This window comes from Gopherus evgoodei, chromosome 3, assembly GCF_007399415.2.
Source record: "Gopherus evgoodei ecotype Sinaloan lineage chromosome 3, rGopEvg1_v1.p, whole genome shotgun sequence".
NCBI classification, from domain to species: domain Eukaryota; kingdom Metazoa; phylum Chordata; order Testudines; family Testudinidae; genus Gopherus; species Gopherus evgoodei.
Window position 1 is genome coordinate 24553709 of NC_044324.1, and position 144179 is coordinate 24697887.

Consider the following 144179-nt stretch of genomic DNA (forward strand, 5'->3'; position numbering starts at 1 on the left):
TTGTGTAGCATGAGGCAGGCACTGAACGCATTCCCTCAAGCACAGGTGCTGACTTTCTCATTTCCCCAAGGCTGCTTGACCCACTTCACCCTAGCCCCTGCCCCGACTCTGCCTCTTCCCGCCCTGTTCTGCCCCCTCCCCCAAGCACGTCCCGCCCTCACTCTGCCCCTTCCCCCCAGCACCTCCTGCATGCTGCTAAACAGTTGATCCGTTGCGGGGGTGGGACTTGCTGGGGAGGAGGGGCAGGAGCTGATCCGTGGGACTACTGGTGGATGATGAGCATCCCCTATTTTTTTTCCATGAGTGCTCTGGGGCCCTCAAGAAATGCCTAAGCCCCATGGAGTCAGGCAGCAGGTGCCTGTTCATGGGTTGCTATTCGTTAAGCAGAGCTAGGTGCCTATCTCAGAGAGGGCCGGGGTTAAAACACACTCCTCTCATTGACCTCTTCCAGTGGCTAGCTTAATAGGTTCCCTTTTGCGATCTGATTCGAAGGCGCCTACCTCTCCTTGTGCATTGTCTAGGGAACCTACACACCTAAATGGGCTTTATGGATTGCAGCGTTGTGCCTGTGATTTTCTAGGTATCTGACCATTGCTATGCCTTAGTCCCGTTGTGGATCCCACACTTAAAGCTTCCAGGGGACTCAGCAGCATCATGTATGCAGCCATAATTTTCCTTAGTAGCACATCTTTTCACTTGCTTAAAGAGAGCAAAATTGAATAATTAGCAGACTCATAATGGCATTCAAGGCTAAAAACAATCTAACGACCAGGCTATAAAATCAGTCAGGCTCGTTTTCTCCCTCTCCCCTGTTGGAGCTGTTCCACTTGGCATAAATAATTAAACAGTCACTGGTGTACAGCGAGAATCCGCAGAGCAGGGACTCGAACCTGGGGGTCTGTCTGTACTGTAAGTGAGAGGTGGGACTGAAGCTCATGTAGACCTACCCAAAATGGAGCAGCAGGTGCTTCAGGGTGGGCTGCACAATCCCACCTGGATCACGGGGTAATTACTCAAGGGGGTAGCCTATGCTGAAGCATGTGCTGCTGCACTTCACCTACTCCTCTATCTGAATTAAAGCTAGCTCTGGTATAACCACTCAAATTGCCCTCACACTCGATGAATGACTGCAGATACCCCACCTCTCTGAAATCTTACATGACTTCCCTAACCACTGGGCTATTGATTGTTCTAAGGCTGGTCTCTTTCTCGCACATATATATATATAAAAAAAAATCTCCTGGAGCTGAAAAAGCATTTTGATGATTCATGGATAAATTCACAACCAGCTCAAGTCTGCGTCACAAAGCCTGGGAAGACCGGCTTAGGGCAAGTCAAGGATTATGCAAGACACCCTCAGATGGGCATAATGGAAGCTTGTGGTTCAGGAGCGAAGACCATCAGCAGATCTGTGACAGGAAGTTGCATCTGCTAATGAAATTAGTGCCTCAGGAGCAGTGAATTCACCCGACATTGCAAAGGATATAAACTTGACAAGTGAAATTGCAAGGAACCACAGAGACGGGGAAAGGACAGTCACTGGCTAACTAATGAGCCTGATCCCCTTATTCCTTAACATAATTTCATAATTTGACATTGTCCACCATGACTGTAAAATCAGCCCAGCGTGGGCCAACCCACCTGGGACCTTCAATACTAAAGGAGTAAGGCCTAGACTCTCAAAGATATTTAGATGCTTTAGACCCCAACCTCTTGTGTGGATCAGCCACTAGAACGGGACAAAGGCCTGCATTGTCCTAGTGTAGGTGGCAATGATACGTGATTTTCCTACATCATTCACTCCGACATTTCAGCAGCGCTAAGGACAGCATAAGAAGAAGCCCGTACTGTCTAACATTTGCTCCACTTTCTCCTGAGAAATACTTCTCTGGCCAATTCCCAGACCCTTCCTCCACTACTGGAGTGATCATCCCTAGCGGGAGTGGGTCACTCAGGGCATGTCTACACTGCAGCTGGAAGGTGTGATTCCCAGTGGGGATAGACAGCCTCGTGAGCATGCTAAACATAGCAGGGTGGTTGTCTTGGCACAAGAAGTGGCTCTGTTGAAACCAATCTAGAGGAACGTTCCCATACCCACATCTGTCATCAGGGTTTCTTGTTAGCCCCTTAAAAAAACCAAACAACTAGGATGTGTGGGTGTTAATAACCAAGGTATTTATTAAACCATTGACAGTTCTAAACAAGGTAAACCAGAGGTAAAGCAAGTGAATAAGAACACAGGTAAGGCAAGGACCCCCACAACAGGTGATATAAGGTAAGCAGAGGACCGGCAGTATACTGACTGTGACTGAGGGTGAGTTCCCTCCCCTAGGATGGGACCCAGGTAAGAGGATTGAGGATCAATGGACCACTACAATGTCTTGCAGTTCTGGGGATACTCAAGATGACAGGACAGCTCCAGACTCTGTCCAGGAGGAGGAACCAGCAGGTAAGGAATGGATCTGAGGATGAGGTGATGACAGCTCTACCCCAGCGATGACTCGGCTTGTACTCCCCCTGCGAGTCATGGGTGTGTTTGTCCTCAGTGGAAGAGTGGCAGCTGGTGACACACTCTCTGCATGCAAGTGAGAATCACCTTTCCACAACCAGATGAAAGAACGCATGCTCAGCGTACTCCTCTGAGGCAATCTAGAGAGCTGAGGTGTCTGCTCTGCTGTCCAACAGTTGCAGCAGCAGCACCTCCAGACTCTGCCACTCAGAAGGGCAGCCCTTACCCTCTGCTGTGCAGGCCCTTATATGCCCTACTGTTACTGGGCAGATCATAGGTCACATGGCTTGCTTGGTTTCCCACCTTTCGGTAGAAAGGGCAGGAAACTACACCTGGGGAGGGGGAAGATGGGCCACCAAGATGGATTCCCAGTTGTTGTTTGGGCATTTCAAGATGGTGCACCTAAGATGTTAACACCAAAGTCTTTCCCCTACAGGTCAGGCTACACTTGGAGATGTGCAGCGCTGGGAGTTACAGCTGTGTAGGGCCAGCGCCGCAGTGTGGCCACACTGACAGCTACCAGCGCTGCAGTGTGGCCACATTTGCAGCACTTGCAGCGCTGTTGGGAGTGGTGCATTGTGGGCAGCTATCCCAGCGTTCAAGTGGCTGCAATGTGCTTTTCAAAAGAGGGGGGTGGGGTGGAGTGTGACAGGGAGCGTGGGGGAGCCAGAGAGAGTGGATTTTTGGAGCTGACACTGTTCTCAGCTCCCTGCCTTGCAAGTTCTAAGGACTGGAAGATACACAGTGGCTACCTTCAATCGTTTTAAAAGTTTTGACCTTTCCCCCACCTGTCTCTTATTCACTAAATGCAAATTATGCACTCCTAAATAGTCTTTAGACCATATAAGTAGCTGCTCAACACTACCCCTCCCCTCTCTCCTCAAGCAAACAGCTGTGAACATTCCAAAGCAATTCCCCTGCCTCCGCTCGCTCGCTCGCTGGAGCAAAGAGCAGCTGTGTTTGTTTTTTAGCTAAGTAGCTAGGAGGAGATCGGAGTTCAGCCATTCCGGTTTGTTGTGGACAGGAATTCTGGGATACCTCCTAATACTCTGGAGGCCAATAACAGCGCTGTTGGCGGCTACACTTGATGACCAGCGCTGCATCAGCAGCTCTGGAATCGCTGCACCCCAAGCAAATCAGGTGTACAGCCAGTGCTGCAACCAGGGAGTTGCGGCGCTGGCCGTGCTTTGCAAGTGTGGACACAGAGTGAGTTGCAGCGCTGTAACCCCCTCACCAGCGCTGCAACTCTCCAGTGTAGCCATGCCCTGAGTCCACGTCTGCCTGACTCCCCAGGTCCTAGCACAGGCAGTTAGCCTGACCTGCTGCCCACGCTGCAATGCCCACACTGTTTTTCATGCCCTCGCTCCTGCTGAGCTAGCACAAGTCTGTCTGCCTGTACAGAGACCAGCACCTCCAGATGCAGGGTAGAGGACACATACCCTAGATCTTGTAAATTACTGACAAATACCAGCCTGGATGAAAACCAGTTTACATGCTTAGGGTTCAGTCCTGCAAGGTGCTAAGCATCCTGCATTCCACACACATCAATGTCACTAAAGCAAGGAAGGCCAAGGAGGACAGAATAAGAGACATGAAGATAACATAAACTGGGGACACTCAGGCCCAGATCCTCTAAGCTAGTTGGTGCCTAAATCTGATTGATTTCAATGGGAGTGGGGACCCAGATCCTTAAAGGTATTTAAGCTTCTACCTTCCATTGAAGTCCATGGGAGTAAGACACCTAAATAGCTTTGTGAATACCACCCTAGGTGCTAAACGATCTGGGTGGGCTTAAGTACCTTGTAAAATTAAGCCCTTGTGTGGAATGGTTACATAATTGAAAGTCATTAGTACCTACCCAATAATGGCAATTGAAACTAATGACTATTATTTGCATTACAGTAGCACGTAGCTACCCCAGTGGAGATCAGGACCCTAAAGTGCAGTGCATTGTACAAACACAGTAAGAGAGACCCTGCCCTGAAGAGTTTACAATATAAACATACAAGGAGCAGAAGAAAGGAAGTATAATTATCCCCATTTTACAGATAGGCAAAGGAGGCAGAAAGAAATCAAATGATTTTCCCAATTTCCCACAGGTGGGTTGTGGCAGACTAGGGAATTGAACACTGATCTACCGACTCCCAGTCCAATGCCTTAAATGTAAGACCATCTTCCTATGAACTACCTTGGATTTTTAATACTCGTTATTAGCTACAGGGCCTTGATAAAATTAACATCAAGTCAATGGCTCTCCAAATGTCCACAAGTATCCTGTTGAGAAGCTATTGTTTCTCTCTTCTTTTCGCTTAACTGATAATGCCTTGTATGGAAACAAGTGCCCTTGTTAAGAATTCATCACCTCACCACTGTTTCCCCGCTCAAAATCACAATCCTGTTTGTAACAACACAGTTAGTTGCTGTGGAGATTATGACAATGTCATAGAGATCTATGACTTTGGGTGGGGAATAAGCAACATATTTTCTCACCCCTCGCCCACCCCCCACCCAACATCCTCTTCTTTATGCAAGTCTCCTGATTAATGAAGAATGAGGAAGGCCCCTAGGGACAATATAAGAAGCAGTGGGGGTAGGTTTTTAAAACCACAGTTTCCCATGGAACGTCAGCAGCTGTTTTGCTGATTGCGAAACTAACAGGGTTTTACATTGGCCTCTGGGTTCATAGGACACTAGTGAACATTAGACAACTCCAAAAAGCTACAGAACATGAGCTTGTCCAATAAAAGGTGTGTTCTCAGCTCTTTTATGCCTGCACATATGTAAGGAACTTGGAGAGGGAGCTTTAATACAGGAACTATATTAGGACAGCGAATGATCTGTACATCATTACAGAAGAAGTAAGCACACACTATTCACCACAACCATCTTGAAATCAGAGACTGGGCCCCAAGCCCCAAATCAGCAATCACTGTGCTGTAGTGCCACTCAGACCCAGACTGGAGCTTGTTTCTCTGTTCCATGTCTAATTGGAGATTTTTAATTGGAACAAGGTTATCACGGGGCAGGTGCCACTTAATTCAAGAGCATTCAGAGTCCTGGGGAATGATGAGAAGGCAGCAGAGATGTTACGGTTTCAAGGAGAAAGTGGAAGAGTTCGCTGTTCAGCAGGGATGCTACTTGTTTCCCAAGACAGTCTGTGCTTTCAACTCTCTATGACCGACCCTCAGGCAGTTATACCAGGCCAGAACTCTCACATGTTGCCACATTCCTTCCAGTCACGTTCACTCTATTCTTTCTACCAGGCCACGGATTTCATTATCCCTGTTAAACCCATTTGCCGTATCTCCAGTGGCGGCACAAAAGAGGTCTGTTTTCAATCATTTATGCTCTTTGTTATGTAAGGCAAACACAAAAGAGAAGGAAAAAGAAGTGACTTTACAAATTGGAACCAAAAGTAACTCTCTCTGTTAGAGCTTGCTTAGGAGGTACAATTGACCCTGCCTACTGGCAGTGCATCCTAGTGGGTAGAGCACTGGACTGTGAGTTAGGAAATCTGGATTCTGTTCTGTTCTATTCCCAGCTCAGTCACTGAGCTGCTGGGTGACTTCGAGCAACTCACTTGACCTCTCTGTGCCTCTGTTCCCCTTCCCTTGTGTGTGTCTGTCTTATTTCGGGAGTGACGTCTTCAGGGTAAAGTGTGCCTCTCAATGTGTTTTTATACAGCTCCTGGCACAGAACTCTGAAGGCATGCTATTAAAGTACACTTGTCTCCATATGAGTTCAGTTATTCCTAGTGATGTGTCTCCAAGTCCATATACGCAGATTTAGGTTCAGACAGCTTGACCATATTCTTCATGTGCACAGAAAGTGTTTCCTTTACCTCTTGTCAAAAAAGACAGTTACCCTTTTCCATAACTGGTGTTCGAGATGTGTTGCTAATGTCTATTCCACAATAGATGTGCGTGCCCACCATGTGCACCGGTACCGGAAGTTTTTCCCCTAGCAGTACTCGTAGGTGAGTGCCCCAGCGACCCCTGGAGTGTCACCGCTACGATACGATATAAGGGGTGCTGCGCACTCCCCTCACCCTCAGTTTCTTCTTGCCAGATAACTCCGACAGAGGGGAAGTGGAGCGGGATGTGGAATAGACATGAGCTACACATCTCTGAGAACACCAGTTACGGAAAAGGTAAGTGTTTTTTCTTCTTCAAGTGATTGCTCATGTGTATTCAACACTAGGTGATTCCAAGCTATATCTTTGGAGGCAGGGCCGGCTTTAGGCCAATTCAACCAATTCCCCTGAATCAGGCTCTGTGCCCAAGCCCCAGTACTGCGTACCGGCAAGAGCTGGTGGGCTCTACCGGGGTGGCCCAGCTTCCCCAGGGGGCAATTTAAAGGGCCTGGGGCTCCCAGCAGGGGGTGGAGCCCCAGGCCCTTTAAATTGCCACCAGAGCTCGACTGCTGGAGCCCTGGGATAGGGCTGTGGGGCTCTGGGAGCTACGTAAAAAGTCCAAGACTCCCATTGCTTCTACTGCCCCAGCCCTTTAAATAGCCACTGGAGCCCCACTGCTTCCCCAAGGCTCCTGCGGCTATTTAAAGGGCCAGGGTGGTAGAAGCAGGGGAGTTCCAGGCCCTTTAAATAGCCCACAAGCCCCAGGCTGCTGCTGCTACCTTGGTGGGGGACGGAGGAGGAGGGGACACTGACCATACAGGGTGGGCTGTACCCTCTGTACCTGCACCCCTGCCCACACCAGCCCCGCACCCCCTGTCCTGCCTGCACCATCTCCTGTCTGCAGTCAGCCCTGCACCCCCTGCCCACAGCCAGCCCATCTCCAGCCAGCCCCACACTTCCTGCCCTGCCTGCAGCTAGCCCCACACCCTCTGCCATGCCCGCAGCCAACCCCTGCCTCCAGCCAGCCCCACACCCCCTGCCCTGCTTCCAGCCCCGCACCCCCTTACTTGCCCACAGCAGCCCATCTCCAGCCAACCCTGCACCCCGTCTGCAACCAACCCATCTCCAGCCCCTGCCGCACCCCCTACCCTATCTCCAGTCAACCCCTGCTGCATCCCCTTGCCTGAAGCCAGCCAGTCCCGCACTCCTCTGTCTCCAGCCCTGCCAAACCATGCCGCACCCCCCTGTTTCCCTGCCTGAAGCCAGACAGCCCACCCCTCACCCCCCTGTCTCCAGCCAACCCTGCACTCCTTGCCCTGCCTGCAGCCAGACCCTACCTCCAGTCAGCCCCTGCCCTGCTTCCAGCCAGCCCCATGTCCACTGGTGCCCTGCAGTTCCCAGGGCAGTAACCCTGCACACCTGCTTCAATGAGGGGGCAGGGAGCAGCTGGGACCCACACATGTGCACACCCTAAGGTGACCAGACAGCAAGTATGAAAAATCTGGACAGAGAGTGGGGGGGTAATAGGATCCTATATAAGAAAAGACCCCAAAATCGGGACATCCCTATAAAGTCGGGACATCTGGTCACCCTAGCACACACCCAGGGAGTGGCGGGGACCCACACATGAAGCAGAGCTCATTTCTAGTTCAGGTCCATCTTTTTAAAAAAGAACTTTAGGTAGGGTTAACATACATCCGTATTTTCCTGGACATGTTAGGCTTTTTGGTTCTTAAATCACCATCGGGGAGGAAAATACAGACATATGGTAAGTCTATTGGTACAAAAAATACATACTGTGGTACATCCCTTAAATCAGAACTTTTTATAGGGAACCAGTTGCTAAGAAATGAAAGGCTTTTTTTTACATTTTTTTTTTTTAGTCATCCCTGCCAGGGCCCCGCCGAAAATGTTTGAATTGGGCCCCGCATTTGCTAAAGCCAGCCCTGTTTGGAGGTGGGTAGGAGTTCACAAATTCTTGGGACAGAGCACAGCCCTGCCGAACCCGGCGTCTTCTCTGGTCTGGGAGACGATCACATAATGCGAAGCAAACATGTGAACCAAAGACCACGTGGCAGCCCTATGAACGTCCTGAATGGGAACAAGGGCTAAAAAGGCAGCCGACAAGTCTTGCGCTCTAGTTGAGTGTACCCTCACAATTGACGGCAGAGGGAATCCCGCTAGGTCGTAACAGGTACGGATGCACGAGGTGATCCAGTTGGAGAGCCAGTGAGTGCAGATCGGCCGATCCCTCATGCATTTGGCCGAGGCGATGAACAGCTGCGAAGACTTCCTGAAAGGTTTAATCTGCTCCAGGTAAAAGGCCAGAGCCCATCTCACATCCAGAGTGTGGAGGTGGCGCTCCTCACTGGACGCAGGAGTCTTGGGGCAGAGGACTGGCAGGAAAATGTCCTGACTCATGTGGCAGGTGAAGACCACCTTCGGGAGGAATGAAAGGTGTGGGCAGAGCTGGATCTTATCCTTAAGGCACACTGTGTATGGGGGCTCGGAGGTCAGGGCCCTGAGTTCTGAGACCTGTCTAGCTGACATGATCGTCACCAGGAGGGCTACCTTCTACGAGACCGGGAGCATGTAGCTAGCAGCTCAAAGGGGGAAGCCAGCAACCAGGCCAGCACCAAGTTCAGCTCCCACTGCAGGACTGGAGGCCTAATGTACAGGAAGAGATGATCTAGTCTCTTAAGGAATAGGCCAGTCATGGCTTGGGAGAATACCGTGTGCCTCAGCGCCAGCGGGTGAAAGGCTGATATGGCTGCCAAGTGCACCTTGACGGACAAGGGCATCAGGCCTTGGGCTCTAAGGTGAAGGAGGTAGTCTAAAATGAGCTGGATCAGGGCAGCCACGGGGGAAATGCCCCGCTCAGCCACCCACCAGGAAAACCGAGACCACTTTGCCACATAGGCTCAACATGTGGAGGATTGCCTGTTTTCCAAGAGGATGTGCTGAACCGCTTCCGAGCACGTCCTTTCCTCCCAGCCTAACCACTGAGCAACTACGCCATGAGGTGGAGTGCTGCTAGGTTGGGATGGAGGAGGTGGCCCTGGTCCTGGGAGAGCAGGTCAGGGCAGGATGGTAATGGCCACGGCAGGGCGACTGCCATGCTCACGAGGGTCCCATACCAATGTTGCCTGGGCCACGCTGGGGCAATCAGGAGGATCTGACCCTGTCTGTCTTTATCTTTTCCAGGACCTTGCCGATTGGTGGGATTGGGGGGAAGGCATAGAGAAGCTCGCCCAACCAGGACAGGAGGAAGGCATCGGAGATAGCGCCCACTCCCAGCCGCCCCCCCCAATAGCAGAACTGGGGAAACCGCCAGTTCTGCTGAGTTGAGAACAAGTCCACCTGGGGAATTCCCCACATTTGGAGAAGTCTGTGCACCACCTCTGGGTGTAGAGACCACTCGTGCTGAGAGAAGTCCCAGCTCAGGCAATCCATCCATGAGTTCCGGGTGCCCGGTAGGTGGTAGGCCTGTAGGCAAATGTTGTGGGCTATACAGAAGTCCCACAGTCTGAGGGCTTCCTGGCAGAGGGCAAGGAGTGGGCCCCACATTACCTATTGATGTAAAAGGTTGAGGTTATGTTGTCTGTGAGAACCCTGATGACTCTGCCCTCCAGGTGCAAGTAGAAGGCCATGCACACCAGCCGGACCGTCCTGAGTTCCTTGACGTTTATATATAGGGTAAGGTCCTGCGCAGACCACAGACCTTGGGTCTGAACGTCCCCCACATGCGCTCCCCAGCCCAGGTTAGATGCTTCGGACACCAGCTCCACTGATGGGGGCCTGTCCTGAACAGGACCCCACGGAGCATATTCCCCAGGAGGACCACCATTGTGGGGAGGCGATCACCGTCTTGGTCACAGTGAGGACTTTGTCCACCCTGTCTCTGGCCTGGGAAAACACCAAGGCCAACTAGAGCTGCAGGGGCCTCATCCTGAGTCCGGTGTGGCAAACCATGTATGTGCACGCCAACATGTGACCCAGGAGCTGGAGATACACTCTGGCTGTGGTCACGGGAAACCTTATGACTGTGTCGATGAGCCCTTTCAGGGTCTCAAATCTGTCCGGTGGGAGGGAGGCCCTGGCCAATGTCACATCCAGGACTGCAAAACATTAAAGAAGAACTGCAAAGCATTAAACTCTATGTGCTGTACTGGGACTTGGTGTCGTTCACCAACAGGCCCAGAGTGGTGCACGTGGACAGGAGGAGCGCCATGTGATCCCACACCTGCGACTGGGAGCTGCCCTTGACCAGCCAGTCATCCAGATAGGGCAAGATCTGGACCTCACGACATCTGAGGTAGGCCGCCACCACAGACATGCACTTTGGAGCCGTGGACCGGCCAAATGGGAGGACCGTAAATTGGTGGTGCTCCTGCCCAACTGTGAAACGGAGGAAGCACCTGTGCCCCTCGAATATATGAATGTGGAAATACACATCCTCTAGATCAAGGGCAGCGTACCAGTCCCCGGGATCCAGGAAGGGGTTCAGACTAGATGATCATAATGGTCCCTTAAAGTCTATGAGTCTTACAATCTATGATGGAGGCCAGAAAAACCATGCAAAACTTGAGCTTTACCATGTACTGGTTCAGGCCTCGCAGGTCCAGGATGGGCCTGAGCCTCCCTTTGGCCTTTGGGATAAGGAAATAGCAGGACTCCACTGGCACCACTTCTACTGCTCCTAAGACAAGGAGCCACCCACCTCCTGCTTGAGCAGGACCTTGTGAGAGGGGTCCCCCAGCAGGGGCAGAGGCGGAGGGTAGTTGGGCAGGGTAGAGGTAAACTGAAAGGGATAGCCCCAGAAGACGGTGTTGAGGACCCAACAGTCTGAAGTAAGCCGCAATGATGCCAGGAATAAAGCACACAACCAGTTGGAGAAGGGAAGCTTTATTGAGGGTGGATCCCTGGTATGAACTGATAGGTCGCCCCCAGACATCTCCTCAAAACTGACGTTTACCCTTGGAGGACCCAGGCTGGGGAGCAGACTGGGACTGCCTCTGTGGGTGTTTCTTATAGTCCTGTGACTTTTTATAAGAGGTCTCATATTTAGAGTGGGTGGCCTGGGTGGAAGCCTGCTGAGGTTTAAATTTGGTCCTGGCTGGAGCTGGGACGTAGAGGCCAAGTGTCTTAAGTGCAGTACGGGAATCTTTCAGGCTATGCAATTTCACATCTATGCCATCGAATGGGAGGTCCTGCAATGAGTTCTACACTTCACTGCACAGCCCTGAAAGCAGGAGCCGTGGATCCTCATGGATACTGCAGAGACCATAGACCATGCAGTTGTATCTGCAGCATCTGACACTGCCTGCAGGGTTGCCCTGGTAGCTGCTGTACCCTCCTCCACCAGAGCTTTGAAATCCTTCTTGTCATGCTCCTGGAGGGAGTCCTCAAATTTGGGTAGAGAGCCCCACAAACTGAACTCGTACTGACCCAGGAGAGCCTGATAGTTCGCCACCCTTAACTGGAAACTCAAGGACGAATAAACCTCTCTCTCAAATAGACTCAAGGAGGCTGGCCTCTCTCTGTGGTTCACTGACTCAACCACCAGGGAGCTGGGGGCAGGGTGGGTGTAAAGGTATTCATGCCCCTGGTGGGCACAAAGTACTTCTATTCTGCCCTCTTAGAGATGGGGTGGCAAGGAAGCCAGGGTTTGCCACAAGGTGTTTGAAATTTTTACCACCCCTTGGTACTTGGTACTTTTTATCACCCTGCTTGGTACTGAGGCTGATAGGACGTAGAAGGAGTCCAAGGGTTCCTCCACCTCCTTGGCCTGAAGGTTGAGGCTTGAAGCCATGCTTTTCAATAGTTCCTGGAGTCCTCCTGCGGGACAGAGGGAGGAGGGCCTATAATCGCCTCATCAGGGGAGGATGAGGAAGTGGGTGCGGTACTCTGCGTACGCACTGGAACCGGAGGTCCCCCACTTGGTCACCCTCCAGACACAGAACCGAAGAGCTGTGGCTCACCGACTCCTTTCTGGGAGGCTGAGAAAGGGAGGTCGACAGTGCCTGGAACCCCTGTCAGTTGGAACCCATCCAGACAACCTGGTGGGGGTCGACGGTGACCAGCGTGGACTACACACGGAACAGTTGCTGAGCAACGAATGGTGTCAGGAACATTCCCTTGACTGTGAATGGTACCAACCAGGAGGCAACTGTGGAGATCCAAGCAGTGGCTTGCCTCTGGACCGGGGAGCCAACAGTGGCAGTGCCCCTGGCACCCGCAGAGACAATGTCCCAGGCTGCTTGCAGGGCCTCCAGTGTGGCACCCGGACATTTGGGGAAGCCTGCAGCAAATGTGCCGGGCTACTCTGCTCAACCTGAGTTGGAGGCCTGGAGGCCTTCAGGGACTGAGAACTGCCCAACGTGGGTTTAGTCTCTCCCCCAGTCTTACTCCAGTGCCTCAGCGGAGAAGACTTCTTTTTAGCCTTCTTAGTGTGCCCCGCGGAGGGGAGCAGTGCCGACTGGTGGAAGGCACCAAAGGGTCACCACGCACTGACACTGCAGTACCCGGTGCTGACTCGGAGCGGTGCACCGGAGTCAGGGTCAACACCAACTCCATCAGAATGACTCAGAGCCAAATGTCCCTTCCTTTCTTGGTCTGATGCCTGAAAGATCTATAAATCTTGCAGCGATCGCTGAGATGTGTTTCCCCCAGACAGCGTAAACAGTCCGTGTGCGGATCATTCACAGGCATTGGCCACCTGCAAGTGTCACACGACAAAGCCTGGGGCATGGGGCATGCCCCGACCTGGGCGCACTAAACTAAACTAATACTAATCTAAACTACTTCAAATACAGGTACTACTAACCATGAACGAAAAAGAGTTCAAGAGGAAAGCTGCAGACAAGTTGGAGCAGAGCAATTCCGATGCACCTTCATTGGGGGTGAGAAGGAACTGAGGTTGGGGGGAGTGCGCAGTGCCCCTTATACCACACCATGGAGCTGTCACTCTAAGGGTCGCTAGGGGCACTCCCATATGGGTACTGCTAGGGGAAAATCTTCCGGCACTGGTGCACGTGGCAAGCATGCACACCTGTTGTGGAATACACATGAGCAGTAACTAGAAGAAGAATGACTACTTGATTTGTCTCTTCCTGCTCAGCCTTCCTGATTCAGAACCATGCTTCCTCTTTCCTGCTTAATTAGCACATCCACAGTCTCTCTCTTACCAGTCTGATCTGCTCCTGTCAAGTTGAGTTTCATTTCCCTTGTAAAACCCTTGACAATTAGGCCTGGTCTATACTGAAAGGGAGGGGGAGGAGGAATCAATATAAGATATGCAACTTCAGCTACAAGAATAGCTTAGCTAAAGTCGATGTATCTTAGATTGACTTACTTCACATCCTCCGTTCCCCTGTCAACTCCGCTTCCGCCTCTCACCGTGGTGGAGCTCTGGAGTTAATGGGGAGCGTGTTCAGGGATCGATGTATCGCGTCTAGATGAGACGCGATACATCGATCCCCAGTAGATCAATCACTAACCGCTGATCCGGCAGGTAGAGTAGACATACCCTTAGTCAAGCAAGGACTTGATAGAATGCTTCCAATTTTGCCACCACGGAGGGCAAGGATGGGGCACCAAAACCCCTTGACTATGACAGAAGAGATTTTAGAAACCCAGGGCCTGATTTTCTGAGGTGCTGAGCACCCACAATGACAAGTGAAGCCAGATGGAGCTACAAGGGCTCAGCCATTCTGGACATCAGGCCCCAGGTATTAAGAATGCTCCATTTTAAAGAAGAACTGCAAAGCAAGCATGAGTTAAATCCAGGTTTTTCCACTATCAGCTGAAAGACCCATTTATCAGAGGGCATTCAACAGGAAAATAAGTTCTAACTACCCTTTTTTAAAATCCACTCAGAATTGCTGTTGGTATGGCCAAGTTCACTGTAACATTACAAGTAGCATGGGGTTCAGTGGGAGAGTACGCATTTGGATGTCACACAAAGTGCCAAGTTCACAAAGGGTTAAGCTTTCATTTTTGTAAATGATTTATTTCTGTGTTGAATAGCCCCAACCGCTTGGCCGGTGAGAACACGGAGTACAGAAAGCTGAGCTCCACCTTTGCTGTGCACCTTGCCTTTAAGACATCGAAACATTAATCTGTTGGCTGAACACTGGCTTATAGCCCATGTCTGAATGAAAGGGCAGCAATCAAGGCCCTAGGGAGCTGTTGATTATTATGAAACCAAATCGGTTACAAAGAACTCTAACGCTATTAAAAGCACACAAATCACCACACTTCTCAGGCTAAACTGCTCCAATCCAAACTTGGATCAATGAGGCCCATGGTTCTAAACTCTCAGACGCATTTCAAATGTTATTTACCTTAAGATAGTGACTGGGTTGAAGGTTGTTTTATTATATTATGCAGCCTAACCCCTTGGATCAGGTCTACCTCCTGCACCTTATGTACCAGCTCTAAGGCCTGGTCTACAGTGTGTGTGTGTGCGTGTGCGTGAGAGAGAGATTGATCTAAGATATGCAACTTCAGCTATGTGAATAGCGTAGCTGAAGAAGTTGATGTATCTTAGATCGACTTAGAATTACTTACTTCGCATCCTCACAACGCGGGATCGACGGTCGCGGCTCCCCCGTCGACTTTGCTTCCGGAGTTCAGCAGTCGAGGGGAGAGCGATCACAGATCGATTTATCTCGGTACACTTCACATAATAAAATTGAACCCTGATAGATTGATCGCTACCCGCCAATCCAGCTGGTAGTGTTGACGTACCCTAAGACTATGTCTACACCAGCGAACTTACAGCAGTACAGCTGTACCAATGCAGCTATGCTGCTCTAAGATCGCTCGCGTAGCCACTCCATGCTGACCTGAGAGAGCTCTCCTGTTGACACAGTAAACGAGCATTGGTAGCTATGTCAGCAGTAGAAGCTCACACCGACATAGCACTGTGCACAGGAGTGCCTATGCTGGTAAAACTTTTGTTGATCAGGGATGTAGCTTTTTTTACCCCCTTGAGCTAGATAAGTTTTGCCGACGTAAGTGGCAATGTAGAAATGGCCTTCCACTCTTCCCCTGAGCCATGCTCCCCAGGCACTTTTTTGAACATCTGAGGCTTGGTCTACCCTGGGGGAGGGATCGATCTAAGTTACTTAATTTCAGCTACATGAATAACATAGCTGAAGTCGACATACTTAGATCTACTCACTGCGGTGTTTTCACTGTGGTGAGTCAACTGCTGCCACTCCTGTCGACTGTCTGCAGCTCTCATGGTGGCGGAGTACAGGAGTCAACGGGAGAGTGTTTGGAGGTTGATTTATTGCGTCTAGACTAGATGCGATAAATCGAGCCCCACTAGATTGATCGCTGCCTGCCACTCTGGCAGGTAGTATAGACATATCCTCAGTGATGCCTTATCAGTCACTCAGGTGTGGCCAGAGAGCAGTGAAAAGGTGTTAGGGGGCTTATTCACCCTTTCACTTCCTTGGTTCTTCTCGCATGAACAGAGAGCAACAATACCCAAAGTCCAAAGGCGCAAACAATTCAATGTTTACTATGGTGAACTTCCAGCAAGCATGATTCCAGTTCCCTTCCTTAGTGTTCCCCTTCCCAGCTCTGATACCACAGAGCCTTGTCTGTATCCCTGTTTCTGTTCCCATTTCCCCCTTTAGCAAAACATGATTCCAATTCTCCACCCCCACACTTCCTGATTGACTGCAGACTATATAGTAAAATCTGAGTTTTGCTTAGCTATACCTTAACCAATCATTTTACTGAAATTTAATTAACCAATCCTAACATACTGTAACATGGTTATTTAACCAATTATATCCCACCACCTTCATTGGTTTACACCCATCAAAATTAATTATACAGCAGACAGAAACAATTATAGAACCAGACAGAAATCATGCAAATAAACATACAAAACAATACAGAAGTGAGGATTTTACAACTACATCTATACAAACATAAGGGTTTTCCAGCTGTGTCTATTGATAAAGTGAGTTCTTGCCAGACAGGATGCTATCAGACTGTTTCCTTTTAGATCTTCTAGGCTCTTCCCTTTCTCTGGAGGTGATAGGAATACAATCCTGTCCTGATATTCCTAACACCCCAATAGCACCTTATTTCAATGCGACTAGTCTGGAATGTGAGGATGTGACCATACACTTCCCAGTTTATGGCTGCCTTTGCTGCTTAGCCGAAGAACCAAGCCTCATACTGTCAGTTTGATTCTCTCTTTTATACCTCTGTGACTAGCTAAGTGATAAGAATACACCTAAATTCTTAAAGTATAGGCCTTTGCAGACAGGCCTGAATATCTATATCCTAACAGAAGGCAACAGAGCTGGGTGAATGATTGTTTTTCCATTTTGCTTCCCGCTCTAGGGGAAAAAAACCAAACACAAACAAATGTGGTTCCGGTTGAACTGAATCCCAAACATCGAACAAAGTTTTGGCAATTGAAATAAAAAATCTGTTCCATTTGACTGGAAATGGATCTCTTCCCCCCCCCATCATTTTTAAACGGTTGAATTCATAAATGACAACAGCAGCAGCAGGCTCCACTCACCTTGTGACTTTCAGCCCAGGGGTTAGGGCACTCACCTGAGATGTGGGAGATCCAAGGACTTATTTATAAGAAGCGGAACAGCTCCAAGAGGAGAGTGAGAATGGGAAGTAGGCATCTAAATAACTTTGAAGATCTGGGCCCTACTGGGATTTTCAGATGTGCCTGGACACTTAACTCCCATTGCATCATTTACCTGCATCTTTAGGCACCTAGATATCTTTAAAAATCTGGCAGCTAAATCACTTATGTTTTTGAAGCTTTTACTCAATGATTATTAAGGCCTGGAGTGACTAAGGGCAAGTCTACACTAAAAAATAAAGTCCATTTAAGTTACGTTGACACAGCCACTGCAGTAAAATACAATTGATTTTTCATGGCCGCACTAGGCTCCTTCCGTCGGCAGTGCACATTCTCTCCAGGGGCGCTTCCACCACTTAGAACAGACAGCGTGGGGCATTGTTCACTGACAGCCTGGAGCTGCTGACAACTCCCAGCTGTCAGCCCCACTGGCATGGCTCTGGGTTGTCAGCCCCGGGACAGCCAGAACAGTCAATGCAGTGTCTACACTGACAGAGTGTGCCACCCTAAATACATCGACCTAAGCGCTATGCCTCTTGCAGGGGGGGAGTTATTAGGTCAGCGTAGTGGGCAACTTACAGCGGCAGGCACAACATTGTAGGATAGACGCTCACAGAGTTGGGTTGATGTAAGCTGCCTTACGTCACCCTAACTCTGTAGCGTAGACCTGGCCTAAAGCAGGGAAGAAAATACAAGGGCAATAGTCAGACAAATTGTAAACAGATTTCATACGTGTGTGTGTGCAAATTCCCTCTTAAGAAGGTGAATGGAAAGCCTGGTACTCCAGCCTGGTTCTGTAACTATAAAGAGAGGCTGTCACCACTAACCAGCTCTTACATCACTAAGTTGTTAGACTTCTGTTGTTTGTGTTTCACCTTCCCGTTTGGTAGCAGTAACCCCGGAAACTCCCTCATTATGCCATCAACAGTAGCAATGATCAACAAGCAAGTGGACAACCTGAGCAGAGCACCAACTCAATGGGATTGATTTAAACAGTCCTAATAATTCGCCCAGAATGAGTTCCCCTCATTGCTGGTCAGCCTCACAGTAATTCAAGCCTTCCCTACTCCAACTTGCCATGGCCCTTCCACACCCTGGCAGCAGAATTTGTCTTTTAAAACCTTGCAGATGATACCCCAATTCTGCTTCAGTTTCCCCAGGGTTTCTCATACAAAGCCAGGGGAGCTAGAAAGAAACAGAACAGAAAATGGCACATGATCAAGAAGCTAAGACTGGCCTTGAAAGAGTCATAAATGATGCACTTATCACAGTGGCTAAAATTGGCACATCCTGTATGTACCCCAGCTGTGAGCAGTGTCTGATACTAGTCCAATGGCATCTATTGCACTGCACAGAAGATTAATCTGAACCACAACCGAATGTAACTAGATCCAATACTCATCTGATGTGGCCTGTTGGCCTGTATTAGGATGGTATCTGGGGTACCCTATTGTTCTATATGAGCTCATGGTTCAGAGACTCTTCTGGTGCCGCTTGACGAGAGATGGTCTTGTGACATCAGAGGCTCATCTCCAAGTGGATTATTCACACAAATACTGTCCATATATAGTTCTCCCTACACTCTGCACTGTATCCCAAGACTGTGGCATAGCTAATTCACAATCAGATGATGCAAAACTATCTGGAGAGTAAAGTTTTCAAAAGCACCTAAGTGATTTTCAATGAGACTTGTGCTCTTCAGTCATTTTAAAAATCCAGCTCGGGCTTTGAAGTCACTTAGGCATTGTTAAAAATTTTACTGGAGATCAAATCCCAGCAAAACCAACACCTCATTGATTGGCTGAGGCAGATGCGCTAAGACTGACAGTACACAAGGCACCGCCATCTTCAGTGGGACTGTTGCAAAAGACTAGTGTGGTACAAAAGGCCACTTGTCAATGTCCTTATCTAAGGCTTGAAACTAGGAGAGCAGTTTTCACTAACAAACAGTGAGGTTATCACCAGTTTGGAATATCTTTCGACTGCAGCCTCCTAACCTGTTGAGCTGCCAACTCTGCTTGGTGTGATGCAATAACCCAGCCACAATGTCACACAAGTATATAGCGTGGGCTGGCAAGAAGGCTGCTACAGACTGCAAAACCTTATCATGGGAGGTGAGCAGAGGATGATCCTGCTCACAGGCTGCTTGCTCTCTTGCCTAGTGCAACCAGCTCAGATTTTTTTTTTTTTTTTTTTTTTTTTAAAACACTCAGTTGTAATTCTTGGTGTCTTGTTTACTGGACTAAGTGGAAAAGCAAAAATACTTAAGAGACCTTCTGATGGAAGGCTCTATACAGAAGCAAAGAGTTTCCCATAAATGCTTCTGGCAGCCCAAGTAAATACAAACAACTCCAACAGAGCTTGAGCTAGTGAGAAAGTGAAGGCATAGATCAGGGGTAGGCAACCTATGGCATACGTGCTGAAGGCAGCACGCAAGCTGATTTTCAGTGGCACTCACACTGCCTGGGGTCCTTGCCACTGGTCGGGGGGGCTCTGCATTAAATTTTAAGTGAAGCTTCCTAAACATTTTAAAAAATTTACTTTATATACAACAATAGTTTGGTTATATATTATAGACTTGTAGAAAGATCTTCTAAAAGCATTAAAATGTATTACTAGCACACGAAACCTTAAAGTAGAGTGAATAAATGAAGACTCGGCACAGCACTTCTGAAAGGTTGCCGACCCGATATAGATCATACCCATCACCTAAACTGTGGAGTCAGTCATCTAGGGAAAGGGCCTAAGGAACTTGGAAAAACTAATGGAACTTGATGGGAGGAAGGCAACAGGATAACTAACTTGAAAGCAAAGCTGTTGTAGGAGCTGCCTGAAACCTAAAGGCTGGATTTATTAGGAGGGTGATTTCCTACCCAAGGCAAGTGGTTCAAACATTTCAAATTAGATGTCTCAGATGAGGCTTTAGGCCCACTCCACCAATTCCCCTGAATCAGGCCCCATGCTTAAGAGGGCCTCGCGCCCAGTGAGAATCCCCTCCCTGCCTAGGGGCACCTTTTTAATTTTTACTCACCTGGCGGCGCTTCAGGTCTTCAGCGGCAGGTCCTTCGCTCGCTCTGGGTCTTCGGCGGTGGGTCCTTCAGTGCTGTCAAAGACCTGGAGTAAGTGAAGGACCCGCTGCCAAAGTGCCGCCAAAGACTCGGAACACTGCCCGGTGAGTACAAGCCCCATGTGTTTTTTTTTTATTTTAAAAAAGTCATCCCTGCTGGGGCCTCATCGAAACTGTTCGAATTGGGCACTGTACTTCCTAAAGCTGGCCCTGTTGGCCTGATTGACTCATTAAGTCTCAGTCTGTACACAACCCTTCACAAAATACCACCACCACTGGCAGAGCAGTGTAGGGAGGTTTGCACTCATTGCATGCCTTGGACCTGGTCTGTGGCTAGACAGAGGGCTTCAGCCTCCAAGACTACCAATCCAGCACTAGAATGCACCTTATTCCCCCTCTCCTGCCCCCATAAGATCCCCTAAAAGATTCTTCATCAAGCTGGTAGCCATGGCTACAGAATTACATCACTTAGATTGCAAACAGGGCATTCTCCCAACTGGTTTGTTAGCTTCTCTGAGGCAGTGTCCCCTATCTCTGCTGGGGGTGGTGTTCAGTACCGGATCAGGTGTATCAATTACAAATTACACACCTATCAAGAGTACATGCATGACTGACAAGCTGTCGCCTGGATTGTTACTTTAAATAGGAAAAATAGTGGCAAAATGTGTAGGCACAACAGGAATAACTACACTGTACAGGCCTGGTGCTATCTCAAATGCAACAGAGACTGGGCAACTAAGGTAACGCAATTCAAGATTGAAGGGTGAAAGGGAAGGAACACAATTTGAAATGCACACCTCTGTTCTGGCAAAAACCACCCTGTTCAATTTGTACAGATGCAGATCAACGGGGAGGGGTAAGCCACAAAGCTCTCCTTGTCAGCAGCAGCAGCAGTTTTCTGACAGCTGTTTTGCTATTTCAGTTTTGTCTAAGCTTCACTGGTTTAACCACAGCTTTGACCATACAGGGTAGTGAAATTTCTAAGTGAAACAGTGAGCAGATTTCTTTCCCATCTCCTTTGATGTCCAAATATCTGTACTTGACTTACAGGCCCCAGAATCAGCTGTACCCCATAAAATGACAGTTCCAGCCAGGCAGTGTCGTTTATATGGATTTTGGGGTCTGTGTGACTCCAGGTTATGAACGAATCAGTTCTACCCAATTGCTTGAGACTGTCTCTACAAAGTTGGGGATGTTTTAGTCTGAAGCTCCCACATGCACTGAACACTAAATTGAACACTGACCACCACAAGTCTACGCTGGCCACTGACCCATCTCCCCACAACTTAACATTCCAAGTCTTCGATCAGCTCTAAGCTACTTTTAAAAGGCGGCCTAAAAAGGGTTTCCTCTTTGTTCCATTTCCCCAGAGATCCTATACTGGTCGAGCTGGGAAATAACCAGTTCTGTACTTCGGACAGGCCTATGGCTCGTCAGGTTAGAAAAATAGGGAGGTTTATACCACTGGAAAGGAAAGATGCCCAGTTTTCCAGCATTCATCTTACTGTGGGAAAGTCCTCAGATAGTCTGCTTTCAAAGTACTCCATGTATATACCGAGCACCTAATTTAGGTGATAAAGTAAAATGGTGCTATAATTAAGATCTACTAAGTGTGTCTCCAACTGAACCCTGGGTTCTCCTAATACACCCCTACCTACCAGGGGGTCCATATACTAGAGTTCCTTAACATGGCTTGATTCGGCCTTTGAAAAATGTAGCCACCTACTAGCCAGAAGCCAACATGAAAAATAAACAGATGCCTCCCACAATTGAGGGGTAACACAATGAGAAGTCTCCTGCAAATGTGCTGGGAACAAAGAGGATGCTACATTTTTCCAAGGTCAGATGTGTTCACCTCTGCCTTTGTCGTTTACTACGTGTGCTGCACCAGACTCAGCCTTCTAGTGGTGGCAAGTTACGTTCAGTCTCAGGTAAACAGAGGTGCAGCAACATAATGTGGCGGCCTAGATCATCTTGGCTAGGTTCTTGCTCAAGAGGAAAGTGCGATTTTCTGGCACAAGGCACCATGCCTCACATTTGTGGCAGTCTGCATATCCAAAACCATCAACACAAATGAAGAGAAAGTGTGAGCATTCTTGGGTATGAATTTAATGCAACAGTTTCACTTAAGACAATCACCCATTATGCCTAGACCACGTATGCAGAACTTCAAACCAGGCTACATTCTTAGAACTAGTTCAAACGCCCCAGATCAAAACTAGGGCTTACTGAAACATAGTCCAATCATCTTATTTATAGCAGTGATTAGGAGACATCCAACCCACACAGTGAAGCATCACAGAAGTTAACACAGAAGCACATCAAGTAACAAACATCTAGTATTTATTAATAAATTAGTACACTGGAAGGCAATTTTTCCATGTCAGAACCTCCCCTCCCCTCAACTTCACCCCATCCCAAGGTAGCAAATGCCATCCTCATATTATAGTTCTTCAAACTGAGCATATTACAGACTGTTCATTATGGGAGCATAACACTTGCAAATATAAATCAGACCATTCTTACAATACAGCCTTTCTAGTTTTTGCTTTTTTGTTTTTGCTTTTTTTTTTTTTTAAATAAAAAGTGAAGTGTGATTTAAGAGACTGCTAAGACCAGGCAAGGTCTCTGGCACCTTACTTATTAGCCAACATCTGTATAAAAAAAACCCCAAACAAACAAGAGACAACAGTAAAAGCATAGCTCTGGAAGTCTTATAATCACAAGGAGAGTGTCACCGCCAGGGCTCTCCCTCACCTTCCACAGTTCAGCACCAGTGTTGACTGAGATGATCTATATGGGGCCTGCTTATCTCCTAAGTTTCAAGGCAAAATACTCGTTGTGTGTGGTACATTCAGCTGCAGGCCAAGTGACTTTGTTATAGTCTTGAAGGCTGGAGGAATTAAGCCATTTATTTTCTTTACAACATTTCCGCTTTAGCTTAAAGGGGCACAAGTAATCAAGCATTTTATGCATTGTCCAGGTGAAAACCATACAATAAATAACTGTGCTAGTAAAATCTCAGCAAGGAATATGAACTATACAATAGTACATTTTTTTAAAAAAGTCAGCTCAAGAAAAAAATAAAAGCTAGTTGCATTAGAGAGTAACAGACAAAACTCAATTCTCATGTTTTCCCACTTACAACCAAGGAGAAGAGGGGACAAGGGGAAAGAAAGGTTTATGAAGAGGAAAGCTACTTTGGAAGAAGACAGATATGACAAAAACTAAAATGAGTTAAGAACTATTCCAGATTCAATGTGTAAGTTACACCAGATTCATGGTCTTTCGTTAATGAACTTTGTTTTAAAGTGCATAAAATGATTGACTGGAATGAAAACAGAAAAAATAATTCAGAAGGGGACATAGGGAACAAAGATTTTAATTCTGCAAGAAAGTTAAGCATGAAAGGGGCAATGTCTGCAAACCGCTCCTTCCAGAAATGAGAGAGAGACCTTGAAGAAAATACTGGCCATGTATTCTACAAAAAACCAGCCTGCATATTGTCACTTGTCTTTAATGAGTGCCAAGCTCGTACTAGCAAGATTCAGAGCGTGCGGTGGCCAATGTCTACAATAGATCGGGAAGGTGACTATAGACAGAGTCCAGCAGTATTTGGCTGGCTTCCTGGCTCTTGACTCCAGCAATTTCAAATAGCCTGTCCAGCTTATCCTCTGCCTGTGGAATCTCTTCAATCACATGGAGCTCCTCAGGAGTTAGGATGTGAAGCATGTCGTCAAAGATGGGCTGCAGGTCACAAGGGTCCAACCGCACCTGACGCAACACTGTGTCTTTCTTTTCTGTGAAGGGAAGGAGGGATTGATGGTTAAGGCATCATTTGTGGAGAAGCATTCTCCCAGAGAGGAGACAACTAAAAATAAATTCACACCTTGGAGACCTCCCCCTCCCCGTTCCCTGCCTCTAGGGAGCAGGTCACAACTTGTGAAGAACATGAAAAACATGGGTGGGTGTTAGTCATAGAAACTAGAGACGGAGAAAGCCTATTGAGTCACCCAATCTAAACCTCTGCCACAGCAGCATTGTTCCCTACAGCATATTTGCTAGGGCTGCATTACAAATATTGAAAATCACCGGGAAAGAAGAGAGGACAAAAGCCAGAGAGTGTTGCATTCTGTTGGTTGCATTCATTTTAATAGGTCAGATTACTTTGTGTACTCAACTGTAGATGACTTTGGTTAGGTTCCAATGAGTCATGCATCAAATTACAAGTGACCTTAAAGGATTTTTTTTTCCCCCCATAGAAAAAGAGGAGGGGAAAAAAAAGGAAAAATTACGACCTGGAATTCATGCAACCAGGAAGAGGCTCAAGCAAGAAAGTCTCCCTTCCTTGGGGTCTTTCAGATATCAGATCTCCCAATACTGACTAGGAAAGAGGCAAATGCCGTGGGAATAAAAGTCCAAGGGAAATCACTGTGTTGAAACCTAGTCTGTTTTGAAGACAGCAAATTTAAAATAAATTCAGGCACAATCCTGGCAATTCTTGTGGTTTTATAGCCATGTTTTCCTCATTTAAAAATCTCTCTCCCCCATGTGTGAAAAACCTTTACAAAGGGAAGGAAATTCATTGACTGAATATCCAGGGAATACAGTCAAATCAACTCTAATGCTGGACCCAATGCAACATCAAATAGCATCAGAGGGAATTTATCCATTTCCTTTAATGAGAATATGATCAGGAGCCATGAAGACACTAAAAAGCAATCTCCAATCAGAGATCTTAGATGTTTGTATAGAAATCTTAGACAAAATTTAACAGAAGAGTGATTTTTAGGTTGAGTGTCCCTTTAAAGCAGGGGTTCTCAAACTGGGGGTCGGGACCCCTCAGGAGGTTGCATGGTTATTACATGGGGGTTGCGAGCTGTTAGCCTCCACTCCAAACCCTGATTTGCCTCCAGCATTTATAATTGTGTTAAATATATATTAAAAGAAGTGTTTTTAATGTATGGGGGGGGGGGAAATCGCACTCAGACTTGCTGTGTGAAAAGGGTCACTAGTACAAAAAAGTTGGAGAAACCCTGCTTTAAAGCACTTTGTCCTTCTACTCAGGTCTTTATACCAAATCTACAACAAAGGTATCTGGTACTTGAATGCTCATATCAAGTGCCTATACTGTCAACTCATAATAGTCTCTCCAATTGATATTCAAATTGTGTTTATTCTAGTGACAATGTATTCCCAATAACTCACTAATTTCTTCTCTACATATCCTGGCTACCTAGTTTTATTGGATGCAGCAGAGAAGCAGTCTCCCCTCCTACGGTCAGACGTTAGCACTTTCCGCCTTTGTCATAAACAGATAAGTAAGAGTTAATAGAACAGAAGTACTTCATCTCTCTTTTGCCTGTAAAGGGTTAACAAGTCCAGTGAGCCTGGCTGTCACCTGACCAGAGGACCAATCAGGGGACAGGATACTTTCAAATCTTGAGGGAGGGAAGTTTGTGTGTGTGCTGTTAGATTTTGGTGGCTGTTCACTCTGGGGGCTCAGAGGGACCGGACGTGCAACCAGGTTTCTCTCCAATACAGGCTCTTATATGTCCAGAATAGTGAGTACTAGGTAGATAAAGTGAGTTAGGCTTATGGTTGTTTTCTTTATTTGCAAATGTGTATTTGGCTGGGAGGAGTTCAAGTGTGTATTTTGCTGAAAGGATTTTAATTTGTACTTGTATACTTAGGCTGGGAGGGTATTCCCAGTGTCCATAGCTGAAAGACCCTGTAACATATTCCATCTTAAATTTACAAAGATAATTTTTACTGTTTTTTCTCTTCTTTAATTAAAAGCTTTTCTTGTTTAAGAACCTGATTGTTTGTTTTTTTATTCTGGTGAGACCCCAGGGGACGGGGTCTGGATTCACCAGGGAATTGGTGGGGAGAAAGAAGGGAAGGGGGAGAGAAAGGTTAATTTCTTTGTGTTAGGATTACTGTCTCTCTAGGGGAGAATCTGGGAGGGAGATAGAGAAGGAGGGTGGGGACGGTGCATATTCCTCTCTGTTTAAGATTCAAGGAGTTTGAATCACAGTGATCTTCCAGGGTAACCGAGGGAGGGGAAGTCTGGGAGAGGCAATGGTGAGGGAAAGGGTTTATTTTCCTTGTGGTAAGATCCAGAGGGGTCTGGGTCTTGGGGGTCCCCGGGCAAGGTCTTGGGGGGACCAGAGTGTACCAGGCACTGGAATTCCTGGTTGGTGGCAGCGCTACAGGTTCTAAGCTGGTAGTTAAGCTTAGAGGAATTCATGCTGGTACCCCATCTTTTGGACGCTAAGGTTCAGAGTGGGCAATTATACCATGACAGCCTTTTATATTGTTCTGAAAACACATTTAAACTTGCGGACTAGTGTGCTGACTTGGCTACCTTTGGTAATAAAAGAGCCTGTTCGGCTTAGTGGAGAGGAGCCACTGGAAGCAGAATCACAGCGCAGAAGAGGTTCCGATTCGTCGACGAAGAAGCCTTTGTTTTTCTCGCAAGGAGATGGTTCCACAGAGAGGATGGTGGCATCAGGTGGTTTTGGATTCAGATTGGCAATAGGACTGAGCGGGCTGGGACTCACAGGAAGGGCCAGTTTGTCAGGTTCTATCTGTGAGGACAAAAGTTGATTATGATTTGTTACGCAAAACCTAAAGCAAAGTAATCCACATCTCAACTTAACAAACAGGGACAGCGGCCAGCACATTAATATTGCAACTTTAGGTAGACTGTAGCCCCTTTCTCAGTGAAATTAAGAGTAAATACTTAATAGTGCCACCTTTTAACAGAGTTCACAATATTCTGATCAACTTCTCCCCAAGGAAAACTGAAAGTGCTTAATGTCAATGTCCTGTTCTCAAAGAAATTTCTCTCCCTACAAACCTGCTGTCCCAACAAACAGAGTGGAGAGCTTGAAATGATGGGGTCTAAATTAGCTGTTATCACTCAAGATAGATCTTGGAAGTCATTGTGGATAGTTCTCTGAAAACATCCACTCAATATGCAGCAGTAGTCAAAAAAGCTAACAATGTTAGGAACCATTAGGAAAGGGATAGATAAGACAGATAATATCTTACTACTACCACTACATAAACCCCTGGTGTGCCCAGACCTTAAATACTACATCCAGTTCTGGTCACCCCATCTTCAAAAATATATATTAGAATTGGAAAAGGTACAGAGAAGGACAACAAAAATGATTAGGGATATGGAACAGCGTCCGTATGAGGAGAGATTAAAAAAAAAGTGAGATTTTTCAGCTTTGAAAAGAGACAACTAATGGGGTACTTGACAGAAGTCTATAAAATGATGGTGTGGAAAAAGCAAGTAAGGAAGTGTTATTTACCCCTTTACATAACACAAGAACGAGGGGTCACCCAATTAAATTAATAAACAGCAGGTTTAAAACAAACAAAAGGAACTACTTCTTCACAAAATGCAGTTAACATGGAACTCGTTGCCAGGGGAAGTTGTGAAGCTCAAAACTATGAGGTAAAAAAGAAAAAACAAATAAAAAACACACAATGACGCAAGTTCATGGAGGATAGGTCCATTAATGGCGATCAGCCAAGAGGGTCAGAGATGCCATCCCATGTCCTAGGTGTCCCTTGCCTCTGTTTGCCAGAAGCTGGGAATGGGTGACAGGATGGATGATGTGATGATGGCCTGTTCTGTTCATTCCCTCTGAAGCACCTGAAGTTAGCCACTGTCGGAAGACAGGATACAAGATTAGATGGATCACCGGTCTATCTCGGTGTGGCAGTTCTTATGTGGTGAAAAATGTTACCAGGATTTGGTGTACCTACGTGTGTATCCAAGAGAGATCCGTACTTGTGTTAAAAGAAATTACAAATATACTGGCCATTTAGTAACCCATATACATATTCAAAGGTGAGTCACTACAGATTATCTTCATGTTCTTTTCATTCCTTTGTGAGATCTTAAAGCCAGAAAGAACCATTAAATTATCTATAGTCTGAAGTCATCTAGAGCACAGACCATTAAAATTCCACCCAGTTCTCTCTTACTGAGCACAATAACTTGTATTTGGATAAGGCGTATCTTCCAGAAAGACACCCAGTCTTGGTCCGAAGACATCAGCCTATGGAGAAGCCACCACTTCCCTGCACAGGTCATTCCAATGCTTAATCAGCCTAACTGTGCTTATTTCTAATTTGAATGTCTGCTTCCAGCCATCAGTTCTTGTTATGCCATTCTCTGCCAGATTAAAGAGGCCTTGAGTAACCAGTATTTTCTCCCTGTAAAGATACTTAATACTAATCAAATCACCTCTCAATCTTTTTCATAAGCTAAATATAGTGAGCTCCTTACATCGCACCGTAAAGCATTTTATGGAGTCCTCAAAATCATTTTTGTAGCTTTTGTACACTCTCCAGTTTATCAACATTTTCCTTTATCTCATTTTCTTTTATCTTAAGCTATAGGTATTGAGAGAGCGATTTAGGCAACAGCACTATTGAGAATATTCTAGGACTGTTAACATTCAGTTCTGTCTGTCTCAAATCCCATATCCTTACTCATTTCACTTGGTAGCAGAAAGACCAATTTCCAGATGAAGCCAGTTTTATTTAACTTGTGTGCACTGATAGAGAATAGGGAGCATAATACCGCATGCAAGGCAATTTACATTCCATGGACTAGCTAGATACACAAGCAATGAAGTCCGTTTAACTATTCCACTAGAATAATAAAGGCTCAAAATATAGATTTAGACGCCTATTAAGGTAACTTCTTAGCATTGCTAGCCCAATAGCATTTCATAGACATACCGGAACCCTACTCTCTAGTATACTAAGTAAGTACGTAACAATTTTTGCATGATGTGAGCTCATGCAGATTGTTTAATGCAGCCTAGTTCTGCTAGGCCTTTTAGGTGTTGTATTAAATAAGAAGTTTGCTCCAGTCAGCCCTCTGCATATGCTGGAAGTGGTAAAATGATGTTTCTGGTATTAGCTCTGCAGCCTGACCCCCTAAGACACATGACACCTGCAGTCACTCCCTCACATTCATACAAATGTCTTAGCACCTAACGGACAAAGAGGTATTTGTGTACACAGTGTGGTTCTCAGGAATTTTGCACTGATCCTTCATACTGTGAATCACATTAATGTAATTCTACATTCTGCATGTGCAAAGAATGTACCGCCTACAAATGTCCACTGGCCGCCCACCTCACTTCCATCAATTCAGGAAATTAACTTGTAATCCTGTAATAAAAGGACGTCTTTCAGCAGGAAACAGAGGATTGTTCTACTTCAACATGTTTTATAATATATTTACAGTGGTGGTTGGTTTTGTTTTTTTAAAAGACGACTTTTATAATTGCCATTAAAATGCCCTGCATGATTCTGCACTATTTGTTCACAAGAGTTAGATTATTGTTCTTAACTGAGAAAAGACCACCAGTGAGAATCAGTGTAGTAAACCTGAATGCTTCCAACACAGCATCCTACAGGATATTTTACCTTTAAAAATAATTTGACACCGGAGCTAACTTCTAAAACGGTACACGTTCGATTTACCTGATCAACACTCAGGTGCAAGCCTATTTTTACCCACAAGAGATGTCTGAAGAACAAGGGATAAGAACAGGGCCAGTGCAACCATTTAGGCAACCTAGGCGGTAGCCTAGGGCCCTGGCATTTGGGGGGCGCAGTTTTCTTCAGCAGCAACTGCGGCGGCCAGATCTTCAGCTGCCCTGGTCGCTGCCAGCATGTAGGCAGAGGGAACTGGGGCAGGGGAGTGTGGGGAGGACCGCCTGCAGCAAGTAAGGTGGGAGGGGCGGCACGCAAGGGAACTCCCTGCCCCAGCTCACCCCTGCCCCACCTCCTCCCCGAGCACGCCGTGGCCTCTTCAATTCTCCTGCCTCCCAGGCTTGCAGTACCTAAGCTGATTGGCACCGCAAGCCTGGGAGGCGGGAGAAGTGAAGCAGCGATGGCATGCTCGGGGTGCTCATGCATGGAGCGGGGGCGAGCTGGGGAGAGGGGGTGCCTCAGAGAGGAGGGTGGGGAGCTGCCTCAGGGCAGAAGCGGGGAGCTGTTGCAGGGGGTGCCTCAGGGCAGGGACGTGGGGGGGGGGGGGAGGGCGGGGGCGCAAGGTGGAAGTTTTGCCTAGGGTGCGAAACATCCTTGCACCGGCCCTGGGCACAAAGAGACAAGACCAGACCAGACCAGACCAGACCGAAAGGATCAGAGATGTTGAATAGTTACAGTAGTGTTAGGAGGCATTAAGTAAATACCAAATAAATCATAACCAGTTGCTAAAGCATTCCAAAAAGGGTGTTTTTCTATAAGGTAAAAATCCTGAGAGCCTGGCCTGTTCTGAACACACTGTTAGCTTATTAGGCAAAGTAAACAGGTTTCTGGAACATGTGTTAATGTTTAAACGATGAGGGAAAGAAAGCAGAGTGAAGTGACAGTGTTTAGAAGGAGAATAAAACACTGCATTGGAAAACTTAATAGACTGACTAACTGATGAACCTGCTTGCAAGTCTTATTTTTAAAGCACTAGTCTAGAAAGGTGCTGTCCACTTCCTGACCTAAGCTGGGGTCATAGCATTGTACCCAGCAGAGTACTGCCCCACGAGTAGCTATGTTTCAGAAGCTGGAAAAAAATTCCCGTACTCAGTTTATCCAGTACCATGCGTTCCTTGGAGACTGAAGACTCTACTAGAATCTGTGTCCAGCTGATCATAACTAATCTTCTGGGTAAGACACTGGTCTGGAATTCTGGAGATCTAGATTCTATTCCCAGCACTGCCCAGGCTTCCTGCGCAACCCTGGCCAAGACAGTTTCTATGTCTGGGCTACCCCATTTGTGGAAAGAAAGGGGGACAATGCGCAACCCTGGCCAAGACAGTTTCTATGTCTGGGCTACCCCATTTGTGGAAAGAAAGGGGGACAATACAACCTACTCCCCTTACAATCAGTTAGAGTTTATGGATGCTTAGACAGAAGGCACTGTGGAAGTCCTTGGTATTTTCATTTCCTTTTACCATTCTACAGGGGAGCCTTACATTACTCATTGCAGTAACATGAGAGAAGCAAATATTGTCTGTAAAGTGCAGAAGAGGCAAACAAGAGCAATCTCCCTGCATTGGGTATCACCATGTCTAACAACAAGCAACAAAGAGTCCTGTGGCAACTTATAGACTAACAGACGTATTGGAGCATGAGCTTTCGTGGGTGAATACCCACGTTATGCATCTGAGGAAGTGGGTATTCACCCATGAAAGCTCATGCTCCAATACGTCTGTTAGTCTGTAAGTTGCCACAGGACTCTTTGTCGCTTTTTACAGATCCAGACTAACACGGCTACCCCTTTGATACATGTCTAATAAGAGAGGCATTCACTATCCCTGACGTGCACAGTTACATCACCAAGCAGTTACACATTTGTTTTTCCATACTGAAACCAATTAACTGCCTTGACGAATCAGTAACCCTCTGCAACGAAACATGATTAAATTGCACCATGTTTTCCTCAGTTACTGCAGCTAGAAATTTGTATTGCACAAAACTCTCACTTTTCTGCTATTTCAGGCTCTCTAACTTCCAAGCTCAGGACTTCAGTGACTGCACCACCCACTATGTCTGTTCAGTCCCTAAACGTAACGTGGCAATGAGAACTGGCACCAAGGCAAAACAGACAACTTCAAACTCGCTGTCCTAGACATGATGGGATCAGTTCCTATCTGGGAACAGAGGCAACAATTTTTTAAAATGCCCTAGAAGGCACTTAAAATGGCCTGTTGAAATATACAGGACTTGTTGCCTAAAGGCAGCGGTGAGAGCCTTCTTAAATGACCTTCAGCCAATGACTATCTGCTGACAGCATCCCTACAGCCTATATTTTTACAGCTGGTTCTTTATTTTGGCTGAAAATGTTTGCACTTGCTTTATTACACTGCAGTATTGGATAGTCTTCACAATAACTTATCAGCCAGCCTAACTGATCTTTATGTATTAACATCTGTGAACAATATGAATGTACTTACGCTCATCCATTTATAGCCCCTTCTAGAGCACTCATCATGGTACCTGAGCGATTCAGCCAGCAGCATCTGAAGTTCAGTGACCATAAATACAGATGGAAGAAAGACCTATGTCTGAAACACCTCTAAACTGAACTGTAAAACCAGAGGAGGAACAGAGGCCTGTACTTGAATATCCCTGCCCCACCCCTCCCATCTACCTGTACCATTATGCAAGTTGTGAGCAAAATCCAGATGAAATTGTCAATTCTTTCCCATTCATGATGGCTGCCAGATCCTGTTGGTTTATTAACAATATCCCAGAATTTATCATATTGGCACATCACCAGCATCTCCAGAGTTACAGAAGACTTAGATTTGCTAGGCAAGGAATTTAGCCAACGGTGCTGGACTTCTACTCATTTTAGCTTTACATCGCCCCTTTGGATTATTCCTTAAAATTTAGCAGTAGCTTTTAGAAGCACATGGTGGGACAGAAATTCACCTGACGAGTGTAAGAAAAGCAACTACTTCAGGGCTCTTAACTCTAGCTGAAAAGATTATCAGGTCCGCCTCATGCAATGAGCCTTTCAGTTTTCTGCCAGCCAACTGCCACGGTCTCTTACATCAATGGTTATTCTATTACAGCCAGGGCCATATGACTCATTGAATACCTTACTTCATAAAAATGGAGGGCTCTGAAAGTTAAGCAAAACACTGTGCTCGGCTAAATTCAATTCACACTTGTACAAAGCTGCAATTCATACTGGGATGTCTGAGGACTCAAGTGAACTCCAATGTGCATTTGCAGCCCCCTCATGGAAGGGAACAGGCAAGGAACATGTTTTGACACAACAGCTGTTTGGATTTTTTCCTGTAAAAAAGACACGTGTGGCACTCTCTGCATTCCCTCGGTGTGAGTCTAGGTGTGGGTGCTTCAAGGAACGCATCAAGACTCTCTGCTATCTCTTCACCTTACAGAGACCTTCAGACAGCATAATGTGTTTAAAATTTATATGCAGCTCATGAACAAGCACTAACAGACGAATCTGTCTCACTGGAACCAGAACAGCACTTGCATTGTTTTTGTTATTAAACTATGATGAGAGAACGTAAGTGTTTGGACCTGAAGATTCAAAAGAAGCCTGATGGTAACTTTTAATTAAATAGTGCATTATACTGGCTAATTGCCTAATGCCAACAGAGCAGCAGCTACCTGTATTTTGGTTAAGCGGCAGTTTTCTTGCCTAACACACACAACTAACGGAACTGCTATTTTTCTGGCCAATTTAGCAGCTGGCTGTAGTCAACGGAGAAAATCTTAGAGACTGAGACTTTATGGTCATTGGGTCAAGTGACAGCCCAGATTTCACTGCATAAGAGATGAAGGATTTACATTTAGGATGGGGTTGCTGATTTCCTACTTCCTTGCATTAAAGATTTCACAGCTACGGAGGAGATGACCTGAATGAAACTGACGAGAGCCCAGTCAGTTCCAAGCTGAGAGGGAGGACATACTCTGCACAAACAGTACAGCAGACTAGACATGCTTCAGCAGGCGCTCATTGCAAGCAGGCATGATCTTACCGGAAGGAACAGCAGGCATAGCAGGTGGGAGGAACATGACACTGCGCACTGCCGGCGAGACTGCAATGAATAATCTCTCAAAGCACTTAACTCTCATTAAAGCTAATAAGCCCTCCATGCACACACGAGGAAGATGCACCCCAATAAATTGTGAGCATATTCAACTGGCACCAGATTGGCTGTTTTACAATCAGCCCTCTAAATTAAAGTTTCCAGATTATCTGCACCGGTGGAGGAAGTTAGGTGGGGTCACTTAATGTCCACAGCTTGGCAGTTTTGATCACTGTTTGGGGTGTAGGGGGTGGGAGTATACACCAGATTAAGTTCCTGTACAGAATTTCAAAGGAGGAAGACATTTAAATTGTGATTCTCTTCCCAACCCTCTTCAGCACTCCAAGCTCATTTTTATCAATAGGGGAATTTCACATCACCCCTCCAAGATAGTTTTATATATGCACGTTCATTAAGGGAAGATATTTTATTTCTGAAAGGTCTTTTTAATTTAAAGTCAGTTAACTGCTACCATTAACTGGTCAGCCAGCTGAAAGAGAGAGAGAGAGAGAGTTCTGCTGTGTCTACTGAAAGACAGACAATTAGCTTCTCACTCTTAATACACTTCCATAAGTTTTCTGGCTCGAAGTTAAGAGACTGGCCATTTTGAAAGAAATTACAAGCACCAGGAAGACTCCTACAAAATCTTCACATCTCTCCTGCACATAAAGAGTCTGAAAGATGACAGAAATTGTGTGCGCAATGCCAAACACCCTCGCTTTTAGTTCTCCAGCTCAACACCCCCTTCCCTCAAAAAAAAGCCACTTAAAAAAATCCATATTTTCCCCACCTCTGATTTCTGAGTGCATTCAGTCTGGGTGGCTACTGTTGAAAGGTTAAGCTCTTTGGGGCCAGGGTTGTATTTGTGCCCTGCAGAATGCCAAGAACATTGTTAACATCAATAATGATGTTTATTGGGAGATGTCTTCCTGAAGTGTGCATGCAGGACTCAGTTTTAATGGTATTAAGTTTAACGGAGCGCCAGCCATGATTAAGAGTGTTTGTTCCGATACTTTGTCGCTAGTGTAGACTAGACACACCATGGTTCTATTACCAGATTAGGGTTTGTCATAGTACAGGTCAAAATCTTGGGGTTTGTCTACATTACAAACAGAATCAAATCAGAGCAGCTGGTACAATACTGGTTGTATCCTAATAGCCTTGAACTTGCCAAAGATTTTGTAAAAGAAAACTACACGGGCACTACAGGCATCAACCGCACTAACCAGTGTAGATCCAGAGGAGGATTAGTTCGAAATCTAGGCTCTAACTACATTTCCCTAACAAGTTTAGAGAACAGCACTGTCACACCCACAGTGCATGTTCTCCCTCAGTTCATACTAAGTCCTTCAAGGTCTTGAACTCCCACCCCTAATAATTCACTAGAAGGTATACCCGTGTTCAGACAGATCACCAACAGACTCCCCAAACCCCAACTGATAGTCAGCCATAACCACACACACCCATATCTCATCTAGTTTGATGCAAGTTTCCCCTAAAGAGCCGCCTTAATCTAAATTTAGGTCTCTTTACACTCCACTTGGGTACAATGGATGGTCAAAAACTGCATTCCTGAAATTCAGGGAAAAATATGTTTTCATGTACCCTTCTTATTTAATTGGCTGCCTTTGCAATTCAGATACTCAACTCACTACACCTGGGGCCCTAAAACTTGTTTAACCGGTGACCCCTTTCACATTGCAAACCTCTGTGTACGACCCGCCTTATAAATTAAAAACACTTTTTTATATATTTAACATCATTATAAATGCTAGAGGCAAAGCGGGGTTTGGGGTGGAGGCTGACAGCTCGTGATCTCCCATGTAATAACCTCGCAATCCCCTGAGGGGTCCCGACCTCCAGTTTGAGAACCCCCGCACTACACAGACTGACATCTGTGTACTGTTTAATTCCTTCCCATCTCGAAGGGGGGTTGCAAGTGAGGAATTTAGCTGTAAACTCCCTTACAGAAGTTCCCAGTTCTGTTTTGCTAAAAAGGGAAATTAAGTAAATCATTCATGAACCAGGAGTCTGAAACAGCAAAAGATTTAGGCTACGTTTGAAAAGAGCTGCTGAAAAGATTCAGACCAAAGGGTTTTGAGCTCTGACAACAGGAAGTAACAGAACTGAATCTCGGAACAGCTATAGGCTATTTGCAATACTGTTTCATATGGAACTTTCACATCCTCTTTTCCTTCACCATCCCCCAGGTGGGGAAAGCTGCAGAAAAACTGAATGTCACATAGCATGTCAAGTGCCGAGTCAGCAACAGAATCTAGAGCCCTAATACTGGGAAGATTCAGGAATACCTTTAGATTGATACACTGAATTCCCCTGCACTAGCCACCCCTTTAAAACAACTGCACCTAGGATAACAAGTAGCATGGGCCTCAGCTGACATGAGTAGCAAAATTTGCAGATGATACAAAATTACTACAGATAGTTAAGACCCAGGCAGATTGGGAAGAGCTACAAAAGGATCCCTCAAAACTCGTGACTGTGCAACAAAATGGCAAATAATTTAATGTTGATAAATGCAAAGTAATGCACAATCCTAACTATAGATATAAAATGATGGGGTCTAAATTAGCTGTTACCACTCAAGAAAGATTTTGGAGTCATTGAGGATAGTTCTCTGAAAACATCCACTCAATGTGCAGCGGCAGTCAAAAAAGCAAACACAAGGCTGGGAATAATTAAGAAAGGGATAGAAAATAGGACAGAAAATATCATGTTGCCTCTATATAAATCCATGGTACGCCCACATCTTGAATAGTGTGTGCAGATGTTGTTGCCCAACCTCAAAAGAGAGATATTGGAATTGGAAAAGGTTCAGAAAAGGGCAAACAAACATTTTTAGGGGTATGGAATGGCTTCCGTGTGAGGGGAGATTAATAAGACTGGGACTTTTCAGCTTGGAAAAGAGACGGCTAAGGGGAGATATGATTGAGGTCTATAAAATCATGACTGGTGTGAAGAAAGTAAACAAGGAAATGTAATTTACTACTTCTCATAACAAAAGAACTAGGGGTCACCCAATAAAATTAATGGGCAGCAGGTTTAAAACAAATAAAAGGAAGTATTTCTTCAAACAACGCACAGTCAACCTGTGGAACCTCTTGCTAGAGGATGTTGTGAAGTCCAAGACTATAACAGGGTTCAAAAAAGAACTACATAAGTTCATGGAGGATAGGTCCATTAATGGCTATTAGCCAGGATGGGCATGGATTGTGTCCCTAGCCTCTGTTTGCCAGAAGCGGGGAATGGGTGACGGGGGATGGATCACTTGATAACCTGTTCTGTTCATTCCCTTTGGGGCACCTTACATTGGCCACTGTTGAAAGACAGCATACTGGGCTAGATGGACCGTTGGTCTTACCCAGTATGGCCGTTCTTATGTCTAAAAGCCTAAAACTTATTAGGGTGCAGTCTTTGTTCAAGAAAGTTTCTTTCATCTAGTCTCCTTTTCAGCCTCCTACCAGTCAGGATGCATCAAAGAGATTAAATAGACTGTTTTCTTTGTCTCCTAAAGTAAAGGATAAAGATGGAGTTTCTCTGTTTCTTAAATACCCCAAACGGATTTCTGTGTCTTACATGTCAGGAAGGCTTCCTGGGGACTCAGTCTCCTGTCTCTCTTTGGGGTGCAGGAGCCTTGTTAATTTTCTGTCTCTTGAATTCAGGAACATACCACCACCCACTGGTTTAGCTCGATGGCTTTGTATACTGCTAGTGTGTAAACTGAGGCAAACCCACATTCCTTTGTCTAGGGGAGACCTGTTTATCACCTCTACCTAGGCCAAGCTGTCTTAAACATGTTTTAGTAACATCATACAGAGATTAAGAACTTCATATATAAGGCTAACACAAGCACTTTACATTATTCTAATGTTATAGGCTCTCTTATGACACCTCACGAGGCATATTTTGTGCAAAATATCATTGCAGTAGTATGTAGCCTGTGAATACAAGGGTGCCTAGAGTCACAATAGGGGGCTGTTGGAAGAAGCTGATTAGCAATCTGTTTAAGATAAACTGAAATAAAAAAAGTGTCCACAGAGGCAGCTGCACCAGCCGAATTGTTTTTTAAATGAACCATTAGAGCAGCGCTGACTGAACTCCTGTAGGCAAGCCTCATGCAGCTTGCTGAAGAGATTAGTGACCTAATTTCACTACTTTCCAGGAAAGCAAACCAATGCCACTGCTAGAAAGTGATCGTTAGAGGCTTGAGGGTAGATTGCCAGCCTCCAGATGCCATATGATGTTTGGAGAAACAGAACACAGCACTTTTTAAAAAGGAATATCTTTCAGAGCTGTTGCTTGGAGATTTTAGCTTGAATACTGTTTTGATATATGACAAGCTTGTTAAGTATATTCCTTGGGATTTTCACAGTATTCTGTTCCCTGTTAAACTCCTTTCTAGCCCCTATGCCATTTCCATTCTTTCCGAGGTACAATAGCTATGCGAAGAAACAGTGCTGTCAGCCCTGCTATCTTCCACCAACAGGCTGACTGGAGGCATTTCCACAGTCCTTATCAAGCTGCATTGTTTCCCAGGCAACAAGCAGGCTAGTTTCTGGAATACATCCTTTCCCTACCACAAAGAGGCATATGCAGATGACTAGGCAGGGAAGCAAGGCTTTGCTATCCACTTTTTAAGATGAAATGCATGCAAAGAAGTGTATGTCTTTCTATTACCAAATCCACTTAGCTTTAGGCCAAGTCCCACTCACTGGGCATGTGTAATCCTATTGAGGTTACATGTGGGAGTGATAGGCTCCAACTCCATGGGTGCTTAAGGGCTAGAGCACTCACTGGAAAAAATGGTGGGTGCTGAGAACCCACTGGCACCCTTCCCCTCCCCATTCCCAGTACCTTCCACCATCAGCTGTTCTGCAGCATGTGGGAGGTGCTGGAAAGAGTGAGGGTGGGTGTGATCGGGGGGAGGAATGGGGCGGGCCCTGGGGCAGAGCCAGGAGTCAAGCACTCCCCAGCACAGTAGAAAGTTGGTACCTCTGATGGGAGCAGAACAAGCAGGATCCCACCTATGACATCCTGTAAAGGCAAAGTGTGGTCTAGTCAGTTTGCACGTTACTGAAGGCAGGGGCTATGTCTTCCTGCGTGTTTGTGCAGCGCGTAGAACAACAGAGCTCTGAGCCCATCTGGCACATTTGGATGCCTCCAAAATAGAAATAATAATGGCCAGAATGTTAAGGCCTGGAGCTTAGATTTTTGAAGCCACGTGTGAGAATCAGATGCCCAATTCCCATTTACAAGAAGTGGGCACCCAAATCTCTTGGACAGCTGTGGATGTCTCAGCCTGGATCCTTTAAGTTATCAGGTGATTTTAGATTTGGAAACTGAAGTACAAACAGCTTGATTTTTAAAGGTGCTTAGCAGCTACAATTTCTCCAGATTGGGAGCTGAAGGGAGCTCAGCACTGTAAACACTCCTGTCTCAAGTGTCCAAAATTAGCAGACAATGGAAACTAAGGCTTTTAAAGCCTCACCATCTGTAAAAAGGTGAGGATTCTTGTTTACTTTCAAACACTTGTTCTGGAAGATTAAGCACACAGTATTATGCGTGAAATTGCATGATATGCCACATCTACTGTTAATTAAAAACGTGTTTAATCCACCACATGGTCATCTGCCCTCACATTGCTCTCTGTGGAGAAGTTTACCAGATGAGGGATTTATGGTAGAGCAGTGGTTCTCAACCTTTCCAGACTGCTGTACCCCTTTCAGGAATCTGATTTGTGGTGTGTACCCCAAGTTTCACCTCCTCACTTTAGAACGACTTGCTTACAACATCAGACATAAAAATGCAAAAGTGTTAGACAAACAATTACTGAAAAATCGCTGAGTTTCTCATTGTTACCATATAATTATAAATTGATTGGAATATAAATTCTACTTACATTTCAGTGTATAGCATATAGAGCATAAACAAGTTATTGTATTTTAGTTTGTACTGACTTAGCTTGTGCTTTTTATATAGCCTGTAGTAAAACTAGTAACTGCTGGAAGACCCCTGTGTACCCACAGGGATACATGTACCCCTGGTTGAGAACCACTGGTTTAAAAGGCCCTTTTATCTAGCCTGCCCCACTCCCTATTTATATGCCTCCTGTGTGCTCCACTGAACAGCATTCTATTCACACAATCTCTTTTAAAAGGTAGAAAATGTTCCTAGCTTTTAAGTAAAACCAGATTCCATCTCACAGTTAACATCCCTGGGTGTTTCTGCTTCCGTGTTCTCCATGAGCTCTGCATTCTCAGAAACACTAAACAATTTATTTAGCAGGTATGTGACAACGGCTATGTCCTAACAAGTACAACAGACAGGATTTTTGTGCCCTTTCAAATAGTGTATCTATTTACATATGGCAGCCAGTGGTAAAATTGGCAAACATCTAGATGAGCTGATGTATCCTGGGAAGACCTCTGTACCCCCCAGAGGTACTCATGCGAGAACCACTGGGGCAGAGGACTTGTGGTGAGAGTTTCATGGTCCGCAGAGAAAATGACAAATAATTATCTTGTCTCAGACCCCACTCAAAGTCAACCTGGATTTGATTTACCGTAAAGGCAATGGAGCCTTTTGAATCGGTTTCGTACTGGATATGGAATTTGTTCTGCAGACAGGCCACTATATGAATGTGGGCAGCCACAAACCATGACACATACTGTTGAGAGCTCAGATAACAAAATGACAACTTCCTGGAGGTCTTCACACCTTGAACATCATTGATAAGAATGCGGAGGCTTGGCCTGACTGGTCTGCATATGCTAAATAAAGTCAGTGTGATTCCAAACACTGAATAGGGATGAGAGAAAGATCAAGGCAAATATCGTGAGCAACTCTTGGGGTGCCAAATTACCCTAGTCTGGAGGTTACCAGTGAGAGTTGTGCTTGGAGGCCTCCACTCCACCCATCACTACATCCACATTACCCTGACATCCATGCTTCTAAAATTCAGATCACAAATCCCACCAGTTCCTATTTCCTACCAGTGAATAATTATTGCCTAGGATTCTGCAAGATTTATTCCTGCACTATTTTTAGTAAATCTCTAAATTCTAAAGAGCCCAGCCACCTGCCCAAAATGAGTCAGAAAAAAAAAAAAAAGTTTCTACATTATCCAATTGGATACCATCCCACTATACAAAAGCCCTGAGTAAGACACTGAACTAGCACCACACTCCAGAGATGAACACAATCTGGTTATAAACAGCTCAGGAGCAGCAATTCTCACTTGTGTTCAAATAGTGCCCATTCCCCATAACGTCAGTTTCTGAGAACAAGCTCTCAGTCTGTCATGTTCTTACAGTAAAGAGGTCACTTTGGCAGTGCTTTCTGAAAGACGGTATTATGGCCTAGTCTACACTAGGAGAGTTTGCTATACCAGGAAAAGCATATTTCTGTTGGCATAACTGGGTCTATGCTAGGGCTTTTACCAGTATACAAATATCAGAAGAGTCATATCCTTAACCAATATTACTGTACCAGCAAATGTTTCAAGTATAGACCTGGCCTAAGGCTACTGAAGAGTTCCCAATGATACAGACCTTCTAAGTTTCCTTCGCTGAGATGCTCATGAATTAGTTTTTAAAAGAAGAATTGCAATGTTTAAAATTGCATTTGTACTCCATTGCTTTTTTACTTTTAGGAGATATATACAGGTGAGTTAGTGTTGTTCTGTGTGTGTGTGGTCTTAAGAATTCTCTTTTAAATCTTTGAAATACAAGGAACGTCCAGTCTAGTCTTGCTGGAGGTCTCAGATAACAAATATTGTGAGCTTTCATGTTTTAAAAGGGAAAGAGCCCATTTGGACCACTTAACAGAAGCCATCCTCTCCATTATGGGCATTAGCAGGCACTAGAGTTCACCAAGGGTCCATCTAAAGCTGTTTTTTTGCTATCTACAAATTTCTGCCCCTTAATCGCTTGGCGCTCAGTGTTGTCTCTTGTGATGTTCTAGTTTTCTGACAGATTCCAGACACCTTTAAATCCTAGTTGAGACAAAACTTTTAGGCGACTTTTTAAAATATTCCTCCCATGAAAGATTTTGCAGTGCTCCTAAGCAACAAGTGTCTCTATTTCTCGACCTCAAAGTGAGACAGCCCTATACAGTGCAAGCATGTGCTCTCTGCATTGGAATGGGTTTTGCAGAAATCCATTTCCTCACCAAGGTCCAGTTTTTGGAATTCAGCACATGTGCGTTGCTGAACTGGGGCCACTGTTGCTCATTAAACCCAACAGAGAGGAGGGTCTGACACAGAAAAACCTTACACACATGGTTGTAACTGTAGGCAGTGGAGATTACAACTGAACCAAGCCTGTAGTGTACTAATGTATCTATTCCCTGCTTGCTTTTACAAGTCCTCTTACAGGAAATGTGATGATCAAACCTGATATGGACGTATCTTTGATGCAAGCAAGCATCAAGTAGTTATTCAGGATATTTACCTCTCAATGTATTGTCTTGCCAGGCTATAAAAACCTAGTCCCTGAGAATTATTTCATAACAGTGAAGATAAGAATTTAGGACAGGAGAAAAAATGATGTACAGTACCCAGTGGTTTTAATTAAATTACTGACTGTGATGCCTCAACAAGTCCTCCAACACTGACTCTCTGTTCTTGGGCAATCTTAATTTTTCTAATTGGATACTGATGACAAATCCAAACCAAAATGTCATTTTATCTGATCTCCTAATTCAGGATTTATCATAGATATTCAATGTCAAAATGTAATCAGACAAAAAACAGTTTACTACATACTCAAGGAGACATGGAAAGTCAGTTTGATATGCTACAAATGCAACAGAAATTTCATGCATGCATACCACAGAGAAAAAATATATACATTTAAAGTATGTCAGGACTTGATTTCACATTTAATTATGTCTTATGTTTGCATTTAGGGTTTTAAAGCTTGGATGCAATAATTCTTGGAGAACAGCATGAAGACCAGACAGGCAGTTCTATACTTGGGCTATTTAGATTATATTAGAATAGAAGCTGTTGCACTGAACACTGCAAGACGAAGCTATTCATTATTTAAACATGGAACAAGAAGCTGTGTTCCATGCACAAATGACTCTGGTAGGGTTACAACTAGGAAGCTCTATACACCCAAGTATCTCTCTTGAAAATTAACTTAAAGCCTAAGCACAAAGTCATTACTACGAAGTGTGAAAGACCCAGTAACACAATACATGGTTGCAAGATCAAGCACTCAAACATCAGGGAGCACCCAATTTTGAGGCTGCTCCAGCAAGGGTAGCTCTTAATACATACCATAAAGGTATGCATACTGTTTGCAGTTTACCTTTAATGTGAGGGCTGGCACCTCCACATGCAAAATCCTGAAATAGTTTTAAGAGCTATTTAACCATGAGGCAATCTGAATGACATACAAAACAGTAATAGCAGGCAGCACCACAGGAAAGAGAAATGCTGACAGTGAAAGTCTAAGGAGATCTTCCCCTCACCCCCAAGCACCGCCCTAGCAAGGGTTCAGGTATGAGTTCATAAAGACAAGTACCGCTCCTCATGAGAAAAGCTGCACGAGAACTCTGCTCCAGCAAAGCTCAACCGTGCCGGGCTGGAGCCTGAACATAAGCCCCTTTGCAGTTTAGGGCCCCCACAGAAAGGCTGTACTACTGGAAGCTGCCCTAGCGGATATTAACCTTCAGTTAACCTGGAACCTAAACAAATTCACACGGAAGTAATTGGCAAGATGTCCATGGCAGCGGACCAGAACCCTGGGATTCCGCTGTATACCAGTTCTAGAGCTCACAAGATGCTTTGAAATAAAGAAATGAATGATACCAAGCCTGCAGGTTGAGACTTGTTTTCATGTACAGTGCTATAGTGAAGACGCTACTTCGCTGATGAGAGCACTTCTCCCATTGGTGCAGTTAACCCACCTCCCTGAGAAGCAGTAGCTATGTTGGCAGGAGAAGCCCTCCAGTCTACACAGGGGGTTAGGTCAGTATAACTGCATTGCACAGAGGTGTGTATTTTTCACATCCCTGAGCGATGTACTTACACCGACATAGGTCTGTCGTGTAGACCTGGCCTTGGAAGGATAGACTAATGCATATTTCTGTGACGAAGACTGTAATGAAAAAAATAAAACAAGCTGCCTCTGCAATCAACACACACTTTACCTGGGCTGTGTCTTCCATCAGGCCTCTGATCTTCTCCACGACATCATTACGTCTGTGTTGCCGCAGCGCGCTGATGAGCTGAGCGAGACTGGCTTCAGGGCCTCGGATGGTCCAGTGCTGTAAGGCGGCATAGGCCCTTTCATGGTCTGCCGTGTACCCACTGGAGAAAGCCGCCATCTCATGGTCACTTGCATTGCTCAGAAATTGGTAGATATCTTTCCACTGGCTTCCAACCTGGGCTGCTACTAGCTTCAGAATGTCAATGCCTGTCAGACAGAAGAGGTGGAGATTAAACACAGCAGTTTCCAGCCTTTTATCAGTTAAATATCAAACTACTTATGTTTTGTACTAGCAGAAGGGTGGGTCTCTTCCAGCTAAGAGTTACATATAACACCTTTTTAGATCTTGCATTAGCAATAAAGGATGTTTATAATACTGGGTGGCCTGCTACTTCCCAGTGTTTTGCTTGAATAACTCACCTTTGACACTTCTTGTTATGTAAGTAAAGGGTGTAAAATACTCTCTGATGCAGAGACATCTTTTAAAATTAGCTACTGTGTTTGAGCAGTGGCTAACATTTAAAAGCTTCCTCATTGGTGGTTGCATTACATTATGATACCTGGCCACTAGCCCTTCACTTGCTGGTTTGATTTGGGGCAGGGGATGTTTACACATTTCAGAGTGGATTCTGGTGAGAGGGGCACTAGTTATCCGGCCCTCTACACTGCAATCTTATCTAGTTCATCCAGTAGTGATGAAATCCAGTTATGCATTGCATCAGCAGTGCTACTCGACTGAAACTGTCTATGGGTTGCTCTGGTGTAGAGATCCCTAGTAAAGAAGAGTGATTAAAGTTTTCTACAGCCCTGCACAAAAGCACTGAAGCTGTGACCCAACTACTGACTTGGGTGTGTTAGGGAAAAAGATGTGTCACCTGAACTTTTCTTCAGAAGTAACAGCTGCTTTCCCAAATATTAAAGCCCCATAACAGTGAGACTCTGCTAGCTACAACCATGTGTAAACTTCTGCTACACTGTGGAGACACTTGAAAGACTTGAGGTTTAGGAGGCAAAAAGCACAACTCTGTTGTTACATGAAATACTTTACACAAAGAGATCCAAGTTTTCTGTTAAAAAGTCTCTCTCCCCCCTCCCACCTTCCACTCACCATATCTCTCAAACCACTAAACTACCAACACAATATCCTCCCACTGTGAAACTTCAGAAGGGATATAATTAAAAGCCAAGTTCATCCATGTGGGGAGAAGGACTCAGCAAGTACAAACCTTCAGAAACAAGTTACAAGACAAGACATTGTTTTGAAGCAAGAAAGATTTTTGCTGAGCTTACTTGCCTAAAAAACAAAACAAAACCTACCTTAAGCAGCCACACAAAGGATGCACACAACTGGTTTTCATACAAGCAGTTCTCAAGTTTTCACAGGGTGGGCCACATCTTGGGTTTCCTCATGAGCGGCTTCCCTTCATTTCCTGATCACACAGACCACTTCCCCACCCATTTGCAGTCACATAACATCTTTGTGGCAACTAAAGCAATAGCTTACAGAGAAATACTGAGAAGATCTGGGACCTTTCCCAGTGGGATCAGATTTAACAATCTTGGTAACAATTTTTAGACTAAGCAAAAACCCTAGCATGGTGTCAAGTATTAGAGGGGTAACCGTGTTAGTCCGGATCTGTAAAAGCAGCAAAGAATCCTGTGGCACCTTATAGACCAACAGACGTTTTGGAGCATGAGCTTTCATGGGTGAATACCCACTTCGTCAGATATATTCACCCACGAAAGCTCATGCTCCAAAACGTCTGTTGGTCTATAAGGTGCCACAGGATTCTTTGCTGCAAAAACCCTAGTTACTGCATTTCTGCACTTAGCACTGAAGATTCAAGCCACAAATTATGTAGTCAAATTATGTTAGCAACACAAACCCATACATTTCTTAACCAATATAAAAGTGAAATGGGCTTAAGAGGCCATTCTACATAAACTGGTGAAAATTCACATTTAAATTATACCCTAGCCTAACACAGTTTTCAATATTCCAAGAAACAGGCACCATGTGTATTAAGCCAGTCTAAACTGGCATGTGACCCACTTTCCATTAATCACGGATAGTGCCAACTCACATTTTAAATACAAAACACATTCATATTCTCTCCCATCATAGTCAACTAAGGGAAAGATCCAGTATTATAATTTATGGGTGCCAAATTTAGTTTACTATAAATTGGATTAAGATCTGGAGGTTGTCCCCCAATACTGGACTTAGAATTCTCTTTGACAAGTCTACTACATAACGTTTATGTGCAATTTAGAAATAGGCCCCTCCCTGGAAGGGTCACTATTTTAGTGGTAAAATCCTGGTGCCGCAATCCCTCCCTCACACCAACACACTCAGATGCTGAAGAGACACTGCGAGCACCTGTTCAGTGGTGAAAGATTTGCACAAGTCTTTACACCATCTTTGCCAGCCCGACATTAACAAAACCCACGTGGACATGACCCATCGTAGCTGCAGGCAACCCCTGCATACATACATACAGACGCTGCCATGTTCCTGATGAAACATTAGCGACGCTGGCATGATTTTCATAAACCAGTACCAGGGCAGGGTAGATCAGCTGTGCTTGCAGGATCTACAGAAACCCACGCTGGCTAGAAGCAGCCACCTTTGCAACAGCAGTGTTTAAACAAGGCCATTTAAGTAAGTGCAAGCAGTCACCAACTATTTAAGACTGACAATATATAGAGGCACAAAGGAAAAGTTAAAGGTATAGTAGCTGAGTTTCTAATCTGCCGGGGCGTGCTCCGCCCAGACTCTACCCCCAGCTCCACCCTTTTCTCCAAGACTCCACCCCCACCCTGCTTCGCATCCTCACCCCTTCCTCATCAAGTTCCACCCCCTCCTCTGAGCACACTGCACCCTCACTCCTTCCCAGTCCCCCCCCCCCAGTGCCTCCTGACACCATGAAACAGCTGATCAACGACAGGCACTCAAAAGGAGGCGGAGGTGCTGATGGGGGGGCTGCTGGCAGGCAGGAGGCACTAGGGGGGAGGCTCTCATGGGGGGCTGCCAGTGGGTACTTCAACCCCAGAGCACTCACGGAGTCGGCACCATATTTAGAAGTATGAAGTGTTGTAGCCGTGTTGGTCCAAGGATATTAGAGAGACAAGATGGGTGAGGTATTTTTTTATAGGCTCAACTTCTATTGGTGAGAAACAAAAGCTTTCCAACTTGCATAGATCTGAACAAGTTTGTGTAAGCTTGAAATCTTGTCTCTCTCACCAACAGAAGTCGGGCCTATAAAAGATAATACCTCACCCACCCCTCTCTCTCTAATATTTAGAATGTGTCACAGCACCACGTTTTAAAAGCTATGCGCCAGTGAGCTGCTTCTTAAGCTTAGGGCTGTCAAATGATTAAATAGATAATTGTAATTAACCGTAAGATTTTAAAAAAATAGCCATGATTAATCACAGTTTTAATCACACTATTAAATAGAATATTAGTTTAAGTTTATTATGGATGTTTTCTACATTTTCCAATATATTGGTTTCAGTTACAACAGAATACAAAGTATACAGTGCTCACTTTGTATTATTTTTTATTACAAATATATGCACTGTAAAAAGATAAAGAAATAGCATTTTTCAATTCACCTCACACAAGTACTGTAGTGCGATCTCCATCGTGAAAGTGCAACTTACAAATGTAGAACTATCATCTTTTACATCACTGCACTCAAAAAAAACCAAAACAATGTAAAACTTTAGAGCTTACAAGTCAAAGCACAAAGGGACATACGAAAGTTTAGCATACCTGGCAACGCCAGCTACAACAGTGCCATGCGAATGCCTGTTCTCACTTTCAGGTGAGATAAGTAAGAAGTGGACAGCATTATCTCCCATAAATGTAAACAAAGTTGTTTGTCTTAGCGATTGGCTGAACGAGAAGTAGGACGGAGTGGACTTGTATGAGGCGAATTGAAAAATAATGTGCTTTGCATCAATCACATGCATTAACTGTAACTAATTGTCAGCCCTATTTATTATAAGACCAACGATCAGCAAGACAGAAGGACTATTTCCAGTTCTCTTGCCTCTACATAAGTGATGCTAGGAGTATTAGCTTTACCAGCACCTTGGAGAAAGTTGCACAGTTTGTTGCTCAAAATAACCCAGAGACATGAAGTCTCATGTTCGCAATCACCAGAGAAGAGTTCTGACAAACATTGTTGTACTTTAGAACTGTGTCCCATTACACAAGTCACTATTTGTTTTTTTTAAATGGTGGGTGCTATGCAATTTCAGTTGCCAGACCGTACGTGGCACTTACGGGAATTGAGAAGCCAGAACAATCAAGTTAACAACTCCAAAATAACTAACTTTTCCAGTTAAGTGGAAGATCCAGTACCTCCTAATTTGAGATTAATAAATACACAATCACTACCATATTTACAACATGAGAACAAAACCTTTAATCACTAGTTGGCTTTATCTTTCCCATCCTGCCCAGGTAACACATCCTCATGGAATAATCTTACACACAACAAACTCCAGGGGCATCCAGCCCATCCATAGCTGGAGATAAGTTTCCTTAATACATTTGGTTAAAAACAAAAACAAACAAACCAGCGAGATATCAGGTTCAGAGGGAAAAGAGTCTGTTTTAGAGATTTAAGCAGAGGAAAGGCTCTTAGAGATCACTGAAAGCAACAATCAGTGCCAAGTATTGTGAATTCTTGTACTTTAGCCATGCCGCTCAAGATTGCAAAGCTCCAGGATATGGCTAAAGTCACTCAGACATGTTTTAATCCTATTTTAATCTACTGTTCTCATAAATAGGGCTAAGATTTTGACACGGTTATTTTTAGTAAAAGGCAGGGACTGGTCACAGGCAACAAACAAAATTCACAGAAGCTGTGACTGGTCTGTGACCTTTGCTGCTGCAGCTCCATGGTTTCCCCTGCCACCGTGGTGGCTAGGAGCTCTGGGGTTCCTCCTCTGCCTACGGCGGCTGGGAGCTGCAGGGTGACCATATTTCCTGAAGAGAAAATAGGACACCCCAAGCCACTTGCCCAAGGTAACCTCACGTAGGTGGAGGGGGACATCACCTGTCACTGGAACCTTGAGGGGGAGACCCCTCAGGTGTCTCTCTCCTATCCTGGAATCCTGAAGAGGGACCCTGTCACTGGAGTTGCCTGTCGCTGGAACCCTGCCAGGGCCCCACTGGCTGCCAGCTCAAGGGTCCTGCAACCCTTGGGACTGAAGCAGAGAATGTCACAGAGGTCTCTGAAAGTCATGGATTCCGTGACTTCCATGATCACCGTGACATAAAATGCAGCCATAGTCATAAATAAATGAAAAGCTCACACATTAGGATAAAATCTTTTCAAAACTTCTAGGGCACAAAGTTTTCAACCCTGCTAAAAACAAATGTAAGAGCCATTGTTATAAAATGACACCATTAGCCTCAGAGGTGTTCCACCGCTACAGACCAGAAAGGATCAGCTAGTCGTTGTGGCACTAACCTAGAACCCAGCTCTCCTGAGTCCAAGTTCCCGCTCTGATAAGGACTTCCTGGATAACCCTGGACAAGTCACTTGGGAACTGGGCCTCAGTTCCCATCTGCAAAATGGAGATAATAGCATTTCCCTAAGCCACACGAGATGATGAGAGAGGAAACTAACTAGAAGATAAGGTGCTCAGATACTATGGTAATGAGGACCATGTAAGAATTTAAGATGAGTGCAGACTGTTCTAGCTGTACCAGCTGTAAACAAGTACTCCGAGTTCCACAGAATGAGGAATAAGTGCCCCAACTGCAACCAATATTAAACTTGGTAGAAGCTTTGCTAACAGCCTGTTGCTGTAAAAGGGAATCATCCACACAAGTAATGAAACATAATTGACATTTTATTGTCCTGGAGTATTAGCTCTAGGGGTTCACATGTTAAAGCAGTACTCTGTTCTGAGCTACTTGTGCCTATCCAGGCATATTAACTTCAAACCTCATTTTCTCACACGATGAGGTGTGGGGCAGATCTCAGCTGGTGCCAGTTTACACAAAGCTATGCTATTTAGCTATTGTGTTGAACAAGACTTTGCTACATAGAACATTTTGTACATTCATACTGATGTTCACAAGGTTAGTAAGCTTAATCACACAGTTTGCTAGTGCTATATTAGTAGTTCTATAAGCTATGCATGCTTATATCCTCTGGAGATGTCATTAACCTCTCAGATTAGACTACAGCACCCTGTGCAGGGTTTAAATGGTGTATAAAGCCTTTAGGAACAATTGTTCCACTGAAGAGTGAGTTGTGAAATTCAGCCTTATGCGATACCCAAAGGCTTAGACATTGTGATTAAAAGCAAATTTCGAAATCTTAGATCGCCTACACGCACTATATTGTGTGAACAAACAAGGAAAAGACAGACGAAGTACTAATTTGGCTTCAGTCAGCTAGAAGACCATTATGCCCACTGTTCTGAAAAAATAAGATTAAAACTATTACATAACAAGTTACTGGTGCACGCTGCCAAGTTGAGATAAATATTATTTGAGCCATTTAGTGCAACTTAATTCACTTGTTATTTAAAAAAAAAGTTGTTAATGCTCATAAGCCCAATCATACCATCTTCATATGTCCAGAAAATGTACAAAATTAGCACTAAGCATAGAGGGTTATAGCTTCCTGTTTTAATAAGAACATGCAGTAAATAGTGATATTATTAGAACTGCTCATTCAAATGTTCACTCAGGTTTTGGATAGTAAAGAGTTTCATACAGTGGTTACATACTAAAGACATAATTGAAAGTAGAATTTAGTGTCTAACCTTGCATGCACCTTTTTCTAAAGAATTAGTTGCTACACTACCATGTCCGTCTAGGTATGACCATCAGGAACAACATTCATCAGGTCCTTTTGCTACCTTACAATCACTGACTCAGTTTTCAAACTGGGATGACATTAGATTTAGTACTCTACATGGATGGCAGGCACCTGCAGCACCCACTGAATGCAATAGGATGGAGGGTGCTAAGCACTTTCAAGGTCTGCAATAAGAACTTTGACGCACACTATTTAGCACTGACGCAATTAGGCTGGCCACAGGTTTTAACTCTTACCTAAGGCTAAACTAGCTATGTGTTTGCTAATAATTTATTTAGGATTTCATCACTTCCCTCCCACTCCTCCCAAGCCAGGCACAATCATAGAATATCAGGGTTGGAAGAGAACTCAGGAGGTCATCTAGTCCAACCCCCTGCTCAGAGCAGAATCAATTACCAGATTTTTGCCCCAGATGGCTCCCTCAAGGATTGAACTCTCAATCCAGGGTTTAGCAGCCCAATGCTTGGACCACTGAGCTATCCCTCCCCACAATGCCTCTGCCTTTCCCCCTTGCTGCTATCTTCTTCACAATGAGGTGAGGCAACAGAGTATGGGATCTTTATTCTGTGGCAAATACCAGAGCATGTCACCCCAATCAATTCACCTTTTAGTTTAGTTTCACTCTCATAGGAAGAGATTGGAACTAGAGCTGCATGGCCCTTATCGTGAAATCCAAGGTCATGCAAAATACCCCACTAGTCTTGGGTTCAGACCTGGAAACTAAGCTTGAAGTGTTATCTCTAAACATCTTCAGATCCACGATCTTTTGCATCCTCTGGAGTAGCGGACAGGTTATTTGTCTAAGGAGTCAAAGGGATTTAGAAATGGATCTTCCACTAAAAATTGAGTGGAGTTTTGCAATGAAAAATGCCAAATAATTGCAAGATATTTCAGAGTTGGGAGGTCCCAAGCCCTACAAAATGGGGCTTTTCAAGCAAAGCAGTTAAATTAGTATTTCATTGTTGTGACTGAATAGGAGCTGATCCAAGAAAAGTTTACCTCACTCACAAAAACAGGAGGACTTGTGGCACCTTAGAGACTAACAAATTTATCTGAGCATAAGCTTTTGTGGGTTACGGCCCACTTCATCAGATGCATAGAATGGAACATATAGTAAGAAGATATATATATACATACAGAGAACATGAAAGAGTGGAAGTAGCCATGCCAACTGTAAAAGGCTAATTAATTAAGATGGGCTGTTAGCAGGAGAAAAAAAACTTTTGTAGTGATAATTCCATGGCTGGGTCATTATACATATTGAATCTATTTCCCCCATGTTAAGTATCCTCAGATCTTCTTGTCAACTGTCTATAATGGGCCATCTTGATTATCACTACAAAAGTTTTTTCCTCCAATTAAGTATGTTTCAGCAATGGAATCAGTAACTGCTGCATTGAAACAAAATACAAGTTTAATTTAAGGAGAATGCTGAGCACTCCAGAGTAAGGTAAGACTTGCAAAGATGTCTGGAGCAGCTGGAAAAACTTCCAGTCCACTATTCAAAGGTAAACAAACAAAGGAAAGACAGGTCAACCCCATGAGACAGTGCTTACAGGAAAGCTACATGAAGGGGAGTGCTGCTTTAGACAGAACATAGAATCACCAAAACCAGGCACTGGATGGCTGGAGAATAACTTGAAGTTGTGTCAGAATCTCTTTTCATTGTGCATCATTCTATAGTGTCTTTTAATTAAATATGTTTGCAATGTTATTGTTGCTGTGTTGGTCTCAGGATATAAGAGAGAGAAGGTGGATGAGGTATCAGAGTAGCAGCTGTGTTAGTCTGTATCCGCAAAAAACAGGAGTAGTTGTGGCACCTTAGAGACTAACATTTATTTGAGCATAAGCTTTTGTGGGCTACAGCCCAATTCATCAGATGCATAGAATGGAACATATAGTAAGGAGATATATATGCAGAATGCCTTTGTGTTTTAATGACTCTCTTGATCTATTCTTAGACAAATCTTATCTGTCTCCCATAAGTCTGTTTTTTCAGGTTGGAAGTCAACAGCGCCCTTTGTTGATTGTTCATGCTCATGGCCAGCTGTACCACTGCAGCGTTTAATGTAGACCAGTGGTTCTCTACCTATTTATCATTGTGGGCCGCATATGTGGTCCATAATGTGTTACCCTAGATTGCAGTTTGAGAACCACAGCGCCCTCCCCCAAGACCTCTATGCCCAGAGACCACTTCACAGAATGGGGGCAGGGAGCGGAGCCCTGGGCGCAGGGCTCAACAGCCCCAATCCAGGACCCCGCCAGGCTGCCAGGCAGCCCGAAATCTGGACCCCAGGCAGTATAACTACGTAGCTCAGGGGTGTGGAATATCCACACCTCTGAGTGACACAGGCTATGTCTACACCGCGCTTCCCAAGCAGCTACAGCTGTGCAGCTAAAAGATGCGCAGTGTAGCCATTCTTTGCCGGCAGGAGAGAGCGCTCTCACTGATCAAATAAATCTAGCTCCAAAGAGACGGAAGCTTTGTCGGCAGGAAAGCATTTCTCACCAACAAAGTGCTGTCCACGCTAGCGCTTTTCGTTGGTAAAACTTGGTCACTCAGGGGTGCGTTTTTTCACACCTGAAAGACAAAAGTGTTACCAACGAAAGTGCAGTGCAGACAAAGCTATGCATCTGAGGAAGTGGGTATTCACCCACGAAAGCTCATGCTCGAAAACGTCTGTTAGTCTATAAGGTGCCACAGGATTCTTTGCTGCTTTTACAGATCCAGACTAACACGGCTACCCCTCTGATATTTGACAAAGCTAGAGTTATACAGACATAAGTCCGTAGTGTAGACCAGGGCTCAGGCACTTTCATTTTGGAAAGACCTGCAGTAATACGAGATCATGTGTCTATTGTCTTTACAAACATGCACCCATTCACCTCCACTGTAGGAAGTACAAAATGTTTCCTTCTACATCGCTAAGTATTGTGCTCAGTATTATAAGAACGCCTTACAAGAGTCAGCAGGCAATCTACGCACAGCAGAGCTTTGCTCTTCCATTCCTGTAGAGACATGATTTTGGTGGTTTTAATGTTCTTTTCACACTGTTCAGGGCTGAGCTGTTCCTGTGACCTCGGTCTCGCCACAGGCACTTTTCAACAAACAGGCCTATGCCTGCCCTTCCCTCAGAATAAAATCCATTTTTCAGCCCACTTTTGACTGGACTGCCAGGTTACCGCACCTGGTTTTCCCCAATAGGCACTCTAGTCCTTCACCTAGACCTTTCCTCCCCACCACCCCCAAATATCCCATGGAACACAGTTGCAAGCCTGAGCACTTATTTAAAAACACAGTGTTTAACTCTGACAGCACATCGAAAATTTACATTCATACCAAGCCATAATGTGTCAAATCCAAGCCACTTCCCAGGGCATCACAGACAGCATGTGTGTTTTAACAGGAGAACTGAAAATCCCAAACATTTTCACACTCCAAGAACAAAAAACCAAACAAAACTGTTGAGGTGGAATTTTTCACATTTGAACTAGTTTGGCTTTTGAGCTCAGGTGTCTCCCCTCCACTCGCCGCACCCCAAAGAAGTTTCAGTTCTCAAGGGACAAACGGGGGGGGGGGGGGGGAGGAGTTAAGGTGAACAAAATCCTGAGTCGAAACACTGGGCTGGGCTGAAAGGATTTTGAGCCAGACAGTGCAGATGGCTGTTTGCCAACAGAAGATTTTACTTTGGAAAGAAGTTTTGCTATTAAACCCTCATAGCTTCATGATGTGCTGCCTGAGAGCAATATTAATTCACTAAGCCACTGAAGGAATTTCTCTTCTCAACCAAAAAAGCCTTGCAGGATGGGAAAGAGACTCATTTAAGATGCACATGGAATTGTTCAGTAAGATGGGAAGAAGTAACTCCCATTATGACCAGTCAAGGAAAGTGTACAGTCAATCATTGTGTGGTTAGCATTCATTGTACCCCAGGACACATAAGAGTGCAAGAATCAGTGGGGCTGTAACTGCATTTCAGCCACTTTTCACCATCCCTGACCCCTCCACACCACATTATCCACCATAGTCAGAGAATACTTAAGAATTATGCTTCCTCTATACTTTTCTCTGAAAAAACCCTGTGTAGTCCACATCAGTTAGTGTATAGGACTGACTTATCTAGTCATCCAGCTGGTTTTCATTGGTGCAGAAGAAAGTGCATATCCACCCAGACAATACAAGCACCTTATGGAATTTTTACAGCTTCCACAGAACTAATCTTCACTGTAATTCTGGGCTATGGACTGGTAACTCAGAAGCACAAACATGCCAACAGCAAATGCAGTATGAACCTACACACAGAACACAAAGGGACACTGCCAGGCCTGGGCTTTAAACTCCCCCATCACACCAACAAGTTGCCCCAAGACCACCACTCTGGATGAAGGGAAAAAAGCTTGGGGGAAATTTTGGGCTAACTCAGCAGTGGTGATCAAATGGACAATGCCACCTCTACAAGAGAAATTAAACTCCTCTCTCCATTTGCCTATCAGCTCCTGCCCTGTTTCAATTTGTGTGGGAGGTAAGATTCCTCTCAGATCTACCAGACTCCAGGTATAACATCTCCCTCTCTAGCCCACAGCTATTATCTTACCATGATGGGGCAAATCAAAGTAAAGCACATCCTCTCTCAAGGAGCTAGCTGAGTGCTTGCTATTAGCTGGCGTGGTTAACACCTTAGAGAGGATGCCTCCAACGGGTGGAGCTGAGCTTTTTTTTAAATAAAGAAATGAGCTCACACTAAGCATACAATACATGGATGCTGACCATGTTAAGTCACCCCACTGTCAGCCAAAACTTGGGGCTGTTTCTTCTGAAGTCTTCCTTCTGAAACCAGATTATTAGAAGAATCTGCCAGTGCTGAGTGGCAAGGGATCTGCACATATTGCAGTACAAACAGATGTGTTGCACAGCAGGACCTGCTGAGTAACTAAGAACCAGTCTTGAGACATGCCAATATAACTGTGCTTGAGAACAAGGATTCCATGACATGGAATCAACCCCATTCCTTCCTGATTATGTTTAATCTTACTCCAAAGAAAACTGCCAACTTTCTTCTGTTTGCACTTTCCAAGTCTGAACAACCCCAAAGGAAAACTAAGAGAAGCAACTCCTGTATGTTTCCTTCAGCATTTAGAGGCTATGCAGTTCAGGTAATGAATGTGGCAAAGGAAAGCATAAGTGTATGGATGTGGTATTCAGTACATTTACATTTAAGAAAAGACCCTCCCCACCTTTAAATACAGCCCATCCACATCCAATTTAACTAGATACAGTGCTCCTGAATTCAGGATTGCCCTAAAGGACACATAAACCACATCATTAAGGAACCAGTCTGGAAAGAGGTTACATATCCAATTATTTCATCCCCTAAGGAAGGGAAGAAAACTGCCATTTTGTAAACTACAGCTATTCTTTCAAAGGGCAACTCCATCTATGGTTATAATATTATTCAGTTATTCACATAAAGGTGGATTTAGTGTAGTTTGTATGGAAAGTTAGCAAATAATACAAAAACACATGCCCTAATGCAATGGAGACAACAGAAGTGTTTTAAGGTCAAGAACATGACAGCGCAGCTGCATTGATACTATTTGGATGCATGAAACACATGCTTGTTTCTGTGTTTGCAAGTTCCCTATCACTATTCCTCCTCCAGTAAGCTAGCAGGCTGCTAGAAACCTTCATGTAACTTGGGCCACAAGGTAGATGATGAAAGGCTTTTGGGGAAAGAGGACCCTTTGCTTTCCTTGTTTCAACATTAAATGTAGTCCACTTTTTCAAACTAACCTTTTCAAAGTCAACCCTGTTGCTGTAGGTTTACTGGTAAAATGCCTACAAGAGTATTCCCACAAAACCACACACTCCTACGGCACTGACCTGACTTCGTCCCTGCCTGGAAGAGATTGCAATTTTAACAGTCTTGGGGAGGAAAATGTAATAAAAGCAGAGCGATTGACCACTGGATCTGGCACACATCTGGTAAGATCCAAGGGCTCTGTGTTTAGACTATAGTGTAAGGTTAATTAAGGAAATGAGGCCAGGCAACACAGTAAGGGATAACTGCTAGCAAGTGGTGTAAGGTTACCCAGGAGACAAGAGGCTGTACTGCTTGCCATATAAAACTGCTGAGAAGCCAGACACGTACGGTATGTCTACCCTGCTGATGGGAGCATGCCCAACAGCCCAGGTAGACACCTGCCTAAACTACCATGCTAAAAATAGCAGTGTGGATGTTACGGTATAGGTTAGCCAGCCAAGTATGGATGCGAGGGAGACGGGAGGGGTTTGGCAGACTTGTACTTGGGCAGCTAGCCTGTGCAACGACACACACACCGCTATCTTTAGCATGCTAGCTCACACAAAGCTAGCGTGCCTGTTGACCAGCCTGGTCGCGGGAGACGTTCCCAATGGCAGTAAGGTCACACCACTAGTGTCAGCTGAAGACTGAGGGATGTTCTCTTGATGCATGGCATTTACAGTTGAAGAGGCAGAGTCAAGTTTCTTAAAATGGAACCAAGAGTACGATTCCTGCATGGTTAGTGCAAGGTTGAGGTACTTTCAATGACCACAAGCGAGGCAATACTATCCAAGCAGGAAATACAAAATTTTACAGCACAACTTCAGGTAAAGCAAACTGGGTGTCGGGACCCTTCAGGGGTTCACGAGCTGTCAACCTCCACCTCAAACCCTGCTTGCCTCCAGCATTTATAATAGTGTTAAATATATTAAAAAGTGTGTTTAATTTATGGGGGCGGTTGCACGCAGAGGCTTGTGACGTGAAAGGGGTCGCCATTAAAAAAGGCTGAGACCCACTGAGCTAAAGCACAAGGAGAACCAGAATGTAGAGAACCCGGGATTTCACAGAGCTATGATTTCATTACTCAGCTAGTTTAAAGAAAGACAGCCAAAGCTCTGCAGACCAGAGAGACATCTGCAAATCATTAAGTTGCAGTTGCCAGAGTAGCAACTGTTTTCAAAGCAGCTCTCCGTTTCTCTCGTCTATTTTGGCAGGTAGACAGACATTAATCCCTGTTCTCAGATACTGCCTGCCAGAGACATATTGAGATTTACATGTATCCACAAAGGGATGTTCCTTCAGACATAACTTCAAGTGCTATATTTTGCCATGTGTGTCTATGCCCTTTAGTGAGGTGCTCCAGACTGTCTGTCAACAGGTCTCTGAAGAGTATAACCTTGCTCCTGTACACGAGACCATTGGGTCACTCAAAAAAAATCCAGATACCTCCCAGTTTGTGATTCATTATGTCCCTTTAATACCCTACCGACAAAATGCATGGTAACTGCAAGAAAAGATTCCGGCTTTACGTATGTGCACTGGCACTTGTTCAGTGGCCAAATCCCACTTACTCACATGAGTAGCCACAGAAGTCAATGTGACTGAGTCAACAGCCAAAATTAAGCCTTGTAATTTTATTAATTCAGATGACCAACCTGTTGGGTTAGCTCAGTGACAAGTGTTGCACTAGTGTGGCTTGAAACCAAAGCATCCGTATGACTGACTAATGTTTACAGCTAAGATGCTAACTATTCATAGTAGCGTTTCCAATAGCAACCTAATTAGTCCTCTTAATATACTGTTACCTGAATTTTACATTTGTATCTGGACTAAGCTCCTCCAGGCAGGGCCTGTACCTTTGTAAGGTACCACATAAACCACTGGGGATGTATACAGCAAAATCAATCCAGCAATAGAGTTTTTGCACTTGCTGCCTCTCTGTTAAGTCCGGGCCCAAGTCTAAGGGATGGGAATGATTTCCCCCTTCACAGAATACTTTTAGACCCAGGAAGAGAAGTGTATTTTGAAGAGACAGTAAAATCAATTTTACTTTGATGGCAAAAAAAAAAAAAAAAAAGGCATAATATGCCCTGATTTTACTTAGTTCAGAATATTTTATTTTTAAAAGACAATGACAAATCTATAATGGTATAAGAATCCCCGTGCAAAGCGCACTTTTAATTAGGCACGTTGACTTGCACTGACAATAGCAGTTATATTTGTATCAGTCTTCAAAATGTTGACAAGAAAGAAAAATTTAAAGTACAGGTGTGATCTGATTATGCAACTATGGAGAAATGGCACTTACTCAGATCTGATCCCTTTCCAGCCTGCTTACATAGGGAACAGATTTTACACCAAAGCACTGTCAAGCCAGCACAGCAATGAACAAGCAAGCAGGACGCTATTCTGGCTCACTATATCAAAGGAAACTATCCAAGTCTGAACTACAGAAACGTTATTCCTGGTTTGTGCTACACCAGGAAGAACCCAGCTTGACTTTCAGATCCCAGCTTGAGTTTGCAGGGCTGGCAATTAAGAAAACATTTATACTTGATAGTGGTTCACGAGATAATTAAAAATATGGAATACCAATATACCAGATCACACTGTTACAACTGTGGGGCAGCTGGGCCAAATCTGAGTGGCACTGCAACCTTGTGTGGCTGGCCACAATCCCCACAGTGGAGAGCACAGGCCCAGCCCTCTGGGACAGGCGCTACTGCTGTGGGGTGGGCTAACTTTCCAATCCCCTCCCTCCAAGGGCTTCCCCTCTGTTTCAGGCCAGGATTAGAGTTGCAATGCCGGGGTGGACGGAGCATACATATAATTGTGGATTGCAAAAAACAAAATGCGGTTGGAGCATCACCTTAGTAGAAAGTTTGGGAAACACCGATCTAATGGTCTGAGCACAGAACCAGGAGCCAGGAATAGCAGAGTTCTTTCTTGGCCTTGTTCTGATACTAACCAGCTGCCAGGCATTGGGAAAACAAAACCATCTGCCTGTCTCCTTGTATCTGTTCCCTAAAATGGAGAGTACTTAACTCTGAAGGGACTTGTAAGGATAAAGACTTTAAAGAACATTTCATTGTCTAAGTGCTGGAAAAAGCACCCTGCAGTAATTGGATTAAAGGATTTTTAGAAAGACAGCTGCTAACAACTCCTTTCTTACCACTTTAATGAAGCCCGAGTTGGAGTGTTGCAAATCTAATTTATCCTTATTTATAGAACCTACTATGGCAGTTTCTCCATAGCATCGAAGTCTCAATACTCCTGTGAGGTGGGCAAGCGCTCTAGTTAAAGAAACTGAGGCATGATTAAGCAGTTGGCCCAAGATCAGACAGGAAACAGAACCCTGGGCTCCTAGGTCTGTTTTGTTTCATAATTAGAAGGCAATCTTTCTTCCCTTGCGCAGAGAATTGGATTTAACTTTGTATAATTGGTTTTAAGATCTGCAGCTAAAGATTGTATATACAGTATCTAGACTCTCTTGGTGCAGTCTAGATATTGATCTATTTTGATTTTTTCCCCACAATATTCCTTTAATCTTTGCAAGTACATCAATCCCCATCATCCACCACTCCAAAAACAGCACAGTGTGCAAAACCCTCGACAAAAATAGAGAAGTGACGCATCTCTCATGTAGTCCAGATCTTGCAAATGTCAAGTTCTGCACTGAATTTTAGAAAGCAAAATTATAGCTTTGTATAACACACAACATAGCTACACAAGACTTAGATCACCACAATGCTCATCACAATTCAGACTATTAAAACAATCTTATTGTCTGGGACAACCTGGCTTTATAAACTAGTGAAAAGCAATTGTTAGCCAGACAGACTTGAACCCTAGCTAACCTTGAGGTGCAGTGACCTACTGTCACACCCATCTTGAGGCTGAAAATGAGAACAAAAGCTCTCTGCCTCACTCTTCTGCCACTCAGTGCTGTTTACAAGAAATGGAAGACCCATACCTCTGGCTAGTTACTTTGAGGTGCCCGTGAAGGCATTTATCCTTGTCACTTGGGCCTCAAATTCATGCACTCCTCCTAAAATGCTGTCTATGCTTCCCTACAACATGCAGCATGGGATGCATCTGCGGTTACTCTTGAAATACCAAATACAATAAGGAGAGATAGGAGGCTACTTTTCAGCCTCTGGTGTTTTAATGGCAGATCAGCAGCTGACCATTGAGGGACAGAATCACGGGTTAGTTTCAGAAAAACCCTATACTGGATCCAAAAAAAATCTGGCCAGACACCCAAATCTGATGTGTGGAAAGGACTGGTTATGTGAACTTGGAAAAATTATTTTTCAGTCCTGGTCCAGCTGACACTGGACAATTTATAAAATTTCATCATTAACTTTCTCTTTTACGAGGCCTTTAGTGGAATAACTGATACTACTTCTCAGGCACAGCAGAAGATCAAAAGTGATGGGGCATTTAACACTGGCAAAATTTATGAATAGAGTGATGGTGCTACAAATAAAGAATATATCTGCTTCTTTCCCCTCTATCAGCCATTTAGCTGTCTGATTTCAAACAACATGGGGGTGGCTGTATTTAGTGGGGCCTGAAGGGGACAGGGGCTTATTGAGCTGGAGTCCCCCTCTTCCCTCCCAGCATGCTCAGCCCATTCCCGGCTCTTTCCACCACGTTTCTGTGATGCCTGTTATATCAATATCTTCATTTAATACCAGGCACTCAAATTCACTCATCTTGTATTCAAATGCTAGAAGTTTAAATACCAAGCATATGAGCGGAGTCATGCAAATCCACAGATCAGATGCAGATACAAATTTTGAATCTGTGCAGGGCTCTAAATATAGGATCTCAAAGGCAGGAAAGTTGCTGTCTGCATCTCATAGCCTATGAGGCTGCTTCCCTGCCTTTGAGATCCTATATTCCTTCTCCGCTCCAATACAAAGGGAGGAAAGGTGATAGATCAAGACAGCCAGCAAAATCCCTCATGCTTCTATCACTGCAGTTTAGGCAGCCAAGCAATTTAGGAAACCTCTCCTGACTTCAATGTCGTACTAGGTGAGTTGGAGAAGGAGGCAGTTGCTTCTGAAAGTCAGTCAGGAAGCCATACTCAGAAGGGGTCAAAGGATGGGTGACACAGAAGACGTTTCCTCTCCCTCCATTTCTGGAGAAACAGAAGAGCGAGTGGAGAAAATGGAAGGAAAGCAGCCAACAGAGGGGGAAGAAGCTGAAGGGAAATGTGTAACCAAAGGAGGAATATTTAGTGAGGATCAGGAATGTGGAGTGAAGATTTGGCTTGCTTTTGATGGACACAGTAGAGTAGAACTTATGACACTCTCTAAACATGATGGTTGCAGATCAATGGCATCTGCAACCAAAATTTTTAATATGGAAGAGGCCTTGAGGAGTTCTGCAGGTAATTAATGGAGAAAGCAAGGGACACTATTCCCTGTATAACTGCTGCATTCCACCTGCAGTTAATTCCTCGGTTGCTATTACTCACCATGCCCATTGCAGTAGTAGATCCACTTCTCTCTGTTCTGGGTTGGAGTAACAGATTTTTTCAGAGCAGCCTTTTCCACAATGGCACTGGGATCTTGCCGAGGACCCTTCTTCAGAGTCCGTGAGCTTTTCCGAATGCTGCACACAACTATAACCACGAGAACTAGCAGCAGAAACAGGACGATCATCCACGGTAAGTGTTCATTGATATCAAAATGCTTGTGGGCATTCTGGCGTGGCGGTCCTCTCTTGGGGGGCACATAGGAGATGCTTGACTTTTCACCGCTTGTCATCTCCAATGCTGGCTGCAGTTTCAGAACTGACTGGCTGTGTTTGCGGTAATAATTTTGCTGGTGATTGGTAGCCCTGGAGTTTGAGATGGTCACGTTGATGCCATCTGTCTCATTATCTGAGGTTTCATTGTAAATGTCTGTTGGGTCGATCATGCCGTTGTACATACTTGGTCTATGAGAGGCAGCAAAGCTGGAAACTGAAGTGTTGACACCTGTGAACAGCAGAGAAATTGAGGACCATTTGTGGGGGGTGGGATGGGGCGGGGAAGAGAGGCTGTTTCTTTTCTTAAATCTTAAGCCACACAAAGACCCCACAATTGGAATAGTCATAGCATGCTTCCTTTCAAAGTGCAAAAACACAGACTTTGAGGGGCTTCTACTTGTCTAGGACATTGAGATTCAGTTTTAACCACATAAGAAATAAGACCACCACAAAGTTTGTGTCTTACACACCAATCCACTCACCATCTCTCTAACTACTTTGGCTTACTTTGTTAGACATTGGATCTGTGGCAACTCCTCATTAAAGACTGCTGGGTGATTAGAGGGATGATGTCAATTTATATTCAACCCAAGTTTTAGACTTTTTTAGAAACGAAACCATGCAGCTTTTACAGAGTTTAAGAGAAACAGGAAAGCTTCTAAACCACTAATGTGCTCCCCCATAACGTTTGTAGCCCAAATATTGCAGTCGTTAAAATTAAACTGAAACTGACTTGACTGATTTTGGTAAGAGAAATGCAGAAAGTTAAACATAAGTAGCTGCAGGAAAATTATCCATTTCAGGAGCCTAGTTGTTCTTATAAGAGGCTTGAGGTTCCTTGTCCACAAAGTATTACTTACATTGAGTATGTTCCTTTTAGGTGTATTTTCCTTACCCATCTCAGTTATTTTTATATCATGAATAGATTTATGCATTAGTGGTAGCCCTCAAGTTTTAGTCAATTTTATGAATTAAAAGCCTTGTAAAAGAGCAAAGACCGGCATAGCAGGGACGGTAGATTACTCATAAGGCTAGTATTCCTGAGATTTTCTATTCCCACTCCTGCCAGTGACTGGCTGTAACTTTTTGTAGTCATTCAAACTCTGCCTCAGTTTATCTGCAAACTGGATATGAATCTTGTCCACTTTTGAGAGCTATAAATTGAATGCTAAGTAATTACTAAGCATTCAACCAGAGAGAAAAATGTAAACATAATGGATGAGGTTTGAGTGTGACAAGAAATTTGGAGTGCCTCAATATGAGAATGCCCAATTTCAGACCTGTTAACAAGTCCTAATTGTCAGGCAGCACTGAGCACCCACCCTCTAAATATTGGGTCCCTTTAAGACATCTCAAATTGAGCACCCCAACCACTGACACCCCAAAAATAATCGCTTCTGAAAAAAGTGTTGGGTAAACGCATTTCAAGTTTAGTTTTTTTTTGTATACTGCTCAGCTTTATTCTGCTAAGTCACGGAGGAATTCTTTTGTATGTAGTCAAATGAGAACTATTTGATAGAGATAGGAAGCATTTTCTATTTTTGATCATGTTAAAGCAAGTAGAGTTGATATAAATTGTACATTTTCCCCACCAGCAATGGCTTGTAGAAACCTTAACTATAAAAAGTAAGATTTAATAAGGATGTTTCACTCCAGACACTTCACAGAAATGCCCAAACAGCTCACCTTAAGGTAAGACATCATGGTACATATAAAAATACTACTGGAGATGAGATAATTTCTAGGGAGTTACAATTTCAATCTTCCAACTCTCCTGTAGAAACCACTGTTGGAACAAGGTCCTCCCTGTTCCAGCATGTTGATTTAGTACAGATGGGAGTGAGCTACTTTTTAAGTGTGTTCCCAAACTGTGTTACAGCCTTAGAGAGCAGCAGTGCAGTTTGAGCCCATCAACGCTGCAAGAGCAAGTGCCTTTTTTAACAGCATCAAGCAGCCAGAGTTTTGCAATTCAGTTCCCACAACTGAATACTAGATTCTTGCTTCAGTGCAGCAACATAACAGGCTTACGTTACAGCTATCTTTTTAGTAGGAAAAATCTACCTTTGGGAAGAAAAGTGGTAGACGGAACTTCATAGTTTACATCATCCTCTTCTGGGCTCAGTGAAGACATGACTATGTTAGGAACTGATGATGGGAACCCACAGATGTTATCGCTTTCCTTAGTTCCTTCCTTTATCACCTCCATATTCTTCCCCCGGCAATTAGTGAATGTTTTGCATCTCATCACACTGGAAGGCACATCAGAAAAGGTATCACGAAGGCATGGTTTACATCTAACATCTTCTGTCTTCGTTCCTTTCTTTCGCACACCCCAGCCAACTGGGCAGACTGAATAAGGGACACAGGTATCATTAAACTGAAAGTTACCAGACGGGCAAGTGCACTCGCGGTCAGTCGAGGCAGTACAGTTCGTTTTCTCAACCATTGGCAGTTCACAAGGTTTTTGACAGACGTGGCATCGCTCTATACCGTTCTCATGCTTAGTAAAGGTCCCATCTGCACAAGGGCTACACTCTCTTAAGGTTGCCTTTGTACAGTGCTTAGACACATAGTTTCCTGCTGGACATTTGTCACAGATCAGCTCTTCGTTAGTGGCACGGTCTAGGTGGTGATATTTCCCAGAGGAGAGGCTTATGGCATTCTGTTCAGAAGTCAGCTTTGACTGAGCACCAGTGGTGCCAAGAAACACAAGTACCTGAAAGAAAGAAATATGGAAGATATTAATAAATAAAAAGTAACATCGAGCTCTATATCAGCTCTATCCCTTCACCAGCCAGTATCTGGTTAACACTGGAGAGTCATCCAAGGTAACTTCCTGCTTCTTGTACAGTTCTGAGAACAGCCTACCTGTCCCGAACAACATAGGGTAGACCAGAGAAGTGGGATAAACCAGGATAAAGTTTTAGTATTCAGGGGAGAAGTGGCCAGTATGGCTATGGGTTTAGCAGAAGGGGATGCAGAAGAGAGAATGGATTCTGAAGATGTATAGGATTTAGTCGATGCCTGGATGCAGCGAGGAGTGGACCAGTCATTTTGATACTTATAGCACCTTACATTTAATCTGTCTGAACAGCACAACGGGAGCACTACTTCCTGTCCTTAAAGAGATTACAACTAGCTTGACAGAAGAGGGATTCCATAAACACAGTAAACTGGGGTGGGGGCGTTCCTACATGGACAGAAAAACTCTTCTGTCAGCATGCACTGTGTCTGCACTCTACAGGATGATGTCGACATAGTTCTGCTGACACAGACATGCAGGTGTAGTCTCTGAAGAATCGATATGCTTAAAACTTAAGTTATAAGCATAAACTGAACGCCTCTCTACTGGAGGACCACAGCAGATGCTGAGGAAATTGTGCTACGATACAGGTGAGCCCCAGACATAGAGATGGAGAAGTTTACAAACTGATCAGCAATTGGGCCAGAGATTTACATTTATTCATATGCAAGACAGGCAGAACTCCACACTAATGTGGATGTTATTAGATTTTTCACACTACAGAATAAGACTCATGCTAGATAATATGGTTTTGTTTATATATGCCACTATATTTGTTTTAGCCCCATAATCTACTATGTTAGTCTGAAAGTCATATCTTAATGAAATGACTCTATCTCAAGTGCATTGTTGAGATGAAATAATTGTTTTGTCTTTTTTTAAAGGGAAGAGAAATGTTAGGATGTGAATAATGAAATAAGACCTCTCTCTTGCTGTAATCCAGTTCTACTGCACATGGGATGTAGCTTCAATTCCTCATTCCTGTTCTTTGGGCTGATGTCCAAGTTTTTAAAGCACTGACCTGCCATGCAGCAAACTAGGACTTGATTCTGGCTAAACTGGGATTGTGAATCATTCTTCAATAGCTAATTTTACTTTGTGTCTAGGATTTCTTCTTCTACCCACTCCATTTGGCTCCCCCAGCTTTCACTCTTCAAGCGCAGGCGAGTGTACCAAGACTCCTATAGATTTCACATAAAAGGTGCCAACAGAATAAAAAAATCCAATTAGAACTGAAAGAATATCAGCAGGGAAGGCTGTTGCAGCACCATATCCCACCACAGGGTATCATGCGATATGTGCAGAGTTCTAGAGGACAACTTTCAAATAGTTACAAAATGGAGAAGTTTGATAAATAAATCTAAGTCAAAATTACTTTACAATAATGGTTTTCAACCTTTTTCCAATTTGCTGACCTTCAAAAAATTTCAAATGGAGGTGCGGACCTCTCTGGAAATCTTAGTGATAGTTTGCAGACCTCCAGGGGTCTGCAGACCACAGAGAAAGCCACTGTTTTATGGTAACCACCACCTTTTGTGGACCCCTTAGACATTGTCTGCAGACCCCCAGGGGTTGGCGGACCACATGTTGAAAACTCTCTCCAGGGGTCAGTGACAGAAATCAAGTTTGGGAGTTCAGTTATTACACTGGTGAAGATTTAAATACTGAAAGGACTATGGGGATTGAGACGAATAAAACCTATGTATTTTCATCTAACAGCTGGGGAAATACATCACTGCTGTACTACATTGTTACTTGCTCTGCTACCTATTCTGGGAAATAAGCCAAGGAGAATATTTAAAAACCCAACAAACATGACTCTGCAAAAAGGATAGCAATGGAAAAGCAAATGAGACTGCATCATTTTTGGTGCAGACTCCAGCTTTCTGGAAACCTGTATGCTCAATCTAGCACATTTACATTTCTTCTGCTAAATAATTTATGGCCAAGGATTTGTACAAAACACATAATATTTTATAAAGGAGCAATTACTTGTGTTCAGAAGTTGACAAGGATGCTTCAGCTGACATGCCAATCATCATACACCAAACAAACAATTGTTCTGACTGTAACTAAAAGGATTGTATAAAATGTTTCTCCCCCTCCGCAGTACAGAAATTTATAAAATCTCTTGCTACAGACTGGAAAACTTCACGCTTGGGCTAACCTAGCTCCATAGCCCAGGAGCGTGAAAAACCTCACACCCTGAAGATGTACTTAAGCCAACCTAAACGCTGGTATAAATACCACTAGGTCGATAGAAGAATTCCTCGGTCAATCTAATCACCACCTGGGGGGTGAGGGGAGGGAATTAACGACCATGACAGAAAACCCCCTCCTTTTGCTGTATAAGTATCTACACTTAGCACTACACTGACACAGTTGCAGGTAAACCCTGACTGGACGTCTACAATGCCTCTCAGGGTATGGCTAAATTTGGAATTTCAAAGCGCTGCCGGTGAGTGTAGTCTGAGCAGCAGCGCTGGGAGAGAGCTCTCCCAGCGCGCATTTAAACCACATCCTTTACGGGTGTGGCGTGCAGCGCTGGGAGCCCCGCTCCCAGCACTGCCACTCTGATTACACTGACGCTTTGCAGCGCTGTATCTTGCAGCGCTCGGGGGGGGTGTTCACACCCCTGAGTGTGAAAGTTGCAGCGCTGTGAAGTGTGAGTGTAGCCATGGCCTCAATCAGGATAATTCACATGTGTGTGGGGGCTTCAAAGAGATGTTAAAATGGCTAGGCCAGTGATTCTCAAACTTTTGTACTGGTGACCCCTTTCACATAGCAAGCCTGCGAGTGCAACTCCCCTTATAAATTAAAGGACACTTTTTAATATATTTAACATGATTATAAATGTTGGCTGCAAAGTGGGGTTTGGGGTGGAGGTTAACACCGTGCAACGCCCTCATGTAATAAACTCATGACCCCCTGAGGGGTTCCAACCCCGTTTGAGAACCGTGGCCTAGGCTCATTCATTTGTGTTCATAAGAGGTCAAGGAAGAAGCTGCAGATATGTTTTCCTTTATTATACCCTGTGGCTCTAATTAATCTTAAGATCAAAGATGTGTATATACTGCATGAATCTAATGATTGCCTACATTGTCTTCAGCTTATCTATCCCTGTTACGAACAATCAGCAATTGCCTTCTGTAAATCCGTGCAGCTGGATTATCTTTGTATGCACAGGAAATAGAATGTTGAGTCCACAAGGCCTGTCCTTTGAAGTTAACAATGAGGAATCCGGACACATGCTGTGCTAACGCCTGGCAGCCTGTTTCAGCTATAATAGAAAAACCGTGGGCTTGATCTTGAAATCTCTGGTCTGCTGAACTTTAACAGGGAAAGTTCTGAGCCACTGGATGGAGAGCCCCAAGTAATTACTTGGGATGCTCTGAACGATCAATGGAAAACACGACATCTAAGCTGTCATTTGGACTTGGACTCCAATCCTTTGATGAACCAGAAAGATTTATTACAAACTGACAGATTTAACATCACTGATTATCCTGATCTACAAATTCTGAAGTCTCCTATACATTACAGTTTTCATTTTAATCTCTTAATAACGGTCTTCCTTTAGCTTGTACACATCTACCCTGATATAACAGTCCTTGGGAGCCAAAAAAATTTCACCGCCTTATAGGTGAGACTGCGTTATATCGGGTTTGGTCTGGTACGCCGTGCCAGACTGGACCAGCTTCCCAGCGGTGATTTAAAGGGCCTGGTGCTCCAGCTGCTGCGGGGAGCCCTGGTCCCTTTAAATTACTGCCAGCAGGGCTCGGGTGGATATTTAAAGGGCCCAGAGCTCCCCACAGCAGCCAGAGCTCTGGGCCCTTTAAATCACAGCCAAAGCTCTGGCAACAGGGCTTGGGCGGTGATTTAAAGAGCCCAGGGCTCCACATGAATTTGGATATAACGTAGTAAAGCAGCGGGGCTCGGCTGGCGCTTTAAAGGGCCCGGGGCTCCCTGCTGCTTTACCGCATTGTAACACAAATTTGATATATCGGGGTAGAGGTGTAGTTACTGGCTAGGACTGGCTACCAGCATGGTTTTTGGGTAAGATCTGAAGTCTATTTTGATCTGGGGAGTGGGTCGGGTCTTTGGAACTGGAAGAACTGAACATAAATGATTATTAAAACCAAGAATCACATATCACAGAAATCTGGTTTGTTTAGGAAGTACATAAGAGGCTAGAGGGTCTGAAGAAGACTGTCTGTGGCTTTATAATAACCAGTACAGTATTTTGGAAGCACACCTTGTTACTGGCTTGGTGAAATCTTAAGATAGAATGTACCACCAGTTTGGGGTACATGCCCTATATTTTGGCAGTCTGACAAGAGATTGGCACTCTTAGCTGTGTTCCATACCAAGCAGCATGACAGAAGGTCTCCCTTCTCCCCCTGTTTAATTGGCACTGCAAACAATGGGGAGTGGTCCCCAAATGGCAGGTTTGCAGAACTGAGCCTAAAGATGGTAAGTATCCATGTCAGGAGGGGCACCAAAGCACAATCATATTCCAAGCAGATGTGTTGGGGGGGGGGCGGGGGGATTCTTATAGTTTTTCCAAGGATTAAGAGGCACTTCAGGTTTATCAGATTTTCAGTTTAGTTTCAGGACAGCAGGTTTACAAAATCTCTATCACTAACATTGGTATTGCTTTAGGGTATGGCTACACTTAGCTGTAACTACCAGCGCTGCAAAACTGTGTGTTCGTACAGCTGTGTAGGGCCAGCGCTGCAGTGTGGCCACACTGACAGCTACCAGCGCTGCAGTGTGGCAACATTTGAAGCACTTGCAGCGCTGTTGGGAGTGGTGCATTGTGGGCAGCTATCCCAGCATTCAAGTGGCTGCAACGTGCTTTTCAAAAGAGGGGGGTGGGGTGGAATGTGACAGGGAGCGTGGAGGAGACAGACAGAATGGATTTTTGGAGTTGACACTGTTCTCAGAACTTGCAAGGCAGGGAGCTAAGGACTGTGCCTACCTTCAATCATTTTAAAAGTTCTAACTCCCTTCCCCCACTCCTCTCATTCACTAAATGCAAATTATGTACTGCTAAATACCCGTCAGACCAGATCAGCAACTGCTGAACACGGACTTCCCCCTCCTCCCCCCCGCCGTGTGAGCGTGCTGTTTCTCTCTTCAAGCAAACAGCTGTGAACATTCCAAAGTAATTCCCCTGCCTGCCTCAGCTCGCTCAGCAAACAGGAGCTGTGTTTGTTTTTTAAATAAGCAGTTTGCCTGAACTCTGAGCTCTCCCTTTCTTCCGGTTTGTTGTGGACAGGAATTCTGGGATACCTCCTTATACCCCGGAGGTCAATAAAAGCGCTGGTGGGCATCCACACTTGCTGACCAGCGCTGTATCACCAGCGCTGGAATCCCTACACCCAAGGCTCGACCGGGTGTACAGCCAGCGCTGCAACCAGGGAGTTGCAGCGCTGGCCGTGCTTTGCAAGTGTGGCCACATCCTAAGTTGCAGCGCTGTAACCCCCTCACCAGCGCTGCAACTCTCTAGTGTAGCCAAGCCCTGAGTTAAGGCTACAATTCCTGTTTTAAGGAGGGACTCAGTCAACGTTTATCTGAAGTTGCTGTGCCTCCTACAGTAACATTAATGAATCTCTTTGGTTTTACTTTGTGTTTGACAATGCTTTTGCATATAGTTAGTTTCACTCTGTCTCTCTCTACTGTACAGTGAGCTTCTCCTTTACTGGAAGTACCTTAGAAACAGGGAAGAAGAAAAAACCCTTCAAAGTTTTTTGGGGATTTTTTTTAGAAGGTTCTCAAGATATACAGTTTAGCAGGAGAGATCAGGAATTGCGTTTAAGTCAATTTCCAGAAATTTTGAATTATCACAGAATCAGAGTTAGAAAGGGCCGCAAAGTCCTCTAGTCTAACAGTGTCCCTTTAATATACTGTAACCGATCACCAATTGCTGACAGCTAAAAACGGGACAAGAGTTTGGGTCCACTTGAATCTAATCTCTTCGGTTGTTGTCAGACTGCACAGATGTCAAATACAAATTCTGATTATCAGCAATGAATATGCTCAAGTTGATTTGATTTTTTTTTTTTAAATAGGAGTGTATGGCGAGCTTTTTGCTCATGTGCTCTTTTGAATCTTCCATAGCTTTAATTCCTTTTAATAAGCAGAAGTGTTAAAGCAGTAACAATAAGAGCCAAGAATTTCAGAGCTAAGGCTGACTTGAGGCTGCAATTGCCATACCACAGTAAAGACAATGCAAAGAAGAACATACCTCTAAACAGTCCTGGAACTGTCCAGCTTTGACCCCCGACCCCAAACTCCTCATTCCTGGTTCAAGTGGCTCTTGGCCCATGCAGCTTCTCAGCAATGCTTGAAGTGGAGAGCTGAGACCAACCTGGCTCCTGCTACACAGGTCACAGCATCACTGATATTTGGCCCAGGAACTCCACCCTTAAGTTGCAAAGCCACCCCATGTGCTACGGTCAGGTTCCTGCCTCTGGAGCCAAGCCCAGCCAGCCCACCCCACTGCAGGGTGGGATGTGTCTCTCTCTCTGCAACCCCTCCCCCCCAATCCTCAGGGAAGACCCATCCCACTTTAGCCAATGGAAATGTTAGGAGGTATGGCACAAGTAGTCCAGGACAAGTGGAGTACCACACTTCACACGAGGTCATGCCTACTACACAGGGAAAATTCTGTGTTAACATACAATGTTCAACTGACCTAGTCCAGGCTAAGAGTTTGTTGTGTTTCAACATTAAAGGCAACTTTTGCATTCTTATTTCAACCTAGAGCCACCTCAAAAACCGGGAGAAGTCAACTAGTGTGAGCACAAACAGGACACTTACAATTTGTTTCACAATATGTATCTAAAATAGGGCTGTCGATTAATTGCAGTTAACTCAAGCAATTAACTCAAAAAATTAATTATGACAAAATTAATCGCAGTTCTAATGGCACTGCAAAACAATAGACTACCAATTAAAATGTGTTAAATATTTTGGGATGTTTTTCTAGATTTTCTAATATATTGATTTCAATCACTACACTGCTCACTTTATATTACTTTTGATGATCATTTTTACAGTGCAAATATTTGTAAACAAAAGAAACACTATTTTTCAATTCACCTCCTACAAGTAACGTAGTGCAATCTATCGTGAAAGTGCAACTTACAAATGTACTTATTATATAACTGCATTCAAAACAAAAACCACAGAACAAAACTTTAGAGCCTACAAGTCCACCCAGTCCTACTTCTCATTCAGCCAGTCGCTAACAAGTTTGTTTACATTTACAAAAGATAACGCGGTCAACTTCCTATTTACAATGTCACCATTCTAGAGGACATGCTTCCATGCTGATGGCACTCGTTAAAAACAACAACATGTTAACTAAAGTTGTGACTGAACTCCTTGGGGGAGAACTGTATGCGGGTAAAACACAGAGCAGGAGACATTCTGCCACATATTTCATATAAAAGCAATCGCGGATGATGACTCAGCACATGTTCATATTCAGAACACTTTCGCTGCAGATTTGACAAATGCAAAGAATGAGAGAGACCCAAGGCTTAAGATTCTGAAGTGCCTTGCAAAATCTAAGAGGGACAAGGTGTGGAGCATACTTTCAGAAGTCGTAAAAGAGCAACACTTTGATGCTGAAACTACAGAACCCGAACAACCAAAAAAGAAAATCAATCTTCTGAAGGTGCATACAAATGTTTAGCATATCTGGCACGTAAATACCTTGCAGTGCTGGCTATGACAGTGCCATTTGAACACCTGTTCTCACCTTCAGATGACATTGTGAACAAGAAGTGAGCAACATTATCTCCTGCAAATGTAAACAAACTTGTTGGTCTGAGCGATTGGCTGAACAAGAAATAGAACTGAGTGGACTTCAGGCTCTAAAATTTTGCATTATTTTGTTTCTGAATGCAGGTTTTTTGTACCTAATTCTACATTTCCAAGTTCAACATTAATGCTAAGTGATTGCACTACAGTACTTGTAATGGGGAAACTGAAAAATACTGTTTTTATTTTTTAAAAGTGCAAATATTTGTAATAAAAATAGTGAGCACTATACGCTTTTATTCTGTTATAACTGAAATATATTTGAAAATGTAGAAAACTCCCAAAAAATATTTAACTAAATTGTATATTATTGTTTAATCGCAGCTTAATTTCTTTAATTGCACACTTAATTCCGCTTAATTTTTTTAATCGCTAGACAGCCCTAATCTAAAGCCATTAACATCTGAACCCTGTCAAATAGATCAGAGGAGACTATTAAGTGGCAAAAAACTTTATTAAAAAGGCAGAGTTAAGGTTACTTGGTGACAGCGCAAGTCCTTCCAGAACATTGAGTTCAGATGAACTCAAACTTCTGAAAATGCGTTAAGGTAAACACCCCTACATCCTTAACATTAGCCCCAGATGCATTCACTGTGTTAAGTGTAGTTGTATTGAATGGTAGAGGAATTAGCTGGGGCGGTTTGGAAGAGCTGTAACTGTTACATGAGGTCACGTATCAGAGGGGTAGCCATGTTAGTCTGGATGTGTAAAAGCAGCAAAGAGTCCTGTGGCACCTTATAGACTAACAGATGTATTGGACCATGAGCTTTCATGGGTGAATATCCACTTCATCGGATGCATGAGGCAATCTCATAGTGAGGTGGGATATGAGACTAGCCTGTGGATTTAATAATGGGTAGGGGAAAGTATAGGGTTAGATGATGTCCATTGTGCAAGCTGTGTGAAAGTGCTGTAAAAGGCTATAAAGTGGTTGTTAAATTTGCAAGCATGGTATTCTAACAGGGGAACAGGCTGATATTTGAATGTAGGGCATGTGCATGTAGCACCTGTCCATTAGTGACAAGGCAGAGAGAGAGTGAGAGAGAGAGAGAGAGAGATGGGCATATGGGACAATGCTCAAGGAGAGCAATTAGGGGTGTGTAGGTCTACATCTTAACTCCCTATTCCCTGGTTTTCATCCCTTTCCAGTGGCCCATATGGTTGCTATGAGATTCCTCTCTGGTTCTCCCCCTCCTGTACATTTTGTTGTAAAGGAATGGGGACAAGTCTGTCATAAACAGATAGACAAGGGTTAATGTTCTTTTACCTGTAAAGGGGTAACACCAGTAACCTGAAACACCTGACCAGAGGACCAATCAGGAAACAAGACTTTTTCAAATCTGGGTGGAGGGAAGTTTTGGGTGTGAGTTCTTTGTTCTTTGTCTTGGGTCTGACCCTCTCGACTCTGAGAGTGATTTTTCTATCTCCTGGCTTTCTAATCTTCTGTTTCCAAGTTGTAAGTACCAGAATAGTAAGACAATAAGTTTATATTGGTTTTTTTGTATTTACATGTGTGTAGTTGCTGAAATGTGTTAAATTGTATTCTTTTTGGATAAGGCTGTTTATTCACTTTTTTTTCTTAAGCAATTGACCCTGTATATTTTTAATGTCTTTTTCTTTCTTTTTATAAAGCTTTCTTTTTAAGACCTGTTGGAGTTTTTCTTTAGTGGGACTCCAGGGAATTGAGTCTGCAGCTCACCAGGGAATTGGTGGGAGAAAGAAGTCAGGGGGAAATCTCTGTGTGTTAGATTTACTAAGCCTGACTTTGCATACCCTCTGGGTGGGGGGGGAGGGGGAAAGAGAGATTAGCTCTCTCGGTACTTGTGTTTCCAGGACTGGAAGCAGGGAATCTCCTAGGGTTGTCCAGGGAGGGGAGGAAGTAACCAGGAAACAAGGGGAGGGGGTTATTTCCCTTTGTTGTAGGACTCAAGGCATCTGAGTCTGGGGGTCCCCCAGGGAAGGTTTTGGGGAGACCACAGTGAGCTAGGCACTGTATAATTCCTGGCTGGTGCCAGCTTTACCAGATCCAAGCTGGTAACTAAGCTTGGAGGTTTTCATGCTAACACCCATATTTTGGACGCTAAGGTCCAGATCTGGGAAAAAATGTTATGACAAAGTCGTGCTTTGAAATGTCTGCAACATGCAGCTGTTAAAAGGGATGGTGAGAGGCAGATTTTCCCCAAAAGGTCCCAGTTCATTCTCAGATTTCTGCCCAAGGTGGGTTTCAGCCTTCAAGGTTGCAGGCTCAGAGGTGTTAAGTGGCAGGGAGTGGGGCTCAGACACCCCCAGAAGGGCAAGGCCCCCCACATACCAGCTCATACTGGAAAGTAAGAGGGGCTCCAACCTCCCAGTTCCTGACGCGCGCGCACAGGTTCAGACAAGACGCCAGCTGGTGTATAACTCTGCGGGCTAAGAATCCTGTTAACTCCTCAGCCTGTGCAGGCTTAGTGTAAGCTATTAGAAGTGACAACCGACTCATGAACACGTTCCCATGCCCAACCAGAGAAGCAAACTCTTTCAAATAATGTTTTAATTTGACTTCCCCCACAGGGCTGGTGGGTGCCATGCACTCTGTTCGGATAACCATCAAGTGTCTGAGATCCTGGTGCAATGATCTGAGCTCTGGTTTGGTTTCTAGCTGTGAGCAAAACTAAAGTGCAAAGAAAAAAACTGGTTATTTTTAGGGGCTGTTTCTTTGGAAACCTTGGGTCAAGTAGCCCCAAACTTGGATAGCTAACAAAACCCTGTTCACCATGAGACCACTCAGATTTCCTTGAAATTTGGTAATCATCTAGATTTTAGAGCACTTAGAAGAGCCAAACTTTAAACAGAAAGCTGGTCTTCATGTTAACTAAAGCAGAGCAATTGCTCTACTGTGACAGTGGACTTTCTTAACTTTAAGACAGGAAAGGGAGCACTCTTGTTTCCCCAGATCAAGAGGGAGAAGTTGTGGAGTTATATACTATCCCTAGTAGTGCCAGCTAGTTCATTTTTTCCAACCTATGAGTGCTCCTCTCATGGCACGTTCAGTCTGGTCCAGTGGATAAAACACTAGATTGGAGTCCCGGGTCTCTTCTTGGCTCTGCCAACCCTTGCCCAAAGTGACACCTCACCTCTGTATCCCCTCCCACTCTTATCTTGACTAAGGCCTGGTCTACACTGGACAGCGCTAGGTCAAACAGAATTCTCCTGGCAACTGAGCTACCTCCTCTGAGGGAGATAGAGCAGATATCCCAACAGCAGAACCCCTCTCGTCAGCATAGGTAGTGTCTTCACTGAAGTGCTAGAGCAGTACCGCAGCAGCATTTTAAGTGTAGACAAGCCGTAATCTTTAGTGGGGGGACTGTTCCCTATGCTACAGAACAGTGGGGCCTAGGTCTCAACTGAGGTCTCTGAGTACTACTGTAAAACAAATAATTGGGATATGTTAGTAACAATTATTTTTAGCTTGAAGCCTTTGTATAGACAATTACACTTCATGGGAAAGAAGGAAGCAGCCCCAGTGTACAGCATTTTTTAATCCACATTTAATCTATAAATTAAAATAGAGCTAGTAAGTATTAGCAGGGAAAGCATACAGCCACTGGGATTCTGATATCTTGAGCGCTTATACCAATATGCCAGACTGAAAACTCAGCTGTATCAGACACTGCCTAGTCTCCCATACATCTGTAAATGCACTGACTAGTGTGGAGATAAGAACTCTGAATAGCCCCCACACACAGCCAGTTAGAGGTCAGTAGGTGCATACCAGGGGGAATGCAGGCCACCAGTCACAAAGCCTGAGGTAATGGTTTGGAAGCCACAGCTGTACAGGGTGTCCAAACGTTATTCAGTTTTGTTCTCCATCCTGGCCCCCAGTGCACAAAGCTAACAATGCTCGTGTCACTTGCCTGTGAAAGATTCAAGTGATGATAATGCAACAGCCAAGAACTACAACAGGACATTAGTTAAAAATTAAGTCAGTGTTGATAACAGATTCCTCATTCCCATGACTTTGCTTAGTAATGTCAAAACTCAGACTGAAGTAGCTGACCAAGCTAATACTTCTAATATCAACAGCTGCAGGAGCATGGGCAGCAGGTAGAGTCCCCGTTCAGGGAGGCTAGCCTCAGCTCTGCCCCTTCCACCCCTCCCTGCAGCAGGAGCCCCATGCCCCTGCCTCCCTCATGGCTGGAACCCTCAGGCCACCCCTCCCTCCCAACCCGGAGGAGCCCCAGGCCCCCTGCCCCACTACCTGCCTAGCGGAGTCCCAGGCCAGCTGCAGCCATGCCGCACCTCCTCTCCCCAGACTCCAAGCCACCTGGGGAAAAGCACCTCTGTTTGATATGCCCCATGCAGGTCTCAGCCAGCAGATGAGGTGGTATATATTACTCAGCTTCCCGGGTTCGCCAGTAATCTCCCCGGAGTCCAGAGGAAGCTGACTAGCACATACCATCTCCTCAGCCACCCCGGAACCTGCATGGGGCGTAATAAATCAAAAGCTCCCCGCCCCCCACAAGCCCTGCAACTGGAGGGTCCGGCAGTAGCACCTATTATAGCCACTGCCCATGCACAGGAGCATAGGAATAACAAACTGAAACATGAAGCCTAATCCAATTCATTACACAAATACCAAAGAGTGAATTGTGAGAGAAAAGATGAGGGGGAAAAAAAATCTCTCTTATGCAAGACACATCTAGTCAGTATATCGGGTTTCAAGTTGTTGCTACAGCACTGTTCTTAACGCCCAATATGCCACTGAAGTTGCCATCAGCAGTGGAGAAACGCACTCTGCAACCAGCATGAATAAGAGTTGACACCCCAATTCTTTTCACCACAAAAAGAGCTGGTTTACATTTGGAAGAGCAGTTCTTGTTCAGTCATAATGCAGTGTGCCAGAACATCTTACATCAAAAGATGCACTTCCATGAGTTTCCAGTCCACTCAGACGTTTTAAGGGTTTAAACATCAAGGCAGTAGAGACATTTTGGATGCTACAAGAGAGCTTTAACTAGGACAAATTGGGGAAGAGGGAAACTCAGGCTGGCTATCAAAACATTTCCATCAGCTCTGGCCATGCTACCCCCTATTTGATTCCCTTCACTAGCTCCTGTTTCTTTCCACATCAAAGTCAAACTTGTCACCCTCACCTTCATTCCACTGTACAATTATGCCCTTCTCAACTAACTTCCTCCCTCCCATGCCCTCTGCTCAGCTCACTTTTCCTGGTTCTCTCCCTCACTATGGAGTGTTGCACTGACTCCTAATGTAGGCCTTCTACTGCTGCTCTCTTTCCCAGATTCTGAAAAAGCGCAGGCAATGTAATAAAGCTCGTCAGACAGAAACCCTAGAGCTAGCAGAAGAACTGAAACGGTCATGTCCATTACTCATCTGAGCTACCAGAGCTTCCTGATGCTTGTTGTCAACCTCAATCTTCCTTCCTCTTCACCTCCATGCAGTGTTTGTTACCCCAGGTGTTTTCTTTGTCTCAAATTCAGGCCCATTTCTGCCAACTGGGCACAGTACTTGCCATGACAAGCAATCCCACTGTGGCTACTTATGGCAGTAAACACTAAACCCAACAGTAAGTGTTTTACAAGACTGGGCCTTAGTTGGTAAGCTCTCCAGGTCGGATATACTATATCTATTGCTATACTCATTCCTCCTACAACTGTCATGGTTTGTCCAATTTAGGACCTGATTCACTCCTTGCTCAAGTAAATCTGCTAGTGGTGCCTATGGAAATTTTGGCTGGGCAAGTGGCTTGGGACCTTTAGATTCTACAACCTCCTCGTGTCATCTTATTTTTGTAATGTCATATACACACTCAAAGTTACTAAGGGAAGATCAAGGCACTGGTAAAGTTAGGAAAGCACACGGACAGAAAAAATCTGAGTGTGGGGCACATGACAGCAAGTTGGTAGAAACAAGAGCTGATGCGTAGGCAAAGACAGAGTTATAGTTAGCAGTGAACTTTGATGCTACAGCTGTTAGTCTGTGGAATTGCCTCTGGAAGGAAATGGCAAAATCTCACCACCTGGTACACAACTGAACTGGACATCACACTAGTAAATGTGTAATGGGGAAAATCCTGTACAAGCAGAGTGAACTAGACAATTGACTAAGTAAAGTGAGTTTTCACTTGTTAAGCAAGCCATATGAGCAGTTTCATTTATGCAAGGATGATCCACTATAATTCATTTTCACTTGTGCTACTAAGTTTTGTTTAAATCAAGCATAAGTTTTGTCACCTGTATTAAAGTGGTGATACAGCCCAAATACATGTTTTCCCTTCAGTTATGTATGACCATTATTTTGGACACACTTCCTCTTCCCAGCTGCTAGTGGTTTTAGCTTCCCTAACTGTACATGCTTTCCTTTAGATTATGGGTCTGAAAAAAGCCACCTGTGCAGAGGACAGAATACCTTCTATCCCGGAGAGTAAAATCTCCAGGTCTGTTTCTATTCTCTCTTCCACCCCCAAGAGACAGGGGAGCAAGGCAACTAAGATAGTCTGGGTCTTAAACAAAGAAGACAGAAGAAAATATGCTGCAAGTTATTTATTTTAACTTGAGTTTAATGATGGAGAGGTTCTTAAGGAAAGCAAACGAGTTCTCATTTGTAGAAGTGTTGAAGACATTCTAATTAGGTTTGATCTTTTTATGGGAATACGTGAATTTTGCTCTAACCTACCAATAGCCTTTTTTAGGCCTGCATAGAATAACGAAATTTAAGGAATATGCAACCAAATTGTTCCATACTAATAAGCTGAAATAGTAGCAGGCCTCATTCAGTCCCCACCTAAAGAGACAATGTGTGACCTGAACAAGTTATAGGAAAAGCTGTGATGGTCAGTTCCTACCCTAGTACACCATGAGAGAAATGAGACAAATATAAAAAGTGTACAGAGGATTACACATTTCTGTAACACTTTATGACGAGCAGGCACTGATCCTGTCCCACCATAAAGGGCAACACTCTAGCTGACCTCAACTGGAACAGGCTCCCAGGCCACTAACCAACAACAACAAGCAGCACCCTCAAGTCCCCCTCCTTGCCTTGATAAGAGAAGTAAAGCAACAAGTGGGAGAATTCAAGCAAAAGAGTGTGAAAACTGAAGTAAAGGTAGATTAGGCTCCTTTAAAACTCACTGCTTTCAGCAATCTGAAAGAATCACTGTCTGCTGCATGTTAAATGACACTTAAATGACCCAAGGTAAACAGTTATGAACACAAGAAGGTTACATAACGTAATTATTGACTAATCAGAAAGCCAGCTGTAGCTTCAGAACCACTAACCAACTTGCACTGTTTGTGCTAATAACAAAAACTATGAACAGGCATTTTTATGTGAATCAGTGTAAGTGAATTTATTCTTGAATACAAGCCTCCAAGAAGGTGATATGGATCATTAACCATTTAGTCTGTCAGATCAATTAAGTTATCAAGTGATAGCCAGGGAAACACTGTCAGTAAGTTTCAGAGCCTGGGGAACGTAGTTTGTTCTCTGTAGTTTTTGCTGTTTAAAACAGGGTGGTCTGGCTCAAACATCTGTTATGACTGAGAATGAGGCTCTGATACAGGCCATATTTTGGCAATTTATGAACATAATCTGACCTATTATCTGAAAATCTTTAACATGGTGTAAAAATTAGTGTTCTTATATCTGAAGAAGTAATTCATTTGGTTTTCCATTTAACATCTTTGTGACCTTAGTTTATTTTTCTTTATCCAGGGATTCTCGTAGGGCCAGCAGTGACTTGCCAAGACCCACCCTGATCCAGAGAACAAACACATTCCTTAGCTATACAGTTCACTTGAGTACATAACGTATTTACCATCCACCTGGATTATCTGACATATGAACTTACTGGTTTCTCCTGAGAAGGGAAATGGGGCAGTCTGTGTGTTAAAGTCTTACCTGCAGTGGAGGTAAACACTCAAATGAACTCTGTGCTCAGGCTACAGAACATTTCAATGTTAATATAAGACAGCCAAGAGCATTTAGATGTGGTGAGCTTTCACTTCTCTCTCGCCACAAGGACTGCAGCAAAAACTCACATTTCCCCTGTAAGGTGCTGAATACACAGTGCCATAGCAACAGCAATGCTCAGAATGAGGGAGCTCTCACTCTACCAACCCCTGAAGATTTCTTATGTCTAGACAGCAAAATTGCTTCCTTATGAATCCAGATTAAAATCAGAAATTCAAATCTCTCACTTGGGTTTATAATACATGCTATTGCAAGTCACCTCCTAAAGCCTTGCACTGATCAACCCTGCAAGAGCCAAGCACAAGATGCAGCCCTGTTAAATATCTTCAAGACGAGGCTGGCAAATAGGGAGGAGGATTCCTGGAATGGTGGAGGATTAATTATTCTGACTTCTATTAAGTTTCCCATAATCCCAGTTGGGAGTTTATTTTTGATGCAATTAGTTGTACAGTAACTACCACATTTGTGGGTTAAGGGGTGACATCTATCAGAGATGGTGGAGCTCTAAACAACTATTTTCTTGCCCATGCAGGATTGTCCCCTGCCTATGCTATCTAGTCTAATATCTTAGAAGTTCAGTTGTTTAAAGTCCTGAGTCTTGTGGCACCACCCCTTCCCTTGGGGACACAATTCTATGGCCTGGGACCTAACACCTCTCACTGTCAGGAAGGATTCTCGATATTCCACTTAGGAGGACCCCCATGCCACACCCACTGCCGGTGTGCCTCCTGCTGGGCAGTGGGAGACACCAGCTAGGATCCTGCCCAGGCAGACGGGGAAGAGGAGGCAGAGTCCAAGGGATGCAAGAGGAAGCGCCACTTCAATCCTCTTGACTGGAGCCGAGGGATTGCTGAAACTGCCCCCTGGCTCTGGACACCTGCCCGCGGGTGGGAACCGTACCGATGGAGGGGGAAGGGCGGTGCCCGCTCGGGGCGGGGAATTCCCGGGGTCTCGCCGCAGCAACGGCGGCAGCATCGTGCCATGACTCACTGCAGCGACAACAACCGGCTGCGCCGCGGGCGAGCACCGCGCAGAGCCGAGTCGCAGCAGCCGGGCCAGCCCGGACAAAGGGGGCCGCGGCCCAGCCCACATCGCCGCCCTCCCGCCCCCAGCCTCTCGGGCAGCGGGCGCCTGGTCCTCCGCGAGCGATGCACAGCCCGTCCCTGAGCCTGCATGAGCAGCCTCACGGTGCCCTGCCCCTCAACCCGCAATGCACAGCCAGTGTGCACTAGCCCCTCAACTCACTCCCCAGCCCGGGCCCTAGCGATCCCTTCCCCCAGCCTAGCCCCCCCATCAGCAGCCCCCCAGCCCGGGCCCTAGCGATCCCTTCCCCCAGCCTAGCCCCCCCATCAGCAGCCCCCCAGCCCGGGCCCTAGCGATCCCTTCCCCCAGCCTAGTCCCCCACATCAGCAGCCCCCCAGCCTGGCCCCTAGCGATCCCAGTCCCCATCCTAGCCCCCCCATCAGCAGCCCCCAAGCCCGGGCCCTAGCGATCCCTTCCCCCAGCCTAGTCCCCCCCATCAGCAGCCCCCCAGCCTGGCCCCTAGCGATCCCAGTCCCCACCCTAGCCCCCCCATCAGCAGCCCCCAAGCCCGGGCCCTAGCGATCCCTTCCCCCAGCCTAGTCCCCCACATCAGCAGCCCCCCAGCCTGGCCCCTAGCGATCCCAGTCCCCACCCTAGCCCCCCCATCAGCAGCCCCCAAGCCCGGGCCCTAGCGATCCCTTCCCCCAGCCTAGTCCCCCCCATCAGCAGCCCCCCAGCCTGGCCCCTAGCGATCCCAGTCCCCACCCTAGCCCCCCCATCAGCAGCCCCCAAGCCCGGGCCCTAGCGATCCCTTCCCCCAGCCTAGCCTCCCCCATCAGCAGCCCCCCAGCCCGGGCCCTAGCGATCCCTTCCCCCAGCCTAGCCCCCCCATCAGCAGTCCCCCAGCCTGGCCCCTAGCGATCCCTTCCCCCAGCCTAGTCCCCCCCATCAGCAGCCCCCCAGCCTGGCCCCTAGCGATCCCAGTCCCCACCCTAGCCCCCCCATCAGCAGCCCCCCAGCCCGGGCCCTAGCGATCCCTTCCCCCAGCCTAGCCCCCCCATCAGCAGCCCCCCAGCCCGGGCCCTAGCGATCCCTTCCCCCAGCCTAGCCCCCCCATCAGCAGCCCCCCAGCCCAGGCCCTAGCGATCCCTTCCCCCAGCCTAGCCCCCGCATCAGCAGCCCCCGAGCCCGGCCCCTAGCGATCCCTTCCCCCAGCCTAGTCCCCCCATCAGCAGCCCCCCAGCCTGGCCCCTAGCGATCCCAGTCCCCATCCTAGCCCCCCATCAGCAGCCCCCGAGCCCGGCCCCTAGCGATCCCAACCCCCACCAGCAGCTCCCAGACCGGCCCCTAGCGATCCGAGTCCCGGCTCCCCATCAGCAGCCCCCTATTCCACTTAGCCCCATAAAAAGCCAACTCCATGCCCTAGCGTCCCCTGGTATCTCCATCAGCAGCCCCACCCCACCCAAACCCTTCCCCATCCCCATGTGCCATAGTCCCTTCAGCAGCCCCCATCCTCTAGCGCCCTCGTTCATCAGCACCCATCAAAACCCTTGCCCTTTCCCATGCGCCCTCGCCCCCATTTATCCTTATCCCTCCATGTGCCCTAGCCCCCCCAATCCATGCCATGTGCCCTAGCCCGCCCCATCCATCCATCCATCCTCACCCCCACCCCCATCCATGCCATGTGCCCCAGCCCCCCCAATCCATGCCATGTGCCCTAGCCCCCCCAATCCATCCTTATCCCCCTATGCCCTAGCCCGCAGCACTCACAATGAGAAGGCTGGAGATGGCTGCGGCTCTCCGGCCGCCCCGGGGGAAGGCGGCGGCGGCGCGGCTGCTCACAGAAGCCCCCATAGCTGGCTGCGGCGGTGCGGCTGGGTGCGGGGATGTCACAGCGCCATGCAGCCGGGGCCGGCCGGCAGCGAGAGCAGAGAGGGGCGCGCCTCGCCCGGCGCCGCGGCGTGCACGGCGGAGGAGCAGCCCATCTAGACGCGGCGTCCTGGGCTGGCTTGGGGCGCTCAGCGGCAGCCGCTGCTCTGCTGCGCGGCGCTCCGGCCCTCCGGCCCCAGCAGCGCGGGCTGCAGGCAGCGAGGGAGCAGGGCGAGGCGCCTGCTTCCCATAGCTACCGCGCAGCTGTGCCAGCCTCACCGGCCGGCTTCAAACTAACAGCGCGCGGCAGGGCGGAGCGAGCAGGAGCCGCGGGAGGGAGAGGCGTGGCACACACGTGAGGCGGAAAGGGGCGGTGCCTCCCTTTGTTGCGTCACGCGGGGGGGTCGCAGCGCCCCCGAGCGTTCTGTCTGGGAATGGCATTTTGACCCATGGGGCTGGGGGAGCCAAGGGAAAATACCTGACCTCAAGCCTACTGCAGTCAATGGGAATCTTTTCTATTGGAGAGGCCACTTCCCTGGAGTGGGGATGCATCCAGGTCAGAGGGCGTCTGGGGAGATCTTTTAGTTGGGATAGCGGATGCTGGCTGTGCCACAAGGAATACTGGAGCAAAGGGTGAGGACAGGGCTGGATTAACTTTTTGTGGGCCCGGCACCAAACATATTTGTGGGATCCCATTGAGGAAACAGGGCATGTGATGGGGGGTGGTCCGCAGAGCGAGGGGCCAGTTGGGGGCAATGAGGCACAGTGGGAGTGGCCCCACTCAGCCCAGCAAAGGGCACTGTTTACAAACCCAGAACTGCTAGACACACACTGGCCCACGCAGCCCTGGGCTGCCAGTGTGCCCCTTCCACACCACCCTCTGCCCAGTGTCCTGCCCTTATGGCAGCACCCCCCCCCCCGAGACTTCCCCTACACACACCTATTCCCAGCACCTCCTGCCTAGAAACCCCTCCCGCTGACCTCCCACCACAACTGCACAGCACCTTATACACCATATGCCCTGCCCAGCTCTCCCATCCACAGATCCCCTACTGTCCAGCACCCCCTTCACAGTCCCACTATCACAGCTGTACAGTGCCCCATATTCCTGAGGGAATTCTGTGTCAAATTCTGTGCATAATATTTTAAAATTCTGAATTTTTTTTATAATCAATGTGGAAGCTCCACCACGGCATTGGGGAGCACAGGCCACTGGCTGCATGGAGGTGGGAGAATACCCTGTAGCCTCCCCCGCCGCTCTGGGACAGGGACTTGGCAGTGAGACTGGACCTGACCCTGCCACGGAAACACCCTGGGGCCCTGCCCCTTTTGCGCCAGGCACACCAGACTTGGACAGGGAGGTTCAGCCCGGCAGCAGGATCCAAGTACAGAGGGACTTAGTGTGGGGGTAAAAGGGTGCGGGAGGGTGGGGGTGGGCGGTCTGAGTGCAGGCAGCTCAGTGGGGGATCTGGATGCACAGGGAGGTGCCAGGTGCAGGGGCAATGGAAGTCTGCAGGGGGGGCCAAGTGAAAGTGGTTGGAGCTCAGCGGCGAGGTGGAGTCTGTGTGCAGGGGAGCTGGGGTGGTTGTACTTAAAGTACTGCACAGGATCTTTTCAGGGAGAATAAGGCATGAATGTGGCATCAATCAACACTGTATCATATGCATATGATCTGTATTACACTCATGCACTCACATACACACACACACACACAAACATACACTGTCTTGTTGTTGTTGTTACCAACTAGTTGCTCCCCTTAACTTCACTGGCCGGGTGAGTAAGATGGGGTGAGGTGAAGCTGGGCTTCTGCGGATCTGGATCAATGCTCCGATGATGACAAGACCTGGGGTCCTCTACAAGACACCTCACATTTATAGCAGCTTCCCTCTCATGCAAAGCTGTACCAGATTCAAAATCTGTGTCTGTGTCAGTTGGTCCTTTGTGCTGCTTCCTTCTGGGTGTTGCCCCACTGCTATTCAAAGAGGGTGTTTCCAAAAGAAGATGCTTGCTTCTAACCCCCCACCCCACCCCGCAGGCCGTCAATATGTCTGCTATTCTTTAGTGAGCCCACTTGACAAGTTTTATTGTCCTTGGGTCTGGCTTCTGTCCCCTCTCCAATTGTCTGGCTCTAGCTGTCTGGAGGTGCTTGCCTTCCACGCCTTGCTCATTCACACCTCATTCATTCAACATGGCAGTTGATTAAGGGGAGGGGGGGGAGATCTCTTATTCTACTCCTAGCAAAAAGACATTTTTCTTCTACTTTAACTATCCTTAGGGGCTATGACATTTTACCAAGGCTTAACACAAAATTTTCTATAAGTTTTTCTACATAGGGGTCTGATACAAAGTTCCTATATCAAAGGACTTGATAAAAAATGTATGAAAATAGCTTAATACAGGGTTATATGAAGAGGCATAATACAAAATCATATGAAAGTTAGAGATTATATATGGATAGGCTTAATACAAGGTTATACAGAGAGGCATAATACATAATCATATGAAAGTTAGAGGTTATATATGGATAGGCTTAATACAAGGTTATATTGAGAGGCATGATACAAAATCATATGAAAGTTAGAAGTTATATATGGATAGGCTTAATACAAGGTTATATAGAGAGGCATAATACAAAATCATATGAAAGTTAGAGGTTATATATGGATAGGCTTAATACAAGGTTATATAGAGAGGCATAATACAAAGTCATATGAAAGTTATGTGAAGATGCTTAATACAGAGATTTATTTACAGGGTTCATTTGTGTAGGGGTGTAGGTGGTTGGGGCTCAGTGGGTAGCGTGTCTGGGGAGGGCTCATCGGGGTGGTAGACATGCAGGGGAGGTGGGGCAAACAGCCCAACATGAACAGAGTCCTTTTACTGTTCCCTTACAAAAATTCCCCTGTTTCAACCAGGTGACCATGAATGATATCACTGTCCTGAGGCTATCACAGAAAGACATAGACCGAATGTTGCTTGAATGTGACCAAAACCCAGGACCATTCGCTGCCATTTTTTGTGCTACAATGATTCCAGACTACTTACTACTGGCTTGGCATGGTAAAGTGTCCTACCATGGAGGATGAAATAAGGCAGCCTCCCCCAGAAACCTTCTGCAAAGGCTTTCAGAGTGCCTTCAGGAGAGCTTCATGGAGATGTCCCTGGAGGATTCCCGCTCCATCCCCAGACACGTTAACAGACTTTTCCAGTAACTGTACTGGCCGCGAATGCATCCCAAGTCTTCAGGGCAAATCAAACATTAAACACTATTGCTTTAAAACCCTGTAGTGTAGTTACAAATGTGCACTCACCAGATGGCCTTCTCCGCCTTCAGGGTCAGGGATCCCGCCTTGGGAGGGTATTGGCTCCAGGGTGATGAAAAGGTCCTGGCTGCTGGGGAGAACAGATTCACCGCTTGTCTACTGTGCATCTCCTCCTCCTCCTAACTTCCTCATCCACAAAATCCTCCTCTGTGTTGCATGAGACTCCCCACTTGCAGGTGTCCATGGACAGGGGTGGAGTAGTGGTAGGGTCCCCCCTAGGATGCCATGCAGCTGATCATAGAAATGGCATGTATGGGGCTCTGACACAGAGTGACCGTTTGCCTCCTTTGTCTTTTGGTAGGCTTGCCTCAGCTCCTTGACTTTCACGCTGCACTGCTGTGTGTCCCTGTTGTAGCCTCTGTCCATCATGCCCTGTGTGATTTTGGCATATATATTAGCATTTCTTCTTTTTGATCGGAGTTCTGTGTGCATAGATTCTTCTCCCCATACAGAAATCAGATCCAGTGTCTCCTGTTTGCTCCACGCTGGAGCTCATCTGCGATTCTGGGGGGACTGCATGTCACCTGTGCCGCTGAGCTCGCCACGCTGACCAAACAGGAAATGAAATTAAAAAGTTCCCAGGTCTTTTCCTGTGTACCTGGCTGGGAATCGGAGTTGAAAGTGCTGTCCAGAGTAGTCACATTGGAGAACTCTGGGATAGCTCCCGGAGGCCAATAACATCAATTTGCTTCCGCACTACCCCAAATTCGGCCCAGCAAGGTCGATTTTAGCGCTACTCCCCTTGTCGGGGAGTACAGAAGTCGATTTTAAGAGCCCTTTAGTCGACGGAACGGGGTTGCTTGTTTAGCTGCATTCATTATAAAATCGACCTAACATGGCTAAATTCGACCTAACCCTGTAGTGTAGACTAGGGCTCAGGAAGCGTACATGGGAATAGCACAAGGTGTAGGGACAAAAATCAGGAAAGCCAGGGAAAGAATAAGTTACAGTTAGCAAGGAATGTTAGAAACAACAAGAAGGGGTACTTCAACTACATCAGACAAAAAAAGGGATTGTGTGGGTCCACTGTTCAATGGAGAAGGTAAGCTGGTAACAGAAGATAAGAAGGTGGAACTGCTCACTGCCTACTTTGCTTCAATTTTATCACAAAAAATAATATGTGAGCAGATGACGAGCAAAGTTATCACAGACAAAGAGGAAGGGATGCAGATCAAGATAAGTAAAGAACGCATCAGAGATCTTCTGACCAATTTGAATTAATTCTAGGTGGCAGGGCCTGATGCTGTTCACTCAAGGTACTGAAGAAATTAGCTGAAGAAATCTTGGAGCCACTGGCAATAATATTTGTAAATTCATGGATGACATGGGAGAGGTCCCAGAAGCAGGTGTGACTCCAGGCACCAGCACGCCAAGCGCATGCCTGGGGCAGCAAGCCATGGGGGATGCTCTGCCGGTCGCCACAAGGGCGGCAGACAGGTTGCCTTTGGAGACATGCTGCCGAATCCGCGGGACCGGGGACCTCCTGCAGGCAAGCCGCCGAAGGCAGCCTGCCTGCCGTGCTTGGGGCGGCAAAATACCTAGAGCTGCCCCTGCCCAGAAGACTGGAGAAGGGCAAATGTGGTGCCCATCTTTAAAAAGGGGTAAATGGAGGAGCTGGGGAATTATAGATCTGTCAGCCTGACTTTGATACCTAGAGAGCTACTAGAGCTTTGTATAAAACATTCAATTTGCAGATACTTGGAGGACGAAGACGTAATTACTAGCAGTCAGCATGGATTACTAAGAGTAAATCGTGCCAAACCAGCTTACTTTCCTTCTTTGACAAGGTAACTGGTTTTGTGGATAGCCGGGATGTGGTAGACATAATATACCTAGACTTCAGCAAGGTTTTTGACACAGTGCCACATGACATTCGATAAGTAAGCTGAAGAAATGGAGGGGAAGAGCTTCAAGGGGGATTCCACAGGCATCTGTCTGGGACCACTGTTGTTTGACATCTTTGTTAATGACCTGGATGTCGGAAGAGAGAGCAAACTGAACAAGTCTACAGGTGACACAACACTTTGGTGATAGAGTTGAGATTCAGAGGGATCTTGATAAATTGGAGAACTGGGCTATAGGCAACAAAATGAAATTAAACAAAGACAAATGTAAGGTGCTACACTGAGGGTATGTCTACATCTACAATTTTGCAGCGCTGGTTGTTGCAGCTGTATTAGTACAGCTGTATAGGGCCAGCGCTGCAGAGTGGCCACACTTACAGCAACCAGCGCTGCAAGTGGTGTTAGATGTGGCCATGCTGCAGCGCTGTTGGGCGGCTTGCAGGGGGGTTCGGGGAATGCGAGAGCAAACCGCGGGGAAGGAGACCTGCTTGCTGGGGGGTTCGGGGAATGCGAGAGCAAACCGCGGGGAAGCAGGTCTCCTTCCCCGCGGTGTGCTCTCGCGTTCCCCGAACCCCCCTGCAAGCAGGTCTCCTTCCCCGCGGTTTGCTCTCGCGTTCCCCGAACCCCCCTGCAAGCAGGTCTCCTTCCCCGCGGTTTGCTCACGCGTTCCCCGAACCCCCCTGCAAGTAGGTCTCCTTCCCCGCGGTTTGCTCCGGTGTTCCCCGAACCCCTCCCCCCGCAAGCAGGTCTCCTTCTCCGCGGTTTGCTCTCGCGTTCTCCGAACCCCCCCGCAAGCAGGTCTCCTTCCCCGCGGTTTGCAGGGGGGTTCGGGGAACGCGAGAGCACACCGCGAGGAAAGAGACCTGCTTCCCCGCGGTTTGCTCTCGCATTCCCCGAACCCCCCTGAAAACCGCGGGGAAGAAGACCTGCTTGTGGGGGGCGGGGGGGTTCGGGGAACGCGAGAGCAAACCGCGGGGAAGGAGACCTGCTTGCGGGAGGGTTCGGGGAACGCGAGAGCACACCGCGGGGAAGGAGACCTGCTTGATTACCAGAGAGGCTTCCTCAGGTATGCTGGGATACCTGCTTATTCCACGGAGATCAAGAAAAACGCTGGTGAGTGTCTACACCTGATGACCAGCACTGGATCACCAGCGCTGGATCCTCTACACCCGAGGTTTGACCGGGTGTACGGCCAGCGCTGCAAACAGGGAGTTGCAGCACTGGTAATGCCCTGCAGATGTGTACACCTCCTAAGTTGCAGCGCTGTAACCCCCTCACCAGCGCTGCAACTTTGTGGTGTAGACAAGGCCTGAGGGAAGAAAAAACAAATGCACAAATACAGAATGGGGGATAACTAGCTTGGCAGCAGCACTGCTGAGAAGGATCTGGGAGTAGTGGAATATCAACCTCAACATGAGTCAGCAATGTGATGCTGTTGAAAGAAAGAAAAAAAAGAAAGAAAGAAAAAACCCACAAAGAAAACCCCCCTGCAAATGCAATTTTAGATTGCATTAACAGAGGCATAGCATGCAACTCATAGGAGGTGATAGTACTGCTCTGCTCAGTGTTAGTTAGGCCTCAGCTGGAGTGCTGTGTCCAATTTTGGTCACCAAGGTATAGAAAGGATGTAGAGAAGCTGGAAAGGATCCAGAGGCGAGTGACAAAGGGATGAATTCCAAGCCATATGAGCGAAGGCTGAAGAAACTAGGTATGTTTAGTTTGGAAAAGAGATTAAGGGAGGACATGATAGGAGTCTTCAAATACTTGAAAGTCCACCATTAAAAAAAAAGGGGAGAAAACTTTTCTCTTTTGCCACAGAGGGCAGGATAAGAGGCAACGGGCTCAAACTACAGCATAGCAGATTTAGATTCAATCTCAGGAAAAGCTTCCTAACGGTAAAAATAGTAGGACAATGGAACAGACTGCCTAGGGAGTTTTGACAACCTCCTGTAAAGGAGCTTCCAAAAAGAAGGCTGGATGGCCATCTGTCTTTGATGGTTTAGACACAACAAATCCTGCATCTTGGCAAGGGGTTAGACTAGGTGACTATTACAGTCCCTTCTAACCCTATGATTTTATGACCATCCCCCCGTTTACATAGGCATACCCTTACTATCATGAGTAGCCCCATGATCACATAAACTACACCACTGAAATTCAGCTGCCTGTGCAGTGAAAGGCAGCAGACATCAAGTGCACAGCTCCTGGCATGTAGAAAGATATTTGGGCTAAGAACATTCACTGGGGAAATCCTTACATTTTAGTAATTGTACCATGAGATCTCTAATATGCGCACAGCACAGCGTGGCCTAAGCTTTGCAACGACTCTAGGTATATCTCCTTCTGCAGGCTGAAGGGCTGTGTTAAATTTGCTCTGAGTTGAACCTGTGTTTGCAAAGAGTCCAGTTATTGTGTACCTGAGGTGTAGACCATTAATCCAATCCCTCCTTCCAAAGAGAATGTTAAAGAAAACAAAAGCCAAGGGCCAAATACTGGAGTCTTTCCTCAGTTCTTACTCTGACAAAACTCCTATTCAAGTCAATGGGAGCTTTCCCTGTACAAGTGTAACCCACCGGGGAATGTGTGTTCCAGGTCCCCTTTTGCCTGACACATGGAGAATAGGAGTTGTTTCAGGTGCCAATTTTTAGAATTTAGCCTGAAATATTTCTAGCTTAGGGTTACTGCTAGCCTGCATAAAATCAGTCGACTGCAGCCAAAACACCATCTTTTTTAACTAACAGCCCACTATTATGTGCACCTTTTCATCACACAAAAGGCCAATAAATCTCCATTAGAAACACAGTCTATGCACCTGTATTGTCACCTGTATTTTATAGAGCGTGTGTTCTTGGAATCTGAATGTACTGGCCTTTTCCCACAATGCAAAGCTGTTTGTATGCATAGGAGTTACTCCATCATCCGTACATGAAAGAAACTGGCAGTTCCTGCTATTTTCCACAATGCCCTGCTAATTTCAGACCTTAGGATCTCTTACATGGCATCCCTAACCTGGTAGATTCCCACAGTAGATATGGACCAGGGAGGCAGCCCCTTTATGGGTACATAAGGACTGTCATGAGAAATGAAGGGCTGACATGTAGCCCTGGAAGAGCCCCTGCTGCTGCTACATGCTGTCACAAAGATGGAACAGCAGTCTCCATCCCAGCAGCGGTTGCACATGTTTCCAAAGGGATGGAGCAGAGGTCTTAGTGGAACATGAAAAGCAAACCCCTACTGCTGCCTCTTATCAGATATCTGATATAGCCCTTCCCTATGTGACTTGTCTGCTCCCCAGCCCCTTGGCTTCCCAGCAGAGGATCCCGCAGGGTCTCAAGGGTGACTTTTTGTACAGGTCAGGCCTGAGATGCTGGAGTTTCCCACTGGGGGCTAGTCCAGGGCTGGGTGGCCTGCTAAGGCCTTTCTGTCTGACTGCTTGTTCCCCTGGTTGGGCTCTCCCTTGAGTCGAGTGGCCTCCTTGGTCTCAGGCAGTTGCTCGTGTGAGGCAGTCAGCGCCATCTCTGCCGCTAAATAATTCTCTGTCAGCTGGAGTGCATCCACTACAAACTCTGGCCAGCATTCAAGCGCTCAGTCCCTACCCCCAGCTGGACGTATGTGAGCAAGCTGCTCCACCATGCTGAGCTCAGACCTCCTAACTCCAGCCTGAGTCTCCTGCTTTAACCACGTCCAGCACAAGTCTCTTCATTTCTGGGTGACCATGTGGGATCAGGCTTCCCGGGGGTAATTCTTCCCTTGGAACCTCAGTGAGAAGGGCTCCACCATGATGCTGAGGTGGTTAAGTATGACTGCTTTCACCTGCATGTAGTTGGGCAAACACTGCATCCAGCCCTCAGCATGAGGTCTGTACTGGCCCTGTCACATGATACCAACATGCTGGCCCACTGGTCAGGGGACCACTAGGCTACCATCACGACTTGCTCAACCATCAAGAAAGCCGCTGGGTTGTCCTCAGGGCCCATCTTCGTGACTTTCACTGGCACTGATGGGGTGCCTGGGCCTACAGCTCCTGAAGGGGAACAGATCACAGAATGTTGGGGGTGGAAGGGACCTCAGGAGGTCATCTAGTCCAAACCCCTGCTCAAAGCAGGACCAATCCTCAGATTTTTACCCCAGTTCCCTAAATGGCCCACTCAAGGATTGAGCTCACAACCCTGGGTTTAGCAGGCCAATGCTCAAACCACTGAACTATCCCTCCCCTCAAAGTACTGGGGAGCATCAGGATTAGGCTTTCCCTTCCCTCAGGGAGAGATCTTCAAGCAGTTCCTGCCTTCCCTCAGCCCTTTCCTCAGGAACTGAGTGTTGAAGGTTTGTTCTTTACCTTGGTCTGCCCACAAGTGAGCTGTTCTGCTCCCTTTTAACACCTCATCCAGCCTGTGCATGTCTTCCAGGTGTGGCAGGGCGGGGCTGGCTGAGCTCAGAGCATCTGCTTAGCCCCGTGTTGTTCAGTGTAAGATCTGCATATCCCATCACAAGTGGATATATTTCAACATATTAGCAGCTTGATGTTTCTGACCCACTCAGTCAGCTGTGGCTTGGTAAATGAAATCACCATTGTCATTTTTAGGCTTTGTAGTCACCATTCTCCCACTGAGGTGAATGAGTTCACACTTCTTCTGCTGCCGTGGTTCTAGTCCAGTGATACTCAGACTGAGGCTCCCGAGCCTCATGTGGCTCTGCAATGTGTTTCCTGCGGCTCTTTGCTGCACAGGATATGAAACCACTGTGTGATTTAATTATGAACCAATCTAAGGCTATGTCTACACTTGCAGAGTTTTTGCGCTGTCAGTTTCAACGGTGATAGTGAACCGGTGAAAGAAAAGCACTGGTTTGTGTACTCACTTCCACAGGCGTCGGAGAGTGTTTCCATTTGTAGCACTTCCATTGCCCATGAGAGCAGCACACTGAGTGCAGCTATCCCACAGTGCAGCTCTCTCCATTTTGACAATAGGTGTTGTAGGAAGGGGTGGGGGTGATCGCAGGGCATCCTGGGTCCTTGCACAGCGTCCTCTCCCCAAACACTGATCAGCTCCAGTAGCTCAGCATTGCTCCAAGCAGGGGATCGTTGACTCCCTGGAACAGGCATTGTCACCTGGCCAGATAAGTGAGCACTTGCCAAGAAAATAGGAAGGGGAGTTTCAAAGTTCCCCAGGCTTTACAGGGGGAGGGGTGGATGTCTGTTTACCTGGTGTCAGAGCAGCAGAGTTTCACCGCAAAAAGTCATTGGCAAGTATAGACGCTCCCACAGTTTTTGTGCCAAAAAGGGACTTTTTCAGGTTTAAATAGAAAGTGTAAACATGCCCTAAGTTATTAACCAATCAGGATGCTTTTACTATGTTATCAACCAACTATAGTTGATAAAAATAATAATACTTGGTCAGTCATTTTGCTGTGAGAAATACTATATAAATGTTTCCCCTGTCATACTGTTTAAAGTGAATATATAGTACTATCGGAAATGAAACAATGAATTCACACTACTGTGGCTCTTTTGGGTAATGTTGATCGCTAATTTGGTTCCTGAATCAATGAGGTCTGAGTATCATTGTTCTAGTCTGTCTGCCTCTAGAATCAAGACAGCCCAGGCTACATTTCACAGGTTCTCTCTGCAACAAAAGAGATTTGAAAATGAATGACCAGATTTTCAGAGATTTTGAGCAGCCATAGCTGCCTTTCCGCTTAGATTCTGCGCAAAGCTGTGGTAGTTCTTATGGGAATTCATGCAGGAACCTTAAATAATCTCAGAATTAGCAGATTTCAATGGTAACTGCTCACAGTTCTCTTTGGCACTGATTTGCCAGTCACAAACGGTACCTAATGCTGCTGCTCAAAATTCAAGAGACGACAAACTAAAATCACAAATTCAGATAAACTTTTGGGCCACGTTCTTCAGCAGAAGAAAACCAGTGTACTCCCTGGCTGGTACAGTCACCAGACGAGGAGCCAGCCAGAAGGCAGTTGAAATGAAAGAAGATTTGAAATGTCTCATTGAAACTCATAGGAAAAACCTTGATCTCGTACATTGTTTAAAAACACTACAAGATGCAAGCCCCAGACAAGTAGATAACACCCCACCTTATGCCACGCAGCCCAGAGTTTGTAACCAGCTGAGAAGCCAGTACAGGCCTCAGACACTAGAAGATGCTTATGTTTCTAGAGTATCTATTTACCTTAGACACTATTAATCCTTTCAGCAGCACAGCAAGTACACACCCCTTGGTCATATCTGGAGCACCTAGCAGAAGATGAATGGTTAAGACATACACATTTCTGCTGAAGAAAACTGGGTTCAAATACTGTCTTATGTCACAACCAAGATGGGTTTGATGATCTTCACTACTAAAACCCTTTGGCTCTGGACTTATTTGGCTTGAATAAAGGACCAAAGCACAGCTTAAGACAAAGCTGTTTCAAAACTTGCACACAGCTATCTTAGGAAATGAAGAGAGCAGCAACAGATGACAACATTAGGTGCACAAGGATGAATTTGATCGAGGGCCTGTGGTGACAGTCTGCAAAAGAAGAGAAGGAACTAAGACTGCACAACAAGGACTCCTGTAGCTTCTGCTCCATCCCGTGGCAATAAAAAAAAAGGATAAGTTTGAAAACTGATGTGTCAAATCCTTTTGAGTTTAGTGGTCAGCTGTATGGAGGGCTTCCATTCTCTCCCCCAGCAGCAGCACAATAATGCAAATATTCCAAACTGGAACAGTTTACCTCTGTCTGAAAGCAATGGCTACCTAAAAGCTGCCTTCATGGTCAATTCAGCAGAAGTAGAACTAGCCCAGCCAAAGGTGACCCAGGTCCCATCCACAGTGGATCTCAAATTGAGTACAGGAGCTCAGTCAAGTTCTGCTATCAACTCCAGCCACGTACAAGTGAGGCTCCACAAGTGTAATTTGGGACAGAATTTGGCCTGTTGGGTTTAAAATTAGCTGACAGATATTGGGCTAGATTCATCCTGCTTTAGCTCTGCTGCTGCTGCGAACCAGGATGCAGGGCCAGGTAGTGGATTACAGTGGTTCCTCCCTATCTGAGGGAGGCCATTCCACCTCTCTACACCACCTAGCAGCACATACCATGCTAGTCCCCTGTCATTTGGCTAAGTGCCAGCAAAGAGTCTAGGGCCCTGGCCCTGTCAGGTGGGGCAGGGAAATTGTCAGTCTACAGCCCAGCTCTCTGGCTGGAGCAGACAACAAACACAGTCAGGCTCAAGCCCTCTGGGCAGGGCAGAGCAGGAGCAGTCTATAACCCATCTTGCTGGCTGGGGCAGACAACAAACACAGACAGGCCGTCCAGCCTAAGGTGGGTAGGCTGCCATCTCAGGGGTGGGTTTTGCAGCAGAGGGATCAGGGCCCACCCTATTCCACTGGGTCCAGCTCAGGGCCCTATCAGTGGCGAGTGATCCCACCACTGGGTCAGCAGGTCCGACTGAAACATGCTGACTGGTTTCAGCAACACAACCGGATGAATGTCTGGTTTCTGTGGGCTATCTACTACCCTTATCTGAACTATGGCCAAGTTATAAGCCTGTCAAAAACTGCAGTTTGCACATGCTCAGAGACGTGTTAGAATTTTTGGAGAATTCAGCTGCCAAACTCTATCTTCCCTGGGCATGGCCTGAGCAGGACTTACCCTGCAGCTGCTGCTCTGGGCAGCTCTGGCACTAGGCACAGCAACTGAGAGTAGAGACATTGTCTCTCTTGTGCTTCCAATGCTCCCCCTGTTGGAGCCTAAGCAGCCAGAAGTAGAACCAGAAGGAGGAAATAGTCTGACTGGAATGCAGAGGAGATAAGAACTGGACCTGGATGAGGGGGCATGCACCAGAGGGAATAGACTGAGACAAGGATTTGGTGGGGTGACAAGGATCTGGTGGGGTGACAGGCAGGGAAAGAAATGGAGGAGGAGGTGTAATTTGGTCTTATCTGGCCTGGTATCCGACTCTGCTGTTGCCTCAGTTTCCCCCTCTTGGGGTTCCCTAAAATTGTCCCTGACTCTTGTTCAAGTCAAATTATACCACTTACCGGGTTCTGTTTTTGCCAAAACCGTTCAGATGTCACCTTAAACCATAACAAGTATCCCCCTCGCACACATACACACACCACACAGCGGTTTCAGCCTCTTGTTAGGCTTAACGGTTCTTTCCTAAAAAACAAGTTTCTGCTGTTTTAGCATTTTCTCAAGCTTCGTCTTCTGAAATCTTCCACTTCTGTCCCTCACTGCAGGCAGCTCCGTCCAGGGTGGATAACTAGGCAGAGATGGAGCAGGACCCAATTCTCTTAAATGGTCAGCTCACCTCATGACAGGAGTAAACTGGGACTAGTGTGCAAGGAGATGGACATAAAGAGCTGGGCAGGGAGATGGGGGAAAACTACCCTGAGATCAGATGAAGAGTCAGGAGAGACTGGAACAGACAAGGAAACTGGAAGCTGGGCAGAGGGGAGACTGGGACTGAACAGGAAAAGAAACTGGGATGAGAAGCCAAGAAGGGGAGATATGGTAATCATATGGGAGATGTAATGGTTTTACAGCTTGCACCAGGTTATTATGTCCATTGAACACCCAAATATAATCCTGTTCATTCCTAGTAGGGAAAGTTACAAAGATATAATTGTAAGTGGCATGTTCAGAAATGTATCCAGATCCAGTATTTGGAGCTGAGGGAAAGGAGAGTGGCCCCGAATCATCTCTGATAATTATGTTGTGTAATCCAGTACAGGCCACCTTAGGACACAAGGGATAACTAACGTGCTCCATTGGGAGTACAACCCCCTTGCCATATGGTAATTGGGAAGGTGAAGATGCAAATAGTGATGCAGTGAAGGCAGAAATGTTCAATAGCTATTTCTGTGCTGTATTTGAAATGAAACAGGAGGAGGGGAGGTAGCATCTGCTAAAAATCAAACATTTTCAAATCACTAAGCCTGGATAACTTACCCCCAGGAGTCCCAAAGGAGCCAGCTGAGGAGATCTCTGATCCATTAATGTTAATTTTTAACAAATCACGGGAAAATGGGGACATGCTAAAGGACTGGAGGACTGCCAACTTAATTCCAATATTTTAAAAGGGTAAAAGGGGTGATTCGGGTAATTGCAGAGTGGTTAGCCTGACATTGATCTTGGGGAAAATAATGGAACAGTTAGTTCAGGCTCTATCAACAAGGAATTTGAGTCTAAAAATAAAATTAATACCAGTCAACGTGGTTTTATGAAAGGTGGGTCTTGTCAAACAAACTTATCTCTTTTTTGATAAGGTTACATATCTGGGTGGTAAAGATAACTGTTGATATAATATACAGTACTTGGATTTCTCAAAGGCATTTGACTTAGTGCCACACAATATTTTGATTAAAAACTTGTTTTATATGGAATTCACAGGCACTATTAGATGGATTTAAATGGCTTACAGGTAGATCTCAAAATGTAGTTGTTGGGGAGATATCAATGGCCATTTCCAGCGAGGTCTCCCCTTGGTCTAATGGTATTTAATACTTTTAATCAAGGTTCTAGAGCATATGAAATCTTTACTGGTAAAGTTTGCAGAAGACAAAGATTGGAGGAGGACAGTTACTGTTATGGAGTGATCTGAATCACCTGGGTTAAGGGCACAGCCCAACAAAATGCATTTTAACACAGCCAAATGCCTCTGAGGCCAAGAACACAGGTTATAGCTAAAGAACAGGAGATTCTGTCTTGGAAAAGCAGTGATTCAGGAGTCACACTAGATAACTATCTCAACCAGAGGTCTCAGTGCAATGTAAATTGTCTGTCCAGCCCAGCAGAGCAATGCTGGGGCAAAAAGGGCTAATGCGATCCTTGGATGTACAAAAAGGGGAATATCAAGTAGAAATGGGGAAATGATCATGCCTCTGTACACAGTATAGGTAAGACCACTATTAGAACAGTGCATTCAGTTCTGGTGTTTGCATTTTAAGAAGGATGTGGAATTACTGGAGAGAGTTCAAAAGGAGGTCCACAAAAATGATTCAGGGGCTGGAAAACAAATCTTACGATGTGAGGCTTAAGGAACTCAATTCATTCAGCTCCTCGAAGAGATGGCTGAACGGTAACTTGATCACTGCATGCAGGTACTGATGCGTGGAAAAGAGATCTGATAGTGGGGGACTTTCAACCTTCTTAGCAAAGGCATAACAAGATCCAGGGGCTGGAAATTGAAGTTAGATACATTCAGCATTGAAATAAGATGCAGTTTCTGAGCAGGGAGGGTGATTAAACATTGAAATAGTTTACCAGGGAGGTGATGGACTCACCATTGCTTGGAGTCCTAAAAAGGAGATTAGATAGCTGAAAGACATGCTTTAATCAAGCTTCTGAGAACAATTCTATGGCCTGTCTATACTGGAGATCAGACTAGATGATCACAGCGATGCCGTCTGGCTTTAGTCTGTGAAAAACAAATCCCCGTTATTAATGTACTCAGCCCAGCTCTTTGCTAATCACATTCCCTCTCCAGCTCTTTCTTAGACTGTAGATTCTCTGTGGGGATGCACAGCACCCACACATTAGCTTAGGCATGATTTAGAGCTGACTGGAATTTTTCCAGTGAAGCAAGTTTTAGTTGGAAAATGCCAAATTAGTAAAATGGAAATGTTTGGTGGAAGCGTCTCGGTTTCGACAAACTGTCAGACATCAAGAGAGCTCAGACTCATGTGGTCTGTGGCTCTGAGATAGCCCGACCATATGGTTTGCCACAGAATTGAGAACCCCAATGCTTGCAGGGTCTGTGGCTCTGGGACAGCCCCACTATGTGTGGACTGCCTCAGAGATGGGGATCCGCCTGAGCCTACCAGGTCGCTGGCTCTGGGACAGCCCTACTGTCCCTCCCAATTCTGCAACAAGGCACTCGAAAGCCATGGCTTTAGCTTGGGTTTAGCAGCTCAAGCTGGGGCCTGAGGGTTTCCAGGCTCCCGGCAATGGAGCTGGGATCCCTAGCTCCTAAGCTGCCAGGTTCCCAGCTCAGCCATGGCTCCCAGTGCTTCCAGGCCCCCAGCTGCCCGTCAGTCTGGCTGACAAGGAGCTGGGAGCCAGATATTAGCCTGGCGCTTTGGAGTTTGGGCTCCCAGGGTCAATTTGGTTTTAGAAATTGTCTAAACAAAGTGTTTTGATTTATTTGAAAGATTGTTTTTCTCCCCATTTCCCTTCTGTGGGAAATTTCAAAAATGATCATTTTGGTTCCAAAACCCAACTCAATTTTTTTTCTGAATTTTCCCCAGAACAAAAATACTGACATTCAACCAGCTCTAGTCAGAGCCTGTGTCCACTACTATAACATTAGGCATGTGAGGGCAATATTTGACCCACTCTTTACCTCCTTATTCTCTTGGCATTACATTGCATCACAATATTAACCTCAGGCATAGGAACGGCATTACTCAAACTGTTAAGGTGTTTATTGACGGGATGGATTGATTAATGTTATTTGTGCCTCCCATCCATCCATGTCACAGTGCAACAGCAGAATGTTTATGACCTATCTATGCGATAACAACATGCTGATTCTAGCAGAGGATGCAACTGCTACCTCCCCTCTCTGGCACAACACTGTGCCCTCTCCCACAAGAGCTCCTCCCCATGGGTGAGATTTAGCAACCCAGGGCATGAAGGTCTTGGCCAGCATACCCACGACTAGTTGGTTCATCTGCTGTTCTCGGAATGCTGTGCCCAAAATGAAAAACGGGGGTTAGAGTCATAATAGTAACAAAGATTAACAGAATCCAAGCTAGATGCCTCTGGTTGCTGTTACTGAGAAGAAAAATAAAACCTTACCTACAGCTTGTGTCCATGAGGTTGACAGTGATCAGGCAGGACATGGAGTGTGGAAGAGTGAGGAGATGTCTGTCTAGCCCTAATTTGTGAGACCTGGGTTCATGTCCCAGCTCTGCGAGACACTTCTTGTGTGACCTTGGGCAAGTTGCTTAGGGCCAGATTTTTAACGGTATTTGGGCACCTAAAGATACAGATAATTGCTTAGCGGGATTTTCAAAAGAACCTAAGAAGATTAGCTGTTTAAGGGCTTGACTACACAAGAGCACTCAGGAAAATTAATCCAAATTAGCTTTCAATGTGATTTAGTTAAACTGCATTAAACATCTTTGTGGACTCTCTTATTCAGAAGGAAAGGGGCCTTAATTCAGTTTAGCTTAATTCACTTCCAACATGCATTAAGCTAAACTGAATTAAGTTTACTTTAATTCAGAACAAGGTTATGTTTACACTTAAAACGCTACAGTGGCACAGTTGCAGCTGTGCTGCTGTAGTGCTTCAGTGCAGCTAATCACTACAGCAACAGGAGGGACCATCTTATTGCCGTAGTTATTCCATCTTCCCGAGAGGCGGTAGCTAGGTCAAAAGAAGGCTTCTTCCATCAACCTAACGCTGTCTATGCCAGGGATGAAGTCGGTTTAACAAAGTAACTCAGGGGTGTGGATTTTTCACACCCGAGTGATGTAGCTGGGTCAGCCTAACTTTGCAGATCAGCCCAAAAAGTGTCCACAAAGGGATTTAATTAAATTTAATGAATCCACTTGAAATTCACACCTTTAGTTTAATTCGGATTAACATTCTTCAATGTCCTCGTGGAAACAAGCCCTAAATTCCATTGACATCAATAGGAGTTAGGACCTGAAACTGAGGATGCACTTTTGAGAATCCCAGTAGGCGCCTATCTGCATCTTTAGGCAACTAAATACCTTTAAAAATCTGTAAAAAGCGACAAAGAGTCCTGTGGCACCTTATAGACTAACAGACATATTGGAGCATGAGCTTTCGTGGGTGAATACCCACTTCGTCAGATGGAAATTTCCAAAGGCAGGTATAATATGCTAGCAAGAATCAATCTAGACTGATTCTTGCCTGCATATTTATACCTGCCTCTGGAAATTTCCACCACATGTGTCTGATGAAGTGGGTTTCACCCATGAAAGCTTATGCTCCAATATGTCTGTTAGTCTGTAAAGTGCCACAGGACTCTTTGTCGCTTTTCATAGATCCAGACTAACACGGCTACCCTCTGATACTTTAAAAATCTGGCACTTAGGGCAGGTCTACATTTAAAATGCTGCAGCAGCATAGTTGTTGCCCTTCAATGGAGACGCTGCCTATACTGATGGGAGGTCTTCTCCCATTGGTATCAGTACCCTGAGAAGTGATAGCTGTGTTGACGGAAGAATTCTCCTGTCAAGCTAGCGCTGGCTACACTGCGGCTAGGTTGTTTTAACTGCATCACTCGGGGGTGTGGATTTTTCACCCCTGTGTGACGGTTATACCAACCTAACTTCCTAGTGTAGACTTGGCCTCAATCTCTCTGTGCCTGAGTTCTCTTTCTGTAAAAGTTAATAGCAGTCCTTAACTTGCAGGGATGCTGTGAAGACAAATATATTAAAGAGTGTGAGGTGTTTGGTTACTGTGGTAATGGGCACCATAAAAGTAGCTAAGCTAGACAGTACTGTAATGGAGTCTCAAGTTGATGACTTCCTTACCACTAGATGCCAGGAAAAGTGGTCTGTGACTTAATACACTTCTCCTGTATATCCTTGGCCAACAAATGCTTTTGAAAACTGGCTTCCTATTTTGCGGAGATACCATTACTATGTATATTACAGTAGCACCGAAAAGCCCCAGCTGAGGCTAGGAGGCCATTGTATGAAGCACTGTATGCAGTTAGAGATAGTCCCTGCCCTGAAGGGCTTACACTCTATAAAAGACAAGAGAGAACGATACTTTCTTTCTCCCCATTTTACAGGTGACGAGGTAAGGTGCAGGGAGATCAACGGACTTGCCTGAGGTCACCCAGGGAATCTGTGGCAGAGTTTGAATTGCACCCAGGTCACCTGAGTCCCACTCCAGTAACTTAACCACACAGCCACCCTTCCTTCTCAAACCTTAGAGCAGGGATCAGCATACTTTGGCACGCAGTCTATCAGGGAAATCCGCTGATGGGCTGAGACGGTTTGTTTACCTGCAGCATCCACAGGTTCAGCTGATCGCAGCTCCCACTGGGCCCAGTTTGCCGTTCCAGGCCAATGGGGGCTGCAGGAAGTGGCAGCCAGCACATCCCTCAGCCCACACCCCTTCCACAGCCCGCATTGGCCTGGAACGGCAAACGGCGGCCGGTGGCAGCTGCGATTGGCCAAACCTGCAGATGCTGCAGGTAAACAAACCGTCCTGGCCCGCCTGTGGATTTCCCTGAAGGGCTGCATGCCCAAGGTTGCAGATCCCTGCCTTAGAGTCTTATTCACAGAGCCATATTGCACAACTTCCCTGTGACGCTTTCACTTCTGGAACTCAAGCCAAAGACCTTGGCTTTTCCAGACAAGGGCTCTCATTCTTCCCCAACTTAAAACAATAGCCACACACAGGGTCCCACTCATGTTCCTTCCTAAGGACTCTTCAGCCCAGAGTATTTATTGTGGTGCTGACATTAAGAAAGTGAGCTCACTGCTTCCCAGCCTCAGGGGGACCAGCTGCTCCGCTCATCTCTTCCAGACAGAGCGGAGCCTCTCAGCACCACAGCTACAGAGCAGCCAGAGCGAGGTCCTTCCCCACCAAGGGTGATAACCACATGGGATAAGTGACTGAAGAAAAGACTGGGTATCTGGCTACAGCATAGTTTCAGCCGAGAAAGCAGGATGATGAGCCAAAAAGCCCCTAGGCACAGTGGTTCTCCAGCTCCTCCAGTCTGCCAACCTTTTCATAAGACATGGACCACTTCCCCTCCCCATCCCCCTGTGCTTTGGTTTCAAGATTTCTTGCTTTTCCCCAGCCTCAACGTTTCTCTCTGTCCTAGGATTTCTCACCCAGGTTCTTTGCCCCCAGGATATTCCTCACCATCTCCTATAGCCCTTTTCAGGGGTCACCAATGCCAGGCTACTGCTGTGGTCTGTTTCTGCTCTGCTTCCCCTGTCCCTGTACACCTCTCTGTAGCAAGGCTGGCTGTGACCCTGGAGACACTGGCCAGCCCTATGTGCACTACTGGGAGAAAGGCAGATCAGCTAAATGGTGCTTGAGCAGTTCTCTTGATGCAGCCAACAGAGTAATCCGTGATAAGTTGGCTAACAATGTGAGAAAATAGAATATGTCCATGGAGAATCCCAGAATTCTCAGCTTTAGCTTGTATGGGGAGATGTGTGGGCAGAGTATTTATTCTTCACCTTGCCTGATGGACATAGCTGAGCCTATACAATAGGACACACTTGGATACGGTGACATACTGGTTACAGTGGAGATGGGTCCAAGCTGTAAAATTCAGAGCTGGATTTCAACAAACTCAAAGGGTGGCAGCGTCCAGCTACAGGTGTTGGTTTTATCTATTTACAGAGATATATCTGGTCATGAAATTCTGATCTGGGCTCTGTATTTACAACCCCACTCCCAACTAACGTTCTGGAATGTTTGGATCTTGGAGCCTGGTTGTGGCCTGTGATCTTGTAGCCCTTAGTCATCTGGGTCTAGGCTTACTGGCGTCAAGGGATCTATTCACATCAGTGTCATGATTATATGGACTCAGCCTTTCTTAAATGGGAGGCTTTTAGTAAAAAGAAAACAGCACAGAGTTAAAAGTATATCCACACAGTCTGAGTTCTAGATTTGTGTCTGTGTTGTTTTCTAGGGACCACCCTCTATCTAGACTGCATATAGCACACAATAAGGATTGAGTAATATGGTGTAACAAAACATCATGATAGCTCAGTGGTTTGAGCATTGGCCTGCTAAACCTAGAGTTGTGAATTCAATCCTTGAGGAGGCCATTTGGGGAACTGGGGTAAAATTCTGAGAATGGTCCTACTTTGAGCAGGGGGTTGGACTGGGTCACAGTGGCTCTGGTCAGCACCACCGACCGGGCCATTAAAAGTTCTGTTGGTGGGGCTGCCTGGCTAAGGCAGGCTAGTCTCTTCCTGTTCTGACACTGCACTGCATCCCAGAAACGGCCAGGAGCAGGTGCCCCTCCTAGACGGAGGGGCCATGGGGCTCTGCACACTGCCTGAGCACCAGCACTGCACTCCCAGCCAGTGGAAGCTGGAGGGGGGAGTGGTTTCTGCAGGTGAGAGCTGCACAGAGCCGCTTGGCGCCTTCGCTGAGGTGCCAGACCTGCTACTGACCGCTTCCGGGTACAGTGTGGTTCGCTGTGCCAGGACAGGCAGGAAGCTTTCCTTAAGCACCTCTGCTGTGCTATTGACCGGGAGCTGCCTAAGGTAAGCTGGCACCCCAACCCCACTACGCAATCCTCTGCCCTAGCCCTGAGCCCCCCCCAAACCTGGAGCCCCTTCCTGCACCCCAAACCCCTCATTCCCAGCCCTATGCTGCAGCCCTCATCCCCACACCCGAACCCTCTGTTCCAGCCCTGAGTCCCTCCCATACTCAAAACCCCTCATCCCCAGCTCTGCTGGGTCAAGGGCATCAATTTTCTTCAACTGGGTTGCCAGAAAAAAAAAGTTTGAAAACCACTGCTCTAAACTCTAGCTAGCTGGCCAGCCAGGAAGCGTGAATTCAAGCTCAATTGCTGGTGCTGTAGCTAGTAATGCTGGAGTGGAGGGGGGGATGCAGCAGGTCGAGTTACAACTCAGGAGCTGCTAACCCAATCAGCGTGTGCAGCACCAGTCTTGTTTCACAGTGTGGGTTACTCTCAGTTGAGCTAGGCTAGCTTGCACAGAGTAATTTGAGTTACCTGCTGCAGTGAAGACAAGCCCTCTGTTTCTCTGTGCTTCAGTCCTGCATAAGCAAAAAGGGGGATATAGAACTTCCTTGCCTCACAGAGGTATTGTGAGGATAAATACGCTAAAGAGTTTGATGTTCTCAGATATTATTATCCAAGGTAGATTTGATGGAAAACCAAACCTAGGGGCCTGCATCTCTTTGGTCCTTGACAGTGATCTTATGGCATGAAAGGACCGTAGAGGAAGCAGACCTAGTCACTGGGGTATATTCCTAGCATAGGGGCTTCTGCAAAGAAAAAAAAGGCTAGTATAGCCAGCTAGCCTAGAGATCATGTCAGAAGCATGGTCAAGGGCAGGGTCATGGCTGAAATGTCACTGCATTCTGGCTCTTCCTGGCTGCTGCAGTGGACCCCAGAGGCTGTTACACCTAAGCGTAAGTAAAAGCAACCACGAGGCTACTGTAATTTATGCCAGGATCTGGGAAGGACACCAGGAAATCCCAGGCTATGCAGAGCACTATGGTGGTTTAAAAAAATATAGCTGGGCCAGAACATAGACCCAGGCCCCATGGTGTTTGCCATGGAAATGATGACTAACAAAGACACAGTCTTAGTAACTAGGCTGAGTTCAAACCAGACACTTCTGTTTCTTCGGGAGTTCAAGAAAGGTCTTGAGAGACTGTGCATAGCTGCCATGAAGCGGAAGCCATGCCTGTTTGCTGACTCAAGCCTGCTAATGCCATTCAGAATGTGGGTGGGACAGAGGGAGGAAGAAATGAGGATGTTAGGTTTAGACAGTAGAGATTAGCATACTGAGCGGCTGCCACTCTGGAACTCTCCTGTCTGATGTTGCCATGATGCAAGAGTGGGTGGGCAAGTAACAGGTGCACAGTTGTTTAATTCCACAGGTGTGTTGTGCAACACTCTCCCTCCCTCTCCTTCGATAGTCAATGGATTTCACAATAAGCAGGCTTGGCATTTATAAGTTGCAATTGTTTGTTTTGGTTATCATTGCAACCAGGTGCAGGGGCAGATACACCCCTAGAGTAACTAGTGGTGTCAATAATGTTACCCCCAGGATGGGTTTTGCCTGAAGTCTTCAAAAAGAAGATTGATCATTTGTGCAATTTAAGAATGTTCATGAAACATCAGAACTATTAATTACTGCTATTATGTAGCCCCAGAGATCAGACACCTGATTTTCCTCTGCCTCACATCTTGTGTAGTCATTTGCACCCAGAACAGGTCTGTTATTGATTGGTATGTGCAATAAAATAGATTAGGGGTACATTGTACCTCTGAGTATAGTACTCAGTGAGATCAGCACTCAGTTCATGGACCATTGTGCCAACTGAAACCAAAGCAAGAAGGATGGAATTGTCTAACGTGTTCATCATGGATCTAACATTAGGCCAACAGTGCACACATTTGAAAATCCTGCTTTCCCCACCAAAAAAACCACACTCTGGACCAGATCCTCAGTTACCTCAACTCCTGCTGTAGCCAGTGGATATCAAGGGCTTTCAGAACCTTACAGGGCTGCTCAGCAACTAGCAGGACTGGGTCTTTTGATCACAGATTTCACCTAGCACCAAAATCAACAGGTTAAAAAGAGCCAATGCCTAATTCCCAGAGAATAGCTCCATGTTGAATGAAGGGGGAATGCCACAGGGTTTCGCTATTCGCTGCTAGGACTTTCTCTTGTAGCCGCATCTGGGGAATAGCTCCACTCGCTCTGAAGCCCTCTTCCATCTGTCATTAGCACTGCAGCATTTTCTCCTCATGACGCTCCCTTTTCATGGCTTGGCCTTCTGGCCAGGTCACTGTAGTTTTCCTATTCTGGGCTATCAAGGTCTCACTAGACTACCTGTCTGTATTGCATTCTCAGCAGTCCTCCCGTTCAAGGTTAGGCCACTTCCCCAGGATCTGGTAGGGGAACCAGGGCTGTCCACTGCTTTGGGTTCCAGCCCAGGTAACTTCTCCTGGCACCAGTGGATGCTCACCCCCCACGTGCCGCCCCAGCCTCGCCCCCTCTGCCCATGCCCTGCCCCCATCCCCACCCTGTCCCGAAAGTCCCCTCCCAAAATCCATTCCCTCCCCGCCCCTATTGGACTCCTTCCCCAAATCCCCGCCCTGGCCCTGCCTCTTGTCCCCCTCCTCCCCTGAGTGCACCAAGTTCCCGCTTCTCCCACTCCTTTCTCCCTCCCACAGCTTGTTCATGGTAGCAACTGGTGGGAGGAGAAGCGGGGATGCAGCGCACTCAGGGGAGGACACGTAGGCGGAGGTGAGCTGGGGCCGGGGGGAGCGGGCGCTTGGCTGCCAGTGGGTGCAGAGCACCTCCCAATTTTTCCCCGTGGTTGCTCCAGCACCAGAGCACCCACGGAATCAGTGCCTATGAGCCTAGGGACCATACAACCAGCAGCTAAAATCTGTACTGTCCCAAAAACTTGCCACTGTTTCCCTGGGTTCCTTCCTAAGAGGCCTCTATCAAGCTTCCTTCTCCATGGTATGTCCTTCCCTCTTGATACATCCTTCCCTCAGGGCCAGGATCCCAGGGTTTCTACTTTCCCCCTAGGTTTTCTCCTTTTCCTCCTCCAAGTTCAGCGGGTGACTGCAGGAATCCACATTACCACCCCTTTCTGCTGCAAACATCCTGGCTTTATACAGGCCTGGCCTGCTGCTGGACTCCATCCTCAATCAGCACTTGTCTATCAAGCCTAACTCTCTCTGAGGTGTGGCCTATCCCGTTACTTATCTCAAGCCACTTTAACACTCTCTGGCTAGTGTGAACACCCCATCACAGGGCTTTTAAAATGGAAGTGTGATAGAGTGCACCTGGTCTTTGTGGCACCCTACAGGAGGCTATGTGGCCCTACCCCACCCTACCCCAGAAAAGGAGCTGTGAAGGTGGGTCCTCCAGGCCTGCCTAGAGAGGCCTCATGGAGCCAGCCAATCAGAGACCAGCAGGCTCAAATAAAAGGAGTTGCAGAGACTTAGCAGGTCAGTTCCTAGCTAGGACCAAATGGAGGAGGGTGGGTTGGGCAGGCTAAAGGCACTTGAGGGACAGCCAGAGTTTGATTCTGGCTGAATTTGCTTAAGCTGGGAGAGAGAACCTGCGAACTTTAGCCCTAAGGTAAGAGATAAAGGGGTGATGTGGGAAGAGGCCCAGGGAAACAGTAACAACAAATTGAAGGCAGCAGTACATAGCTGGTCCCTGGGTTGGAACTGGAAGTAGCGGGTGGGCCTAGGTTCCACCACCAGCAAAATGATATAATCCCCAAGAGGGCGACAAGGCTTGTTTGGGAACCCCAACAAAGGGCTGAATTTAAGGGGCCCAGAGCTGGGGCTGAAAGACAGTTGTTGGACTCTGCTACCCTGGAAAGGGTTCATTTGGATTTTGTGACTTGGCCAGAGGGCCCGACCGCTGCCAAGGTTGGCTGACAATCTACCAGGGAACTAGGAGTGAAAGAAGGACTGCAGTATTGCACCCAGTTGACAGGAGATGCCCCAAAAGGTGAGTGCCTCTCTGTTACAGGAAATTATTGGGGTTTTGACCCTGAGCAGTGATACTCCATTGGCTGGGAGATGCCAGTGGAAATATTGCTGTGAGCAGGACTACAAGAAGCAAGACAAAATGGACTTCAGCACCCTTTTGAAACACTGGTTTTATGTTGTAGTCCAAATCTCTATTAATGGTACATTGCAAAATAGAGCACTTTTTTTTCCATTCCATGTTGAACAAACAATGCTTTGCCTCTCCAGTCACAGCAGAATTAGGAAAAAGTGGGTCATGCATATAATTCTACAGCAGGAAACAAAAGGCCATTCTGCCCCTCTTGGATCCCTACTTATGGATGTTGCAGCAAATTAATGTAATTCTCAATTGAGTCAGGCATATAATTAATACATTTTGGTGATGACTCTTTATTATGCGGATGCTGGGAGCGTTCATGTTGCTATGAAAGAGACTAAAATAAATAAATCCTTTATGGAGTTCCTGTTCCACACACTCAACTCTTGTCTCCACTTTGCATTCTGGTTTTTCTTGTAACCTTATATTCTTGCTAATTATCCACAAGCTTTAAGGTCTTTGCTCAGATTCTTTCATCTATTTCTGCTCAGCTCCCCTTACTTTTTAATAATGGCACAGGCCTCATTATGTTAAACATACTGTTCTAGGATATTTAAAATCTCCCTTAGCTGTGTTATGCCTGTGGTATCTCCTATATGCTCACAGGCACTGGACAATTCAGTAAAGTGGAGAACTGGGGAGAGATATACACGGAAATGAGAAAATATTGGCAGATGACCTAGTGTAAGGGCCAGATCATCAGCTGGTGAAAACTGGTATCGCTCCATCGATCTCAAAGCCATGCTGATTTTGACCAGTTAGTGATATGGTCCTTCGTTTAGGATTCTTTGAAGGACAAAGTTGAGTGCAAGATACCCAACAATAAAAGAATAATCTGGATGTAGTGCAGTGGGTGTCTAAATGTATACAGCTCACTGGCTGAGTTTTGTTATTTCTTCGCTATTAAAACACAGACCCAAATACAAAAGCACAATGAATATACATATCCATGTGCTGCTCAAAGCACACTCAGATCTGAAAACAGAGTCAGCAGGAGGTTTTCTGATTAAAAAAATATTGTCCCAAGAGGGGAGGGTAGAAAGGGCACAAGGAATCAAAGCAGAGAAGACTGCTTTGAGGGCCTAGCAGAGAATCTATGCATTTTTGCCTTGTTTTGGTCAGAAATCTGACAGGCACTTGCCTCTGAGCAAAACTGAACAGAAGAACGTAATGCAGCAAAATCACTGCCATCATCCTGGGGCTGGCGGAGGAGCAAGGTTATGTGATCTAAATGTTTCTCCCAACTTGTCAATTCATATATTGCCAGCACACTTACTACAGAGGAGACCAAGCTCAGAGCAATAGATGGTCTGCAAAAGCAGCCATGCAGGTCTGTGATCTGGCTCCCACCACTCCCCTCTAGACCCAGCTTCCAGTCCTTGATCATGTCTTTCTTCTGTCTCCCAGAAGGCATTCTAATGGGGTTCTTCAAACAGAAAAGTCCTCTCTCCTCTTCCTTCCCTTGTATGAGAGGGACAGCCATAGGAAAACAGAGGCCACAGCAGCTGGGATATTGGAAAGTCTTCCTGGTTCAGCCCTTCGGGCTTAGTCTAAAACGGGGTCTACCTCCAGCCTCTCCTCGTAGGGCACACTGCTTTGAGGCTGGGTCACAACTCTGAGAGCGGGGAGGCCTGCTGCTGTCCCCATCTCAGCAGGCCTCTCTGCTGTCTGAGGTGAAGTAGCCTTCCTGTTCATTCCCCTTCCTCTGGCAGGTTTTCCCTTTTAAGCTTCCCCACCCTCCAGGCAGAACAAGTCTTGCAGGTGAACCTCTTTGGTGCTGAACAAGCCCAGAGGAACTTCTTTGTCTCCCCTCTGGCAGAGTGAGGGCGTGTTCCCTCACACACCCCTAAACACATACAGGCACTTTTCAAAGCATTACAGCAACTACTACACCACATGCAAAGTATTTCACAACATAACTAAGGGCTTTTCTACAAATGAAAGGTAGCCCATAATGAAGCAGGGTGTGAATCCAAAGTGGATTAACCATTCCCGATTAACTCCATGTTTGGACCTTGTGAGGCCCACATCCTCAAAGGTGTTGTGGCTTCTAACCAAAGTGGATTAAACTAATTCAGGATAAGGAACTCTTAAGCTATGTCGACGCTGCGCACTTTACAATGGCGTGGCTGTGCCACTGCAGCCGTGCTGTTGTAAGATGTGCAGGGTAGCCGCTCTTTGTCATCAAGAGAGAGCCATTGCGGTGACAAAATAAAACCACCCCAAATGAGGAACGGGCAGTAGCCTCATCTCCAGGACAGCAGCTCCTGCCGATGAAGCCCTGACCACACTGGCGCTTTATCGTTAAAACTCTTGTCGTTCAGGGGTGTTTTTTTTTCACCCCCCGAGCAACAAAACGATGAAAGTGCAGTGTAGACACAGCCTTGTTCCAGAGTAAGAGCATCCACACAGGAAGTTAGTCAGAAATAGCTATTCTGTGTAGACAGTTCTGCAGCCTATGGGACTTTGAGGAAGTGCAAAAACACTGCATTCCCCTCCCCCAGCTACCCCTAACTGGTTCCACTGCTGTATAGGCTCAGGTTGGATTTGAAGCAGTGACTTCTACATACCCCATTAGAAATCCACTAAAGCAGTCACTTCCTCAAGTGCTGGTTTTGCTCATGGCTATTCAGCAGTTAGCTATGTTGCTAAACATGGCATATAAAGAAATAACCGCATAGAACAAATCCCTTGATGTTTAACTTCTACAACAGTAAAAACTGGACTAACTCCTACAACTTCACAAATATTTCATCCCTCTGTACTCTCATCACTTACTGAGAATCTTGGGATTACACTCAAAGCAACTAACAGACTCTGCATCAAAGGACCTCTTGGGTTTTGTCTTTGTGATCCAGCTGCCACTTTCAAACACAAAGACATGTGGTAAGTAACAAACATATTTGTACTGCAATTTGTTTCACCGCTCCCCCCTTCTCTACTTACATTTACTATTCCTCTAACAGTTTAATGGCATGCCATTTCTAGAATTGGGAGGAAGAATACCAAGGAGAGCAATAATAATTATGCAGTAGACTATTAGTTTTAGGATGTAGCTATTATGGTTAGACATAATTCTCCGGGCCAAGTAATGCCAATAACAGGGTCCCAGTAAATGACAAGTTAGTGAAAGAGGGATCTCACCCTTCCAGCAAAGGGCTTTTTGGTCCTTGCTGTACTTTTTCATTCAGCTGAGGTGCAGTTGTTGGTGACAGGGTGGGAGGATGATCATAATAGTTCCTTCTGGCTTTGGAATCTATGAATCTTGTCGCCCTTGGTTAGCAGCCTGTAGCACTATGCAGCTGACAATATCACTGACACATTGGTTCCACTGCTGCTAAGCGAACAGATACTTGTCTTGTTCTCCTTATTCAACACATGCACAGCAGAGCTGTTATGGGCATGCCTCCAATGCCATCTCTAACTCACCTAATCATAGAGACTCTCCTACCTTGGCTTTTGTGCTCTACAGGGACTTGTGCAAACCTCCCCCCCGATTTGTTCTGCCTGGGTTTGAAGCACCTTAATTGTGCTTTTAGGTTGCCTGGGCTACCGCTAGCAGTGTCACTGCATGAAGATGGACAGATGCTTCATTGCTGTGATAGAAGCAGCTCCATGGACAACCTGGCTCCATGTACCAGAGCTTAGAGTCAATAGCCTTGCATAACTACCCCCACATCACACCTCAGCGCAGACAATGAATGAGCCAGGTCAAAGAACTAGTTGTCATGGTTATATTCACTGCTAGGGTACTGTACGTGACCACAGACCAGTGTGATCATGGCTTTCTGAGTCTGTGATGGAGGTAAAGCCTTCACTGAACTTTTAACTATATGGATTTCAGCTTCCAGGGGACAGTGTATTCTGGATCCCAGGACAAAGAGGTGTGTGAAGGTTTTGGGGCAGAGGCTGTGGTTTTCTAGGTCTCTTCTGAAGCACTTAGTACTCTTTAGGTGCTGATAAAGACCATGTAATTATAGTTGTGGGGTGGTCCAGGCCACTTGCTAAGCAAGGTGAAAGCTACCTTAGCATTTAAAGTCCAATTTTCAATCCCACCTAACTTCCCCAAAGGAGACCAATTCTCCTGAAATTTCACAATCTGCATACCATCCCCAACTTGAATTCTTAGGAAGCCACCTCTGCACCACCCGCTCCACAACTACCACCCTGGGGCTGGATCCAGTGTGGTAACTGGCATAACTGGAGCTCTGAATCTCCTCTAACTTTCATGCAGCAATCTGCAGGGTCCAGGGCCCCTTCCAGTAGTCTCCTGGATTACTGAGACATATTAGCACTGTAGCTAAACTCTGTTCCCCTGGGAGCACACGTTTAGGCTGGGGAGTGGAAGGAGGGGACAGTAGTGAGTACAGTGGCTCTAGGACACTTGAGGATCCCCTCAGGCAGAAGAAGTCTTCCAGAGGCTTTCCAGTGGCTTTGCCCCCAAAGTTCTGAGGGTCAGGGTACGCATCTGCTACTTCCAGAAAGCAGTGGGGTGCTCTGAAAACTGGGCATGGCAGGCCCGATTCTGATTGCCAGCAACTCCATTGACTTCAGTTGAGTGTCTTCTGGCTTAAAGCTGAATCAGGCAAGTCTAAAAGTAACACATAGGTAGTTGTTTGGCAGCAAAGGTAGTTCTTAATTGGGCTTTTTAAAAGCTGTGGTTCAGAACCACGCTGACTGAATCACTCCTAATGAGTCATGAGTTTTGAGAAATATCCAGGCACAAACTGCAGTATCCTCAAATTTATTAACAAAAAAAATCACCTTCAAGAAAATCAAACCATTACCATTATTGGTTTTTCACCTGGGTCCCAGGAGCACCTGGCAGGCCCTACCAAGACTAGGGCTCCATTGTGCTGGGCACTGCACAAATAGTTAGCAAACAGAGCCTGACCCAGAGCTGATATCTAAATAGACACTGGGTATGGGAAGAGCAGACCCACCAGCACAGTGATGGCAGAAAACGGCAGGTTAGTGCCATGGGGAGGGAGGGTGCAGTGGATGGATTTTTGTTTTTATCAGCTGACGTTTAGGGAGGAGGGAATTAGCTAAACAGAAAGACACAGAAAGGGAGAGGAGGATAAAGAGTGGAAGAGGCTAGGGGGGAAAAAAGGCCGGTGGAGTGACGCTGAGGTGAAGAGATTGTGAGGAAGTAGCTGAGAGTGGGTAGGAGTAACCAGCTAATCAGCACAGGGGAGAGTGGCTGGAGTGAAAGCGGCTTGACTTCAATCTCTGATAATCCCTACTTAAACTGCTCCTGCCGCCTTAGTGCTCTAGGGGGCTCTTCCCTTCTTTCCCCAAGGGCCACCCCTCTGGGGGAGCACCATGTGGCTGCTAGTGCTCCCTGAAGTAGGTGTCTCAGCAGCACAGTGCTGCCGGAGCGAGGCTGCCAATCTGACCCCCTCATAATAAGTCAAAACAAAGGGTGGGAGAAAGGAAGCAGGATCATGTCCATTTTACAGACGGGGAAAGCGAGGTGCAGAGAGAGGAAGCAAGGTGTCCAGATGTCACACCACCTATAGTAGAGGCAGGAACCAAACACCAATCTCCTGAAGCTCAGGCTATTTCCTTAATCTACTTCCAGGGCCCCAGCAGCAGTGAAGAAAATTCTAAAAGCCAGCTAGCACTCCAGGCATATTTTCACAGCAGTCCCCCAACTCTCAGGGGTGCGTCTACACAGCCCAAGCTGGGCATAGGGTAGCTTGAATCCAGGTAGAGAGGGCAACAATAGCAATGAAGACAATGCAGCATGGACTGGCAAGTGGAGTATGTACCCGGGTCGGTGCTGAGCTTGCACTACTGTGCTGAAGCCCACCCTGGGCTGCCTTCACTGCTATTGTTACCTGCACTAGCAGTCAGGAAGGTAAGCCTGTGCACAGCGTTTACGATGTAGATATACCCTAGGTCCTGACCCTGCAAATGGAACTGTGTGAGCAGAACCACACCCCTCCCATTGAAATCCCTGGAGCTCTGTGTGGATGCAGCGGTCTGCCAATCCCAGAGCTGATTATAGGATCAAGGCCCTAGTCTGAAGGCTGTGCAAATAGCAAACCTTTTTTAGAGCAGCAGTTCTCAAACTTTAGCAAGTCGAGGATCTCTACTTTGATTTTAAAATTTTGCTGACCCCCCCACCCCAACTCCCTGGCTCAGGCCCTGCCCCCATTTCACTCTTTCCCCCAAGGCCCCACCCTTACCTCACCCCTGCTCCACCTCTGCCCCCCTCTTCCTCTCCTCTTTCCACCCCCTCCCCCAAGCACACCCCATCCCTGCTCCTCCCTCCCAGCACCTCCTGCATGCCATCGAACAGCTGTTCTGCAGTATGCAGGAGGCACTGGGAGGGAGGGAGAGGAGTCAATCAGCGAGGCTAGTGGACCAACTGGAGTACTCTGGCAGCCCCCAGTTCGAGAAATGCTGCTTTAGAGTCAATTCTCTGTGTAACAATTTTCTGTGCCTCTTCTGGCCATAGACCCAAACTAAAAGCCTCGAGAGATGTTAGCAAAAGCCACTGATTACCCTCAGCAGAGTGCAGAGATTAGCTTTTCTGAACTTTCAGGGCAAAAAAAATAATCCCCCGAGTGGTGGAAAATTTAAGGCACTGCACAATAATCAAAGGGAAAATGATCTCATGGAGCGAATCTGCATTTAGACTTCAGAAAAAAGTTGGATTCCCTTGTGCACTGACTGGATGTTATCATGTAGGTCAATGGTTTTCAACCTGCGGCATGTGTGCCATTTGTGGCCCAATTAACACACAGCTGCGGCCCATGTGACAGGGCTATACAGATAGTATCTAGATAGTGTGGACGTGGCCAACGGAACACAGAGAGCCGGATATGCAGCCTATGATGGTACATAGGTTGAGAACCCCTGGTGCAAGTAATGAACAGTTTACTTTAAAAACCAAAATACCCCCGTCCCCGATTTTCCCTGTGTATAAAGCCTGCTGCAAATGGCTCAGCATGGAAACACTGTACATTCTTCCAAGGCACCAAGTCTCCCATGCCTGTGTTCTGCAGATTTACATACTCACATGCCTTTTAAAACAACGTGTATCCCCGACCTCAAGGCATTAGCTATAAAATGTCAAACAGCGTTTTTCAAAAATGTAACATGATCGCAAGAGAGAAAATATTAAACGTCAACAAAAGGCTCATGCCAAATATGGAGAGGGGGAAGCACAGCAGATTGGCTTTTCTCTAAAGGCTCCTAGCAGCAGTCTTGGAAAAGGGCTGATAAAACATTCTGTTCTGAGTCTTATTTTTCTGCTGCTGCATATTAGATGGCAGCTGTTAAGTTAACCTCTTCTGTGCCTGATGATACCCAGCAGACTTAGATGAGGTATTTAACCTGACTGTTGCAGAATCTGGCCGTGGAAGGAAAGTGTGTGGGGAGGAGGGGGAGTAGAGGACAAGGGTCAAGAAGGCTGTAGTTATCATGATACATGACATCACAAATGAAGCAACTGCCATTTATGAAAGAAAACAGTTACAATTACAGCCAAACAACCAGGCTTCCACTCAGTTTGAGTTCCAGCCCTTTCTGCAGCTCAAGGGTTTAGCAGGGCTGCCCCCCGCAAAGAACTCTGGAGGTCATACACCGACAGCTAGTAGCCGACTATCATATTACAAGTAACTGTTGTTACACAGGTAGGTGTTTTTCCTAATGTGTGTTGGAAGAACCCCATTGTTTTTCAGCATAGTGGATGTGGCTGAGAGATTTCTTGAAGTACCAGGGAGGCAGTTTTTATTATATTAGCTGTGTAGCACTGAACAAGATGAATGTTCTGCTCAGCTAATTCAGCATGTGCCACTCGGCATATACAACGTTAAACTCCCACCCTCTTTAAATTAAATGCAGAGACTTGTGAGGAGGAGAGGAAGAGTGAAAGTCACTGTGCAGTACTGACAACCTTGAGCGTTCAGAAATCAAAGACCCTCCGCCCCCTCCCAAACCATGAAATTTTTTTTAAAGAATAATGAATTCTGGGTTCTCTTTAGTTACCGTCTGATGTTCAAGACCAGAGCGGAGTTGATTCACATTTTCAAACTTGTCTTTGTCTTTGTAATCATGAGGGCTGGAAACATCAAAAAAGGTAAACTGGGATTCTCTCTTAACCCCATGACTCCACGAGCTGAGGCTAAAGAAAAAACATCAAATGTCACAAGACTCATGATAAAACTGGCAACACGGCACATTAAGGGCAAATATGCACTTGGGCACACACATGCATATGTGCACAGAGTTCTTGCAGGAGCTTGGAGAGAAGGGAAAGGATAATAACGGGGCTTGCTTGGAGATTTAAATGAGTCATCTCTTTTAAAAAACCCACAATTTAAATGAAACTGTTTGTATGAAGCAGATTGAGTTCCTGACCACAAGTAGTCAATGAGAAGCCAATGCTACTTTTTGGGAGATTGGGAAAATGAGCCCCAGCATAGTGGGTGGTTTTCTATTGTGTAATGCCATTGAAAGCAATGCAGCTACGTACATGAGTAATTTCCATGTTTATTTTGCTCATATGGCTATGACAATGTTCCGTAGCACAAACACCTAGAAGTAAGCACAATAGCACCAAAGCCCAAACCAAATTCAGGGTCCCATTGTGCTTGACACTGTATGTAAATATAGTAATAGGCAGTCTTGCCCAAATAGACAAGACAAAGGAAGATCTCTAGTTCCTGTTTTTCAGCTGAGGAACACAGGCACAGAGGCCTAAATTTTCAGAAGTGATTAGTGATTTTAGGTGCCTCCGTTTTTCAGGGCCCTGCTTTAGACACTGTGAGAGTCTGATTTTCAGAGGGTAAGCACTCAGCTTTTTTTGAAAATTGGGCCCTTTTAAAAGCAACTCAAGTTGGACCAAAAATTTCAGCACCCAGGATCTCTAGTTACTTCTCAAAAGCTAGGGCAGAGAGATTAAGGGACAGATTTTCAAAGGTGCTTGAAGATGCAGGGTGAGGTGTCTAGCGACACAGATAGGGGCCTAATGGGATTTTCAAAAGCACCTAAACAGGTAAGGCATGTGTGAGGTTTTGAGGATCACCCAGACTAGCAAGGGGGTTCTGTCACCACCTGGCGTGTAACTTTGAGTGCCTAAATACTATGCTACTTATGGTTGAGAGCTCTGACACCTGTAGGCTCACCCACCTACCTTCTCCTTTCAGGGTGACCCAATAACCCTTCTTGTCCCAAACTCATCTGAGTTTTTAACTACCAGACACTCAGACGTTTCCTGTCTGATTCGTCACCCTGAAGGAATGAAACCTGCCCCCAATTATCAGTGCACTTTGCCACACATAATCCACACTGTTTGCACAACAGAGACATGACTGGGTTAAAAATAAACAAGATTCCTTTGATAGAAAAATCAGATTCATAGATGAAATCACAAGGAAAAGCAAACACATACAAGCTACACAGAAAATAAACAAAGATGCAATCTCAGTCTTTACACTTCTATATTAGCTAAATCTCCTTCTCTAACACAAGTTGCCTATTGCCTCTGAACAGTTTCCCAGCATGCTCTGTGTCCTAAAGAGGATCCAGCATCTCAGGGACAGCACCCGGCTTAGATGCTGGCCCTCGGTTTCTGGATTGCCTGCACTTCTAGCCCCTTCCCTTTTAACTGGGGGGTTTGCAGTTTTTTCCTCTTTCTCTCAGACTACAGATGTTCATGGTTACACAGAGCAGGGGAAACTCCCTCCTCCCTTAGTTCTCCAAGTTTCCTTTTCAGGTTCAATGTCTTTCAGTTAACTTCAATGGTCCCCATCATCTTTCCCTAGGGGCTTGGAGTTAGGTTTGTGAAAACAACGAGCCTGAGAGGTACCCTCTGTTATAGACGGAGATGTAGGCGGTCTGGCCTAGTAATCGGAGCAAGAGTCAGGCCTAGTGGACAGAACAGACATCCAGGTTGGGGAATGGAGCAGAGGATCAGCATGAGAGTCATCTGCCAGTTACCAGAGGCAGGAGTCAAGTCAGAGTAAGAGTCAAGAATCGAAGCTAAGGGTCAGCACCGAATTCAGATACCAAAATGTCAGAGCCAAGGGTCGAGTCAGAGTCAAGTTGGAGGTCAGGGTCAGAGCCAGGACTGGTAATTGATGCTGGAAATGAGGCAAGAGCAGGAATTGGAGGAGAGGCAAAGTTCAAGCACAGCGCAGGAGCACAGTGGGAAACCACGTGAAGGCAGGGGGTAAGGGAGTGATGCAGGAGCTGAGGCGGAGCAGGAATTGGGAACAGAGTTGGGTGCAGGTAGCAGCACAAGCAGGGCGCAATGAGCCACAACAGGAAATCACCTTAGTGCTCAGACAACTTCCTGTGCTGCATTCTGGCTTAAATAGCATGATTGGACCAATTGGTGGAGCTGGGCGATCCTCTAATCAGAGCTCCCATGGGTCGTGCCTTGGCTGAGGCTGGAGTTCTCCTAGCTTCTTGGCCCATTAGGTTTTAGCAGACCATGGGTAGAAGCCAGGCTGTTTGAGAACTCTTAGGCCTGGGTTCAAGACCTCAGACATTACACCCACCCTGCCTGATTGCTTCCCCACACTGCTGGGAGGTGATGGCATATTTGCACTATAGTTAGAATGACAAGGTTCTACATCCATGCATACATTCATAACCCGTATACATATCTCCTAATGACCATCAAGTTCAGAACATTACATGTCTTCACAGAAGATGTTACTGGCTGTATATTTCTACACAATAACAAATGTATACAACCAGCCGATTCAATTGCTTATACTTGGGTGTTCAGACTGTTTTCCCCATGGTATGTCTGGACACTGACTGTCACAGCACTAGGGACCTGCCTGGGGGGGGGGGGAATCACACTAGAGGCCTGAATCTTTAGGCACCTAAATGCCTTTGAAATTCTGTCCCTCAGTGACTTGCCAAACTCATGTAAGAAGTGTGTGGCAGAGTTAGGCACTGAACCCACTGCTGCTGATTTCAGTGCTCCTGACTTAACTACAAGAGCATCCTCAGAGCACATTTGCAGGATTGGGTCATTTGCCATTTCTTGTTATTTCACCCTGAGATTTGGTTTTTTTTTAAAAACTCCAGCTTCTGTGGTCAGGTGATTACATGAAAATCTCAGTTTTCATTTAAAACAAACATTTTTAGTCCTCATGGATGCATAGAAAAGCTTGTAACCCCAAAGACTCAAAAACCAGAAGGCAAATGAAAACAACTCCAAAGTAATTTACCTTAAAAATTGTAAGATTTATTTTCAGTCTCATTAATTTTTTAAACCTAACTCATGATTCTTGAATGTTTGGAATTAGCTACTAGAACTGGTCAGAAAAACTTTGAAGGAACTATTTTTTTGCTGAAAAAAAAATGCAGTTCCATCAAAATCTAAATGCTTCACAAAATCATTGTATGCAGTGTTGAGGTAGCCATGTCAGTCCCAGGATATTAGAGAGAGAAGTCAGCTGAGGTAATCTCTCTTATTGGGCCAATTTCTGTTGGTGAGAGAGGACAAGCTTTCGAGCTTACACAGAGCTCTTCTGTAGACCTGAAGAAAAGCTCTGTGTAAACCTAAAAGCTTGCCTCTCCCACCAACAGAAATTGGTCCAATAAAAGAGATTACGTCACCCACATGGTATCTCACAAAATTGTCAGTTTTGTCAGAGTTTTGTTTCAGAGAAAAAATGGCAATTAAAATTTCTGACAAGGCTGAAATACCCGTTTTGACATTTTTGGAACTAAAGATTTCAGGTTTTCATTTTGAAATCTTAAAAATTGTGCATGATTTATTCTAATAAAAATTTTTAAAAAGTCAAAAATCAAAACAATATGTTTTTTGATTGTTCCAAAACAAAATCAGAATTTTCTCTGAGCATTTTGAAATGTTTGAAAGAAGCCCAATTCTGAAATCATTCACGCAATTACATTTCTGTCCTCCACACAGATCTAGTGGCTACCTTGTTGGCAAAGGACTGTTTTTGTTGGACAAGATGGCCTATTCAACCAGCTTAAAGCCATTTTCTGAACCACCAACTCCACTACTCCCTGCTTCCCCTAGGGTGCGCCTGTCTGAGTACACCCTTTTAACTTGATGTGTTGCTGTGAATACAGCTTGTGGTGCCATGGCTGAGTTAATATTGATACCAGAAATAAAGACAAAAAAATAGTAACCCTATTCTAAAAATAAAGGGTAAAGAAGTTTGCAGTTCCCTGTGGGGAAGGGAGTAGCAGGGGAAAGCTTTTAAAATAAAGGCATGTGATACAGATGTATTGTTGAACTATTCTAGACTCACCAAGGGGTGCACACAATGCCACTCTTAATACAGCATGCAGAAAGGTTGAAGTGTGATCATAATGGCTCATGACACAAAGGATGTCTTGTGGCACAGTGCAGACATCTGAACTTCTTTCCAGCATTGGCTCTGGAGAAATCTAATGTTAAAAAAAAAAAAAAAATTCTGTTAAGTTTATTAGAAATCTCTGCAGTGCAGTGGGTGACATTTATACTATCTTCACTTGTTTGTTCCATGTTATTCTAAAAGTGCTTTGTGACTTTGGCTTCAGTCTACACTTTTGGTCTGTAAGAGTGACTGAGCTCCTTTAAGGAAGAGAGTCTCACTCTTCTATGACTGAACAGGGGCACTCTGGCTTGGCCTGGTTAGGGACAGGTACACCTGGGGCCAGGAGATAATTTGGGTTGGGAATTAGGAAGGGGAAAATGAGCTACTCACCCCAAAATGAGACACCTGGAGTAGGAGGTAGGCTCGAAAGGCAGAGCCCTGCTTATTTGGGACTAGGAGCTGCAGAGATTGGAAAGCTCTGCAGGCCTCCCTGGGACAAGAGAGGAATTGCCTGGAGCAAGGCGGCTGGGGCAGAAGCTTCTGGGTGCTAGAACAGAGCCTGAGAGAGGCTGTGAGCTCTTGCAGACACCTCTGGATCCAAGGACCAAAGGTAGAGTAAAAGCACTAGGGCTTTAATGGGCTATAATGACAGAGAGAAAGGAGGGTTAGGGCAAAACTGGGAGGCAAGATCAAATCAGTATCTTAGATGCCTATATACAAATGTGAAAAGTATGGGTAATAAGCAGGAAGAACTGGAAGTTCTAATAAATAAGTACAACTATGACATTTTTGGCATTACTGAAACTTGGTGGGATAATACACACGACTGGAATGTTGGTGTGGATGGGTACAGCTTGCTCAGAAAGGATAGACAGGAAAAAGGGAGGAGGTGTTACCTTATATATTAAAAATGTACACACTTGGACTGAGGTGGAGATGGACATAGGAGACGGAAATGTTGAGAGTCTCTGGATTAGGCTAAAAGAGGTAAAAAACAAGGGTGATGTCATGCTAGGAGTCTACTACAGGCCACCTAACCAGGTGGAAGAGGTGGATAAGGCTTTTTTTAAACAACAAAATCATCCAAAGCCCAAGATTTGGTGGTGATGGGGGACTTCAACTATCCAGTGTGACAGACCCAAATCAGTAGGGTACAGGAGTTTGGTCTTATTGGTATCCAGGAGGTAGGCGGGCAAAGCCCACCCACTTCTAAAGGACCTCCCCCCAGCCTAAGGGAAGGATCCACAGGTCTGTGACACCAAATAAGTACGGGGGACAACTAATGAAAAAAACAGGATCGGGAGTGAGGTCATAGGGCTAAACTAAGGGAACCTGATGGGGACACCGAGCAGAGAACCCCAGACAATGCCCACTGCTCCTCGAAAGCGTCAAGGGAGCCTGTGAACGCCGCCCAGAGGAACTCTGCCCGGATGTGTGAACGGATGGAGGAGCAGAAATGGGCCCCACAGTCGCAAGAAATCCCGTCGGCCAACCTCCTCTCCCTGGTTTTGTAGATGGCTAGTTCGGCCAGGGCCAAGAGGAGGCTGATAAGGAGATCCCGCGACTTTGTGGGGCCATGGATGGGGAGCGCGTAGATAAAAAGGTGAGGGGAAAAGTGCAACCAAAAACGCAATAAGATATTAAAGAGGAGCCGGAAAAGGGGTTGCAATCTGGCACACTCCAAATAAATGTGCGCTAAGGTCTCCTTCTTGCCACAAAAAGGGCAGGTGTTGGGGACAGGGGTGAACCGCGCCAAGTACACGCCCGTGCTCACGGCCCCATGAAGGAGCCGCCAACTGATATCCCTGGAGGGCCTCGGGACCAGGGCAGAGTACAAGCTGGCCCACCGGGGCTTCTCACCCTCGAGAGGTGGCAGGTGGTCCCACCATTTGATATCGGGATGGGACGCGAGGGTGAGGTAGTGAAGGGTATGGAGCACAAGCGTGTACAGATGTTTCCGTGGCGCGGTCTGGAACAGAACCGGCTGCAGATCATGCAGCCGGCTGACAGTGAAAGGGTGAGGGGGCCAATTGGGTCCACGGGGCAGGGGCCCGATAAAAATGTCCACGGGGCCTGGGGTGGAGGGTGGGCGGGGCGTGCCCTCTCGCAGGACCCGGTCGAGGTAAGCCCGAGCAGCAGGCAGTAAAGCGGCCTTCACCTCCTGAAGTACGCGCTGGGGAGTACGAGGTCTGGAGAGGCCCATGCGCTGAGCGAGCGTCAGGGGATCCAGCCAGTCTCCCCGGTCGTAGTCCAGGAGGTCTCCGACCTTGGTGACTCCTGCCAAGACCAGCCTCTGGCGCACCGTGGGGGACTCCGCCACCTGCACACGAAGCTGGGGATTGTGTAGCAGGGGCTCCGCGAGGAGGTCAGGCCCCACGGTGGCCGCCACGGACCTGGTCATTGAAAAGAGCTTCCAGGTCCGGAGGAGGTCTTGGTAGAAGACCGGCAGCCCAGAGAGGTCTCGCGGAAGACCTCTCGGATGGAGGTAAAAGAGCTGCCGGTCGTATCGGAGCCCTCGAAAGCGGCGGAGGAAGGCATGTGCCAATACTCTCCACGCCGGACTACCCGCACCAAACAGGAGCCTCTGCAGGGCCTGGAGGCGGAAGACATGGACCTGAGTGTGCAAGCACTTCAGGCCCTGTCCCCCCTCCTCCAGGGGCAGGTGGAGGAACCCTGCAGAGACCCAGTGCGTCCCTGGCCAAAAGAACTCCAGAATCGCCGTCCAGAGGTTGGCCAGGAAATCCCGGGCCGGGACCAGGGTGTTGAGCCGGTACCAGAGCATGGACAGGACCAGTTGACTAAGCACCAGTGCCCTCCCCTGAAGGGAGAGGCACTGGAGTAGTCCTGTCCATTTCCAGAGCTGCTCCGTCACCCTGCCCTGCAAATCTTGCCAGTTCTCCGGGGGAGACGGATGCGTGGCAGAAAGGTAAACGCCGAGATAGAGCAGCGGACCCGCGCTCCTCCGGATGGCCTGAAGCGTGGGTGGGAGAGAGCTCGCCTGCCACCCGTCCCTGACCACCAGGCCAGAGTTCTTGACCCAGTTGACCCTGGCGGAGGAGGCCGCCGAGTACACAGCCTGGCAAGCCTCCACCCACGCCAGGTCGCCCAGATCCTGGACCACGAGGAGCACATCGTCAGCGTACGCCGACAGGACCAGCCGCAGCCCCAGCTCCCGAAGCACCAACCCAATCAACCTCTTGCGGAGGAGACAGAGGAAGGGCTCAATCGCCAGAGCGTACAGCTGGCCCGAGAGGGGGCACCCCTGTCGCACTCCCCGCCCAAAGCTGACCGGCTCGGTCAGGGTCCAGTTGAGCCTGACCAGACACTCTGCAGAAGCGTACAGCACCTGAAGAAAACCCACAAACAGGGGTCCGAAGCCGAACGCTCGCAGAGTTCCCAGGAGATACCCGTGATCCATCCTGTCGAATGCCTTCTCCTGATCCAGGGACAAGAGGGTGAACGACAGACCATCCCTACACCCCAATTCCAGAAGGTCCCGGACCAGATACAAGTTTTCAAAGATGGTACGGCCCGGGATGGTGTAGGTCTGGTCTGGATGGACCACGTCCGCCAGCACGGACCCTAGCCGCATCGAGATGGCCTTCGCAACAATTTTGTAGTCCGTGCTGAGGAGCGAGACGGGACGCCAATTCCGTAAGTCGCGGAGGTCCCCCCTCTTCAGCAATAAGGCCAGCACGGCTCGCCTGCACGAGAGAGGGAGGATCCCACTCTGCAAAGCCTTGGCCCAGACGGTGACCAGGTCTGGGCCGAGGATGTCCCAGAACACGCGGTAGAACTCCACGGCCAGCCCGTCCAAGCCAGGAGATTTATTGGTGGCATACGACGGAGGGCTTCCGAGAACTCGGCCAGAGTGAGAGAGAGCTCTAGCCGGTCCCAGTCGCCCATGCTGACCGTCGGGAGTCCGTCCCAGAGCACTCTGCAAGCGTTAGGATCGGTCGGATCCGGGGAGAAAAGAGTGGCGTAGAAGGCCCTGGCCCTCTCGCACATCGCCGCCGGATCCGTGAGGGGGGTGCCGTCCTCCGCCAGGAGGCAGGTGACGTGCTTCTTGGCCCCCCCCCTTTTCTCCAGGACGTAGAAGAAGCGGGAGCCGCGATCCATCTCCCGAAGTAGGTGGATGCGGGATCGAACAAAAGCACCCCAGGCCCGATGGTCTTCGAGGGCCCGGAGCTCCTCCTGCTTCTCCCGGCACGCTTGGCAGAGGGATGGATCCTCGGGGCTGGCGGCCAGACGCCTCTCCAGCTCCAAGACCTCCCGCACCAACTGCCCTATCGCAGCATCCCTCTGTCGGCTGCCGCCCCGGGTATAGTCATGGCAGAAGAGCCGGGCGCACACCTTCCCCAGATCCCACCGCCGTGCCGAGGAAAAGGCGCGCCTCTGCCCTCGCCAGGCCAGCCAGAACTCCCGGAAGGATGCCACGAAGCCCGCATCCTCCAGCAAACTACCATTAAAGTGCCAATAGGCTGGCCCCGGTCTCTCCGCGCAGAGAGAGGCCCTCACGGTGGCAAGGTGGTGATCCGAAAAGGGGGCCAGCTGAACGCTGGAGGAGTGGGCCTGTGAAAGGTGGAAACGTGACAGGTAAATACGGACCAGCCGGGAGTGGCACAACCGATGGGCCTCCACCCGGACGAAAGTGAACGTCGAGACATCATCCGGGTGGTGGTCGCGCCAGACATCTACCAGGGAGTGGCGTTCAACGATCTCCCGGAGGACGTCCACGGCAGCCGGACACTGCTCAGTCCCCAAGCGGTCCTGTTCCTTGAGGGTGGTGTTAAAGTCCCGCCCCAGGACCAGGCACTCACGAGGATCCAGGAAGCCGAGGAAGGCGGACGGCTGCTGATAAAAACGCAGCCTCTCCGGGCCCGATGTCGGGGCATAAACGTTGACGAGATTAACCACAAGCCCCTCCATGCGGACCCGGAGGTGCAACAGGTGACCCGGCACAGCCTCAGCGACCCCCAGCACCTCGGGCCATATGTCGCGGGGGGAACAGGGTCGCCACTCCAGCCACACAGACCGAGAAGTGGCTAAAATTGGCCCCATCCCCCCACTCCAGCCGCCAGCTAGCTTCAGCGGCTGGATCCGTATGGGTCTCCTGCAGGAAAACCACAGAGTACCGTCCCCTCCCGGAGGAAGGAGAGCCCCTGGCTCCTGCGGAGACCCATCCTACAACCCCGGGTGTTTAAAGTGGCAAGGATGATTGGCGCCATGAGGAGGGCTGGGGGGGATCCTCACCGGCAGACACGCCCACGGCCTCCGGCAGGCCGCGCAGCAATCCGTGACCAACCCCGAAGGTGAGTAAGGAGTCATGGAAGACACGGACCTGCCGGTAGGCCGCGCAGCCTGCTTCCTGGTCCTCTTACCCTCCCCCATGAGGGCCCTCGCGGCCCGGAGGACTTGATGGAAATCCCCCCACCGCTGGAGCGCAAGATAGACTTTGTTCCGGGAGCCACGGACGTCCTCGAGGAACTCCCGCAGCTCCTCCCTCAGCGCATGGGGGGGCGGGGTCACTGATCGATGACTGGCCCCCAGTGGGGCCCCCGTCACAGCCCTGTGGCCCACCGAGGCGGGCAGGCAGGGGGCAGACCCCCAACGTGGCAGCAGATGGGCCGACGCCACGCGACCCGCCCCGCTCCCAGAATCAAGAAGGGGCGGTGGAAGGGGAACAGCAGCCCCTGGGGGGTCGGGACAGGAAAGAACTAGTGAACCTGCTCCCTGGGAAGGAGTGCAAGGGGCGGCACTGGCATCACAGGGAGTGGGGGGGACAAGGACAGAGCTAACAGGAGTAGGGCGGGGATCAGAGAGAGAATTCGGGAAGGAGGTAGAGGCAGGATCCGGAGCCTCTATATTTGAGCCGCCAGACGGTGGCTCCTCCTGGCCAGGCTCAGGGATCTGGAAATGGGGAAGGGGACCTCTAACGATGCCGGGCTCAGCCACTGTGGCACGTGCGGCAGCCCCGGTATCCAGAGATAGATGTTGGTCAACGGGGTCCCTGCTGAGGAAGGAGGGTGGGTCCTCCACACCCAAGAGGGACACCCCCTGGTCTCGGCAGCGGGGCACTGGCCGTTGCCCCAAGGGGCTCGGCGGCAGTCAACAGAGTGCCACCCGCAGCCAGGTCGATGGAAGATTCCAGGGGACCCTCAAAGGTGGGAGCACATGCAGCGGTTAGGGGAAGGGAACTCAGGGACAGGGGGGCCGTGGGGAGGTCGCCCAGATCGAGGCCCACCGGCAGAGGGTCATCCTCCCCCTGCGTGACTGGGGTCAGACCCAGGGCCTCGATCTCCTCGTAGATGGAAGGGAGATCACCGGCCACCACCCCAGGGCCCTCCCCGCCAACACCCAGGGCGATATCCACCGCGGCACTCTGAGGCGTCAAGTGGGAAGGGGGCGAGAGAGGCTCCCTCGGGGGCTTCCACGGGAAGGGACCCTGGAGGAGGGGCGGTGTCACCTTCCGGTGCTGCCACGGCATCCCCAGCCGGCACCACAAACTGGGAGTCATCACGGGGCAAGACGGAAGACTTGACATCGGCGCCCTCCTTCCTGCTCTTCCGGGGGGCCTCCGAATCCGAAGGATGTAAGGAAACTCGAGCCTTCCGCTTGCCCCACTTCCCCTACACTAAGGACCAGCCCTCCATGGCATCATCCGGGGGCTGGCTGACAGGGGTCGGCTCGGGGGGCAAGGGCAAAGGCTCAGGGACTCGAGGAGGCAGTGGTGGGACAGCAGAAACCGGGCAGGATTCCCCCTGGGACGAGCCCTCTCCCACGTCCGGCGGTAGCCCCGCCACACCTTCCTCCACAGAGGTGGACCGAGAAGGAGGAGGAGGGGCAGCTTCGGGTGCTGGGCAGCCAGGGGGACCGGCGATGACAGGGCCGGCGCCTTGCCAGGGCTCGGGGGTCCCGGACGCTCCTCCGTGCTGGGCCAAGGGGCAGTCCCTCCGGACGTGCCCCATTGCCCAGCAGAGGTAGCACCGGGCCTCCCCCGTTGAATAATGCACCCGGTAGTGGGCTCCCTGGTAGGGGACCAGAAAGGACCCCTCGAGCGCCTCTCCGCCACGTGCCGCCGGCGGCAGTTGAAGCTGCACTTGCTGGCGGAACGAGAGAACATGACGGAGGGTGGGGTCCTTGCAGCCCCAGGGGAGAGGGCTGATGACAGAGACGGGGCGTCCCAGGGCAGAAAGGGCGGGCAGCAGGACGGCATTGGGCAGGAAGGGAGGGACGGAGGTCAAGATTAAGCGGACCCCCAGGTCTTCCAACGGCTCCAGGGGGACGAACACGCCCCCCACCGCCAGGCCCGTCTCTACCGCTTCCTGTGCGGCGGCCTCCGATGCCAGGAAGAAGACCACCTTCCCGTACATTTTGGAGGCCGCCACGATGGCCGTGGGCCCCACCACCCTCGACAACACCCGCACGTAGGTCTCCACGTGGGGCGAGGCGGGCACCAGGAGGCAACGGACGCCATGCTTCCTGGTCAAAGTGGGAAAGGGGCCCCGGCCGCTGGAGATGTTGGCGGAAGCAGCGTCGGAGGAGCAGCAGCAGGCGGGGGGGCCGCCGCCACCTGGGCGTAAGCCCTGGGGGCCGAGGGAGGGACACCTGCAGAGCTGGTGGAGGGAAAAGCAGGGAGGGATGCCGCAGCCGGTAGCGGGGCTGCGGCAGCGGGGGCAGTCTCCGCCATGGAGGGCCTGGCCTTTCTAGCGGGGCCCTTACCCTTCTTCCCACCCCGACCCTTCCCACCGGCTGGGGGGGCTCCCCCCGAATCAGAAGGGGCGAGAGAAGTGGCAGCAACGGAGGTCTCCCCAGTACTCGCCGCCGCCGGTGCCCCAGCAGGGGCGGTGGTAGGTGGATCGGCAGCGGCGGCCGAGGTAGAGGCTTGGGCAGTGGACATGGGGGCAGGTGGAGGAGGGGTAGTGGGAGCACCGCGAGGGGTCTCCCCCGCCGCATCCCCCGCCATAACGAGAGCGGGGAGGGGGACAAACAACGAGGGGAGGGGAAGGAGAGGAGGCGGCCACCCTTCCCCGCTAGGCTGCAGGCAGGGGAGGAGGGCGCCAGAAGGGGAAGGCTAAAGGGGCGTAGGGAGCAACCAAGGACTAAGGGTGGGATTGTTGCAGGGCACCAACGCAGAGGGGGGTTCCGGCTCCTCCAGTTGCACTAGGGGAGCGGGGGGGCAACGGCAGAGGGGGGAGTGCAGTGAACAAGGGGAAACCAAATGGGGAAGGGCACAAGCACCTGAGAGGGGGCGTGGGCGCATGGGGGGGAACCGATCAGGGCTGGGGGAGCACAGGGTGGGGGGAAAGTGCGAGCTGAGATTGGGGTAGAGGGACCACGGGGACAGCTACAGGGCCGGGGCAGAACTATCAGGCAGCAGAGGGAAATAGGTGGGGTGGACAAATGTGGCAAAGGGGAGGGGGTCAGTCCAGTATGAGGGGGGAGGTGGTGCACCCACAGGCACTTGTGCCAAAAAGTCAATGGTTGGCTGCTGCTGCTGCAGGCCCAAATGGTGGAAGTGGGCGTGGTGAGCCAGGCGAGCAGCTCAGTCCCAGAGGCAGGAGTCCAAAGCAGAAGGAAAACAGCCAGTGGGGGTGGTGGAGGGGGCAACGATGGTGGTGGGGGCGAAGGGGGACACGGATGGATGGGGGACAGGCTCCACGCCACACCCCCGGTGCCCCAGCGGACACAGTCCAAACCCCCACCACAAGAGCACAGTTTGAAAAAGACTCAGTCCAGAAAAGCCCCCTCCACAGTGGTCTTCATACTGTTTCCAGCAGCGGGTGGTCCTCTTCTCCTTCCTCTCCTCCTCCGGGCACCAACAGCTCCCCAGCAACAGCCACAGTAGGCCCAGCAGCTCCAGGTGGTGGTGGTCTGGCGTCCAGGCAGGAGGGACCCCGCTCAGAGGGTGGTGGTTTCAGCAACAAGAGCTGGGGTCCCTTACTCCCCTCTTCTCTGGGAAGCAGGCCAGCAGCCCCCCCCAAGGGGCTGTAGGTGGAATAACAGCAGCAACTAAGGTGGGGGGGGGAACCACCAGCCAGCCAGCAAACAGACAGCAGAGAGAGGGGTAGGTGGTGGTGTCTAGCCCAGCCAGGGAAGCAGCAGGAGCAGGAACAGCAGCAGAAACAGCAGCAGCGAGGGCCCAGCGCCCAGCAGGAACAGCAGCAGCAGCAGCAGCAGCAGCCCTCTCTCTCCGTCCTCTACAGCAGAGCGGTCCTATTGGCATCCAGCGGGGGTGGGCGGGCGAAGCCTGCCCACTTCTAAAGGGCCTCCCCTCAACCTAAGGGGAGGACCCACAGGTCTGGGACACCAAATTATTACGGGGGACAACTAATGAAAAAAACAGGATCGGGAGTGAGGTCATAGGGCTAAACGAAGGGAACCCGATGGGGACACCGAGCAGAGAACCCCGGACAACGCCCACTGCTCCTCGAAGACGTCAAGGGAGCCAGTGGACGCCGCCCAGAGGAACTCTGCCCGGATGTGTGAGCAGACGGAGGAACGGAAATAGGCCCTACAGTCGCAGGAAATCCCGTCGGCCAACCTCCTCTCCCTGGTGTTGTAGATGGCCAGGGCCAAGAGGAGGTGGAGAAGGAGATCCCGCGACTTCGTGGGGCCACGGATGGGGAGCGTGTAGATAAAAAGCTGAGGAGAAAAGTGCAACCAAAAACGCAGGAAAATATTCAGGAGGAGCCGGAACAGGGGCTGCAACCTGGCACACTCCAAATAAACGTGCGCCAAGGTCTCCTTCTCAACACAGAAAGGGCAGGTGCTAGGGACAGATGTGAACCGCGCCAAGTACACGCCCGTGCTCACGGCTCCGTGAAGGAGCCGCCAACAGATATCCCCGGCGGGCCTCGGGACCAGGGCAGAGTACAAGCTGGCCCACCGGGGCTCCTCACCCTCGAGAGGCGGCAGGAGGTCCCGCCATTTGGTATCGGGGCGGGATGCGAGGGTGAGGTAGTGAAGGGTATGGAGCACGAGCGAGTACAGATGTTTCCGTGGCGCGGTCTGGAACAAAACCGGCTGCAGATCATGCAGCCGGCTGGCAGTGAAAGGGTGAGGGGGCCGATTGGGTCCACGGGGCAGGGGCCCGATAAAAATGTCCACGGGGCCTGGGGTGGAGGGTGGGCGGGGCGTGCCCTCTCGCAGGACCCGGTCGAGGTAAGCCCGAGCAGCAGGCAGTAAAGCGGCCTTCACCTCCTGAAGTACGCGCTGGGGAGTACGAGGTCTGAAGAGCCCCATGCGCTGAGCGAGCGTCAGGGGATCCAGCCGGTCTCCCCGGTCGTAGTCCAGGAGGTCTCCGACCCTGGTGACTCCCGCTGAGACCAACCTCTGGCACACCATGAGGGACTCCGCCACCCGCACACGAAGCTGGGGATTGTGTAGCAGGGGCTCCGCGAGGAGGTCAACCCCCACGGTGGCCGCCACGGACCTGGTCGTTGAAAAGAGCTTCCAGGTCCGGAGGAGGTCTTGGTAGAAGACCGGCAGCCCGGAGAGGTCTCGCAGAAGACATCTCGGATGGAGGGAAAAGAGCTGCCGGTCATATCGGAGCCCTCGGAAGCGGTGGAGGAAGGCGTGCGCCAATACGCTCCACGCTGGACTACCCGCACCAAATAGGAGCCTCTGCAGGGCCTGGAGGCGGAAGACATGGACCTGAGCGCGTAAGCACTTCAGGCCCTGCCCCCCCTCCTCCAGGGGCAGGTGGAGGACCCCTGCAGAGACCCAGTGCGTCCCTGGCCAAAAGAACTCCAGAATCACCGTCCGGAGCTTGGCCAGGAAACCCGGGGCCGGGACCAGGGTGTTGAGTCGGTACCAGAGCATGGACAGGACCAGTTGATTAAGCACCAGTGCCCTCCCCCGAAGGGAGAGGCACCGGAGTAGTCCTGTCCATTTCCGGAGCCGCTCCGTCACCCTGCCCTGCAAATCCTGCCAGTTCTCCGGCGGAGACAGATGCGTGGCAGAAAGGTAAACGCCGAGATAGAGCAGCGGACCCGCGCTCCACCTGATGGCCTGAAGCGCAGGTGGGAGGGAGCTCGCCTGCCACCCGTCCCTGACCACCAGGCCAGAGCTCTTGACCCAGTTGACCCGGGCGGAGGAGGCCGCCGAGTTCACAGCCTGGCAAGCCTCCACCCGCGCCAAGTCGCCCGGGTCCTGGACCACGAGGAGCACATCGTCAGCGTATGCCGACGGGACCAGCCGCAGCCCCAGCTCCCGAAGCACCAACCCCGTCAACCTCTTGCGGAGGAGACAGAGGAAGGGCTCGATCGCCAGAGTGTACAGCAGGCCCGAGAGGGGGCACCCCTGCCGCACTCCCCGCCCGAAGCTCACCGGCTCGGTCAGGGTCCAGTTGAGCCTGACCAGACACTCCGCAGAAGCGTACAGCACCTGGAGAAAACCCACAAACGGGTCCGAAGCCGAATGCTCGCAGAGTGCCCAGGAGATACCCGTGCTCCATCCGGTCGAACGCCTTCTCCTGATCCAGGGACAAGAGGGCGAATGACAGACCATCCCTACACCCCAATTCCAGAAGGTCCCGGACCAGATACAAGTTATCAAAGATGGTGCAGCCCAGGACAGTGTAGGTCTGGTCTGGATGGACTACGTCCGCCAGCACGGACCCTAGCCGCATCGAGATGGCCTTCGCAACAATTTTGTAGTCCGTGCTGAGGAGCGAGACGGGACGCCAATTCCGTAAGTCGCGGAGGTCCCCCTTCTTCGGCAATAAGGCCAGCACGGCTCGCCTGCACGAGAGAGGGAGGACCCCGCTCTGCAAAGCCTCGGCCCAGACGGTGACCAAGTCTGGGCTGAGGACGTCCCAGAACACGCGGTAGAACTCCACGGTCAGCCCGTCCAAGCCCGGAGATTTATTGGTGGGCATGTGACGGAGGGCCTCCGAGAACTCGGCCAGAGTGAGAGGCAGCTCTAGCCGGTCCCGGTCGCCCGTGCTGACCGTCGGGAGCCCGTCCCAGAGCACTCTGCAAGCGTTAGGATCGGTCGGATCCGGGGAGAAAGTGTCGGTAGAAGGCCTGCAGCCCTCTGGCACATCTCCGACGGCATCTCGTGAGGGGGGGTGCCGTCCTCCGCCAGGAGGCCAGGTGACGTGTGCTTCTCGGCCCCCCTCCTTTTCTCCAGGCGTTTAGAAGAAGCAGGAGCCGCGATCCATCTTCCGAAGGAGGTGGATGCGGGATCGGAACAAAAGCACCCCGGGCCCGATGGTCTGCGAGAGCCCGGAAGCTCCTACCGGCTTCTCCCGGCACGCTCCCGACAGAGGGATGGATCCCGCGGGCTGGCGGCCAGACGCCTCTCAGCTCCAAGACCTCCCGGCTCCAACCTGCCCTATCGCCGCATCCCTCCGTACGGCTGGCACCCCGAGTGTAGTCACGGCAGAAGAGCAGGGTCGCGCACCCTTCCCCAGATCCCACCACCGCCGTGCCGAGGATAAAGGCGCGCCTCTGCCCTCGGCCAGAGACCAGCCAGAACTCCCGACGGCGGCAGTAGAAGCTGCACTTGCCAGCGGAATGAGAGAACATGACGGAGGGCGGGGTCCTTGCAGCCCAAGGGGAGAGGGCTGATGACAGAGATGGGACGTCCCAGGGCAGAAAGGGCGGGCAGCAGGACGGCATTGGGCAGGAAGGGAGGGACGGAGGTCAAGATTAAGCGGACCCCCAGGTCTTCCAACAGCTCCATGGGGACGAACACGCCCCCCACCGCCAGGCCCGTCTCTACCGCTTCCTGGGCGGCGGCCTCCGATCCCAGGAAGAAGACCACCTTCCCGTACATTTTGGAGGCCGCCACGATGGCCGTGGGCCCCACTACCCTGGCCAACGCCCGCACGTAGGTCTCCACGTGGGGCGAGGCAGGCACCAGGAGGCAACGGATGCCGTGCTTCCTGGTCAAAGTGGGAAAGGGGCCGCGGCCGCTGTAGATGTTGGCGGAAGCAGCGGTCGGAGGAGCAGCAGCAGGCGGGGGGCCGCCGCCACCTGGGCATACGCCCTGGGGGCCGAGGGTGGGACATCTGCAGAGCTGGTGGAGGGAATAGCGGGGAGGGATGCCGCAGCCGGTAGTGGGGCTGCGGCAGCGGGGGCAGTCTCCGCCATGGAGGGCCTGGCCTTTCTAGCGGGGCCCTTACCCTTCTTCCCACCCCGACCCTTCCCACCGGCTGGGGGAGCTCCCCCCGAATCAGAAGGGGCGAGAGAAGTGGCAGCAACGGAGGTCTCCCCAGTACTCGCCGCCGCCGGTGCCCCAGCAGGGGCGGTGGTAGGTGGATCGGCAGCGGCGGTCGAGGTAGAAGCTTGGGCAGTGGACACGGGGGCAGGTGGAGGAGGGGTAGTGGGAACATCGCGAGGGGTCTCCCCCGCCGCATCCCCCGCCATAACGAGAGCGGGGAGGGGGACAAACAGCGAGGGGAGGGGAAGGAGAGGAGGCGGCCACCCTTCCCTGCTAGGCTGCAGGCAGGGGAGGAGGGCGCCAGAAGGGGAAGGCTAAAGGGGCGTAGGGAGCAACCAAGGACTAAGGGTGGGATTGTTGCAGGGCACGAATGCAGAGGGGGGTTCCGGCTCCTCCAGTTGCACTAGGGGAGCGGGGTGCAACGGCAGAGGGGGGAGTGCAGTGAACAAGGGGAAACCAAATGGGGAAGGGCACAAGCGCCTGAGAGGGGCCGTGGGCGCATGGGGGGGAACCGATCAGGGCTGGGGGAGCACAGGGTGGGGGGAAAGGGCGAGCTGAGATTGGGGTAGAGGGACCACGGGGACAGCTACAGGGCCAGGGCAGAACTATCAGGCAGCAGAGGGAAATAGGTGGGGTGGACAAATGTGGCAAAGGGGAGGGGGTCAGTCCAGTATGAGGGGGGAGGTGGTGCACCCACAGGCGCTTGTGACAAAAAGTCAGTGGTTGGCTGCTGCAGGCCCAAATGGTGGAAGTGGGCGTGGTGAGCCAGGCGAGCAGCTCAGTCCCAGAGGCAGGAGTCCAAAGCAGAAGGAAAACAGCCAGCGGGGGTGGTGGAGGGGGCAACGATGGTGGTGGGGGCGAAGGGGGACACGGATGGACGGGGGACAGGCTCCACGCCACACCCCCGGTGCCCCAGCGGACACAGTCCAAACCCCCACCACAAGAGCACAGTTTGAAAAAGACTCAGTCCAGAAAAGCCCCCTCCACAGTGGTCTTCATACTATCTCCAGCAGCGGGTGGTCCTCTTCTCCTTCCTCTCCTCCTCCGGGCACCAACAGCTCCCCAGCAACAGCCACAGTAGGCCCAGCAGTCCAGGTGGTGGTGGTCTGGCATCCAGGCAGGAGGGACCCCGCTCAGAGGGTGGTGGTTTCAGCAACAAGAGCTGGGGTCCCTTACTCCCCTCTTCTCTGGGAAGCAGGCCAGCAGCCCCCCCCAAGGGGCTGTAGGTGGAATAACAGCAGCAACTGAGGTGGGGGGGGAACCACCAGCCAGCCAGCAAACAGACAGCAGAGAGAGGGGTAGGTGGTGGTGTCTAGCCCAGCCAGGGAAGCAGCAGGAGCAGAAACAGCAGCAGAAACAGCAGCAGCGAGGGCCCAGCGCCCAGCAGGAACAGCAGCAGCAGCAGCCCTCTCTCTCCGTCCTCTACAGCAGAGCGGTCGAAGGGAGAGCCGCTACTGGCCTATTGGCATCCAGTGGGGTGGGCGGGCAAAGCCCGCCCACTTCTAAAGGGCCTCCCCCTAGCCTAAGGGGAGGACCCACAGGTCTGGGACACCAAATAATTACGGGGGACAACTAATGAAAAAAACAGGATCGGGAGTGAGGTCATAGGGCTAAACGAAGGGAACCCGATGGGGACACCGAGCAGAGAACCCCGGACAACGCCCACTGCTCCTCGAAGGCGTCAAGGGAGCCAGTGGACGCCGCCCAGAGGAACTCTGCCCGGATGCGTGAGCAGACGGAGGAACGGAAATACGCCCCACAGTCGCAGGAAATCCCGTCGGCCAACCTCCTCTCCCTGGTGTTGTAAATGGCCAGTTTGGCCAGGGCCAAGAGGAGGTTGAGAAGGAGATCCCGCGACTTCGTGGGGCCACGGATGGGGAGCGTGTAGATAAAAAGGTGAGGGGAAAAGTGCAACCAAAAACGCAGGAAAATATTCAGGAGGAGCCGGAACAGGGGCTGCAACCTGGCGCACTCCAAATAAACGTGCGCCAAGGTCTCCTTCTCACCACAGAAAGGGCAGGTGCTAGGGACAGATGTGAACCGCGCCAGGTACACGCCCGTGCTCACGGCTCCGTGAAGGAGCCTCCAACTGATATCCCCGGCGGGCCTCGGGACCAGGGCAGAGTACAAGCTGGCCCACCGGGGCTCCTCACCCTCGAGAGGCGGCAGGAGGTCCCGCCATTTGGTATCGGGGCGGGATGCGAGGGTGAGGTAGTGAAGGGTATGGAGCACGAGCGAGTACAGATGTTTCCGTGGCGCGGTCTGGAACAAAACCGGCTGCAGATCATGCAGCCGGCTGGCAGTGAAAGGGTGAGGGGGCCGATTAGGTCCACGGGGCAGGGGCCCGATAAAAATGTCCACGGGGCCTGGGGTGGAGGGTGGGCGGGGCGTGCCCTCTCGCAGGACCCGGTCGAGGTAAGCCCGAGCAGCGGGCAGTAAAGCGGCCTTCACCTCCTGAAGTACGCGCTGGGGAGTACGAGGTCTGGAGAGCCCCATGCGCTGAGCGAGCGTCAGGGGATCCAGCCAGTCTCCCCGGTCGTAGTCCAGGAGGTCTCCGACCCTGGTGACTCCCGCCGAGACCAACCTCTGGCACACCGTGGGGGACTCCGCCACCTGCACACGAAGCTGGGGATTGTGTAGCAGGGGCTCCGCGAGGAGGTCGACCCCCACGGTGGCCGCCACGGACCTGGTCGTTAAAAAGAGCTTCCAGGTCCGGAGGAGGTCTTGGTAGAAGACCGGCAGCCCGGAGAGGTCTCGCGGAAGACCTCTCGGATGGAGGTAAAAGAGCTGCCGGTCGTATCGGAGCCCTCGAAAGCGGCGGAGGAAGGCGTGCGCCAATACGCTCCACGCCGGACTACCCGCACCAAACAGGAGCCGCTGCAGGGCCTGGAGGCGGAAGACATGGACCTGAGCGCGTAAGCACTTCAGGCCCTGCCCCCCCTCCTCCAGGGGCAGGTGGAGGACCCCTGCAGAGACCCAGTGCGTCCCTGGCCAAAAGAACTCCAGAATCACAGTCCGGAGGTTGGCCAGGAAACCCGGGGCCGGGACCAGGGTGTTGAGTCGGTACCAGAGCATGGACAGGACCAGTTGATTAAGCACCATTGCCCTCCCCCGAAGGGAGAGGCACCGGAGTAGTCCTGTCCATTTCCGGAGCCGCTCCGTCACCCTGCCCTGCAAATCCTGCCAGTTCTCCGGCGGAGACGGATGCGTGGCAGAAAGGTAAACGCCGAGATAGAGCAGCGGACCCGCGCTCCACCTGATGGCCTGAAGCGCAGGTGGGAGGGAGCTCGCCTGCCACCCGTCCCCGACCACCAGGCCAGAGCTCTTGACCCAGTTGACCCGGGCAGAGGAGGCCGCCGAGTACACAGCCTGGCAAGCCTCCACCCGCGCCAAGTCGCCCGGGTCCTGGACCACGAGGAGCACATCGTCGGCGTATGCCGACAGGACCAGCCGCAGCCCCAGCTCCCGAAGCACCAACCCCGTCAACCTCTTGCGGAGGAGACAGAGGAAGGGCTCGATCGCCAGAGCGTACAGCTGGCCCGAGAGGGGGCACCCCTGCCGCACTCCCCGCCCGAAGCTGACCGGCTCGGTCAGGGTCCAGTTGAGCCTGACGAGACACTCCGCGGAAGCGTACAGCACCTGCAGAAAACCCACAAACAGGGGTCCGAAGCCAAACGCTCGCAGAGTGCCCAGGAGATACCCGTGATCCATCCGGTCGAACGCCTTCTCCTGATCCAGGGACAGGAGGGCGAACGACAGACCATCCCTACACCCCAATTCCAGAAGGTCCCGGATTAGATACAAGTTATCAAAGATGGTGCGGCCCGGGACGGTGTAGGTCTGGTCTGGATGGACCACGTCCGCCAGCATGGACCCTAGCCGCATCGAGATGGCCTTCACAACAATTTTGTAGTCCGTGCTGAGGAGCGAGACGGGACGCCAATTCCGTAAGTCGCGGAGGTCTCCCCTCTTCGGCAATAAGGCCAGCACGGCTCGCCTGCACGAGAGAGGGAGGACCCCGCTCTGCAAAGCCTCGGCCCAGACAGTGACCAGATCTGGGCCGAGGACGTCCCAGAACACGCGGTAGAACTCCACGGTCAGCCCGTCCAAGCCCGGAGATTTATTGGTGGGCATGCGACGGAGGGCCTCCGAGAACTCGGCCAGAGTGAGAGGCAGCTCTAGCCGGTCCCGGTCGCCCGTGCTGACCGTCGGGAGCCCGTCCCAGAGCACTCTGCAAGCGTTAGGATCGGTCGGATCCGGGGAGAAAAGAGTGGCGTAGAAGGCCCTGGCCCTCTGGCACATCTCCGCCGGATCCGTGAGGGGGGTGCCGTCCTCCGCCAGGAGGCAGGTGACGTGCTTCTCGGCCCCCCTCCTTTTCTCCAGGGCGTAGAAGAAGCGGGAGCCGCGATCCATCTTCCGAAGGAGGTGGATGCGGGATCGAACAAAAGCACCCCGGGCCCGATGGTCTTCGAGAGCCCGGAGCTCCTCCCGCTTCTCCCGGCACGCTCCGCAGAGGGATGGATCCTCGGGGCTGGCGGCCAGACGCCTCTCCAGCTCCAAGACCTCCCGCTCCAACTGCCCTATCGCCGCATCCCTCCGTCGGCTGGCACCCCGAGTGTAGTCACGGCAGAAGAGCCGGGCGCGCACCTTCCCCAGATCCCACCACCGCCGCGCTGAGGAAAAGGCGCGCCTCTGCCCTCGCCAGGCCAGCCAGAACTCCCGGAAGGACGCCACAAAGCCCACATCCTCCAGCAAACTATTATTAAAGTGCCAATAGGCCGGCCCCGGCCTCTCCGCGCAGAGAGAGGCCGTCACGGTGGCAAGATGGTGATCCGAAAAGGGGGCCGGCCGAACGCTGGAGGAGTGGGCCCGTGAAAGGTGGAAACGTGACAGGTAAATACGGTCCAGCCGGGAGTGGCACGACCGATGGGCCTCCACCCGGACGAAGGTGAACGTCGAGACGTCGTCTGGGTGGTGGTCGCGCCAGACGTCCACCAGGGAGTGGCGGTCGACAATCTCCCGGAGGACGTCCGCAGCTGCCGGGCACTGCTCGGTCCCCGAGCGGTCCCGTTCCTCGAGGGTGGTGTTAAAATCCCCTCCCAGGACCAGGCACTCACGAGGGTCCAGGGAGCCAAGGAAGGCGGATGCCTGCTGATAAAAACGTAGTCTCTCCGGGCCCGATGTCGGGGCGTAAACGTTGACGAGATGAACCACAAGCCCCTCCATGCGGACCCGGAGGTGCAGCAGGCGACCCGGCACAGCCTCGGCGACCCCTAGCACCTCGTGCCGTAGGTCGGGGGAGAACAGGGTCGCCACTCCAGCCGCGCAGACAGAGAAATGGCTAAAGTAGGCCCCATCCCCCCACTCCAGCCGCCAGCTAGCTTCAGCGGCCGGATCCGTATGGGTCTCCTGCAGGAAAACCACAGAGTACCCCCCCTCCCGGAGGAAGGAGAGCACCTGGCTCCTGCGGAGACCCATCCTACAGCCTCGGGTGTTCAAGGTGGCAAGGACGATCGGCGCCATGAGGAGGGCTGGGGGGGATCCTCGCTGGCAGACACGCCCACGGCTTCCGGCAGGCCGCGCAGCAATCCGTGACCAACCCCGAAGGTAAGCAAGGAGTCACGGAAGGCACGGACCCGCCGGTAGACCACGGCGGCCTGCTTCCCGGTCCTCCTACCCTCCCCCATGAGGGCCCTTGCGGCCCGGAGGACCTGATGGAAATCCCCCCACCGCTGGAGCGCAAGATGGACTTTGTTCCGGGAGCCACGGACGTCCTCAAGGAACTCCCGCAGCTCCTCCCTCAGCACATGGGGGGGTGGGGTCACTGATCGAGGACTGGCCCCCAGTGGGGCCCCCGTCACAGCCCCGTGGCCCACCAAGGCGGGCAGGCAGGGGGCAGATCCCCAACGTGGCAGCAGATGGACCGACGCCACACGACCCGCCCCGCTCTCAGAGTCAAGAAGGGGTGGTGGAAGGAGAACAGCAGCCCCTGGGGGGTCGGGACAGGAAAGAGCTAGTGAACCCGCTCCCTGGGAGGTACTGCCAGAGGCGGCACTGGCATCACAGGAAGCGGGGGGGACAAGGACAGGGCCGACAGGAGTAGGGCGGGGATCAGGGAGAGAATCCGGGAAGGAGGTAGAGGCAGGATCCGGAGCCTCCACAGGTGAGACGCCAGAAGGTGGCTCCTCCTGGCCAGGGTCAAGGATCTGGGAAGCTGGCAGGGGACCCCTAACGATGCCGGGCTCAGCCACTGTGGCACGTGCGGCAGCCTCGGCACCCAGAGAGAGATGGTGGTCAATGGGGTCCCCGCTGGGGAAGGAGGGCGGGTCCTCCACACCAAAGAGGGACACCCCCTGGGAAGCAGGTCCCGGCAGCGGGGCACTGGCCGTCGCCCCGAGGGGCTCGGCAGCTGCCAACAGAGTGCCACCCACAGCCGAGTCGAGGGAAGAGTCCAGGGGACCCTCAGAGGTGGGAGCAGAAACAGCGGGTAGGGGAAGGGAACCCAGGGACAGGGGGGATGTAGTGAGGTCACCCAGATCGAGGCCCGCCGGCAGAGGGTCGTCCTCCCCCTGCGTGACCGGGGTCAAACCCAGGGCCTCGATTTCTGCGTAGATGGGAGGGAGATCACAGTCCACCACCCCAGGGCCCTCCCTGCCAGCACCCGAGGCGATACCCACCGCGGCGCTCGCAGAGGCGCCAAGTGAGAAGGGGGCGAGAGAGGCTCCCTCGGGGGCTTCCACGGGAAGGGACCCCGGAGGAGGGGCGGTGTCACCTTCCGGTGCTGCCACAGCATCCCCAGCCGGCACCACAAACTGGGAGTCATCAGGGGACAAGGCGGAAGACTCGACATCGGCGCCCCCCTTCCTGCTCTTCCGGGGGGCCTCCGAATCCGAAGCATGGAAAGAAACTCGAGCCTTCCGCTTGCCCCGCTTCCCCTCCACTAAGGACCAGCCCTCCATGGCATCATCCGGGGGCTGGCTAACAGGGGTCGGCTCGGGGGGCAAGGGCAATGGCTCGGGGACTCGAGGAGGCAGTGGTGGGACAGCAGAAACCGGGGAGGATTCCCCCTGGGACGAGCCCTCTCCCACGGCCGGCGATAGCCCCGCCACACCCTCCTCCACAGAGGTGGACCGAGAAGAAGGAGGAGGGGCAGCTTCGGGTGCTAGGCAGCCAGGGGCACCGGCGATGACAGGGCCGGCGCCTTGCCGGGGCTCGGGGGTCCCGGACGCTCCTCCGTGCTGGGCCAAGGGACAGTCCCTCCGGACGTGCCCCATCGCCCGGCAGAGGTAGCACCGGGCCTCCCCCGTCGAGTAATGCACCCGGTAGTGGGCTCCCTGGTAAGGGACCAGAAAGGACCCCTCGAGCGCCTCTCCGCCACGCGCCGCCGGCGGCAGTTGAAGCTGCACTTGCCGGCGGAACGAGAGAACATGACGGAGGGCGGGGTCCTTGCAGCCCAAGGGGAGAGGGCTGATGACAGAGATGGGGCGTCCCAGGGCAGAAAGGGCGGGCAGCAGGACGGCATTGGGCAGGAAGGGAGGGACGGAGGTCAAGATCAAGCGGACCCCCAGGTCTTCTAACGGCTCCAGGGGGACGAACACGCCCCCCACCGCCAGGCCCGTCTCTACCGCCTCCTGGGCGGCAGCCTCCGATGCCAGGAAGAAGACCACCTTCCCGTACATTTTGGAGGCCGCCACGATGGCCGTGGGCCCCACTACCCTGGCCAACGCCCGCACGTAGGTCTCCACGTGGGGCGAGGCGGGCACCAGGAGGCAACGGACGCCGTGCTTCCTGGTCAAAGTGGGAAAGGGGCCCCGGCCGCTGTAGATGGTGGCAGAAGCAGCGGGCGGAGGAGCAGCGGCAGGCGGGGGGGCCGCCGCCACCTGGGCGTAAGCCCTGGGGGCCGGGGGAGGGACACCTGCAGAGCTGGTGGAGGGAACAGCGGGGAGGGATGCCGCAGCCAGTAGCGGGGCTGCGGCAGCGGGGGCAGTCTCCGCCATGGAGGGCCTGGCCTTTCTAGCGGGGCCCTTACCCTTCTTCCCACCCCGACCCTTCCCACCGGCTGGGGGGGCTCCCCCCGAATCAGAAGGGGCGAGAGAAGTGGCAGCAACGGAGGTCTCCCCAGTACTCGCCGCCGCCGGTGCCCCAGCAGGGGCGGTGGTAGGTGGATCGGCAGCGGCGGTCGAGGTAGAAGCTTGGGCAGTGGACACGGGGGCAGGTGGAGGAGGGGTAGTGGGAGCATCGCGAGGGGTCTCCCCCGCCGCATCCCCCGCCATAACGAGGGCAGGGAGGGGGACAAACAGCGAGGGGAGGGGAGGGAGAGGAGGCGGCCACCCTTCCCCGCTAGGCTGCAGGCAGGGGAGGAGGGCGCCAGAAGGGGAAGGCTAAAGGGGCGTAGGGAGCAACCAAGGACTAAGGGTGGGATTGTTGCAGGGCACCAACGCAGAGGGGGGTTCCGGCTCCTCCAGTTGCACTAGGGGAGCGGGGGGGCAACGGCAGAGGGGGGTGTGCAGTGAACAAGGGGGAACCAAATGGGGAAGGGCACAAGCGCCTGAGAGGGGGCGTGGGCGCATGGGGGGGAACCGATCAGGGCTGGGGGAGCACAGGGTGGGGGGAAAGGGCGAGCTGAGATTGGGGTAGAGGGACCACGGGGACAGCTACAGGGCCGGGGCAGAACTATCAGGCAACAGAGGGAAATAGGTGGGGTGGACAAATGTGGCAAAGGGGAGGGGGTCAGTCCAGTATGAGGGGGGAGGTGGTGCACCCACAGGCACTTGTGCCAAAAAGTCAATGGTTGGCTGCTGCTGCTGCAGGCCCAAATGGTGGAAGTGGGCGTGGTGAGCCAGGCGAGCAGCTCAGTCCCAGAGGCAGGAGTCCAAAGCAGAAGGAAAACAGCCAGCGGAGGTGGTGGAGGGGGCAACGATGGTGGTGGGGGCGAAGGGGGACACGGATGGACTGGGGACAGGCTCCACGCCACACCCCCGGTGCCCCAGCGGACACAGTCCAAACCCCCACCACAAGAGCACAGTTTGAAAAAGACTCAGTCCAGAAAAGCCCCCTCCACAGTGGTCTTCATACTGTCTCCAGCAGCGGGTGGTCCTCTTCTCCTTCCTCTCCTCCTCCGGGCACCAACAGCTCCCCAGCAACAGCCACAGTAGGCCCAGCAGCTCCAGGTGGTGGTGGTCTGGCGTCCAGGCAGGAGGGACCCCGCTCAGAGGGTGGTGGTCTCAGCAACAAGAGCTGGGGTCCCTTACTCCCCTCCTCTCTGGGAAGCAGGCCAGCAGCCCCCCCCCAAGGGGCTGTAGGTGGAATAACAGCAGTAACTGAGGTTCGGGGGGAACCACCAGCCAGCCAGCAAACAGACAGCAGAGAGAGGGGTAGGTGGTGGTGTCTAG

The 144179-nt window shown here is 48.6% G+C and overlaps 1 protein-coding gene across 1 annotated transcript; it reads right to left on the minus strand.

Annotated features, from left to right (window-relative positions):
- Nucleotides 1–22383: 22383 nt before the first annotated feature.
- Nucleotides 22384–83846, minus strand: TNFRSF21 (TNF receptor superfamily member 21). The gene is made up of 6 exons (XM_030555302.1): nt 83726–83846; nt 64384–65038; nt 62048–62551; nt 43849–44114; nt 26430–26652; nt 22384–23862 (listed from the first exon to the last, which is right to left on the minus strand). The coding sequence occupies exons 1-6, from the start codon at nt 83807–83809 to the stop codon at nt 23633–23635; spliced, it is 1962 nt and encodes a 653-aa protein (XP_030411162.1). The 5' UTR covers nt 83810–83846; the 3' UTR covers nt 22384–23632.
- Nucleotides 83847–144179: the final 60333 nt, after the last annotated feature.

Bases quoted from the DNA above. Each gene is read 5' to 3' on its own strand.
- TNFRSF21 (XM_030555302.1), bottom strand. From the start codon at position 83,809: ATGGGGGCTTCTGTGAGCAGCCGCGCCGCCGCCGCCTTCCCCCGGGGC. The intron at 26,653-43,848 runs GTAAAGTGTGTG...TTGTCCTCACAG, and splicing joins TGATGGAAGACACAGCCCAG to ATAGAACCTGACAAACTGGC. The intron at 23,863-26,429 runs GTAGCCAAGTCA...TTCCCTTCACAG, and splicing joins AGGCTCTTTTATTACCAAAG to AAAAGAAAGACACAGTGTTG.